This window comes from Pseudopipra pipra, chromosome 24 (genome assembly GCF_036250125.1).
Source record: "Pseudopipra pipra isolate bDixPip1 chromosome 24, bDixPip1.hap1, whole genome shotgun sequence".
NCBI lineage: Eukaryota > Metazoa > Chordata > Aves > Passeriformes > Pipridae > Pseudopipra > Pseudopipra pipra.
Window position 1 is genome coordinate 218709 of NC_087572.1, and position 135383 is coordinate 354091.

Here is a 135383-nt window from a genome sequence, read left to right on the forward strand (position 1 = left end):
CGAGGCTCTCTGGCCATGCCTGGGCCACTCCAGGACACTCAGGATGTGTCTGCACATCCCCCCCCATCCCTGGCACTCCAGCTGGCACAAAGAAAACGCAGGGGGCAAACCCTTGTCCCACACTTGGCTGCTGCACTGTCTCTCCCCACACAGAATTTTGGCATTTTTTTGAACTGAGGCAACTCTGGATGCACAGCACAGGAACTGCCTGACTTCTGCACACAACGGAGTAATGGGAGAACAGGGGGATTGGGGAACATTGGGGGAGTGACTAGAGGGTGATTCACCTTTAACTCGCATGAAAAGACAGCTGAAAAAGCTGATCTGAGCTCTCATGGTTTTGGACAGGTCATGGTCACCCCCAGAGCTGATGCTGACAATCGCAAAGCGCCTTCCCAGTCCCAACCCACCTCCCTGTGCTCCTCTCCAACCTTGACTGGTCACAGATTGTTTATGGCACATCTTGCCAGGACACTCAGACACCTCTCGTGGATCACCACCATAAATACCAAGAGAACTGATTTATTAATCAGTTAGATATAACACATTATGGCTACCACAGGCCCACAGTAATTTGTTTGAACAAACTGCTGGGCTGCAGGGAAAAGCAGGCTGGCACCAGCCCTCCTGCAAGGGAGAAGCCTCCTCCTTTCTGAGCAAAGACTGTAACAATTATTCAATGGAATGGCTAACGCTTCCGCTGAAACTTGAATTTGTAAATAGCTGGACCAGTTGTTGTTTCTTTTTTCACCTTTACTTTATGAGTTTTGTCCTGGAAAAAAGAACAAATATTTGCTGGCATGCAAGAAGAAAAACACCCCACCCAATCTCATATAAATCAGTCCCTGTCTGGGTCTGACCATGAATTATAATTTCATCTGCTCTTTTCCCCTTTAGGCTGTCAGGCACAGTCTGGTTTGCTCAAAAGCACCAGTGAAAAGGAGTTTCCGATTGAGACAAGTAATTTTTGTGGTCATTTGGATTTTTAAGAGTTTCTTGTAACCCACAGAAATGGTTCCTTGCCTCTGACTCCTGAAAGTATTCATTTAGTGCTTGAGAAATTACTTGTGAGCACAATTTCACAGTTGAGTCTTTGTCCTTGCTCACAAGGTGAGACTTGGAGTAGCAGATATAATTTACTGGAATGCTTCATCTCCTTGCTTTTTCCATACTAAAAGAGGATTACTTATCTTTAGGAGTTCTCTGGAAGTGTCACTATAAAACCAGAATGAAGAAACATATACAACACACATATATATATACACAACAACATATACAATACCAGCCCTAATGACCTTAACAGAATGGATTTGCAGAATCAGAACCAAATCCCTCACCAGGAGATCTTTCCGTGTCTGGATTTTCTGTGTGATGACAAACATGGCCTTCTCTCTCTCGATGCGCTGCCTCAGGAGGTCATACTGGTTCTTCCTCTGCTGGGCTAATTTCTGCAGGAAAAAAAAAAACAAAACTGTTTTAAGACAGAGATGGTCTAAATCTTCTGAATTTCAATGTTGAGCACATGAGAACATTAAACTTCCTAATTAAAACCACTTTATCCACAGGAGGGGGAAAAAAATAAGGTCAGACCAGAGACCAATTCCTGAAGTGCTTAGAGACTGCTGAGGCCCCTCAAAATGCAACTTGTTGGGTCACGTTTGCCTAACGAGAGTGGATGGCTTTCCCAGCACAGAAATCATATTACTGCAGGTGTGATTTAAGTAATTAAATTCAGGAGAACAGATCCCAACATGCTTAAAATATGACTCAGACATTTAGAAGAGAAAACTTGTCAGTCTATGACTTGTCCAACTGCTTTAGTTACAAGCCAAACTGAAACAGCTGGCAGGAGGAAAGGGACCACAGGGTGTTTGTTATCTGACATCTGAGTCAGAAAAAACAGGTTACAAATTTACCAGTTGGCAATTTTAAGACAACTATTTTTACCTTACACCAACTTAGAGACTGTCCAATAGATCCGAACTAACTGAACAGTATCTACAGCCTTAAAGCTGTGTAGCTACTTCCAGGACAAAACTGCTGTGATACTGTGATACAGTAGCAAAGCTGATTGCATAAGCAATTAATGCTGAAAAAATCATGAAACAATTCAAATTAGGAAAAGGAGGAAGTGAGACTACAGCTTAAATGGCTTTAAGAAGGAAAGGGGGCAGACTAATCTCAAGTCACTTTGGGCTCTGAACCAAACTGAAAAATACTGTAAGATCAGAAACCCAACAATAGAAATATCTGTGTTGGAATAAGCTTCTTCAAATACCTATTCAGGTGTACAAGGGTTTTGTGATGGTATGATGGAAGACTCGACAGTGGATGCTGAAAAAAAAATGACACTTAAAACTGCCTCATCAGACCCACACCACTCTGTTCTGGCCTGTACATCACAACTTGTGATATATAACCCACCATGGACTAGAATGCGCTGAAAGAGTTCTCCTTGTCAGTCCAGATCTGACTGCAGCCTCCAGGCACTTGGTGATTAAGTGACATCCACTACTGCCTTGTATCACCAATAAAAGTTTAAGACAACAGAACAATTTTGTTCTCCTCCACAACAGTGCAATGAATCCTCTGTAGTACTTTTTATATGAGATGTAAAACAAGAAGAGCTCTGTAATACAAACAGTGGCAGCACCTTTAGGTGGGCAGGATCAGTAGCTCCCTTTAGTGTCTCTCTCTGCAGCGTTGCAATGGTCGGTCGGTTGTACACTCTGTCTACGAGTTCGGGAACGGTGTCCAGCTGAGTGGCAATATCAAACTCCTGAACTATAAATAAAAGGAAAAAAAATTAAGAATATACTCCCATGGACTCCTTTGCTCAGCAAAACTTCCATACATATCGCTACAGTCAGCTACAGGAGCCCCAGCAAAATGACTCCTGCAGAACTGACATCTCAGCTAATAACCAAAAGGGATTTCTAGACCACCTGAATTCTTACTCCTGGGGGAAAAGAAAGTCTCTTTTTATGACAGCACACAATAACACGTGACAGAACTAGTTCTCTGTCAGCCCCGTTCAAGCCTCACCTTCGCGCTCAGTGTCCACGAAGAAGAGGTGCCGGGCCGGGGCGCTTCCCGCCGCGTCCAGCAGGTGGAGCTCTGCCTTCAGCCGCTCGATTTTCTGCGGAAAGCCCAAGTTTGGCCGAATTCGGAGCGAGTAAAATCACGTCTCCCCCGAGGACATTTCTGTCTGTTCCTCGAGGCTACACACACCTGAACTTCTCCTTCCTTTTTCATCTTTAAAAACACATCTGATCTATATTTATGACATGTCTTCACGACCTTTGCAGGCAGAGGGTCACAGCGATTCCTGCTGTTACCCAGCCAAAATTCACACATCCAACTGCAAAATGGAGCATTCTGTATGGCAAAAGGGAACGATTGCCATGTAACCACCAGAAAAAGCATGAAGGCAAGTCCACAGCTGGCTTGCTTTGATTTTTTATCTGCAGTGACAAGTTGATTCTGATTTGTACATCAACGTCAGAGTACACAAGGCTTTCAGAAGAGGACCGTATTTCCGTGGATTGCCTGCCTACCATATTCCAGCAACCCACCTGAGATTATTCTCCTCAACTGGGAGACCCTCTCACTCTCTATAATTTCCTGGCAGAAGGGTGGGGCCAGGTGGAGGTTGGTCACTTCTCTCAGGTAACAAGTGACAGGACAAGAGTAAACGGCCTCAAGCTGTGCCAGGGAGGTTCAGGTTGGGTATTTTCAGGGAAAATTTCTACTCAGAAAGGGTGGTCAAGCAGTGTAACAGGCTGTCCAGGAAAATGGTGGAATCACCATCCCTGGAAGGGTTCAAAAATCATGTGGCTGTGGCACCTGGGGACACAGGCTGGTGGTGACCACGGCAGTGCTGGGTGAACAGTTGGACCTGATGATCTGAAAGGGCTTTTTCAACCTCAGCAATTCTATCATTTCCTTACGAACATGTAAAGCAGGGGTACATGTTTAATGTCTGAAATTTACATAAAAATGATCATATTTTATAATAATGCAGGTGTCATTTTTGATATTCATCATACCTTTAGATTCTGTATCTAGCACTTCACTGACATTTCCATTGTCCTTTCCAGTATTGTACAAATCAGATTTCACTAAACAAACGCAATAACCAGCAACAACTACAAGAACAACGCTGTAAAAAACAATTCTGAGGAAACTAGAAAACACCAAAAAGTGAGGTATTACCTTGGCTTCTGCCACTCTTTTCATTTCTACGTATTTAATATCCTGCGTCCTCATCAACTTCACCTGCTCCGGGGTCACTTCATCCTTTGGCTGCTTTATTACATGGACTCCATCCTACAACCGGACACATACAGCACTTACCGACAGCCCATCCACCCGGAGTGCACTGCTGAGGCCTGATAACAACAGCAAAAGAACTTTGTCCTTTGCCCCTCATTTTCTTCAAAGCCTTCCACAGGCACCAAACCAATTTTGCTAATTTACCTCCTAATTCATAAATTAAAATCAAAACAAGATAGGGGGGGAAATGTTACTTAGAGCAACAGAGCATTGAAGGCAGTGGAGCTTCTCACTTTGAGCTCTGCACGTATCATTTTGAAGTAGAACTCATCAGGGTTCTTGTCCAGAGCTTTCTTCTGCAGCGCTCTGAGAGCATTCTGCTTCTTGTGGTAGTCACTGGGGAGAAAAGAAACAGCAATCAGGAGTTGTTCAGCAGTTTCTCGGTGTTCACAGCCCCGGCGAGGGGCTGAGTCCCTCCCAGCGATGGTCCGAGCTCGGAGACAGCGCAGGGAACGGCTCGGGGCCCGGAGCGGCCGCACTCACTGCGCGCGGAGCCGGTAGTCCTTTTTCTTCTCCAGCAAGCCCAGCTTCGTCCGAGCGGCGGGCTACGGAAAGAGGGGAGCGTGAGGGGGGCCGGGGAGCGTGAGGGGGCCGGGGAGCGTGAGGGGGGCCGGGGAGCGTGAGGGGGGCCGGGGAGCGTGAGGGGGCCGGGGAGCGTGAGGGGGCCGGGGAGCGTGAGGGGGGCCGGGGAGCGTGAGGGGGCCGAGAGCGCGGGCGGCGCGCACGGGGCCCGGCCCAGCCCGGCCCGGCGCACTGACCTGGGCCCGCTCGCGGTGCGGGCGCTGCCGCGCCTTGGCGGCTTTCCTGAAGGCGGCCGACATGGCCCCGGCGGCTCCGAGGGCCCGGCCCGGGGGTCGCTCCCGCTCTCAGGGCCGCGCGGGGACACGCGGGCCGCGCGCGCCGGAACGGGCGGGGCCTGGGCTCAGGGGCCGGAGGCGGCGCGCGCAGCCCCGCCAGGCGGCGCTGTCGCCGTGGCGACGGCGGGAGCGCGCGGGCGGGTCCCGCTCCCCAGAGCTCCCCAGAGCTCCCCAGAGCCCCCCAGAGCCCCCCAGAGCTCCCCAGGGCCCGGCCCCTCCCGTCCCGTCCCGTCCCGTCGGCAGCGGCGGGAGCGGGCGCTGCCCTCCCTCGGAGCTCCCGGTCCTGCCCACGGGAGGCGCCTCAGGACGGGGCTCATCCCGCTGCCGGGCGGGCGAGACCGCTCCGCTCGCCCCCGGTCGAAGCGAGGCATCACCTCCCGCCGCCCCAGCGCTGTGCGGGGCGGCACCGGTTGGGCCGCTCCCGGCCCCGCCCCGGGCCAGGCTCCGCCCTCGGGGCTGGGCGGCAGCGCTGAGTCGAGGCCAGCCGAGCCCAGCCGAGCCCAGCTTATCCTGCCCATCGCCGGGGCGCACGGAGCGGGACCGCGGGACAGCCACCAGGTGGGCCGGGGCCGGGGCCAGGGCCGGGGCCGGGGCTGGGGCCGGGGCTAGGGCCGGGAGCGGGAGCCGGAGCCGCCGCCCGCTGTGGCCCCACAGGCCCGGGGGGTCGGGCGGGGCTGCTCCGGGGGGCTGAAGGAAAATCGCCGTGTCCCCCGTGCCGCCCTGGGGTCGCGGCATCCCCCGGGAATGGTGGTGGTACCGGCACGGAGAGCTCCGCTCCGGGCTGCCCCGCTCACACCGACTTCCAAAAGGGAAAAACCGAAGTCTTCGGGCCGTGCCCCTTTCCCAGATTGAAGTTGAGAGCTTGAGGTGTGTTCTGTGAAGAGAGCGCTGAGACTTTACCCAACCAACAGACCCGGGAGTAAATTATAACCAAATGCTCAAACGTAGCACAGGAAAATTTTCAACATATCCCTAGTGGTTGCTGTTTTTCCAGAGAATCCCAGGGTAGCTATGGGAAAAGACTGCTTTGTGTGTGTGTGTGTGTCTGTGTGTGTGTGTGTTAGACAAAGACTCGGAAGTCACAGTTTGGGTCTCACATTAAAAAGTAGCTCAGGATCTTTGGAAATTTTTTTTTTTTTTTGCTCGACACAGTTGTGTTTCAGATTGTGTTTTCTTACAGGTAACGTTTTTAACGTTCTCTTTATCCATTTCCAGTTCTAAACCTGTAGTTACATTAATCACTTTGACTCCTTCATGAGAACTCTTGGAGATGTTGGATACATGTTCCAGTTAGCCTGGGTGAAGCGTGGTGGTAGGAATTTCTCTCCACAGACTCACAAATGGATGGCACATGCCGGGTTGGATGGCACATACTTATCTTCACAGGGCAGGATTTGATACTGAGGTCTCTGTACTTAAATCTGAATTTGCTACGTTCACTGTTTCTCAGTTTTGAAAACCATAAAGAAATCTTTCCAAAGTGGAAAACCTATTCTAGGAGCAGAGGGAAGGGCAAAGCTCTGGTGGATGCAGCATCCTGCTGGCAGCACAGGCCTCTAGGGAAGAGTGCAGGGAAAATCCTTTTGCTTTTCTGACTCCTCTACCAAGCATTAGAAATCTGTGGCTCTCCTAGCTGCCCAGGTGTTGAAGCTGCCACATTTCCCTAATGTCTTTTGCCAATTTGTGGTTTAACTTCTTGATAGGCAGGAAAGCAGGAAAGGGGAAGTCCAATACGTCTGTCTTATTTTTGTGCCATCCTTTTTCCTTTTCCTAGTATGCAGACCATATGGTTCTCTTGCTTTTCTTGCTGTCCACTTCTTTAGAGGCACAGAGTTGTCAGCTGTAGTTTCATTTTTACCCAGGTGGGTCTGTAATTTTGTACACTTTTAAGAATGGTGGTATAGCACAGGAGACAAAAATATAGGCAATATGGTTAGTTGTGGTCACTAATTATAGCGGATGCTGTATAGCAAAAGGTATATTTTGGAATAAGGACTCCTTAAACCTGTTCGTAGGGAGTGGTGGGACCCAGCGGAGGCAGGGCGGAGTTCGGAAATAGCCAGAATTCCCTAGCAGGAAGCCCTGTGAACTGTGCCACGGTGCAGCCTTTGCTGGTCAATCATTTTCCCAGTGTTATGAGCTCAGTGGTCTTCTTTTCTGGTTTTGGACCTAGCAGCTTTAAGACCGAGGTGAACCCTTCACTGATGGAGCCAGAAAAAGCTTCTCTGCAGGCAGGTGACCAAAATTCCCAGTGCACTGACTTTGGAAGCACTGGATTCCGCTCACAGCCAGGACTTGCTCTGTTGCTTGCCGGGTGAGGTCGGATGCTTTCTCCTGTGTTACTAATTGTGGCTGAGCTGGTGCTGTTACGTGGCCGGCTGGTGTTTGAAATGCCAGCAGGAAGATGGAACAAATTGATTACTCTCAGTGCTCAAAGTGATTCCCCCCCACCTTCCCTGAGAAAGGACTTCTATGATACGTGCTGCACTGATGCACAAGACTTTGTTAGTGGCTCACCGGGATCCTGGTTGATATCTGTGGGATTTTTGCTGCCCGCAGGTTGCATGAGGCCGTGTTTGAAGAGCCCCAGTTGCAGTAGTAGCCTCAGGACAGAGACAGGAGTTAAACCTTGTTGCTCTGCTTCACCTTTTGTGTGATAAAGAAGGGTTTACAGAAAACTGTGGGCTGGCTGGTCTCAATAAAAACCAAACCTCTTAACTGGACAAACAGCTTCATCATTCCTTGTAATTGCTCAAGTAAGAAACTGTTTCTCCTCCAGTGTTCAGTATTCAGTAGCCCTGGTTGGCATGGGCTGTTCTCAGAGTGCCCGGGTGCTCTGGCAGGAAGGTGCTTGTTTGCAGTTTTGCTCGGAGTGCAAGCGGCTACACCTCATTCCTTAGGGGACTTGGGCAACTTCTGCTGAAATAGGTGTCATTTCTGTGGCCAAACTAGAAAAATTCAGAACTCAACAGTGTTTTGCTTCTGTGATGTCATCAAAATCAATTTAAATGTTTTACTCCATAAAAACAAAAAACAAACAAGGGGTGGACAGCTCTAACCCCAGATATCAGCTGTTTATAGGAAAGGGAGACTAGTTGTTAGGGGGCAGAGAAGCTTTACCAGTAGTATTTAATCTTCAGATTACTACCAAGAGTTTAGGGTCACTTTTGAAGTGAGTGTGCAGGCTGGGCAGTTGCAGGCAGAGGGGCCCAGCTGCACAGGCCGTGCTGGTTTTGTGGGTCCCTTGGCTCTGGCTGCTCTCTGGAAGCTGCTGCCACAGGCACTGTCCTGCAGTCACTTGCCAGCGAGGAGGGGGCACTTCCCACGAAGGCTGGGCTGTGGTTACTGAACTCTGTCCACTCAGAAGTGGTGGTAAGGAAAATGCTCCATTCTGTGGAGATGTAGTTGCTGAGAAAAGTCCTTGGTCTTTGTTTCATCTCTTCCTTCCATTTTGTTCTGGTTTTGGCCAGGTGTAAAATACAATTGTCAGCAATTTACAGGGAGGGGGGAGTGTCAGTTTTCCTGTTGAAGAAAATATCAAGGGTCTGATTGTGAAAGGAAAGGGGAAATTGAAGAATGCCATATGGCTTTACCTTCCTGTATTTCACCCCAGAACTGCCTCTGCTGAGTGACCACGTTGTGTCTGTTGGTAGTTGCTAAATGGAGAACAGTTACAAAAAATGATTCTGCCCTTATTCCCAGGGGCCCATGAAGAGGATAATATTACTCTGGGAGGAATCAGAAAGACATATCGTATCGGGGCTAAATTAATAGTTAATCAGGAGTTATTTAGAAATGTCTTGACACAGAATCGAAATAGCAATGGAATAGAAATGCTGAAATTTATGTTCTTCTAAGTGCAGTCTGGCTTGATTTGGCCTGTGGTCATCTGACTGTTAACATTAACTCATTTCATTTTTTACTTGCCTCTGAATATATTACTGTAGATTGTCCCGGGCTTGCAAGCTGCAGAGTTCTTTAATGTGAAGTATTTTGAACTTCTCAAATACAAAAAAATTATTATTAAATCAGCAGCATGGATAACTGTTAACTCTGGACCCCTCTGATTGGTGTCATTGCCCGAACAAGGGTTTGTTGATGTTTGTGCCCAACCTGCCCAGTGCCAGTTCTGTTCAGGAATATAAATTATCTTCCAGCACCAACCTGGTGCTGATGCCAAGGACATGATCTTGACTGCTTCCTAACTTAGCTTTGAATGTCTGAGCTGTGAGGAATGTGCTGTATCTAACCTGGAGCTCTTGGCAGCCACCAATGTCATTAATCCAGTGAGTGGAGAAGCCAGCGCAGGTGACTGGACAGCTGGAGCTGTTTTTTCTATACAAAAGGGGAAAAGGAACCTCTGAATAGCTCAAGGAAATGCTCAGTGTTGTTGGAACAGTCACAGATCTACTTCCCTAGTGCTTCCTTCAGCACATGTTACACTTGACCCTGCCAGCGCTACACGCCAATAGGAGTCAAGTCATTGTCCCCAGTGGCAGATTAAACTGCTTGGCCATTGTTGAGAGTCCAAGATTTTTCTCTCTCACCCTGCTTGGATGTGCAGCCAAAGTAAACATGAGCTAATAAAAACTGTAGAGATAACAGATGCAGACTAGTTATGGACTAACTGTAGCACAAAGATGTGCAAGTTTTGCTGGCAGCTTTTCTGCTTCAGTTTTGAAGCTCAATTACCTGAAAAAGAGGTGGTATGGATCAGGTATCACTTCCTTTCTATTGCAGTAGGGGAACTGTATTTATGTGTATCCTTGGAATAAGAAAGGCATCTGTTAGGCTGCTGAAGATCTAGTGCCTGCCTTGCAAGGTACTTCCTCACCCGAAAGCTGAAAGTGCTGTGGCAGTCCATGCAGCTTCAGAATACTCTCCTGTGTTTCCCTACAGTCCATTTCCTTGTTGGCAATAAATGTGTTTTCAATTGATTTTTTCACTTATTCAGCACATCACCTGTGAGGGCTATTGCTGTAAGGTAACACTGAGATCAACAGTCTGCTGGGGGGGTGGAAGGAGCTGAGATATCTGCATGGCTTTTGGGAGTGCCTCAGTTTATGGTAAAGGGATTGGGAGAGGATCAAAAATCTTTCTGTGTGTGCAGCCACTGTGGAGTGACAGGGGTTGGATTGCTGTATTCCTGTGATGCAGTGCTGTTGGACACTTGTGTTACAAAAGGTGCTGCAGTGAATAGCTGGAGAAGTCTCTTAATTATTTAGGAATAAAACTGCTTTAAGTGCCTGTATGTTGCCAGCACACATAATTACTGTGTGTCTGGAGAGGGCTGACCCACTGAAGTCCTTCTGCAGTGGCTTTCTTTGCTTTCCCTTTCCTGGGGCCTTTGGCTCTGGAGGGACAGTGCAGTCCTGCACCCTGTCCTTCAGCCCCTTCTGCAGTGGAATGGCCAGTGGTGACCAAAAGGTTAGAGAGGAACTGAGGGCTGAGAGTGTGACATGGCACTAAAGGATTAATGGCTGCTGGGCAATAAACAATGCAGACAAGTCCAGATCTAGGAACAGCTTTTCCTCTTTCATCCCAAGCCAGTCATGGCTCATGCTGACAGCACACCTGGAAATGAGGTAACCGCATACTCTGCCCACATTGTTCAGATCTGCTGGGACTTGGGCACAGACACAGCACGTGTTTTCCCTGCTCCTGGGCAACCTTTGTTCTCCTGCAGCCAGGAAGTCTCACTGATGAGATGAGACAAGACAGGGTGCTTCTGTTCCTTTCTCAAGAAGAACACTGCTAATCCACCTGTGGTGTGACTTCCCTGAGAAATCCCTTTCCAGATGCAGAGATCTTGCTGCTATTGAAGTATGAGACAGAAACACTTCCAGTGCTGCCCGAACATGTTATTTAGGTCAGTTGCAAAGAAGATGGCAATGTGAATCAGAGAAGGAGCTGGAAGAGAAGGAAAGTCATTAGACAGCACCTTGACATCCCCTGCCAATGCAGGGGTTTTCTTTGCCAAGTTAGAGCACATAATCACTGTCTTGTGCTCTCAGGACACTCCTGGGACTGAGGAGCTGGACTGAGAATGAACGCAGAGGAAGCAGCCTGAATTTACCCGTTGCTCTGTAGAGACCTGTAGGCTAAAACAAATTATTTTTACACAGTAGAAAACATTGGGAACAACCTTAACTGATGAAGCAATTTGCCAGCTTTTAGCCTCAAGGTCCCTAGTCCCTCAGGGCTTTCCAGCGTGATGGCTTGGGTCCATTTCCCAGAAAGATTCCCTTGGATATATGCTGTTGGCAATACTCTAGCTCATTACTAGCCATTTTATTTTTCCAAGCGCCAGCTCTCGTTAGCTTCGTTCTCACAGTATTGTTTTCTTTCTAGAAGAAGCTTTTGCTGGCTCTTCTAAACTATCGCATGGGAATTGCTTACTAGTTTAGATTTTTTTTTGGTTTGTTTTGACCCAAAGCTGTGCTTTGCTCCCCTCTGTAACACTGCCAACATAATTTCCAGTCTCTTTTAAGCATATGTTTTGCAATAATATCTAAACTCTTGGCTCCAAGTAACTGCCTTACAAAGAGATTAGTATCTTCTAACGAAGGAATTGAGAAGCAAGTAGTGAGAACAAAAGCAATATCTTCAGAGCCTGTAAGACTATCCTGACCTTTCCCAAAGGCCTCAGCCTGGTCCTCAGTGTTTAGCAGATGGCAGAAATCAGCGTGGACTTTGATTTGCAGAGGCCTTTGCCTCGCCACCATGTTTGCAGGAAATGTGCTTGGCACATTGTGGCCATCTGGGCTTGACTGTACTATTCTGATAATCCCCAGGGAGCCTTCTCCAGCAAAGCTCATCCCTGATGGAAGTCCTCTTTGGCTGACCTTGCAGGAGGCTAGTATTAGCAGCGTGGATTTTTGAGATTTGACAGCAGTATTCCTCATAGGAAGAAAATGGGCTTGGGAAGTGCTTTGTCTTGGGTGGGAAGGAAGGTGCCACTCACCAGGTGTCCAGCTGGGCACTCAGGTGGTACTACCCAAGGAGGTCAGTATTAGTGTTTTCTGAACTTCATGAGGAAGTGCTACAGGAATGCAAAGGCCATCAGAAAAACAACTGGAAAATTGCCTTTGCTTTAGATGGAAGAACCAGATGTAGGGGGGGTTGAACCTGGAGCCGAGTGACAAGCAGCTGCTTGTAGAGGAAGGCGAGAGTCGGGTGAGGGGGTCCTGACAGGAGCTGGAATCTTCATCTGGATCTAAATGAAGGTCTGCTTTCGGAGGAATTGAGCTGGCTTTGCCAGAAATCAAAAGAATGGCTTGGTGCTCAGCATCCCTGGAACTGAGAGGCCAAGATACAGGCTGCCAAATTCAGAAACAAGGCAAGAACGAAACCAAACCCCCTCCCAGGCTCTGTTCTGGGGCTGTAACTGCTCTGCCTCAGATGCTGAGCATTTCAGGTGTGGAAGGGTGTATCCCAGCTTGAGTGGCCAGTCCCATGGGCTGTGCTGTCCTTGAGGAGCAGGACATCTGCATGCCCCTTTGTACTGTGCATCTTGCAGCGTGTGCTTACAGACCTGTTTTCGCTTCTCAATCACACGCTCTGTGCTCTTGACGCACTCACATGAGCTGCTGAGCCTGTGACACCCATTTGTCTTCTGCTCCCTTCTGCCTGTCCCTGGCCAGCCCTAATGAAAAGTCTCAGCTCTTTTCTTGGCCTTTTGCACTCTACAGCTGTGCACTGGCTGGAGCTCACTGAAGGCTACTTGTAAACTCCCAGGAGAGTTTGTGCACTGGTGCCACAGAGGCTCCTCTCCACATCTGTCCTGTTGCAGTTTGTCCCTGTGTTGCCCAGGCAGAAGGGACTCTCCTGCCTCTCGTGCCGTCCCGTCTCTGCTGGCCAGCGCTTGTCAGCCATGCTCTTGAGAAATCTTAGTGGAGACTTAGACCTGGCAGATGGAGGCTGTTACCTCATTCCACAAAAATGCTTTGTTATTGAGAAAATGGAAACTGTCTGAGGTTTGGGAGCCGAATAGTCATTGGTGTCTGTTTTAACCGCAGTTTGGTGGTGACTGCTCAGAGTTCCTCTCTCTGAGCATTCCCTTTTCCTACACCCATAATCTTCAAGCCATCGGAGAGCTGCAATGACTTAACTCATTAGCTGAGCAAATGCTGAATGCTGTTGCATACTCTGCAGAAACTGCTAAAACCTCAGCATCTTCCAGCAAAGAAAAATGATGAGCCAAGAAATAACCCTTTGCAAACTGTTGGCCAGAGAAGTGATTCCTGTGGATACTAAGCCAAATTCAACCCTTTTTACAGTCTCATCTCTGCCTCTTGTTTACTTGGCTTTAAAAAGCTGTATGAAGATTATGCAGGAACTTCTTGGAGAGAAAAGGCATGCTTGGAGACTTATGCCTTGTAATTCTTAAACACAGGTACCTGAACCCCAGTTCTGAACAGAAATTTCTTTTCATCAGTGATTTTTAAAAGCAGTTTGCAGTTTTCAGAGTTGTGGATTTGGGAGTATAGGAGAAAGACTAAAGATAGAGATTGAAGTCTTCATAATGCTGTGAATAATGACCTGGGTTAGTCCAGAAGAGCATTAACCTAAGTACAAGCCTTGTTTTAATTAACAGGTATTTGTGTGCATTTGTGAAACTGGCATCTGATACCTCCTGTTGAGAACATTGCATAAGCATTATTCACCAGCACCCTAACAGACCTGAGAGCAGCAGTGCTAGCTTTTTGGAAATAAAAGGAACACTTTATTGATGTATTTTTAAACTAATTAGTCTTGGTGGGCCAAATAAATGTCTTCCAGCTGCTACAGATGGTTTTCACATGACTAAATATTTTAGTGCATAGAAAAACCTAGAATACTGGAACCACAAGATATTAAGTATTTAATTATTACCCTGGAATGTAAATATGACCTTGATATTTTGAATTTGTTTGCCCAAATTTCAAGTGTTCTCTTAGAAATCCATCAAATAACACAATTCCGATCTTGTTATCTGTAAAGCAGAGTGACTACTCAGCATCTTCTCCAAGTTTATTTAAATATCAGAGTGGGTTTCAGTAACAGGAATTTGCTGAACTAGAGAAATAATCCCAGCTGCTTGAGGCAGAACCCAGAACTGGGGTTTGAGCTGTAATGGACTGGTTGTGTTCTAGGTCCCTGCTTTCAGTGGATTTACAGTGTAACCATAAAAATCCTTTCCAGGCTGAGCTCTGCATCCTGAGGTCTTTGGGAGATTTTTTAATATAAAATGCAAATTGTAAAAACAATTAACATTTGATTTTCAGACTGTATATTACCAGGTTAGAGCCCATTCTGGCCATGTGTTGTTCCTGTAGCTGTAAAGCAACCTTATTTCTTGAATGGTCCAAGCCCACAAGATTTCCCTCACATATGTCAGACGTAATTTCTGTTGTGGTCTGTGCAGCTGTAGGTTGTACACAACCACAGTGTTTATTTGGTGCTGCTTGTGAAGAATATCTTTTTAAGGTTCTTCTAATGAAACAAAAGAAATTGAATCATGTAAGATGTGTATCTGAAAGGCCTAACCTTCAGCATGGTTCAAAACAAAGATATTCCTCTCTGAGATCCACACCTGATGGCACCATTCCTGGATATTGCTCAAGATGAGAAGATGACAAAAAAAGAACAGCAGCAAAAAATGTGGGTCCTGAACTGTCCCTGAGTGCAAGAACTGCTTTTGTCAGCATTGTGAGCTCAGGTGCCAGCCTAAACTGCTGACCTCTGCCAGGCTTTTGACATCACCTCACTACCCTCATTTAAGGAAAACGTGGCTTTTTCCTTTCTTAAAAACTAAGCCATTTTGAACTGGTATGTAACTCTGATGCTGCCCTACTCCAATTCCACCTGCCAGCTCAGCCTGCTCACTGCTAAAGCCCCAAGTTTAAATAGCAGGAGCAGCTACCAAAGGCATGGTGTGGGTCAAGAGATCCGGAGTCTGGATTAGCTGTACTTTGTAACAGCACAGCACTGTATCTGTCTGTTAGAGAGTTGGAAGGGACCTTAAAGACCATGTCCCCAGCTTCCTTCTCTTCCTCCCTTCTTCCCTGCTTCTCCCAGAGTTTGGGAGTTATGCAGTCTCCAGACACACATCTGTAACACGCATTAGTTGGGGTCACAGGTTCCACTGACAAGGATATATGCTGCATCTTGGAAGAAGAAAGATGGGACTTGGATCTTGGTTCCATTTTTAGTTCTGCAGGCCTTGCCTTGTGCCAGAACCCTCTGAGGTGCAAATCCCAGGAGAGAGATAACATTACTCCCTGCTCTGCAGGTATTATGAGGGTAAATAATGTTTTTGCTGGTGACAGCTGTTAGGGAACTGAGGAAGCCACAATCTGATGAGAGGGGCAGGATGTCAGCTCTGTGGAAACTAAACACTCTTGCATTGATAAAATAAGCTTTCAGGTCCGTGACAGCTTTGAGTTTTAATTTTAGAAGGCACAGAGCAGAACTTTGAGTAAGAATGGAAGAGGGCAATGCAGAGATCTTGAATAACTGGGCCCCAAGTAGATCACCCTGTTTGAGTCACGCTGACCCTTTCCCCTGGAAATCCAGAGTTCTGCTGCTCACCTCGTTAGCACCTGATTTAGTAAGTTCATAAGCTTTTCACTTTCTGTTAGGAATGTTCTCTTCTTTTGATTTCTGTCATCATGACATTGAGCAATAGAAAGGATTTGGAAGTGAAATATGTCTACACAAAATTGGAATTGGAATTCTTATGTCTCTTGTGAAAATTTAAAGTAATTTGTATTGCAAGTGTCCGATTTCCAGTCACAAGTAATGACATTTAAACCCCTGTAGGAAATGCAATCCCTGTGCTGATGTCACCCGCAGTTTATGACGTGACTGCTTTTGTTCCTGGACAAGCACTTGAGTCTTTTGCTAGTGAAATGTTGATTTACTCGTGAGAGTCTCTGGCTGGTGGCACCTGCTGTATCTGACGGTGGGGTGGAGGACTGGGGAGCCCCCCTGGCAGAAGGCTGCTCCATTGCCTTCAGCAATGCAAGGTAACACAACTGCTCTGATCTTTTGTCTCAGGGGATTTGCCAGTTTGGGACAAAGAGACTGTAAATGGAGAGGGTTTGTTATGATCAGTTAGAGAACAGAGGGAGAGTTTGGGGGGCATTGGTGATGTTTCCTTGCAGTGAAGCCCCTGATCCTCCGGCTGCCTGAGCACACAGCTTTGGGCAGTCTTTCCCTCGAGTCAGAGTGCAGGTTGCTGCTGCTCCTGTCACTGAACTGAGTGGAGCAACTTCCCTGCATTGCTTCATATCTGCTGCTTTAGGGGCTGAGACAGAAGCTCTTCGTGGTCTTTACCTGAAAGTCGCCAAGAAAGGAGCCTCCATTAGTGAAAATTCTGGCCATTCGGTTCCTTTTCAACCTGTGAGAGATGTGTTTCACGTAGGTTTCCTTGGAAATCTCAGATTGGAATGAGAGAATGACGCTCTGTAAAGGAGCCACAGACCTGGATCAGGGCTCTCTGATATTGTTACTTCTGTTCAGGTGGGGCTTTTTTTTCTGTAAAGGAACAGTTTTTCCTCTCTGAGTTTTTAAGCACAGTCAGTCCGTGTGTTTTCCATGTGTGTCAGCAGCAGCTCTAGTTCCAAGACAGACATGTCCAGGGGGCAGGGGCATGAATGTTGGAAACTCCATGTGTAGCTGCGTGATATAAAGGCATTCATACATTTTGTGAGCATTTGTGCCTCTTAAAATAGCTGTTTCCACGTGATCTTTTGGATGTGGCACAGTTTTCCCTTTCATGGGTGCCACCAAAGACTGTCTCTGCACAACACAAACAGCAGCACGTGTTGCGTCTTGCAGATTTCTTTTTAGTACTTGCAAGGAGTTATTTCTTAGAGATTTTATGTGAAATATGTGACAATTGCAGCTGATGGCATCTATTATTTAAATTGTGCAGTACTTAAGAGTAATTTTGAAAGGTGCCAGTGTGACTGGTTTGAAGATAACCAGCCCTGTATTGTGAAAGTAAATGACACCTGCTGACCAGATCACCTGGCAGAGAAGTCTTCAGCCACAGAAGGAAACTTGTTCCCTTCAGTGCTGGCAAGGCAGTGGTTAGAAGAAGAGGTTCCCTTCTCAGCCGTCCCATCTGTCCCCGTTCTGCAATTCCCTGTCCTGGCGAGGGCTCGGCTGTGCTGCCCTTGAGAGAGGGCTGTCTTGTTTCGTGAGGATTGCAGCTGGCACACACAGCATCTCCCGGGCAACAAATGATCCTAGTTTTTGTTTCAGAGCACCTTCAAGCCGTTCCCGGGGTGGTAACATGAGACAGTTTGTCTTTGCCAGGATTCAGCCCTTCCCCAAATTTAGAAGCTGCTCACAGGCTGCGGGCTGTGGGGCTGGCATTGCCTCTGCTTGCAAGGGACACGGGCAGCTGTAAAAAGCACTTTATAGGGAGATTGTCCTTATTCCTTGGGCAAAGAGCCAGCACAGGTGGAGAGGCCCACAGTTAGTGATCGGACTGTGGGAGAGAGTGTGTGCACGAGTGTCACTGCAGAGTCTCCTGTCACCTTCCCGGCTTTCTCTTCCCTCTGCTGATTTCTGAGAGCCTCGAAAGGCACAAAACTGCCAGGGCTTCAATGCACGTTACCTCTCTCCATCAGTAGGTCTGCTTATATGCAGGAAACCCAACTGCAAATGCTCGTGTTTGGGAGAAAAAGAATCAAATCGGAAAAGGGAATATTTTGACCAAATTTGGTGAAAACATCCACTTTGCCCTTTAAGTAATAGGCATGCATTAAATAAAGCATGTCTGGGTTATGTGTCTTTTCCTGCTACTGGAAGTCAAAGTTGCTTTGTTTATTGAAAAAAAAGCTGAAGCTGAGCAGAGCCTTAATAAGCAAAAGAGCTTTCAGGCTTGCTGGGGAGACAGGGAATAAGGGACTGGGCTCAGACCATGCAGGTTGGTTTTCAGCATGTGAGCACAAAACATGCTCACTGGGACTGCATCCACTGCTTGAGGCAGCCCCTTGATTGCTTTTGTGGGCAAAACAGAGGTATAATCTCATAAGTACCTTTTATTCAGAACTACAAAAGCTTTGTAAACGCAAACTTAAATTATGTATCTATCACCTCAGAAATAAGAATGGCTTCATCCTCAGTTTAAAAAGCAGCTGCCTCTAGGGGAAGGAAAAGTGCAAACTGCAGCGTAAGGCTCGAGTTGTGAGAGAAATAGAGTGGAATTACATTATTTTGCAGTGATATCTGCACTGAGATGCACAGGCCCCAAGAACTGGCAACTAGAGCAGTCAGATTATTTTTTCTGCATATAGGCTGTGATGTCTGTTTGAATTGCAAAATTCTTGTGTGCTGAGCAGATCCAAGATGAAGGTACATTGGCCTCAGTGTGCAGTTAGTCATTTCCTGTCACGCTTTCATGTTTGAATTCTGGTGTACTGAGTATGACCTTTATTTCATGGGGCAAAGAGATTTTGAATTACTATTGCCAGAGTACTGGGTTTGTGCAGTTGGATAAGCAGTGAGGCATTATATGGCTGTGGGTTATATGGACATAAACCAATTCAGTCCAAAATTAAACTTTCAGTGCTAGATTATAAATGCTCACAACATGCTTATTGAGCACAGTTGCACACCTGTTCCTTGCTCCTTTTTAAGAACTAACAAGAGCAGCCCTCTCCCTGGACTGCAGCTCTTGCTCCTCTGATCATGCTGAAGCTTGTGTGATCAGTCACACTGGGCTGGGGAGAAGTTTCTGATGTGTTCCTGTCTTGCTCCTCTGCTCTTGGGCTTTCTCCATCAGTTAATGGTGTGTTTGAATGTGATGGGTCCAAACTGCCCAAATGGTTTCAGTTCCTGACTTCCTGTTGAGTGCACAGAATTTGCTTACTTTGTACTCATTTTGAATAAGATTAACAGCTGATTTCTTGAGCAAACATTCCAGTTTAATGTCAGCAGAATGACACAGGCTGCCTGCTCTGAGTGTCCCCAGATAGCTCTGCTGCTGTTAGCTGCACCTCTGAAGGGCCAGGATTTTGTTCAGAACCTGAAATAGTTTATTAACCCTTGCAGATGTTTAGTAATAAATTTTTAACTCTTAAATCATTCCCTCCTTTCTTCCTGGGCAGGGTTTTTAATTTTATGGTTTTGTAGTAGGGACTCTTCAGCTTCTTTTTCTGACCCTGGCAGAATTAACTTTCCCTAAAGAAAGTAAGTCCAGAGCCAGGGCTGAATTGTCTCTTGGGCCTCTGCCTGTGCTGCCAGGACCTCAGGAGTCCAGCCTGGCAGCGGCCAGGCCACCACGGCCGTTTGCCATTGCTCACCTTGGCCCAGGTGTGGTGTCTGTGTCACAGCTGTGCAAACAGGGCAGGGCTTCCTGCAGGCACCTCCAGGCTGGCTGGGGGCTGGCAGCAGGGGAGCCTACCCTTTGAGGGTAAAATCAGACATTTGTGGGACAGGTGTGCTTTTGGCACTTACCCTTTATCTGTATGCAGAGCTGTCAGGAGGAATCTGTGTGATGTGGTTTTGCTCTTTGGATGGGACACCTCAGAGATCTGAACAATGGGAAACTCTTGTTTTGTCATTCTAAGACTATATTAAAATCATGCAACAATTCAGGTCTTGTGGTTTGTCAGCTGCTTTAACAGATTCTGCTACTTCTTCCAAAATTGTGGGCATTTTCAGGAAGCTGCCTACTTAGCTGAGCAAGGGTGCCTCTGACAGCACTTATTTCATTTCAAATGCATGGTGTTTCCTTACAGCAGTGCCAGCTGTTTTGCTCAATCCGTTGCAGAGCCCAGAACAGCCTGTGACTGCCCTGGGCAGGAGGGTGTCCTGCCCGTGCTTGGGGAAGTGCCTGTGGTGCAGCTTGCTCAGCAGAGCTTGGTGTATGCACATCTGTAAACTCAACACCCCAGTGGTGCAGGAGGAGGCTGTGACCATAACTCATCTGGTTCATTTATCTCCTGCCTTCGAGGCTGACTTTAAGAACCAAATTTTCCCTGTGTGTTTGAGAAATGACCTGCAGCATCCTCTGGTTGTTCTGCTGATGGGGAAGCTGCCATGTGAGGCCTGTGGCTGTGCTTATGGTCCCTGCAAGGACTCTGCTCCTCACCACGCCAGAGCCCCCCTTCATACTTGAGATTTCAGAGCTGTCCCGGGGGAGGCTGAGGCTGGAAGGCAGCTCGGAGGCGAGAGCTGAGGGCAGGAAGTGACTCAGTGGTGCTTGGAGCAGGCGGGTGAAGACTTGATGCAACGCAGCTCCCGAGGGTGCCCTGTGCAGGCTGGGTCACCCTGAAGGAACACTGGGCAGCTCTGCCCAGCTGCCTCCAGCTCTCCTCTAACAGCACCCACCTGCACCAGGTATGGAGCAGTGCTGGTGGGTTTGGGAGCAGAGCAACAGGGTACAGACAGGCAGCAGCATGAGGAGGTACAGCGAAACACCCACAGCACCCCAGAGAGCTGGCCCCCCAGCCCCCAGGAGTGCCAGAACATGCAGTGACCCTGCGCAGAAGAGGTGTCAGGAAACACAGAATGAAAACGCTCCCAGTGTAATGGAGGGGCTGGAGCTGTTCCTCAGAACAAGCAGCTGGTTTCCCTTTTAGGGTCGGCAGCAGGCAGAAACAATTTCATGCAGATTCCAGGACCCATAAAGGTTCTGGAAAGGCAACAGGAATAAAAAGTGTTCTTCTCCTCTGCTGACCTTGGAGCACTTTGAGGACTGTCTTCCAAAGCCGTGTCCCTGAACGGTTTCATCCTTACATGGGGAATACTCGCCTGCCCCAGCAAGGCTGTGCTTTTTCCTCAGCTTGTCTGTTTAGGTGTGAACTGCAACTGCTTGTAGCTGCGCTCAGGCAGCCCCAGGGAGGTGAGAATAGGCAGGGACTTGACAGACCGTCAAAAGCAGGTTTATTCCTGTGTCTTGGAAAGATTAAGTGTTTCCCTAGGAATAGCCTAATGGGTTGCTCTAGGATGACTCCGTGGAGCAGCTGGTTGCGACCTGACAACAAACAACAAACTGGTGTGGAGTTACACGAGGGTAGAGATTCACCACACACTCATGACTCTGCACTGAAGGAGTTGGTTGTATCAGGAACCATCTGAAAAGGCCAGGTAAACTCTTCAGTGATTGCGTGGAGCAGAAGGCTGGGCCCTGGACTGTCTGTACTGCCTCCTTTGCAAAACAAATCCCCGGTTTACCAGCACTAAAATTAATGTAATGATCTCCCGGGGCTCTTGCTAAGCCTCAGCCATCGGCTATGGACTGGGGTGTCATTTGGGTGCATGTCACTCTCTAATTAGAAAGTGGGCTTTGATGTGCGTCCTTGACAAATCGCTGACCTTTCCCATACATGAGGCTATTCTGAGCTCTGCTTCAGACTGATCAGATTTGCATCCTGGAGCACTTTGAATGTTGTTTGTGAGTGGAGCTCTTGTTCCCAAAGCTGTTTGTTCATGGGCACAGGAGAGGAACTGAACTTTCTTTGCTCCATGAGCACAACTATATCTGTCAGAGTAAGAGTAGGCAGCTGGCAGGCATATATCTGTGTTTATTTTTGCCCTCCAACAGCCAGCAAGACAGCTGAGGAATACCCCACATGCAGTTCCACCATCCCTGTGTACAAGGGACCTGCTTCAGCAGACCTCATCCCCCAGGACCACAGCCATCTGGCAATGGCCAAACACTATTTGCAACTGCAAGCTCATCATTTTAGGGCAGCACCTTGGTTAGCATTTGAAGGCGTTCCTGACATCAGCCCAGTACAGCTGATGTTTACAGGGTGGTGCAGGATGAGCACATGTTCATTAGCACTACAGCAACGAGCTGTATTGTACCTTCCACATCTGAGCCTCTGTTAAAGGGGTTTTTAATGCATTTTAAAACTCCACGTCTTTCCTTCACGAATGGAAGCAACTTCCAGGTTCCTTGTTACAATCACAGTAAGAATTGCGGGCTTTTGTACTATTTCTTTTCCTTCATTTCTTTTGTGCCCTCTTCCTCTTCCCGGTGCGCTGAGTCTCGCAGTGCCGCATCCACAGGGGCAAAGATGTTGCATTTGCTTTGGCGCTGCCCAGGGCTTTGACACCCCTGCCCAGCACCGCATGTGAGGCTAGAACAAAGGGAGCAAACAGCTTATCTAATACAAATAACCCTGAGCAAACTTCCTGGGCCTGTTCTTGTTCTGTGGAAAAGGCAGCGCAAAGTCTGCTCCCATATGTGCTCACCGCAGCCTTGGCCACATGAGGCTGCTGGGCCTGGCTTTGCTGCAGCCTGGGCATCTGCCAGCCCAGCCCTCTCCTGGGGCAGCCTGGGGAGCAGCACTCAGTTCCTAGCATGCAGCAGGCATACGGAGACTTTGTGGAGAAACTACTCAGAGTGGAGGCAAGCCCAATCTACTGCTTTAGGGTCCTCTTCGTTCTCAGAGGGTTTATGTTTTCTTCCTCTTCTGACAGTGTCAGGGTCAGGGCAGCAATGCTCAGAAAGCTGAGTCCCTGTCACTGGGAAAACCCCAGCCTTCTCCATTCAGGTTGCTTTTCCTTCCATTGTGTTTTCTGATGTCCTCTGAGCCCGTATGACAGGACCACAGAGCTAAAGCACAGCCCATTGAGCAAACATGGAAGCCGCCTGCACTGGCGGTGCCACAGCTCCTAGGGCAGGAGTGGCCCTTTTATTAAAGACACACCTTGGAAAGTTTCCTTCACCAGGACTGGGAGGAGGAGGAGGGTTGGGAATTTCATTTCGTTCTTTGCCAGAGAGAAAGGTCCCAGGTGGCTTCAGGGAGCGAAGGCAAGTGGAATGGGAGAGGAGGCAGCAGTGGGTGAGAAGCGGCCAGGAGCTGCGGGGGGGGGCACGGGAGCTGCTGCCTGGTTAGGGGAGCACCTCCTGGGGTGCCCCAGAGGGAAGGGACAGTAGGGGAGCCAGCCCAGGCTGGGAGCAGAGCTGGGGCAGCAGGTCCAGTTCAGCACCCTAGCACCCGTCTGGCTTTGCTGTGCAAACCACCGTGTGCCTGCCTCGCCTCCAGTAATAGACTGGACATTGCCTTGTTCTGCAGGCAGCACGTGGGGCTGCCAGTCGGGGCTCTGGGGAGGCTTGGTGGCCTCAGCCCATGCTGCTCACAGGGACCCTCTGCAGAGCTGGTCCCACAGCCACGTGTGCCGGCCACGCTGGAGGGCACTGAGTGGGCAGTGTCCGGGCGGCAGCTGGGAACCAGTGTCTGAAAAGGGACTTTGTTCCCCCTCAGTTGGTCACGTAGCCATGTGGGAACACTGGATTTATTCTCCGGCAATCCTATCGGCACATACCAGGATTGACAACAGCTGGGAGCTGTGTGACTTGACCAAGAATAGCCCTAGGGAGCTCAGGGCTGTGAGTCAGAGTTGTCTGGATCAGCTCCTGCCCTGGAGGCTGCCTCCCAGCCTATGGCCAGGGAGCCTGTGGGGAGGGGGAACGGGGGCTGACAGGGAGCTCCTTGCCCCTTAAATGCTGATCTGCAGATGGAGCCATAATTGCTCTTTCTGAAGTGGGTGGGTTCATGAAGAACACTGCAGTGTGGGGTGCTCTGCAGCTGATGGCTCAGATGTAATTCCATAGGCTTGTCTACACTTGACAGCAACCTGGGTTAAAGAAGGCTGTGATTTTGCAAGTGGAAAACTCCATATTTAGGAATAACCAGGTTAAACAGGAGGAAGGTACTGTTGTTCTGGAGTTAGTGCTCCAAAGAAAGCAAAACAGTTCCACAAACCTGTTGTCTGTGAGGGAGACAAGGGGCAGGGAGAGATGTCTGGTCTCTTGCATGCAAAGCCCCAACAGCTCTATTGCTTGTGGAACATGCACCTGCCCTGACAGCTTCTCCCTGGGGAGTGTTTGTAGCTGGAGCTGGTTTGCTGGGATGAGGCTCTATAGCCAGGCACAGTGTGGGGTGCCTGATTCCTGCTTCCCTGCGGAGCAGCTGCTTTAAAGCTCTGGAGAAGTTCCAGGGTTTGAGCTGCTGGCAGCTCCTCAGGGAGAGTTTGCAGCCACTGGGAGGAATCCTGGCATGAGCCATTGCTGGGGACTGAGCGTGGCTTTCTGAAGGGCAGCTGGGCAGACAGATCTCCCTCAGAGTGCCTGGCTCTCTGACGTGGCAGTGGACATGCACCCACATGGCATGTGCATGATCTTGGTTTTGATGCCTTTCAAAACTTTTAATGCAAAAAATTTCTCCCTTTTGGTCCTTATTTACACTTTGCTTCCCAGGATAACAGTGAGGAGCTCAGCTGTGTGCTGACATGTCCAGGTTTTCTGAGCGGTGCTGAAGTGCTTCAGCTGTGAAGTATAAACCTGAGACAAGGCTCATTGCAGGCCCTGATGTCTGCAGCTCTTTGGGAAGTTTATGCAGCCCCAGAGCAGGAGCACAGTGCAAGTCTGTGCCCTTTCCTGACGGTGGTTGTTGGCTCAGTGCAGGGACTCGTGGTCCTTGCCCTCTGGAGGTGGCAGGGTGGCACAGGGACATCTCAGGCAGTGTAAGCTGATACTGACCCACACCTGCCCTGATCTCAGCAGGTGAAGGAGGCCCTCAGACTGGCACCATGACAGAGTGCTTTGATTGTGACAACTGCAAGGAGTCCTTGTATGGACGCAAGTACATCCAGATGGACAATGGCCCGTACTGCATCCCATGCTATGACGCCCACTTTGCCAACACCTGCGATGAGTGCAAAGAGCTGATTGGCCACGACTGCAGGGTGAGTACAGGGCCCCCAGCCAAGCAGATCGGTTCCCAGGGCTATTGGTCCCCTCCTGACCCCGCTGTGCTCCCAGGAGCTGTACTACGAGGATCGCCATTACCACGAGCACTGCTTCCGCTGCTTCCGCTGCGACCGCTCCCTGGCTGACGAGCCCTTCACCTGCCAGGGCGAGGAGCTGCTGTGCAACGACTGCTACTGCAGCGAGTTCTCCTCCAAATGCATTGCCTGCGAGAAGACTGTCATGCCAGGTAGGAGTGGGCAAACTCGAGCGCTGCAGTCCCTTCCTGGTCCCTCGGTGTCGGCTGGGGCTGCAGGTCCAGCACAAGAGCAGCGAGGAAGAGAGCTAAATCTCTGCTCTCCTGCCTTCCTGTTACTGCACACAGAGGGCTGGGCCCTTTGATTGTCCAGCAAGACAGCAGGGTTCAAAGCTGCAATCGCCACAGCAGTCCCATCTCTCTGCTACCCTTTTTCATGGGAAAGTGAATGGGGGAGGAGATAACTAAGGGTTTCCTGGGCATTTTCTGCTGTGTGCTGACAAGAAGGAATGACTGAAAGTGCATGAGCATCTCTGGAGATGGCCTGAAGCAAAGGCACGTGTCTTTGCTTGGCCATTCTGGCACCATCTTCAAATGTGGGTTACATCAGGCATTTCTGCCATGGCCTGTGTGCAGGTGCGGGTGTTCCCACAGCCCTCCCTTGTGGCTGGGGTGTGGGCCCAGGGCCCCCCTCTCCAGCTGCCCGTGGTTCTGAACTGCCATGGTGAGGGCAGGCACAGAGCCAGGTGTCCTGGACCACCTTTCATCCTGCCCAGCCCTCCGTGTCCCCCGCGTGTGTGCGTGCTGTTCCTTTTTCACTGCAGGGCTCTCTCTGCAGGGTCGCGTAAGCTGGAGTACAACGGACAGACCTGGCACGAGCATTGCTTCATATGCAGCAGCTGCCAGCAGCCCATTGGGTCACGGTCCTTCATCCCAGACAAGAAGGATTATTACTGTGTGCCCTGTTACGAGAGCAAGTTCGCTCCTCGTTGCACTCGTTGCAAAAAGGTACGTATAGCCTGACAGCCCGGAGCCCCAGTTCTGATCCAGGGACAGGGAACTCCCCACTCCTGCCTGAGCCCCACCAGAGGAGGGTTCAGGTGCCAGCACCCTAGTTGGGCTGTTTCTCTGTGCCTGTGTGTCACCAGCATGCACTCTTTCCTGCAGACCCTGACCAAGGGAGGAGTGACCTACCGGGACGAGCCCTGGCACAAGGAGTGCTTTGTCTGCACAGGCTGCAAGACCCCCTTGGCTGGGCAGCAATTCACCTCCCAGGACGACAACCCATACTGCATCAAGTGCTTTGGGAACCTCTATGCCAAGAAGTGCAGTGCCTGCACAAAGCCCATCACAGGTGAGCAGAGCAGCTCTCTGAGGAACCCCATGAGGGGGGAGCTCTTTGTTGCAGTGCTCCTGGGGCCACTTGTTTCCCTTCATCTGCATCTTTCAGAGTGGTGAGCTGTGTCCCATTGGAGCAATTCCCTCTGCCCACAGGTAAAGGCTCCCAAAGTGACCCCTCGAAGCACTGTCTCATGTCTCTAGCTTGCCTTGTTTGATATGGGTTGCCATGTCCTGTGGAAAGATTGCTCACAGATCAGGAAAGCCAGGGACTTCCAGCCATAGCTGGAGCAGCACCTGGTGCAGGGGAGTCTAGACCTGCTATACCTGCCTAAGGCAGGGGAAGTAGAGGATCCTCTCCTGCAGAACCCCTTAAGAGAGTCTGGCCTCATTCCTGCCCTTCCCCATTTGACCTTCCCCCTTGTAACTCCCAGTCTGTTGCTGCTGGGAAGGCAGGAGAAGCCATGAATCAGCTGGTGACTCAGAGGATGATTCTGGCTGCAGGCAGGTCCCAAGCATCCACTTCCCCTCTGGTCCTTATCAGTTTGTTGCAGTCCTGGGCAGAAGAGGGTCACAGCCCACCAGCCCAGCCTCTGCCAGCAGAGGAGGGAAGCTCCTGCGGAGCCTCGGCAGGAGCCTGGGCCTGGGCTGGTGGCAGGAGGACTCTTCCCAGCTTTCCAATAGCATTGTCCTGTGTCCACTGTGGATCTGCACTCCCTGCTCCTCCCAGGTGATTCTGGTCCAAATGTCTCAACCCTGTAAAGTCTGCTATGAAATGATTTTGGTGTTCTTCCCCACACCAAGAGTGGAGATTTGCATTTCAAATGTATTTGGTCCTGGGGGTTGTTTGGGTGCCATCACCAGCACTGTGTGTGAAGACCTGACCCAGAGATGAACAGGCCAGGGCTCGGTCTGTGGGAAAAGCTCGGCCCAGTTTCCCCAGGGGCTCTGACACTGCTCTCTTTGTCCCTCCTGCAGGCTTTGGTGGCGGCAAATATGTCTCCTTTGAGGACCGTCACTGGCACCACAACTGCTTCAACTGTGCCCGCTGCAGCACCTCGCTGGTGGGGAAGGGCTTCATCCCTGACAAAGATGAGATCCTGTGCCGCGACTGCAGCAGTGACCTATGAGTCTCCAAGCACACCGCGGGGCAGGGCTTCCTCTGTTCTTCAGGGCTTCTGTGCCAGATCCCCCAGCAGCATTTCAGGGGCCAGGCACAAGGCACAGGAGATTGGGGCTTGGCCCCGAACCGCGGTGTGTTCAGGGGGCTCCTGTGCCCCCTCCCTGAAGGCTAGAGTACGCTATGCTATGGCTCTGTGCAGAGTCAAAGCTAAATAAAATTGAAAAAGGAGCTTCAAGACCCCCCATTATTTACTCTTTCTTTTTGCTTCCAGTCTGACCAGGCACGAGCTGAGCCCAGGGCCCCAGCTGAGTAGAGGGCAGCTTCCGCACTGGGCTGCTGGATCTGCATGCTGGCAGCATGTCTTTGCCCCCCAGCACGGTGCTGACTTCCCTCTTTTCCCCACGTGGTTCTCTCACTCTGTGTGACATGAGGCAGTGGCTGCAGGGCCGTGCAGCTCAGCTGTGCTGGGTTAGGGCTGTAACCACCACCACCATATGCATGGCTGACCTGGGCATGAAGGGTCCTCTGCTCCGTTTGGGAGGACTGGGCCTGCCAGGCTGGAATGTTGCCAGGAGAAAAGCATGTTTGTCCTGCCAGATGGGATCCACCTGTGGAATTCTATAGCACCTCACCGTTTGCAGGCAAGACCCTTTGCTCAGTGTCTCTGTAGAGATGCTCTCTCAGCTGTGAATGAGGAGCTCGAGTTGCTCATAGGTACAGGGTGTTCGGCCCACCCTCACCTCCCTGCCCCTTTCCCATCCACCTGTGCCATGACCTCCCATGGCTGCAGTGGCTGAGCTGGAGCTGGGGCTGTTGGCCTGCTGCTGCTCCCCTGAGACACGCTTGACTGAGCCCCTGAGAAGGGTGTGCTGAAGGCTGAGAGCACTGAGGGCTTTATTCCTATTCTGTCCTTCTCATGGGGATTCATGGCATGGGCACTGGTGTACAGAGCCCAGCTGCCTGTGGCACTGGGAACACCAGAGACCTTTGTTAATTCAGGGAGGGGGGCGTTGCCCACAGGCTGTGGCCGTTCTTGGGAGCTGCTGGGAGTGCTAGGAGGGAGGGTCTGTGGGAGCACAGGGCTGCAGCATGGAGGGCAGCCGAGGGGGCAGTGGAGTGCCCACAACCTGCTCCTGCCAGGGCTGCCTGTGGACGTCCCCCTGCAGTGGGCAGGGAGTGGAGGCTCCCCTTGGCCACACTCACTGTGTCCCAAATGAGAAGCAAAGCAAAGGTGGCACCTGAGGGGGGGCTTTGCATAGCCCAGGTCCCTGTGCTGGCCCTAACTGTGCAAAATAGGATGTCTTGAGCCATCCTTGCCCAATGACTGAGCTGGCCCTGGGCCCCACTCAGGCCCTTCTGCAGTAGGATGCCCATGCCTGCCTTGTCTCTACATCCTTCTGCTTCTGTCTTGCTGGGGCACTTACACTGACCCTGCTTTCCTGCTTATCAGCCATGTGCTTTTCTGAAAGCCTGTTCTTGTGGGGTTTTTCCCTTTTGTACTCATTTGTCATGAATATCTGTCATTTTGTACCCAACTACAGGATGAAGGGGCTAGCCCCCCACCCAGGCTTCACTTAGCAACAGAAAATGTTATGCATGTTGAAGTGTTATTAACTTTGTATTCAGATCCTTGTTGAACCCTTGGAAGCTTTAATGCCAGTAAATTGGAGTTTGTGTGTTTGCTATTCTGAGGAGCTTGGAGCTGTCTCCAGAAGGAATTGCCTTAAATCTCAACCTCCTTTGTATTTCCTACAGCTTTATACAATAAACTGTTTTAGTGACACTTGCTCTCCTGTGTCTCTCAAACAGCAGGCACAGGGCAGAGCACTGTCTGAGTTGGTGCTGGGCTCTGCTCAGCCTTGTCTTGCCCCAAGTCCCATCCTGGGGACAGCCAACCTCTGCAGTGCTCGTGCCTCTGTTCCCAAACCTCAGCCCAGCATCAGCTGCACGAGTCCTGTGGTTATGGCAGAGAACAGTAGCTCCCTCCTCCCGCCGTGGGGCTGCAGTGGGTTCCTGGGGCTGGGGCTGCCTGTCTGTCTGTGCCTGCTGTCTGTTCAGGCAGGCAGTTCTGCAGGACAGGCCCTAGCAGGACTTGGGCACTGCTTGATGCCTCAGTGCCCCCGGGCTGGATCCCTTCAATAGCGCCCGTGTCACGTCGTGCAGAGGAGCCTCCCTGCCCCGTGGTGGGCACAGCCCGGGAACGTCGCTGGAGCCTTCAGCAGGGTGTCCGTGGTCCCCCCTGGCAGCCCTCCCTGAAACTGTGTGCTTGTTACTTGCATTTATCAGCCCAGGAGCCATTTATTCCCTAACATATGAAACTATTTTCCACAGATTCCTGTACATTTACTAACAGCTGCCACGGCTTCCCCTGAGCTCGCCTGCCCTGTCCCCCAGCGCCCTGCTCGGGTCCCCTGCGCTGGACAGGACGGGCACGGCCCGGGCTCCGCGTGGGCCTGTGGCACTGGCACATTCCTGGCTGCCTTAGAGGCTCCCGCTCTGGCAGCTGATGGAGTTTTTCAAGCAGGGTTTTTGTTGCTGTTCCTGCCCTGTGACCCACGCTGGGCTCTGGTGCTGCTGCGGGGCCTCGGAGGGTGACTGAGCAGCCCCAGCCCGAGGTTCCCGGCTGAGCCCTCCAGCGGCAGCAGCACAGCCCGGGGTTCCTGCAGCACCCTTTCCAGGGATTAACCACAAAAGGTTTCTGTACAAAGGGCCCCCGGGCTCCTCTTTCAGTCAGCCTCCAGAGCCTCACGTTTTTAGCCAAAAAAGGAAATGACCCAGCTGCACACAGCGCTGGAACATCTGGATTTTATCCCTGTCATGAATGGGTCATGGCTGTGCACAGCCCAGTGCCTGATTTACAGGAGGGGGAGGGTGATGTCATGCACAAACATCCCCTGAGACTCCCGAGTGCAGGTCTGAAACAGTCGTGGAAATTTTATGAAACTCAAGGAGCAGTGCGAGGGGGGTTGGGCTGGGGCTGCTGTGCTGGGGAGGGAGGAGCTGCTGGGGGTGCAGGGGCAGCACTTGGGGCACAGGGCAGTACTGAGGGTGCAGGGCGGCACTGGGGGTGCAGAAAGAGGCCCCGGCATTCACCAAATGTGCCCGAGTTGTGCTCTCCTGCACCACCATTGCAGGTCAGCCCCTGTGGGCAGAACCAGGTCCAAGCCACCACCTGGGGGTCCTGTGCAGGGCCAAGAGTTGGACTTTGATGATCCTTGTGGGTCCCTTCCAGCTTGGGATATTCTGTGATTCCATGTATTGCAGCTCCCAGCCCCTGCGGTTGTCCCAGGATGGAATGGCACCTCCTGGACCAACCCTCTCCCGCTTCCTCCCAGGTGTGCTGGCATTAGTAGGGGAGGAGGAGGAGGAAGGCCACACAGGGTTGTCCCACCTTGACCCTCCCGATGCCAGCAGCCCAAAATAAGGAGGTCATGTGGCTGGATGGGACATTACTGGAGTTCAACTCCTTCCCTTTCCAGGGATGAAGTTTCATGCAAAGGGAAATGGAAGAACACTACGTTCAGAATCTTATCTCTGTTTTTTATTTTTAGACAGGCATTCATGAGGAAGCAGTGATCTACTTTGGGGCAGCTTGTAGTGAAAGGGGGTAATTAAAGACGGTATTCTTACTGCAACATCATCTTCTCAGTGAAGGATCATCTTTGTCTGCCATTAATTAAGACAAATTTTGTTGTTGTTATTTTGGCTTAAAGTAATTTATCGCCCATGGCAGAAAAATATTAATAATTTATTGGCGAGTTAGAATTTAATTACAGCTTTGCATTTGGCACAGTGTGGGCAAAGCGTGCGGTCCCGCGGCGAGCCTGCGGCCTGAGGGGGCACCGGGGGCGCCCGGCCGGAACCTTCGCGCGGGGCGCCGCGGCCGGAACCTTCGCGCGGGGCGCCGCGGCCAGAACGGGCGCGCGCGGGGCCGGAGCCTTCCGGCGGGCACACACGGGCCGCGCGAGGGCCTTCCGGCGGCGGCGGCGCGGGGCGGCGGCGCGATGGAGACGATCCTGGAGCAGCAGCGGCGCTACCACGAGGAGCGGGAGCGGCTCATGGACGTCATGGTGAAGGAGATGCTCACTAAGAAGTCCACGGTGCGCCCGGGGGAGGCCCCGCGGGGAGGGGGGCGGTGGCCGCCCGGGGCCGCGCTCACCGCCCGCTTCTCCCCCGCTCACCGCCCCTCTCTGCCCGCAGCTCCGCGACCAGATCAACTCGGACCACCGGACCCGGGCCATGCAGGACGTGAGTGCAACGGGAGCGGGGGCGGGCCGGGCCCCCGGCGCCTTGCGGAGTCCGCCCAGGTAACGGGCCTTGCGGCGCTCGGGGCTTTCCCTTTGTCCCGCAGAGGTACATGGAGGTGAGCGGCAACCTGCGGGACCTGTACGACGACAAGGACGGGTGAGTGTGCCCGGGGGCCCTCGTGTGCCTGAGCGTGTCCTGCCGGTGAGGAAATTGGGCGTCCTTTAAGTCCGTGTAAACACCTGAGGAGTAACGCAGGAATCGGGATCCGGGGACTCAGCGCAGGGCAGACTCCGAGTGCCCACGGGACGGTTTGTTACTCCCGCGTTTTGTGTCGTGGGGAGGCTGTGGCTGCCCCGGGGGTCTGTCAGGGGCTGCAACAGGGCAGGGGAACATGGCCCTAAGCCTCTGAGCTGGGTGGGCTGGGGAGTCCCATGGGAGTCGAAGGTTTGCAGTCAGACACTGCAGCACAGCCCTGGACCAAGGCTGTGTCAGTGTCACCTCGTTTTCCCTGCCCCTGTCTCTGAACTCGTAGCCTCCGGAAGGAAGAGCTCAGTGCCATTTCTGGGCCAAATGAATTTGCGGAGTTTTACAACAGACTGAAGCAAATTAAGGAATTTCACCGGAAGCACCCAAATGAGGTGAGTAATTACCTTCTCCATAGCAACAGGTGAACTGGGGTCTGTTGGGCCTCATCCCTGCAGGAAACAGACCTTTCGTTTTCTCCAGTTTAATCGCCTTAACACACAGGTCCTGGGAACACCCAGCTGTCACCTGAGCAAAGCTGCTCAGGACCAGGTAGCGTGTGAGGGGGAGCAGTGCTGGTCACTCACAGTGTTCCCTGCTTGGGAGCATCCTGCAGCTGACCTGGGGTTGGGGCTCACTTTTCTCATGCTAGATAAAGACACACCTTTGTGCAGCACAGCTGAAGAAGTGCTTTGGGTTCCCTTTGTGTTCGCAGTTTCATTGTTTGCCACCTCCTGTGGTTTTATACTAGTTGTCCTGGGACAGGAGCTGAAGTAAATCACTGTGTGACTTGTGTCTGCCCCTGCAGATCTGTGTTCCCATGTCAGTGGAATTTGAGGAGCTGCTGAAGGCCAGAGACAACCCGAGTGAAGAAGCTCAGAGTAAGTGTGTAGTTTGCTCGAGCTCTGGCATTATCTAATGGGTTGTTTGATCTGTTTTGCACATTTCAGGGCCCCACCTCCCTTTTATGAAACGACTTCTGAAAATTGTTCTTCTCTCATTGCAGTTCTTCTGAACTGCAGTCCCTGGAGTGTTCCCCAGTGGTGCTGTTGCTCCTGAGGAACATTCTGGTGCTTGCACAGAGCAGCAATTGGGGCTGATCAGTGAATGTCCAGGGCATTGTAATGCCTTCCTTAAGCATAAACGAGTTCACAGCTAATCCTTTTCCAGTTCTAAAGCAGTTGCATAATAAGTAGGAAATATTAAGCTCATAATAAAGTTCTTAATGATCTTTCCTACAGATCTGGTGGAGTTCACGGATGAGGAAGGGTACGGACGATACTTGGATCTGCATGATTGTTATCTCAAGTACATTAACCTGAAATCGTCAGAGGTGAGTGCCTGCTGTGTCTGGGCACCTCCAGTGCTTGGTGTGGCAGGGTCTAGGGATCCCCAGGCCCTGCACAGGCTGGGGATGCTCTGTTCTGGGACCTGGATGTTAATTTGGGTGTGTATGAACTCTGACTCGGGTTTTTTTTTCTTAGAAATTGGATTATATCACTTACTTATCCACATTCGACCAACTCTTTGATATTCCTAAGGAGAGAAAAAATGCTGAATATAAAAGGTGAGCCTGTTTGCCTGCTTCCTTTATGGCAGTTGGTGAGAAGGAATTTGCTTCTGAAGTGTTCAGCTGCTGAGATTATGATTAATTCCCATAAATCGGGTCCCTGAGCTCAACTGTGTGTCTGAGCCCCAGGCAAAGACACAGTGCAGCAGAGATGTGGAGAGCCTCATTCTGCTCTGAGGAAGGGCCTGCCTGTACCCTCCTAACTGCTGTGCCCAGAAATCCTGTGTGGAAAACTGTCCTGACCTCGGTCACCTCCCTCTGCAGCGCTAGAGGGTAGTGACTAGTCCAAAGATGTGGGTGGAGGGTGACAGTGAATTACCTGTGCTTGTGCTTCCCCTGCCAGGTACCTTGAAATGCTCCTGGAGTACCTGCAGGATTACACAGATCGAGTGAAACCGTTACTGGACCAGAATGAACTTTTTGGGAAAATTCAGACGGAGTTTGAGAAAAAGTGGGAGAATGGCACGTTCCCGGGCTGGCCGGTGAGCAGCCTGAGCCTGGGAGATGTTCTGTGGTTTTGAGGGGTTCCTGTGAGTCATTTGTGTAAAGTCATTGGTGGGGTGACCCTGACCCAGTTGCAGCTCTGTGTCACCAGGCTGCAGGGTGGTACTGACCTGAATTTGAAACCCAGCACAACTGGTTTGAAATGAACCTTTCGGGTTGGCGTATGTTGCATCTTTACTACTGTTCCATTTTCAGTTTAGTGAGGGGATTTTTCTCTGTGAAATGAACTGTTTTTCTTGAGGTTAAAATGTTCTGTGGCCTGAAGCCTTGTGGGATGTCATGCAGCTCTTGCATGTGGTTTTCTTGGTAGAAAGAGACCAGCAGTGCCCTCACCCACGCCGGCGCCCACCTGGACCTCTCAGCCTTCTCCTCCTGGGAGGTGCGTTTCCAGTGTTCTGCACTTACTACCACATTTGGAGCAGGTGGAAGCTCAGTCATTTGGTTTCTTTGCATAATTGTAGTGCTTTCCTCCCTGGCTCTGTGCTTTCTGGGTAAAACTTTGATGATACTGATGATTTAACTTCTCCAGTTGAGGGATGTAGCTTGAAAGACCTGGTTAGATTTGTCACATTCCTCATTTTCCAGTGAGGAGGGGTGCACCCTTGACAGTCCTTTTCATCAGGCTTTTTTCTTCTTTAATGAGCTAAAATGGGCTATATCCATATTTTATGTGTTGAACAGATCATCTCTTACAGTCATTTATTTAATTGAACAGGAATTGGCCTCCTTGGGACTGGACAGGTTAAAATCAGCTTTGCTGGCCCTGGGGCTGAAGTGTGGCGGGTAAGGTGCAGTCTTTGTAGAGTTCCTTTAAGTTTTTGAGGTCTTCCTGTCTCACATTCCTTTCTGGGATACTTGTTTGGTCATCTCTGGTGTACTAGAATTACCTTAGTGATGTTTGAAAGGTAAAACATTAAGAACCAAGCAGCAGGTTCTGGGATCTGCTGCTCTGACCAGGTCCTATACTGGAGTCTCTGATACAGAAGACTTTGGCTTGAGGAAGGAAGGCAAAGATAATAGGAATCTTGTGATTTCATAAAAGCTACGTTTAGAATTTTGTTGCATGAATTCAAATAGTTCTTGGGAAATGTAAAATTGTTGTCTGGACTGATTCCCTCCCTGCTTCTCTCTAGGACTCTGGAGGAGCGTGCTCAGAGGCTTTTTAGCACTAAAGGCAAATCCTTGGAAGCACTTGATCCTTCCTTGTTTGCTAAGAATCCAAAGACAAAAGGAAGCAAAAGGTGAGTTCTTAGAGATCATTCTGAGGCTGGTGGTGTCCTCTCCTCTTGGATGAGGGGTGTTCTATAGTGGCCACTCTTGTGTAGTTGTTACAGAGAGATTAGAAGCTTTTCATGTTGAACCAAATAGTGCTGAACCAAATGGAAGATATCAGAGCTGAACTTGTGAATTGCATAAAGTTACTCTATTTATTTCTAGAGACACTGAAAGAAATAAAGATCTGGCGTTCCTGGAAGCTCAGATTTATGAGTATGTAGAAGTTCTTGGGGTAAGGATTTTATTTTTTCTTTGAGGTTTTTATTTCAGAGCTGTCAAATAGTGACTGGAAGGTCATCCACATCTTTACCCAATGCTTTCAAAGACAGCACCACATCAGTGTGGTGCATCACATCTATTTTGTGCCTAAGTCACACGGTATTGCAAACCTTTACTTGTTTGCCTTGCTACCTGCCTTTGGTGTGAGGGGATTGTTTTCAGCAGAGTGGCTGCTGCTGCTACCTGTCACCTCAGAAGTGCTAACAGTGGTACAAGGTTTTTGTTTTTGGCAAGTAGGAAATGTCAGGGTACTAAAAACAGAAGTTGTTTGGCTGAGTAAGGTGGGAGTTCTGTGCTTCATACTGGTCTTCCATTCCCTCCCTCTGTACCTTGAGAAAGTTTCTCACTGCAGGAGTTTGCCCCGACTTTGTTGCTGTCACAGTGTGTGGACAATGCCTTCTCTTCTCCAGGAGCAGAGACACCTCACCCATGAGAACGTGCAGCGTAAGCAGGCGCGGACTGGGGAGGAGAGGGAGGAGGAGGAGGAAGAGCAGATCAGTGAGAGTGAGAGTGAAGATGAAGAAAATGAAATCATTTATAACCCTAAAAATCTGCCTCTTGGTTGGGATGGCAAGGTAACCGAGACCATCAGGCCTGGAGAAGTGGGAGGGGTCACTGACTCCACGCTGCTCCCCTGTTTGAGCTGCTTTGCCACGTGTCCTAATCCTTGTGTATCCTCATCCTCTTGTCTCCTCGCTTGCAGCCCATCCCGTACTGGTTGTATAAACTCCATGGTTTAAACATCAACTACAACTGTGAGATCTGTGGTAACTACACCTACCGAGGGCCCAAGGCGTTCCAGCGGCACTTTGCAGTAAGTGAACAGCCCTGCTGGGTTCATACAGTCCTTGTAATGAGTCACTTGGGAGTCCCTGGGGTCCCCAGCTAGCAATTCTGCCCCTTCTGACGGGGTCAGGGCCGTGCAGTGGGATCCATAGGTTGTGTAGGGCACACTGAGATCTCTTGTGCTGATGCTGAACAGTCCCTGCTCGTTTGAACACCGTTTCGAGTGCCCAGGTCTGATGGGTGCAGGGAGCCTGTTGATGGCTGCTGTCGTGTCACTGTCTACAGTACAGGAAAAAAATACTTCTGTAGAAGCTTTTAGGACTGGTAGATTTGTACTTTGGTGGTATTTGTTACACCCTGTTCAGATGTTAATGTCTTTGTGGTCTTTGGTGTTGTGAAGGACGTGTCATTCCCTCTCATGCTGACCTCTCATCTCTTCCCCCCACCAGGAGTGGCGACATGCCCATGGGATGCGGTGCCTGGGCATTCCCAACACGGCACACTTTGCCAACGTCACACAGATTGAGGATGCAGTCTCATGTAAGTAGTGATGGCAGAACAGGGAACATGTGAGAGAACACCACCTTTTCTGAAGGGGTGGGTTTGGACATTGGTCTCGTGTCCTATCCTGAACTATCACTTTAAAGCCTTGTTTGCTGCAGTTCTGTGCCTTTCTGTAACCACACGGGAGTTATAACTTTGTAATGGATGTTAGGTACATTCCTGGACTGCTGAAGTGTTTTAGAAGAAGGGGGGAAAAAAAGCTCATGTGTGTATTTTACTGGATTAAAAACAAGTACCTCGAGGGAAATGGCATCAGATCCTGTTTGACTTTGCGTTTGCAGTGTGGGCAAAGCTGAAACAGCAGAAGGCTTCAGAGAGGTGGCAGCCTGATACAGAGGTGAGCAGTGAGAGCTGTTCAGTGCCTCCAGTCCCATGGGGGAGCACTGTCCTTGCTTACACTGGTGCCTTTTCCTAAGCTTCTGTCCCAAGCCATTTTTCAACAGTGTGCAGGGCAACAGTGGGAAATACAGCCTGTAATGACTCCAGCTCTGGATGAGCTCTTTCTGCCAGGACCTGCTGGCAGATCTGTTGCCTGTCCTTCTGCACGGAGGTTCTGGCAGGGTGCTCATGTGTAGTGGCTTCTGCTGGAGCTACAATTCAAAGGCTGTACCCAGTGTCTCTAAACTGTTGGTTCCGTTCCAGGAGGAATATGAAGATTCCAGCGGGAACGTCGTGAATAAAAAGACCTATGAAGACCTGAAGCGGCAGGGGCTGCTGTAGCTGTGCCCAGGTGAAGGATCCCACACCTGTGCAGTGAGTGGATGTGGCAGCAGCTCTGACTTCCTGTTTCTGCATTTTGTATGTGCATGAATATAGATTAAAATGATACTTTATAGAATCACTTTCTAGTAAGCCCCTTGTGAAAAGCAGACTTGTGAGATTGTTTTATATTCAAAAATACCTTGAAAAATAAACTCATTTTAATTTAGGAAGTGCCGAGAGACTTGTCTCCTTTCGTATGGTGGAAGGAAGAGGTTTTATTACGTGTTTAAAATGCTTTTTACACAGTTAGAGCTGTCAGAAACAATTCTTTCTTTCACTCCCACTCTGATGGAAATGTTTATGGTGAGGGTTGACTCTGTGAAGCACGTGGACTTGGACAATGTGTGCCGACAGGTGTTCTAGATCTGGCTGTGAGCGTGTGGTTTTCTTTGGGCTCCTTTGCAAAACAAACTCACCTGGCTTAAGGGCTGCTTTTACCTTGGGTCTGTCTCCCTGGGGAGCTTTAGCCACTGTGTTTTTTCAGGGAATCACCAAGTGAGCTGGGTCAGCTTGGGGTGTGGGGACAGTGCATGGTGGTTTCTCTGACGCTGCTGCTGGCTTGAAGGGCCAGGTAGGTTCTTGTGCAGATCCTTCTGTGGTGCAGGAGGATGGAGATGGGAACAGATGATGCATTTAGAGGTGACTGCTGTGACTTCAGCACCCTTGGCCCCCAGTGCCATGCTTGGAGATGCCTGTACATACCCCACAGATTCGTGCTGCCTCAGGAATTGCAGGTCCATCGTGCAGAGGCCACACATGTCACATGTGACAGTGGCAGTCCTTGTGCTGCCCAGCCCCTCTGGTGCAGTGGTGGCTCATGTGACATCTCCAGCCTCATAAGCCCTTTCTCTGTTGCTGTGCAGGGCCATTTGTGTCTCTGCTGCTGTGGAGCCACAGGGGACACTTCCCCGGGTGGTGGCTGGCAGGGGTGGGGCTGGGCTGCGGGGCCAGTGCCACAGCACCTGCTCAGAGGTTCTCCAGTGCTGGCAGCAGCTGCAGGAACAGGCAGACAGGTGAGTCAGTGCCGTGGGCTCTTCTCCTTCCCCGGGGGAAGGTTGTTCTGGGATGAGGCCGTGTCAGGTGGGTTCCTTGTTGGTTCCTTGCCTGCCCTGGTGCTAGGCTGGAGTGGCGCTGGGCTCAGTAGGGGTGTCCACAGCTGGTCTGAGTGGTGGCTGCCCTCGTTTGGAAGGTGAGAGGCACCAGCTGGCATTGTCTTCCTCATCACTTTGAGGGAATGGCCTCGGAGGTCTCTGCACAAGCTTTGGCCACTCCAGGTCCTGGGGGAATGGTGACTCAGCCTAGATCATAAAACAGGAGGGGAATGTTACAGTTCTTGGAGAACTTGGCTTTGGAGCCTGTTTGGATTCAAATCTGCTGTTTCCTTAGAGAAACAGGTAAAGATTTGGAATGAAAGTAGAGAAAGTAGAAGGGAGAGCCAGGCCACATCTTCACTTGAAGCAGCATCAGCAAACTTGTGTGGTAGCAGGTGTCACTGTGTCAGCCTGCACCCTGCTCCCGCAGCTGCCTGCAGGTCTGTGCTGCCTGCGAGGCCCAGGGAGGGTTGTTGCCACACCAACAGCACACGCAGCTCCCCGGGGCTCCCGTTCCCCGGCAGCGGCCTCAGTGAGTTTGGGGAGTCTCTCAGGAGGGAGCGACTGGGGCTGAGCCCTGGAGGTGGAGCCCAGGGCTGTGCTGGGGTGTCTGCCCCGCACCTCGGGGGGCAGCTCTGACCGTGTCCTCCTGCCAGGTCTGGGTGCAGCCGCGGTGGATGACGATGGCCGGTCGCCGATGGCTCGTCCCGCCCGTTCAAGGTAACAGGGGCTCTGGTGCAGCACCGAGAGTGTGTCCATCCCCCAGCCTGGGTCTGTCCCTGCCCCAGCTGTTGGGGCTGTGCCAGAGGCCTCCCTGGGATAAGGGGTGGCCACTGGCCCCCTGGGGCTCTGGGAGAGTGGGGAGTATCCCTGCTCACCTGTTTCAAGGCTGCCTTGCTGCTGGGGAGGCTCTTTGGGCTGTAGAGCGGGCAGCAGATGTGGTGGTCTCAGCCATCCCCACTCCATTCCAGGCCTGCTGCTCTGCATCTTGGCTCTGCACATCCGTCTCCAGGACTCTCTTGCCCCAGCAGGTGAGCTCTGTACTCAAGGGAAATCTGTGGGCCTGTGGGAAGTGGGGCAAAGGCAGTGTGGTGCAATGGGGACTTTGTGCCTCTCACCTCCAAGCTGTGTTCTGTAGGACAGAGCTGCACTGAGGAACCTTTCCTTGAGGTTTTGCCCCTGGAAAAGCCTGTTCTTCCCAGGCAGCATGGCTGGAAGGGGGAGAGAGGCTATTGTAACATCTGTCCATAGTGCTGTTGCAGGGGGCTGCTGGCTCTGACCTGGTTCTTGAGCTGCCCGGTCGGTAGCTGCAAACAGCCTCTGTTTGGGACATCCTGTCACTGACTGCCATCCACCTCCCAACCACAGCTGGACAGATGCTTCCCACAGCTCCATGCTGTGGCTCAGGACAGGACACTGGGCTTGCTGAGGGTGTTTTTCCTTGTTTCCTTCACCAAAGGGGAACTTTGTGTCTTTCAGAGCACGACACAGTTGCCAACAGCACCGTGGTGGCTGCCAAGAATGCCTTGTGGGTTGCTGCAGCCACCAAGAATGCCTCAGTGGTGACTACAGCTGTAAAGAACACCACCAAGGATGCCGTACTGGTGGCCACCAAAAATGCCAGAGCAATGGTCACCAAGAATGCTGTAGTGGTGGCTACCACCAAGAATGCCTCAGAGGTGGCCACCAAGAACGCCTCAGTGGTGACCACAGCTGTCAAGAACACCACCAAGGGTGCCGCAGTGGTGGCCACCACCAAGAATGCCAGAGCAGTGGCCACCAAGAATGCTGCAGTGGTGGCTGCCACCAAGAATGCTGCAGTGGTGGCTGCCACCAAGAATGCCTCAGAGGTGACCACAGCTGTCAAGAACACCACTAAGGGTGCCGCAGTGGTGGCCACCACCAAGGGTGCCGCAGTGGTGGCCACCACCAAGAATGCCAGAGCAGTGGTGGCTGCCACCAAGAATGCCAGAGCAGTGGTGGCTGCCACCAAGAATGCCTCAGAGGTGGCCACCAAGAATGCCTTGGTGGTGGCCACTGCCAGCAACACCTCGGTGGCTTCCACTGGCAATGCCTCAGTGGCCACCAACACCTCTGTGAATGGTGCACAAGAGACAATGGTAAGGAAAGTACTGGAAAGAGGGGCATTTCTGGGCCATTGCAGCCTTACAGTGTCTCTTGCCCAGCTGGTCTATCGTGACAGCCAGAGTGCCACGGGAGCATCCCCTGGGGAGGAAGGGGAGCACTATGGGCAGATGGGGGTGGCCCCTCCAGACAGTGAGGCTGTGGCTGGGGACAGCCCCATGGTGCTGTGCAAGGAGGCTTTGCTACATGGTGACACCCTGGCACGTTCTCCCTCCAGCTCACCTGCCAGAGCTTTCAGTGCTCCGGGGAGAGGTGTTACCAGGATGAAGCCCACTCCAACAGAACAGTCACCTGCCATAATGAGACTTACTGTGAGGTATGGCGATGCAGGGGGGCTGCAACAGGGAAACCTCTCCCTTTCTTTATCTCAGCAACCTACAGTGCTCTTTTAAGTCTGTGTCCATCTCCTGTTTCCCTTCTTTCTCTGGCAATCTGCCAGTTATTTCTGCTCCTTTGTAATGGCACCTCTTCACATTTCATCCTTTGACTCTGCTGTTGCAGCTTTATCGTTTCTCCAGCACAAACTACACAGCCGGGTGCAGCAGCAGGTGTGGTGTGGGGCTGTGCAGGACCAACGGCAGCGAGAGCAGGCAGCAATGTGCCCTGGAGTGCTGTGCCACCCCACTGTGCCTGCAGCTCAACGCCAGCACCTACGGTAACAGCTGAGCTTTGCTCTGCGGCACAGGAGGGGCACGGGTGGGCAGAGCCCATGGCAGAGGGGCTGTGGCTACATCGCTGTGTCTCTTCTGCCCTGGGGCTTCCTCTGTCCTTGGAGCTGGGGGAGGGACAGGGTGGTCCTACCAGCTCTGGCCGCAGCATGAGCTGCACTGGGGAATCTGTCCCTGTGTTGCTGTGGAGGGCCCTGTGTGGGCTGTGTGCTGGGTGCAGCCTCACAGGGCTCTCTGTGTGTCTGCAGGTGACCTGCCACCCACCACTGCTCCACCCAGGACCACCAACACCACCCACCGACCTCCCCCCCAAAACGTAGGTACTACCTGGGCAGAGGCTGCTGCAGCTCCTGGGGCTCTCTGGGGGCTGTGGCTGCTGGGACAGCTGAGCTCCCACCTGAGCAGGAAACAGGGAAAGGTCCCTCCTACATCTGCTTTATGAGGTCAAAATCTGCCTCTGGAAGGGGAACAAATCGTAAATGGGCATTGGAAGTAAAGAGTCGTTAAGGAGCCCTGTCCATCGGGCCTTATCCCCAGCCCAGCACTTGCATCAGCTCAGGCAGTTTGACTTGATTGCATGGCTGAGCCTTCCTGCAGCTGCAGGGAGAGCACAGGACCCACTGAACTCTGCAGCCCTTTCCTGAGTCTAGTGGAGAGGAAAGTGCTTATCTTTGCAGAGCCCTGTTAAGAGGAAGGAAAAGGAGGCTTGAAACATGTTTGCTCTGCTAGTGTTTCAGTAGTTTCCTTCGGTTTCAGATGGGCCACTGATAGTCTTTTTTCTCTGGATCTAAAATGCCTGATACAGCACAAATAATGAAGAACAGAGGGGGGTGGGAGAGGAGCCCTCAGGAGCAAAGGGCTGACTGAAATGCAGTGAGAGTCTGATGGATATATGGTGTCTCCCCTGGTCCTTTGTTGTAGGGGAAAGTGTGCACAGCATTCTCCTGTCACGGGGATGGGTGTTTCAAAGGCAGGAAGACCGTTGCTAGATGCACGTTGGGGCAGGACTTCTGTGAGGTAAGGCCTGGGGCTGCAGAGCAGGACAGCCCCAGATCTGCCATTGTGTTCCTGTAATGCGAGTACCAAAGGCTTGACATGACCCCTAGGCTAATGTGTCTCTCTTCCTTCCAGATGAAGAGGACGGGCTTGAATTACATGGCAGGATGTAGCAAAGCCTGCAAGGCTGCCAAACCAGTCTGTGCCAGTGGGATGAAGGCTGCCTGTTACCAGGAATGCTGCCCAGCCACCCCGAAAGCCAGCTGTCTGAAACTGGATGGCAAAATTCATGTCAATAGCGCTGGGCAGGTGACACTGGCCCCACTCTTGAAGGTCATGGCATGTGGTGTGGTCCTTCTTCTGAATTACAGGGCTTTCACTTCCCTCCAGGGGTAGGCAGCCGTCGGGATGCTCCACAGCCTGCCCTCCTGCAGCAGAGCTCCACAGCGCTCGGTAGGATCCTGTTGCTCCCTGACTTCAGCCAAGGCCACTATCAAACACTCTCTGTCACATCCCTCAGAAAGCTACAGGAGGGATTCTGCCCTGCCCCACCCAAATCCTGTAGGCCTGAGAGACCCACAAACTAATTGTGGGTCTTGAGAGCTGTGCAGTGTGTGCCTCTGTGCTCCTGCAATGAGGGACCAGGAACGAGGTGTTAGGCCTCCTTAAAAATCAGAAAATTCTGCCTTGACTGAAGGCACAGGGGCTCCTCTAGTCATTGACCTGCTTGTGGTGCAGCCTCCCTGGACCCCCTGTGACCTGTTTAGTTCTGAGCAGTTTAGTTCTGAACTGCTCTGGCAATGAAATGCCTCTTGCCTGGGTGGGTAAAATGGTAACTCCATGTTTTGTCTCCAAGTCCTAGGCAGGAAAATGGGATTACTCTAAAAGTGTCTCATGTTTTAGATGATCCTGTTTCACATCTGTGGTTCTCTGTTGCTAAAGGCAGAGCCCAGATGTGAGCCTGTGACATGAACACCCCCAGTGCTTCCCCAGCCTGTTCTTCCAGCACACAGAGCTGGTGCAGAGCTGGTTGGGCAGAATTCCCTGGAGTCAAGGTGCTGCCAGTTGTGCACACGTGCATGGCACTGTCCCCTGCAACCGCTCTCCTCTGCTGCCGCTGGCTCCTTAGAGAAAAGACTGCAAATTATTAAAGTCTGTGTATCAGCCCTCTGGTCTGTGCTGGTGTTTTGAGTGTGGCTGAGCATGGTGTGACCTGTGGGAGGGCAAGAGGGCTGGGCTGGGCAGTTTGGGCCCTCGGGAGCCTTGTGTGCTCTCCCAGCAGGAAGGCTCTGCACTGCCAGCCCTGACGTGGTGCTGCCAGCCCCGATGGTCACTGCCAGCCCTGATGCGGTGCTGCCGCCTGAGCAGCGGCTGAAGCAGATGTGGGGCTGGATGGAAACGCCTCACGGTACCACAGCTGGCCCTTCCTACGTTACAGCTCCTCTTCTGGTGTGGCAAAACCACAGGGCGTGGTTTTAGTTTGCTTCAGGCCACAATGTCAGTGTACCCATGGCAAGTGAAAACAGTCTGAAAACTAGGGCTCTTCTATCTCAAAAACATCCCCCAGCACCCTGTTTCTTGGAAGGTTTGGTGTTTACAGCAGCTATGTCAGACTGTTCTCTTGTCCATTATGGACAGCTGCAGAGCTGTCACTGATAAAGACCACTCGGATTTTCTGTCTCTGGACCTACATCCCCTATATCTGTGCAAGGGCTGATTTCGGCCAGGCTCTGTCTTTACAGTACAAAAGACTGGTGGCATTTTACAGCATCTGCTCCCACACTCTGTACTAATTTATTTGCATAATAACCCGGCAGCTTAGAAGTTGGCTCCTGTGCTGGGTTGTCTTGAAATTCAACAAAAAATAATTCAAGCTGCTACTTAAAAAAGGGCATCTCTGGATTTTCCTTGGAAATTAACTTTTTCCACGTCTGCCAATCCCAGAGCTTCCTCCTCTCCCTCTCCCCGTCCTGCCGGGAGGGGCAGCCGCAGGCCGTGCCTCTCCGGCCGTTCGCATCCCCGGTGCCTGTCTGTCCGCTCGGCCGCCGTCCGGCCCGGCCGGACCCTCCCGCCCCGTTATTTCCGGCGGCTCCGAGCCCCGCCCGCGGCCGGTCCCGGCGCGGAGCGATAACGGAGCGGCCCCGGCTCGGCTGGGGGGAGTCCGGGGGCGCTGTGTCGCACCGTGTCGTGTCGCACCGTGTCGCGTCGTGTCGTGTCGCGACAGCCGCACTGAGCGCGCAGCCGCCGCCGCGGGAGCCGCCGAGTCCCGGCCCCGGGGAGCGCCGTCCGCTGCCGGGACGGAGATGGACCAGTCGGTCGCCATCCAGGAGAGCCTGGCGGGGGGCGAGACCTGCCGGATCGTATCCTTTGGCGGGCCCCGGTGGCGCGGAGCCGTGCGGGGCGGGGGGGCCCCTCTCCCTGCTCCCTCCGGTTTGTCGCCGCCGCCCTCTGGCGCTGTCCCCGCTCCCTGCCGCTGTCCCCGCTCCCTGCCGCTGTCCTGCCGTTCCTTGACCCGCGGCCGCAGGCGGTGCAGGGCCTCCTGTCTGCGGGGGAGAGCGCGGAGAGCCGGCTGCTGGGCCTGGTGGAGCACCGCGGGCAGCACGCGTGGGTACCGGGGCGGGGCGGGCGGGGAGAACATCCCAGAGACGCGGGAGCTCTGCGGGTCCCTCACGAGCCTCGGGAGCCGCCCGAGAACCCCCTCCCATCCCGAGGGCTTTCCACCCGGGGCGGTCCCGTAGGGCAGCGGTTTGAAGGCATGATGCCTTGATGTTACGGGTGGTCAGTAAGAAACCCCAGGCCGAGGAGCTGCTCTGCTCTGCTCTGCCAGTGATGTGAACACGTCATTTAAGTGATGGGGTGAGCAGGCGGGTGGTACGTGGTTGAGAAGTTACTTTGGGGTTTGCATGAGGCTACGCTAGCAGGTGCTGCTGGTGGGATGGGGTCTGTGAGTGGCTGCAGACACGCCAGAACTGAGGAGTCTTTGCCTCCATGTCGGCTCCGTGCTTGCAGGATCTACGTGTACACTCACCGTCGGATGGCCATCACAGCTGAGGATGTCTGGCTGGAGAGAGTAATCCCCATCACAGATGGGTTTGCAGTGGAAGAAGGTACTGACACACTGTGGTGGCTCAGTGGCCACCTCCAAAGAAGAGGATGGAGGGGTTTGGAGTCCATACTTTGTTGTTCTACTTCCTTAAGTTTGGAATCTATTCTGCCTTCACATTTCTTCTTTAGTTTGTAATCCCTGGTGACACTTGCCCTGTGTCACGTGGCATTGCTGGCAGGGCTGTTCAAGGTTCAGAGCACCCGTGTCCCACCGGGCCCCAGCCACGGCCCCTGCCTGGCAGGTTTGCTCTGCTGGCTCTGTTCCTGCCAGGAGTGTTTGGGGCTGGAGGAACTTGCTGAGCTCCCTGACCTCAAAGTATCAGCACAATCTGCAAATCTATTGCTTAGCTTTCAACTGAACTTTGTTTTACTTTTGCAGTTGTACTTGACAGTGACCGTCACATCATTGGTGAGTTCTGTGCTTGTTTTTAGTGCCTGTGTTACAGGCACTCTGGGCCCTGTGCCAGCTGCAAACAGTGAGCAGGACTGGGGGCTCTTGTCCTGGGGGGGCTTGCCAGGGCGGGGATTCATGTCCTGCTCCTCTTGGGGCACTTGCTGTGCTGTTGGCCACGGTTACTTAGTGCTAACAAGCATTGTCAGCCCCATTCAACCAAGGGAATGATTTTTCCAAACGCTTTTAAACTGCTGCTGGAAGATTAATTATTGTCAGAATAAAAATTATTATAAATGGTCATCTTTATATTTTTAAATGGCACTCTCATGTAAAATGTTGGAAAGGAACATGTTAAGGCATCATGGGGAGATGTTGCCGAAGGCTGCATGCACGTGTGCATCCACCAGTGTAGAGTGGAGAAACGCTCGGTTTCTGAAGGCTTGGCAGCACGACCCACAGGAGCTCTTTCTCCTGATGTCCTCAGGCTCTGACGTGACTGTCCAGATGAGCTCAGCAGAGGGCCGGCTGACCGTGCGGCTGCCCTTCGGCTCCCACACGCGCACGTTCCTGCAGGAGCTCAGCAGGTGCAGCCCAGGTACGAGCTCTGCGGGTGCGGCTGGGACGGGGGAGGGTCCGGCGGGGCAGGAATGTTGCGTTTGCTCGTCTCTTCTGGGTGTGCGAGAGCAGCGTTGGCCTCTCTGTGCTGAACCTCGCTCAGCGCTCACCCCTTCCCCGTGACGATTCCCCGCCGTCGGACGGCTCGGCAGCGACGGTCGGTGTTTTTTGCGGGCAGAGGCGGGTGCTCCGTGCCGAGCCGAACGGGCTCCCGGGGGCGGGCCGGGGCGGGCCGGGGCGGGCGCTGGGGCCGGGCCGGGGCCGAGCTAAGGGCCGGCGGCGCCGAGCTGCGGCGATGTCCGCGGGCGGGCGGCCCCGCCGAGGTGAGCGGGGACCCGCCGGGGCGGGCGGGGGGGCCGCGCTGCCCCGCCGGCGTCTGTCCGGGGCGGCGGGCCGGGGCCGGGGGCGGGAGGCGGAGGGGCAGCGCCAGGCTCGGCTCCCGCTGCCCCCGGGGCAGGTCGGTTCCGCCGCGGGCGCGGAGCCGCCGCCGAGGCTCCGGCGATTCGCGCCCCGGTCCCTGTGCCCGGCTCGGCTCCGCCGGTGGGGACGGGCCGCGCCCGGGGCCCTTTCCCGCTTTGCAGAGTGCACGTGTGAGAAGATTCCGAGCTAAAGCAATTCCTGGAAGTCAGTGTGGGATTCAAAACCTGAGTGTTGCCGTGTCTGCTGCATGCTGCTTCGTTTAGGCTGGGCACCTCTCGCTGCATGAAGACTAATTTAATTCTCCCCTTTGGACACTAAGCATGGATCCTGCCTTATCCAGGAGATATGATACATTTTCTTGCTGTAAAGCAGTATACTGTAATGTCACTGCACATTCTTAACAGGAACGCCTTTATTACTGCTTAAATCTCATTTAACTGCAAATCCTGTCCGAGACCTGCACCTATGTAACCTCTGCACATAGCTCTGCATTTCTGTGCTCAGTTCAGTTATTGAACAAGGTCATTATTCCACTTCAGAGTGCTACCCTCTGAAGATACCTCTGGCTACAGCAATCTGTGGCTAGATACACATTTATTTAAAGGAAATAGCCCTTTTCCAAGGCTAATCTCTTTCTTAGGAGAATCCTACCTAAAGCTGATTTCCACCCATGAGGTTACAATGGAAGGTGTCATATGTGACTGTGATCTTTGGATCACGTAGCATCTGTGTCAGCAGCGGGCTCACACGTCTTTCCATTCTGCACTAATGCCTTCTGCATGCTGCTGGGTGGCATCATCCCATGTGGGTAATAAGGCCTGGGATTCTGCTCTGTTCCTGGCACAAAAGTAACCATTGTCCACTGAGTTGAAAGTTCAGGTTGGTTCCTGTCACTCTCAAGGGATGTTGCATGGTCGTTATGGGGAGAGCTTGCAGAGGTTCAAGGAGCACTGACTGAGAGCTCAAGGCCCATGGAGAAAACGCTGTGTCCCAGGTCCCCAGGCCCACACTCCCCAGGGCATCTCCGTGTGCTCCTGGTCAATGCTGCGTGACTTGGGCTGTGTGATCTGCAGCGAGGCTTGAGTCATGTGCTCTTCTGCATCAAGCTCTGATAAATCCTCTTACACAGTCTATTCTCAGAGGGTTCTTGGGCAGGAGAGGTTTTTCAGGCTGAGAACTTGGCCACCTCTTGCTAGCTGGTTTATGTCCTGAGAGCCTGGGTGAAGTACTGCAAGTTCTATTTCTGGTTTGTGCTTTTGTCCTGCAGAATGTTCTATGACAGCAATAACATCTTAAATTTTTCTGGGTTGTGCTTTGAAGGAGAAGCTCAGCTGAATGCCTAGAATCTGACAATCTTAATGATTTCTACATCACCATTAGATTTGTGTGCTAAGGAGCATGATCTTAAGATTGCTGTTTGTGCATCTTAAACGCAGAGACTCACCCCTAGAATCCTCTTTGTTATTTTGTCACTTGTAGGAGCAGAATGTTGTAACTGAAACAAAAAGCTGAAAGACTGGTCAGATTTTGCTAAGGTAGTGTGATGTGGTTCGTGTCACACCTGTGGTGAGTTAGATTTGTGTGGTAGCAGCCCTGTTACTGTTTTAGGAGTGTGCAGTTTGCATTAAGGCAGATGTTTCTGCTGAGGTTCAGTGGGTCCGTGGGGTGACTGTACTGCCCAGCCTCAAGGGGGGAGACGCCTGTGCCTTGCTGGGTATTTGCAGACAGGTAGAAACCTTTTAAAGGGTACTGTGATGTTTGTTTGTTTGTTTGTTTCCCCTTTTTATTCCTTGCTTTGTACTTTCTGTCTTGCTTCAGAAAGGAAAAATCTGTTATTAACATACATTTTTCAGATTCCCAGGGTAAAGCCCTGGATTTTGTGCTGCTAAGTTCTGCTTTGGCTTAGCTGTGTAAGGGAGAGCCAGCAGCAAACACTCCCATAGCAGGCAGCAGTTCTGCTGCTCTCTGTGGCTTCTGTCAGTTCTTCCTCTGCAAGGGAAGCTGCATCATCACAGAACAGTTGGGTCAAAGTAAGCTAAAACTCTCAGATAACTGAAGGAGAAACTGCAGGGCTCTTTGTTTTTCCACACAAATCTAAATTATGTTCTGCCCACAGATTTTTGCCAGTGTTTGTATAATCGTGTTGATAAACTGAAGAACACTTTGTGTTTAAAGTGAAACTTTGTGGTTTTTTTTTTTCCAGAAGTGGTTGGCTCTGAAGGTATCAAACAGAATGGAAAAAAGGCTGCATTCAGTGAGAGCTGCAGCCACACCACCACCGACAGAAGCTCTCCCAGGTAGGAGGTCTTGTGTGGTGTGCAGCTGAAGGGAGCTGTGCACATCAGCTCTTTGTGCAAGGTCGAGTGAGGAGTGATGGTGGAGGCCACATTTCTGTGCCAGTTTAGCTGTGCCTCCCTCCTCAGAGGGTCTCTGTGTAGGGCCAGGGGTGAGCTCTGCACCCCCACATTGCAATTGTGTAGCTGCATTACCAGTTCCATCAGCTGTGGTGGGTCAGTGCACAGAGGAGGGGGGGTCTGGAGCGGAAGTTGGCAACTTTTTGAGATGAGAATCTGCAGATTTAAGAGAGAAAAAAGTTCAGCATAAGCATGCTGTCAAAACGTTAGTGGAAATTTCATCCCAGTCCCTCAGAGACAGCCCTGCCAGTCCCCTACTTGGGCATACTTTGGCTGTTGAGTGGGACAGGACCTGCTAGCATTGCTTGTTTTGAATTCAGACAACTTTGGCTTAGGGCCACTGTGTCTCATAGATACACTCTTAGTTACAGTTTCATTTTCCAGTTCCCAGGACTTTGTGGACCCTGCTGCATATCCTTCAGAGTCTGTCTGTGTGCTGTCCTTGGCACTGGTGTGCAGGTTCTGACCTTAAATTTATGCTGTCCACTTGCTGGTGGGAACTCCCAAGCTGTGGCATTATTGTTGTTGCAAAAGGAGTTTCAGAGCCAGGAGACACAAAGTCAAACCACCTCTACCCCCACCCACTCTGGGCAGAGCTGGAAGTTTTCCACAGAAGGCTTTTTAAACAAACACAGTTCTTCATTCTCCAGCTGAGGTCAGAAGGGCTGAGCAGAGGCACCAGGAAATGAGATTTCCATCTCCTTGCTACAATAAGCAGGGAAAGTGTACAGTTTTTGTATCAATATCCAAGTGTGAGTAAGGCCTGCTCTGCACTGACAGGCTGAACCAGAATAGTGAAAACCATTTGTTATTTCAGTTAGTTAAACTGGTTTCCTCTCGAGATCTGAACCTTGCTAAGAAATGCTCATTTCAGTCTTCTCGGCTTATCTCAAATATTATCTGTCTTTAGTGAACAGACAGAAAAATGTGAATCAAGGTCTCGGTGGCAGAAATAAGTTAGTTAAGGTGTGTGGATAGCATGGGCTTCATCTGCAGTTTTGCTTTCATTTACAGGCAAAATAAACTCAAGCCTGAAGTGAGAACTGAACAAGTCCAGCCTTCCCACCTCATGGCTTCGAACAAGGCCTCGATCATATCAGAACCAAAGTTTGGACTAAGAGATACTATTGTTAAATCTCAGCTTGCACAAATGGAGGATTCCTACACGCACATCCAGAACTACAGGTGATGATCATTCCTGAGAAGAATTTATTTTTGTGGGTTGTAAGTTAGCACAGTCTGTCAGAATAACTCATGTCCGTTATTTCATCCTGTGTCCCCGCAAACAGGAAACTCTGTACAAAAGTATGATCCATACCTTCCAGAATTGTTTTCTTTCCTCATTTATGCATTAGCAGAGCAGAATTTCATTCATGTCTTTGTCAAGGCTTGCCTCATGGTTCTTGTGGAGAAAATGGCCTTCTTGAAATCACTTTTTTCTGTGCTTATTTCAGACAGTGTCTGGAAAGGCATCTGCTCTGTGCACTTCAGCCTTCTCCCTCTCCACTTCTGTCCACTACTTATCCATGTAATTCTTCCAATAAGCTCATAAGAAAGATCTTGGATAAAATATATAAATAGGACCAAAACATTACTGTGTTTGAAATTGTTTTATGCATCTCATTCTGTGAATTCATCATTTCAAACTGCTACTGCACAGCTCCAGTCTTATTTTTATTTTTTTCTTTAATACTGTGTATCTGTGTATACAATGTGTGTCCTTCTGTAAAACGTGTCTGTAAAGATGCTGCTGTTGTTAAATCATTTTAGGGATTTAAACTTTGTCACAGTTTCTTAATTTCCCCTGGAAATGTGTCAGTTCTAGGTACCCATAAGTACTTGGCTGATGGCAGTGGTATTTCCTGTGCTCTGCAGTTTGTGGCTCTGGGATTCAGTCCCTGTCTTTGCAGGGTTTTTGTCGGGACATACAACGTGAATGGGCAGTCGCCCACGGAGAGCCTCCAGCCCTGGCTGAGCTGTGATGCTGAGCCTCCAGACATTTACTGCGTGGGGTGAGTGTCTCTCCCTGGCCCATTGTCCCAAACCTGGGCTGTGCTGGTGGATCTGTCACAGAGAGGAGTTCTGCCAGGACACCACAGGGATGTTGGCACTGCTGTGGTGCATTGCACAGCTCCAGGGTGGGTGTGTGCACAGCCAGAAAGGGCTGTTGGTCTGGTAGGGCTTGGCCTCTCAGTGTTACAAAGTCCTTAGTGCTATTTGATGTAATATGACAGTAATTAAGCTTTACATTTAACATACCTCTACAATCAGCATAACTGAATTGGAGTTTTCAGTTATAAATTGAGTGTAAATTGATTTAGTTCTTTCCCAGAGGAAAGAGCTGGAGAGTTATAAACAAGTGCATGCATCCATGAGTTCCTTCCTCTAACACAGTTTCCAGGAGCTTGATCTGACTAAAGAAGCCTTCTTTTTCAATGACACACCGAAGGAAGAAGAATGGTTTAAAGCTGTAACTGATAGTCTTCACCCAGATGCCAAATATGCAAAGGTAAACGTGGCTTTTGGGGAGGTTTGAGTGTGGACTCATTTTCCACTTAGGCCTCTTTTCCCTTTGCTTTCTCTCATTCTCAATGGCTGTGTCTTCCAGGGGCTCATGGTCTGCAGGCTCTGCAGGTGCCATAGGTAGTGTTGCTGTGCAGGTGCTGAGGCAGGGGCAGGACACAGACCAGAGCCAGGCTTCCCCACATAAAGGGAGCTCCTGCTGTCTTGGGGGAGGAGAACAGGGAATTCCGTAGTTTCTTCCATGTCTGTCTCCACAATGCATGGTGGAATGAGTTGTGAAGGTATTTTGGGAGGAATACTGCTTGTTTTGGCTCCTGCTTCCTCTCTTATCTCTGTTGTTGAAGGGAAGCTCCTTTCATGTGCTTATCCTTGTGCTGAGACTCCTGCTTTGGGCTTTAACTTCCTGTACTGGGATATTGCTCCCTGACCCCTTCCTGGGCTGTGCTGCTGGGGGGCTGTGTCCTGTGAGCCCAGCTGGTGCATCGAATGGACCTGGAACTCTCTTCTTGGTGACCCATGTTACGGATGGGGAGCAATGTGCCTTCTCTCAGCAAACCTCTTCCATTCCAGCATTTAATGGACTAGGATCTGTTTTTCAGGTGAAGCTTGTGCGGCTGGTGGGAATTATGCTCCTCTTGTACGTGAAGGCAGATCTTGCTTTGAACATCTCTGAGGTGGAAATTGAGACTGTGGGAACTGGAATCATGGGGAGGATGGTAAGAATGGCAACTGTGCACAAGAGGGGGTGAGATTTGGAAGAGCCCCTCTCCTTGGATGCCATGGTTGTACCTCCAGCTAAAGGCTGTGGCTGCCTTTAGAAGCAGATAACCCTATCCCTGTGCCAGCTCAGGGCACTGTGAGAGGGAATTGCCATGTGCTTGCCAGTGCTCAAAGCAGTAATCACTGATTGGCATTTTCAGCCTTTTCCTTCCTCTGGAATTAAACAGCCTGTCTCAAAGTCTTCTGGCTTGTGCACTGCCAGTAACTCATTTGTGGATTCATCTGTGGTGTAGAAGCTTCTGACCAGTGTCTTTGTCTTTCAGGGTAACAAAGGTGGTGTTGCCATCAGGTTTAAGTTCCATAACACCAGCGTGTGCATTGTGAATTCTCACCTCGCAGCTCACACGGAGGAATATGAGCGGAGGAACCAGGACTTCAAAGACATCTGCTCTCGAATGCAGTTTTGCCAGTCAGACCCAAATCTGCCCCCTCTCACTATTGGCAAACACGAGTATGCTTCCCATCTGGCTTTGGGAATCATGGCACATGGCAAGGGAGCACGTTAACGTGCTGGGGTTGAGGAGGGGTCCCCAGTGACCTGAATGTCAGCTGGAAGGGCCAGAAATGCTTTACCTGGTTTGGAGAGTGCTCACCCTCGTGGTTCTGACAGGCTGCTTGTTGCCTTATGCTCTCCCAGGCCTTGTTTTATTCTCAAGCATGGAGTGGGAATGGGGCAGTAATCAGCATTGATTTGCCCAACTGTGGAATGGTAACAGCACCAGTTATTAAGGGGTAGTGACAAACATGCAGAACAGTAATTAAAAATGGCAAAGGTAGAAAATGTAGTTTCTCTTTGAAGCGCTCACTCTTGTTGTCTCTGGTGAGAGCAGCTGCAGCACCCAGGGGGTTGTGGTGGGGAGAGCCCATGGAGCTGCCACCCATGGCCAGGCTCCAGGGGAGCCTCAAGTCTATCTGCACATTCTGGGATATGTTCTCTCTTAGTGTGATCCTGTGGCTGGGGGACCTCAACTATCGGCTGGAGGAACTGGATGTGGCACAAGTGAAGCAGCTCATAGAGGAGAAAGCATTTCCAGAGCTTTGCCAGTATGACCAGGTACTGATGTCTCACCTGCCTGCACACAGTGCTGAGGGTGCTCAGTACAAACTGTTGGCCTCCCTTTTAGCACATGTGGGAACTGTGCTTGAGCTTACCTAAAATGAAACTTTTTGTTTTTTCTTCTTTCATAGCTGAAGAGGCAAATGAAGGCAAATGCAGCCTTTGAAGGCTTCACAGAGGGAGAGATCTCTTTCCAGCCAACATACAAGTATGATGCTGGCTGTGATGACTGGGACACAAGGTACAGAGATCGCCTCAGATGTGATGCCACCAATGGCTGGTGTTACCTCTGAAGGAATTAAAAACAAGGCTAAAAAAAATTGCAGGATCTCTTATTTGCTTATCTCTGCTGTACCTGCTCAGGTGAGACCAGCCAGGGTTGACTTGGAGTGTTTGTGCTGTTCTCTAAACGCATGTGAGAACCACAGTTCCCATAATGTGAACCACAGTTCACAGAGCAGCTCACCTGCTGCTACCAAACCAGGAACTTCAGCTGCAAGTGCAGAAATGAAATCTGTGCAGCAGTCAGTGAAAAAAATAAATGCAAACTTTAAACACAGAGCCTGAATTTATGGCTCTTATGGTCAAAAATATCTGAGTATTGCTTTGTATGTTAATTGTATTTTGCACTTTTGAAGAAGGAGGAAGTAAAGCATGAGCTAGAGATACCTCATAGTAGACAATCAGTTTTTATATCTACTCAAAGAAACTGTTAAAAATACCACTTTGATAGAGAATGAGCTCCAGGCCATGGCAGGAAACCCTGAGTCTCTGGGAGAGCAGTGTTACTGCACCTGAACTGTGCCTGGAAACTGTGATCTTCCCCTCTGTTTCAGTGAGAAGTGTCGTGTTCCAGCGTGGTGTGATCGCATCCTCTGGAAGGGGCAGAACGTTTCCCAGCTGAGCTATCGCAGCCACATGGCCCTGAAGCTCAGTGACCACAAGCCAGTCAGCTCCGTGTTCGATATTGGGGTAAGGAAATAACTCTGCTGACCTTGTCCTCTGGGTGGGGAGGGAGGTTCTCCTGCTGATTTCCCTCTCCTGCTTTTATGGCACCCCCAGAGAACAATGGCTTGAAAGGTGGGCTGGATCAGATACAGAGGTGGGATTGTTGGTCATAGTGAGCAAGGGCTGTGTAACTGATACTCAAGTTAAGCAGGACAATGCCTGAATATCTGTCGGTGTTCTTTGAGAACACAGTAGTGTGTTGTCAAACCTTTTTTTTTTTTTTCTGAGACTTAGAAAAAAGCTGATCTGATACTGAGTGGCTCTTGTTAGTTATGGCAAGGTCCTTTACTGTTGGATCCTGAGAAGATCTTGGGGCATTACTGCTCCAAGTGGCTCTGCCCGTTACGTGGGTTTTATACTCTAGAATCAAACCACTTCCCATGTTTCCAGCTGTGTCCCAGCTGTCCTGCAGAGGCACAGCAGATGCCAGCTGGTTCGGTGTATGTCCTTTTCAGGTGAAGGTTGTGAATGAGGAGCTCTATCGAAAAGCCTTTGAGGAAATAGTCCGCTCCCTGGATAAGCTGGAGAACGCCAACATTCCCTCGGTGACGCTGTCCCGCAGAGAGGTGGGGCATGGCCATGTGCCAGCACTCCCTGCAGGAACTGAGCAACCCCAGACCCCAGCAGCAGAAGATGGATTCTAGAGCCTGGGGTCTGGTTCCAAAACCTAGAATATTTTGACTTCCAGCTTCTCTCTGTTTACAAGCCCTAGGAATCTTTGTTCCTGTTTAGATGCTGGTAAATTCTGATCACAGCCCAAGGCTGAAAGGCAGGGTGTGTTACTCCTGAGGTGGAGAGAGAAAAAGTAAAAGGGTAGTTTGTGACCCTTGCTCTGACTTGTTCTTTGAAACATAAAATGTAGAATCTGAAGGATGTGGAGAAGGTCAAAGACCAGCATTTGCTTTGTGTGTTGGGGACTATAAAGATGAGCCCAGGACACATTTGAGGCTACAGCTATCTCACTTTCGATTTCATATTTGAGGGGAGCATTTGGTGATCCTCTGGAGTCCTGGAAGAGATGGGATGTGGGAGCAAAGGGTTAATCTGGGTGTCTTGCTGCTTAATGATTAAACCATGGGACAAGAATTGCTGCTGGGGCTTGGCAAGGTGAAATGGCTGATGATGTTGACTGACTTTGTTTCTAGATCCATTTTGAGGATGTTAAATACATGCAGCTGCAGGTAGAGAGGTTTACAATCCACAATGGCCAAGTGCCCTGCCAGTTCGAATTCATCAGCAAACCAGACGAGGAAACCTACTGCAAGGAGTGGCTGATTGCTAATCCCAGTAAGGGCTTCCTGCTTTCAGGTGAGCTCCTCTTTGTTCCCTTCATGTTAATGAGTTGATATTGTCCACTTCTGGCTTAGTTCTCTCTGCTCTTCTGAGAGTGCTGTGCCTGTTGACAGGCTGTTGGTTTAATACCGGTTGTAACTGAGTCTGGCTTTTTTATCATCTTCTGGCAGATGCTGAGATCACAGTTGAGCTGGAAGTGTTTGTTAATAAATCAACGGCTACTTGCTTAAACTCTGGAGAGGAAAAACTTGAAGATATCTTGGTCTTACATCTTAACAGGGGGAAGGATTATTTTCTGTCTGTAACAGGCAATTATTTGCCAAGTTGCTTTGGGTCTCCCATCCATACTCTGTGTTACATGAGGGAACCGATCCAGGACATGTCAGCAGAATCCATTCGGAGACTTGTGAGTTAAAGACAAGATTCCTTTCCAAACCCACAAGAGCCATTAAAACTGAGGCCTGTTTGTTGTTATTAACACGTTTCAATTCTCAGGTATAAGCTTTGTGAAGTCTTTTTACTGAGCTGAATAAGAACTTGCCTAGCTGTGTGTTTGTCTCCCCTCCCCACAATGCCTTCCCTCAGACCCTGATGCCACTAGAGAAGAGTGATGATCCTGATCCTGCTCAAGCTGAAAAGCCTATGGACATCCCAAAAGAGCTGTGGATGATGGTGGATCATTTGTATCGCAATGCTTCCCAACAGGTTGGCAGTGTTTGTACTGGAAACACAAAATGAGCTGCTTGGGTTTTTTGAGTTTTGAAGAAGATATTGATAATAGCAATCACTGTGAGTTGGGGGTGTTTGGCCAAAGGCCTTCGGAGATAAGTGATCCTGGTGCCCTGGGTTGCACTGTTTGGTGCTGGTGCCTGTGCTCTGTGTGTGCAGGCATCAGCAGAGTCCTCCTGCACTGCCCTCACTGCAGTGCCACAGCCTTACTAGAGCTGCTCTTGGTGAGACTTGTGTGGTAACCTCCAGTTTGGAGAGGTTTTTCAGGCAGATTATAAGGATGCTCTATTTACCCCAAACCCTTCTATTTTCCTTGGACTGACCAAGGGTTGTCTTTGCAGGAGGACCTGTTTCAGCAGCCAGGCCTCAGGTCCGAGTTTGAGCAGATCCGAGACTGTTTGGACAAGGGAATGCACGATACCTTCCGTATCCTTTTGGGTGATGCCCAGGCAGGCTCACTGTGCTGCAGTGGTCAAAGCTGAGAGAGGTTTTTAAATTGCTGCCTCTCCCCTGGGGTAGCTGAGCTCTGCAGTTCCTGTGGCTCCAAAAGCCTCCTCTGGGTCCTTGTGATGCTGATGAATTTCACAAGGGTCCAACAGCAGCAGCTCCCCATGTGGAGTCCAGGGCATTAACCCAAAGCTGGGAGCAGTAGGAGGAGTCTGGGGAGACCTAGGCAAAGGTTCATGTTTCAGCAGAAATAGGACCAGCCTAGATCCTGCCGTGCTTGCCTCTTCCTTAACCATGTTTGGATCAGTGGGCAGCAACCACTCAGTGGCAGAAGCCCTGCTGCTGTTCCTGGAGAGCCTGCCTGAGCCAGTCATCTGCTCCAGGTTCTACAGCACCTGCCTGGAGAGTGCCAGCAGCTACTGGCTGAGCAGCCAGGTATGGCCAGCTTCCCTGTGGGACTGGCTCAGATTCCGGAAGGAGGGGAGGCAAACTGGCCTCTGTCACACCACTCACAGGGTTTTGCTCTCAGTAACTCAGGCATCTGGTCATAGAAAGGATCTGGAACTGGTGCTTCTGGGTTATGAAGAGCTGTTGGCACTTGCAGAGGGAGGTGTTTGGAGTAGGTAAAGCTGGAAGCCATTGCTGTGTCTGCAATATAAATGTTGGGTTTTTCCCTCCTCAGATTATCTCTAGCCTGCCAGTGTGCCATAAAAATGTATTTGAATATCTGATGGCATTTCTACGAGAACTACTGAAAAATTCGGGGAAAAACCACCTGGATGTGAATATTCTTGGTAAGGCAATCACAATAATCTCTCTGTTCAGAAGGGTGATAGAACATTTCCCACCTGAGTGCAGTTGTGGTCTACACTGCTTTGAAGCTTCGAATAGTCCATAGAAAAAACCAGGAACCTAGAAAAGTGGGGAAGTGACCCAGAGGTGTGGGGGGCCGTGAGCTTTGTCCCAGCCCAGGCGCTGTACCCTGAGGTTGGTGGGATGGCCACTGGTGTCCTGCTGCTCTCACTGTGCCTCTGTGTGGCTTTGCCCTGCAGCCAGTGTGTTTGGGGGCCTGTTGCTGCGCCCTCCCCCCGGACATCCCACCCCTGACATAGCCGAGAAGAGGAAAGCCCAGCAGTTCATCCGCCAGTTCCTCGAGAGAGAAGACAATTCACCGTGAATTCCAGATGCAGCCAATCTGCATTTTTAGATATCGAATTACTGTAAAAATATTTTTTGTACATTATACCGGCTTTTTTTGGTTTTTTGGATATCACAGTATTTTATACAATCTGTTGCTTTTGAAGGCACAGGTCAGGCTGTTTGACACCTGATTATGCTGTAAAGTATATAAAATTTTTAAATAAGCTGTATGTAGACAAGCAAAAAATATAAAAGCTGATATTCACACTGTATTTTATTTAACTTGTTTGAAACCTTGGGATTTTTGAGCCCTCGCTATTTAAATAAAACGCTCTGGAGCCGTTTCGCGTTGTGGGCCGTGACTCGCGTCCCGCTCCCAGGTGGCGCCGCGCCGAGCCCGCCACCTTCCCATGAGCCCCTGCGGCGGGCGCGGCGCTCCCGGTGGGCGGCGCGCGGCCGGAAGCGGAAGTGAGCGGCGCGATCATGGTGCCGCTGGGGCGGGGAGGGAGCGGCCGCCGGCGCCCGGTGAGCGGGGGGGAACCGAGGGGAACCGAATCGACCGGGGCGCAGGGGCCCGGGCGGGGCACGGGAGCGGCTCTGCGCGCGGCCGGGCCTGGCGGGGGCAGCGCCGCGCTTGGGGCGGGCCCGCGGCGCTCAGGCCGACCCGGCCCCGCCGCCACTGCCCGCCCCGGGGCTGCGCCCGCGAGCGGAGCCGGGCCCTCGCTGGCGGAGCCGCCTGACCCCCCGCCCGTCCTTGCGTTGCAGATGAGCCGTTGTGGCCGGAGCTCCCGGTAGCGCGGAGAGAGGCGCGGAGCCATGGGCGAGAACAGCCCCGAGGGCAACGTCATCTACTATGAGGTGGAGGAGGACGACCTGGCCCAGGATGACAATATGATGAGGTTTGCTGACAAAAACGGGCTGGTGTCCTCCTCCTCCGGGACGGTCTATGACAGGACAACTGTGCTCATCGAGCAGGACCACAGCGTGCTGGAGGAGGAGGAGGATGAAGGACAGTGTGGTGATCACTTGCCTTTTTTACCAGAGGGTCACGAAGAAGGATTTCACTTAATAGCAGATCATGAAGGAATGTCCCAGGGTTATGTGCAACACATTATTTCTCCAGATCAGATTCATCTAACAATAAATCCTGGGTCAACTCCCATGCCCAGGAACATCGAAGGAGCAACCCTCACTCTGCAATCTGAATGCCCAGAAACCAAGCTCAAGGAAGTGAGTAGCGAAGTGTGGTCTGGGATTTGTGCTTCTTGTCAGTGGTTTTCACCTGGTGACCTAAAGGGTTTGAAAAGGTGTTTTTCCAGAGCTGTTTGCCTGGGGACAGGCAGAGTTCTGCTTGTTCTCCAAGGTTTTTGTGTAGTGGAGTGAATTGCCCTCCACTGAATCTGCTCTATGTGCTGGGCAGAACCGTGTCCCAGCAGAGCTGCCAAGACTGTCCGTTTTCCCTCTGACTCCACCTGGGAACCTGCCAGGAGGCACCACCGTGTGACACTGGATGGCAGGAGGGTGTGGCACTGACACAAGTCAGTGGTGTGATTTTAGTGATCTTCTGGTTGGGTCATTGTTTTGTGGGTTCAGAGGTAACTGAAATACTCTGAGCTCTGTTACTCTGGGGTTGGCCACGTTCTCCAGAGAAGCACATCCAGGTCACAGTTAAGGACCAGGCCATTGGTGGGAGCTGGAGTACCAAACTTGATATGCCAAACTTTAAATTGCTTGTAGTTTTGTCACTCACTGGGAAACAGAGAGAAGAATAAGGGAAGCTTTAAGCTGCCATCTGTTGTATTTTGAAAGTTCGGGTCAGCTTACACAGTTAAAATGGAGTTTACTCTTAATTCTGTTTTTCTGATGAATTTTCCCTGCACACACAGTGGTGAGGGCTTCTCCTGGGGTTCTTGCATAGCAAAGTTGACTGTGACACCAGCATAGGGACAGCTTTGTGCTCCTTTTTTGGCCCTTCTGAGTTAGGCAAGGGCCGATGTGTCCAAATATTTGTGCCACTGTCAGTGATAGCAGCATTGTGTAACCAACACTGAGAGTGAGAGAGCTGCAGCACCGAGCCCTGGCTGTGCCCACTGAGCCCTGGCTGTGCCCACTGAGCCCTGGCTGTGCCCACTGAGCCCTGGCTGTGCCCACTGAGCCCTGGCTGTGCCCACTGAGTGATTCCCATCAGCCTGGAGCCACCATTACTGTGGTGAGGAAATGGGGCTGGCCAGGGTCAGCTCTGCAGCTGGGGAACTTGTGGACTGAGGCATGTTCAGCAAGCCCATTTGAGTCTCCTTTTGTCAGTTATCCATGTCAGCAGCTGCTGCAGCTGCTCAAGTGTTTCACTTTCTCTGTCTGTCATGTCGGTACTTTCTCTCCTCTCTGTGGAACCCAGAGCAGGGGGGGTGGCAGCTAAACAGGGTCAATGGCTGCATGTGCAATTAAATTGACTTCTTTTTGTTTTATTGTACATCTCTCACTGTAATTCTGTTGCTAAGAACAGATGTGATTACAGTTTTGTATGTCAAATTCATTAACTCTTTTTCAATGACGACACAGAAAAATCAGCCATTTAGGGGGAATGTTGTAAGCTCGGGAGGAGTTAAAGGCAAACTAAGCAGTTAATGTAGACTTTGGTCAAGGGTGTCAGGTTCCCCTAGTACTTTTGGGTATTGCACAAGTTCCTGTTTCTGAGGTAAATGCTGGATTATGGCTCTTCAGCGTCCCCTGTGCCCCTGGCAGAGGCAGCAGCTCACTGTCCCTGGCCAAAAGCTGCAGCCTTTGGCCTTGAAGCACCTGGTCCCTGTCTTGCTGTCCGGGGCTTGGCCTGTGCTGCCTTGTTTGTTTGCTGTTGTGCCTGGGTGCTGAGACAGCCTGGAGCTCTTGCTGCTGCACCTGCAAGGCTTTCAAACCAGTCTCTGATGATTTTGGATGTATAATAAGTGCTTATTTGATGTGCTACTGTGAGAAGAGAATTAAATGCTTCACGTGCTTCACAGAAAGGTTTGTTTTGCTCAGAATGTGGTGGTGCTGTTGCTGCTGCCTGTGGTGTGCTCGGGGGGGGGGGTTGTGAAATGAAGGTTTGGCCCTTGAGGAGGTGGAGCACTGCAAGGCCTTTGTCAGAGTTCAGGCCATGAAACTGTCTTCCTGTACATATGGGCATTGACAGCTGGGAACCAAACCCTTAATCTGTAACTAATATTCCTCATTTCCTTCTAGACCTAACTGTAAACACCTAGGAAGCTTAACAGACCTCTCTCTTGATTTTCAGTTCCTGCCTTTGTCAGATCCCTTTTGTACCATGGCAAGTACTGTGGACGATGTCCTGTAAAGTGTTAATTTCCAGCTGCCTTAAAGTTTTAACAGGGAACATTTCCATCAGTACTGATACAGAAATTGTACTGGATCTGGTGATCCCTGGGGAGGATAATGTACCCCTCCTCATCCAGTACCACGTGCTTTCTGACCTTGTCGTGTTACTGGTCTGGGCTCCTGTGTTGTGGCTGACTCAGCAAAGCCAAACTTCCTAATTGTCTTGTAACTGTGCTGTAGTGCTTGGGCATTTATGGGTAACTTCTTTCTGATTTAAACTATAAATTAAGGGCCAGTTGCTTTACAATGAAATTGTTGTTTCCTTCTCTGGTGCATCTAAAGGTGCTGAGTGACCAGATAAAAACGCAAAGGGATAAATTCCCCACTTCCCCTGGCAGGCAGGAGCTCAGCCATGCCCAGGACAGCAGGCTCTGGCATGCCTAACGGAGACTCAGGAGCACAAAATGTCCCTCCTTCCCTCTCCTTCCCCAGCTCCATGTACTGAGCATGACATCACGTGGTCTGGGATATTCCTGGAACAGTTGGGGTCAGCTGTCCCGGCTGTGTCCCCTCCTCACTCCCTGTGCACCCCTAGCCCCTTGCTGGCAGGGCAGAATGAGAAGCACTAAAAAAAAAAATCCATCTCTGTGTTATCAGCCCTGTGTTCAGCACAAATCCAGAACATGCCCCATACTATGAAGAAAATTAACTCCACCCCAGCCAAACACAGCACATTACAGTATTTCTGTGCCTTGTGTAATGGTCCTTTGTATGTCCCACCTGCTTTAACATTCTCCAAATATGAAGGTTTTATTGAGGGAAGGTTAAGGTGGATACCAGCCTGTTGTAGGAGCAACAAGAGACCACAGATTGAGGTACATGAAAGATTGCTCAGCTTTTATAGAGTTTTCTTAAAGGGGTCCTGCTAGCAGTTTTGTCCCCTACAAAACCACTCGGAAATAACTGGGAAACTATTCCTCTTTATCTTTGGAGAGTTGTCTAGAACCCAAATTATGCCTAGTGCGACTTGCTAAGTCCTTTCTTGGGCTCCTCAATCACTTTTAGATGTTGAGGTTTCTGAATTGCAACAGTCAAATTGGTCTGATAGTCAATGGTGAGGATAAATTTATTCAGGCAGATCAGGTGACATATTCCTTCTGCTTCACAAGAGAGGATGAACTTTCATTAGGTGTTACCACTTGCACGCTGGAAGCTTCTACATGGTCCCTTGTGCCTGTTGCAGAAGGGGGAGAGGTACCAAATCTGTCCTGGGAATCTCGATGGCTGGCTGGGAAATCTATGACACCAGTCTTTGGGTGAAAAGCACCTGGTTTGATCTGGTACACTTCAGGCACTCACTCTTTCAGTGACCACAGAAAGGAAGAGCATAACTCAATGAGGTCTGGTTTTGGAATAAATTGAAGTAATAAATGGACTGGTGGTTAGACCATGAGAGATGGTGAAAACTGTGTTTCTCATTCAAGGTGCTGATGGGAATCCAGCACACAAGGCAGTGGTTTTGAGGGTTGTGACAGTGCATTTTCCCTTGTCTCCATTCTCCACAAATAAGTAGCTCTGCTAAGAACACCTGAGTGAAATTGCAGGGGCTACAGGGGGTAGTGGGCAGGTTTGATAGCCCCTGAATGTCCTTTCCAACTATTTTATCAGATTTTGAGCTAGAAACCTTTTGAATTCTGTTTTTCCTTTTTCCCCTTCTGTTAGATTCCTGTTCTGCAGGGCCAGCTGCTTTCCTGTGTGCCACTCCTTCCTCACAGAGTGCAGCAGAAACGTTGTTATCTGGGAATTAAACAGCAATAAATTTTTTTCCTGGGCTTTGGGGTCAAAATCTGGTGCGTTGTCTTTGATGTCTGACTGCAGTTCTACCCTGTCTGGGTTCGAGAAATGATTAAAAATTATTAAGCAATGCAGCGTTTTGTCCTCAGGTGAAGCGCTACCAGTGCACCTTCGAGGGCTGTCCCCGCACCTACAGCACCGCCGGCAACCTGCGCACGCACCAGAAAACCCACCGCGGGGAGTACACCTTCGTGTGCAACCAGGAGGGCTGTGGCAAGGCCTTCCTCACCTCCTACAGCCTCAAGATCCACGTTCGAGTGCACACCAAGGAGAAGCCATTCGAGTGTGACGTGCAGGGCTGTGAGAAGGCGTTCAACACACTGTACAGGTGAGAGGGGGTTCAACACTGTACAGAGGAGAGGGTGTTCAACGTGGCACAGGTGAGAGGGTGTTCAACACTGTACAGAGGAGGGGGTGTTCAACATGGTGCAGGTGAGAGGGTGTTCAACACTGTACAGAGGAGGGGTGTTCAACATGGTGCAGGTGAGAGGGTGTTCAACACTGTACAGAGGAGGGGTGTTCAACATGGTGCAGGTGAGAGGGTGTTCAACACTGTACAGAGGAGGGGTGTTCAACATGGTGCAGGTGAGAGGGTGTTCAACACTGTACAGAGGAGGGGTGTTCAACATGGTGCAGGTGAGAGGGTGTTCAACACACGGTATGGTGGGAAGGCTCTGGTGAGTTCTCTCGTAGGTGTGACTGTTGCTGTTCCGCAAGTTGCATCTACTTTGTGTTTGTGTCTAAATACAATTGTTTTGCTTCTTCCAGGTACAGGTATGAATATAAACGCTTCAAATATGGCAATGTTGTCCCAAGAGTAGGATGGCAGAACTGTGGTGGCATGCTTAGCTTCTTTATATTCCAATAGCACTGAGGATGGTGCATGAACACAAGGGATTCTCAGACTTGCTGGAGGACTTTGGAACTGATAGCAGTCACTTTCATGAGCTTGTTACCTTCTGCTCAGGATATGTTAAGCCTTTGATCCTGTCCTGTACATTTGAAGGAATGGCTTGCTTGCCTCAGGCCAGGGCTGTCTCATCCTAGCAGTCCTAAGAGGGATTTTTTTGGTATGTTTTTTAGGTTGAAAGCACATCAAAGGCTTCACACAGGGAAAACATTTAACTGTGAATCAGAAGGCTGCAGCAAATACTTCACAACGCACAGTGACCTGAGGAAGCACATTCGAACACACACAGGAGAAAAGCCATTTCGGTGAGTTGCTGGGTAGCAATTCTGGCTTCTTTGGGCCAAAAGGCAGCTGTTACTGCTCTGAATGGAAAGGGGTTCTCATGAGACATGAGTGAGGGTGGCTGGCTGGCACTGGAGCATGTTTGTTCTTGAGCTCCCACAACTGCCTGTGGATGCAGAGACTGTCCTAAAAGATGAGAATAGTCAAGGTATTTTTTTAAATGTAAAATATTGTGTGCCACAATGAGCATCTTTTGCAACACATTGCTGCTCTCTGCTGTGATGCAATGTGTGTGTATACCGTGAGGAGGCCTCCTAAATGCTGACTTCATACTTGGATTTTAAAGTCCTGCTCAGAACCCTGCTCCGGTCTGTGTGGCATGCACAGCAGCTGCTGGGAGGTACTTGGTTGCTAACACAACTTAGCTTTGGGCCTGCTTTTCAGAGTCCTGGGACTATGCAAAACATGATCTAAGGTTGTAGCTAATGCATCAAAGCAGGCTGATGCTGACTCTCCTGTGATGCCTCATTCAGGTGTGAGCATGATGGCTGTGGGAAGGCTTTTGCTGCAAGCCACCACCTCAAAACACATGTTAGGACACATACTGGTAAGTCCTAAGGGTTTTATTTATTTTCTTTAATTGAGCTCATTCAGTTTATACTAACACTAATATGAATTTGTAGTTACATATAATATGGGGATGACACCAAGTGAGTGACTCGGGTGACATGGATAGGGGAGGGGATGGCATCCAGGGGGACCTTTGCAGGCTGGAGGAGTGTGCCCACGTGAACCTCACGAGTTTAAGAAGGCCAAGTGCAAACTCCTGCACCTGCGTCAGGCCAATCCAAATATTCAGTTTATGCAGTTATATTTATGCTTGGCAGGTCTTGTGTTTAATGAAGGTGTGTCAGTAATGATGCATAACAAACGTTGTGTTGTGTGTCAGTTCTCATGGTGAAATGGAAGCCTTCACCTCCAGAAATGCTGAATGCGTGAAGGTGCATTAAACATCATGTTTGTGTGAAATATGATTGCTCTCCTGGGTGCTATAAAAATGTGTGTCTGATAGGATGTCTGTAAGTCTGTTACATGTTTTTTGTGCTGCCTGTAGGGGAGAAACCCTTCTTCTGTCCCAGCAATGGTTGTGAGAAGACTTTCAGTACCCAGTACAGTCTCAAGAGTCACATGAAAGGTCATGAGAAGGGACATACCTATAATGCACTTCCCAATAACAACGTGTCTGAGGTCAGTAGCACTTCTGCCTAGTGCTTTTCAAAAGTTAGGTAGATATAAACCGTATCTTGGGGAAGACATCATTTGATCTGCAGCTTGTTCCAAAGTTATAACATTTAAGACTGGGGTTTTCAAAGGGAATTGTAAGTACTCACTTTGCCATGTGTGCCCGTGGGCAGCTGTATCCATCAGCCTGCTCTCCTTGTGCTTTGGTTGGAATCAGTACTGTGGGATAAGCGTGTGAAGCAGAACAGATACTAACTGTGAAGGTTAATTTTTTTATTTTCTATAGGCTGATTAGTTCCTGTGTTAATTTAAAATTCTAGGTTATATGACTTTTTTGAAGTAATGTGACAGAGATTTTAAGAATTCTTGAGAGCTACTAAATATCCTTTGTTTGGAAATCTTGCTCCTTTGGTTTTAGAACTGAGTCCTGGTTTCCCATATAGGTAAAAAAATTCTATGTAGGCAGAGTTGTATAGACTCTAAGAAGTAATTTAAAATGTTTCTGACATTATTCTTTTAATATGTAATTCAAATTGTTTTTTTTCTCTTTCACAGGATACAAGCCACTCACTTTGTCTGAGTGATTTAAGCCTCATATCAACAGATTCAGAATTGCGGGAGAACTCTAATCCAGTGAGTTACTGTCCTGGAGTTGCCTCATCCTCATTTGAGTTTTGCTTTTTTCCTCCAGAATGTGCAGTGCTTAGTTCAACCTGTTGTTGAAGGCTCTGCATCTGACTTTACCATAATAATGCTCTTGCTTCTTGATAACTGTTCACTGGGCTTAAGTTTTACATAGGGGAAAATTAAATGCCCGTCATTTTGTGGGAGCGGGGTGCAGCTCTTGTATATGTACTGTTCCTTGAGCAGTGTGGGTGACTAGAACTGCATAGTCCAGGATGCAATCTAAGTTGAGCTACTCTTTTCCTGCTCCAGAAAAGGTTCTGCAAGCAGCCAAGAACAAATTAATGTCTGTTTTTGACCGAGTACTACAAGAAATAAGGGTTAAACTAAGTGTGGATGCAGAGGAATATATTTTACTTTTGAAGGGGTTAATTTATTTTTGTAAAGATTTATTCATTAGGTTGGTAAATTTGATTATGGGTAATAAAAACTAGATGTCGTTTTACAGCAGGTAAGTAAAATATGTTGCCTTACCTGAAGGTGGCTGGTTCATTGGAGAAGTGTTTCTGACATGTACACACTGCTTGACTGGAGTTTTTGCAGAGTTTATGGGAGGCCTGAGATATAACATGGTCTGATGTCTTCCTCTTTTGTGTTCTATTTGGCAGACACATGGACAGGACCTCAGCACAATCTCACCAGCAAGCATCTTTGAGTCTATGTTTCAGAGCCCAGACCACACTGCAAATCAGGATGACTCTCAGCAGACAGGTACCAGTTGTATCTGTACTGCTGTAAGAGAAAAATTTTTGACAGCTCTGCGTGCATGTACTGAATTCAGCATTTCAGACTGAAGCTTAGTGTAACTCTAAGAAGCAAAAAGAACTTTAACTTCAGTATTGAAATTTGTTAGTGTTGGGTGCACAGTGTGCACAGACTACGTGGCACTCAGTGACAGGGGAGGTGACCACCATGTCCTGCAGTGCTGGCATTGGAGCTCTCAAACTGCCACACCAGCCTGTTTTCAAGGTTCTCTCTTGACGTGGCTTCACAACCAGGCTGATACAAAGCTTCTCAGAGAGAGCTGATGAGGCTGTCAGGCCGTGTGTAGGGCTCACTGGTACCACTTGAACTGACACATACTGACAACTTTCACTGTCTAGGGTTGCTTTTGAGCAGTAGTCTGAAGATGGGAACATGGTAATGCATTATTTGGCAAAAATCCATCAATTAGCTGATAAGTTCATTGAAAAAGCTGTTTATTCAGACCTTATGAGAACTGATGTATTTGTATTTTTCCTCTTTCTTTCCTGGCAGCTGCCTTGATTGAAGGGTTTAACGGCGACACGGACTCGGTTGCTGCGGTCCCGCCCCCGGCAGGAGACGCGGCGTCGTTGTCCCTCCCCCTGGTCCTGCAGCTCGGCCTCTCCGAGCCCGCGCACTCAGCACTGCAAGCCTCAGCAGCGCCTGCTGCTCCCTCCTCCATAGCACCCAGCTCACAGCCTGCATTTGGGAATCCTGCAACTGTTTTACAGTCCCCAGAAGTGCCTGTTCCTCACAGCACACAGTTTGCAGCCAGTCACCAAGACTTCCTGCAGCACACCCAGCCGCCGCAGCCCATCGTACAGGGACTGTCAGTGGTTGCTGGGGCTCCTGCCCCGACAGCCCCGAGTGCTGAGCCCCTGCCAGCTGTGGTTCAGACTGTGCCTGTGGGTGCCAACCCCGTTCTGACCAGTAACCCCACTATCACCATTACTCCTTCTCCGAGCACCGCCATTCTGCAGTCTAGCATTGTCATGGGAGAGCAGAACTTACAATGGATCCTGAACGGTGCCACTGGTTCCCCACAAAGCCAAGAACAAATGGTCAGTACATCCAGCACAGCTTTGGAACAGCTGGAACCATCCCTCCTAGAGCCCTTGCTTTTGAAAAGGGAGGAGGTCAAACCTGTAACTCTAAGATAAACCCCAGGATGCAGTGTTGTATAATGCTTGTCATGTTAACGTGTAGAAACATGTCACCAGTGCAGCCCCTGGAACAGACAGAGAAACAAATAGAGCACAGAGAAACCCAGGGTGCAGAAAAATCTTTCTTGTTTCTTTCCCCCAGTATTGGGCTTCTGCTTGCAGGTATCAGCTTGGTTTATCCAGGACAGGGCAACACCCAACCTGAGGATGTATGGGAGACTTAATCAGTTACTTTTGACACATAAAAACGCAAAAGACTGTAAAGGTTGTCTTTAGGCATTTTGTAATCTCTGTCTTTGCCTAATTTACCCTGATAAAGATAATGAAATATTTTTTTTGAAAAGAGAATGTTTCTGGTTCTCCAGTCACTCTGGATAGCTGAGACTTCAAGGGTTTTGTCTTTGACAATACTGGTGTCACTTCAGGCTCTCAGGTGCAGGTGGACTCAAGTGGCTGCAAGTACAGCAGCGTTTAAGAATTCAGTCAGTCAGTTGTCAAAACTCACAAGCTGCGTTAGCAAGCACATAGCACAGGGGATGTTACTCCCCAGCTTTAGGATCACTGAAACAGTACTTTGGGATAGCCAGAACCTAGTCCAGTTCTCCTGTGTGTTCTCTTTGGAATATGTGTATAGCTGTTTAGAATTTGATCAATAGAAATTTGATTGGAGTCGATTCACAGATTTTTCTTGTTTTTCTTTTTTTTCCCTTAAAGCCACAAGTTCCAAAAGTAGTAGAAAAGGTGTTTTTTACCACTGCATTACCAGTAGCTGGCAACACAGGTAAGCATGACACTGAGGTAATTTAACAAAGCTGCTTTGTCTCCCTGCTGTGAAAGTCTGTAGTTCCATTGTGTTTTGTCTTTGTTTCACGTTCAGGAAACCCTGTTCAGCAGATTGGTCTCAGCGTTCCTGTCATTATTATAAAGCAGGAGGAGGCCTGCCAGTGCCAGTGTGCCTGCCGAGACTCTGCCAAGGACAAAGCCACTGCCACTGTTAAGAAGGAATGTTCCTCACCTGATTCAAAAGCTTTGGAGCAGCCAGCACCCCAGCTGCAGCCTCAGACCTTTCCTTCCTCCTCCGCTCCTCCTTCCTGTGGGCAGAGCAGTCAGATAGTTAACCCTTCAGACTCCCAGACTGAAACATTAAGTGCCATGGATGTATCGGACTTCCTGTCCCTCCAAAGCCCTGAAACCCCATCTAATATAATTCCAATTGAAGCACTACTACAGGGTGAGGAAGAAATTGGTTTGAATAGCAGCTTCTCTAAGTGAAGATGTTCCAGATTTTCCTTTGCACCTGGAGGATAAAACCCTTCTCCTTAGAAGCAGAAACTGAAGGATTGATTCTTATTCCTTCCTCGCTGGAAGTTTTGTGGCTTATTTCTGCTTCACAGGTGGCATCTTAGTCACATCCCAGGTACATCCACCTTCGAGATTCTATCTAAGAAAAAAAAGGTAAAAAAAAAGAAAAAGAAAGAAAAATCTAAGTTATATATGAACTATTTTGGCTGCACTGTCTGTCACTTTTGCTTGTCATATGTGAACACAGAAGATTACTCGTGTGCAAAAACATTTTAAAAAGGAAAAGGGGGGTTAGTTTGTCTCCAATTGCACATCACTTATGTTTGGGATTAAGGTACTGGCAGCAAGTGGGTCTTTGTTACAACCTCTTGGGTCTATAATTTTCTCCTGTCTCTGATGTCTATACTAACCATGCACTAAAGGGGAGCCCAGGAAAGGAGACTGCTGGGGGAGGAAATGGCATTGCTGTGGGAGAGGATTTATCTGCAATGTGATTGGAATGCAATTGTCACATCCCTGATGGGGAGCTGGTGCCTGGGTTTGCTGTACTAATGCTGTTACTAAAGCCTGCAGGAACTTCAGGGGAGTTTATTTTGGCAGGGCACAAGTACCTTGTTCCCCTGTTAGATCTGTTCATTTAATCCATTAGGACTCCAGTGTGTTCAGACACCGTGTCACACACGGCAGTGCAGTCAGAGCTGCTGCTGCCTCAGCTCCAGAGTCTGTTTCCTGTGCCTGTCTTCGAAGGGTGCAGTGAGTCCCAGGTGTGGTCAGGTTGGTGCCTGCTGCTCTTTTGATTTCTTTGGCTCTGTTCAGCAACAAGTCATCATCCCAACCCCAGGACTGTTGAATCAGAAGCACGGTGCCTTTGCTGGTTACTCTCATATTTTGTGAAGAACAACTCTAGGAAAATTTTCAGAAAGATTCAACATAAATTAGTTTTTAATTCAGTGAGTCTGTCCTCCAGCTGTCCATAAATGCTTCCTTTTTTTCTGGTGAGCTATATAATTTCTGCCTGACTCTGTCTCCAGCCTACTGCAATGCCAGCTTTTTCTGCAACGGGGCTATTTCTTGACTAAAAGATGTTACACAACAGAGTAGTTTTTCATATCAAACTGAGAGTCTATATTCTAACCTACTCAGGGTAAATCAAATCCAAACCCCCCCTTCCACCAAAAAGCCTGTAATGTTGCAATAAATGCAGTCTCATTCTAAATGGTTTATTTATGCTGCATTATTTTAAAAGATGTAATTTTATAGTGTTTCATCCATCTTTCTGGCTTTGGCTGTCAGTCTTCTTGTGTTAAAGGAAAGAATATTAAATAGGTTTTATTCAGTTTACAGTGTTGTTGTTAGTGAGATACAAAGATAATGACTGTAAGCCAATTAGTGGGGAGTGTCCCTGCACTCAACTTAGGAATGCAAACTGTAGTGGATAGAGATGTTTCACTCTTTGTGTTTGATCAGAGCTGCTCTCTGTGCCTGTGTGGGAGAACCCTGTGAGTGCTGCTGGGTGATCAGCAGGTGTTTAACTCCTCTGTGTAGCCTGAGGACAGCACTGTCACCGCTGAGGTGGGACAGTGGCTTCAGCACATCCCTTGGGAATGTGCTGCCCCAGCATGGGTGGAAAGGGGCTGAAGGGAACTTTCCCCTCTTGGACAACTTGCTTCCAGTCCAGTGCAGAGGGGTAAAGCCACGTCCTGTGAGGGTGAGCAGCTGTGCCAGGAGTGCTTCGTGTGGCTGTGCTAGGGCAGAGCTCGGTGCTGGCAATCGCAGGGACAAACTCGGGGGCACCAGATGCACTGGTGGTGTTTCCTCTGGAGGTGTGGCAGTGCTCTGCAGGGCTCTCACTCTGGGTCCTGCAGCAACAAGGGTTTTATCCATGAAACACAGGTTAACAAAGCATTTTGTGTTTTGTTCCTGTAATGGCAATCTCTGGAGGGCAGCAAGGCATAGGCCCCTTTGCTTTTCTCCTTCGTTTTGTGCTGCAGTTGGGTTGCAGGTACCAAGAACTGCTTTGAACACAAAAAAAAAACAGTCCCAAGCCTGCATGGCTGGGACTTTCCTCGCAGGGATGAGTCTCCTGCCAGCTCTCGTGCACAGAGCTCCACTTGGAAGGGGGGTGAGGAGCGCCTGAAGCTGTGTAGGGGTCCTGGTGCCCCTCACTGTGGCCTCATGCCTCTCCTTTGGCATAGTGCAGCAGTGGTGTTCGAAGATGAGTGGGTATGGGATGAGTGTGCCTGTGGGAGACTGCTGATGCGGGAGTGTGGAGATTCCCCTGGAGTTGTGGGGTTTTCTCTGATGGGGACAAGTGTCCCAGATGTGGCCTGCACTGTGACAGCTGGCGGATTTAGCAACCTCTTCTGAGCCTTTGCAGCCTTCAGGGTGGCGTTTTTACTTTTGCTACTTGTGACTTAGTCCACTAAAACACTCTTGGTTGGACCAGAGAGCATCTTCAGGAACTCTTTTGTGACAGAAATGAGTAGAAGAAACTACCAAAGTCTCTGAACTGGGAAACTCCATGTGGAGCTGCAGAGATGGGCAGCAGTTTCTGGGGTCAGTGTCTGCTGTTTGTCTTCACAGCTACTGTTTTCTTTTGGTATGTTCCAGGAAAAGCACTGTGTCCTGCTGACTCTTTGGTGCATTGGGTTTGCCACTGCCCTCTTTTAGGTGCACCAGGCAGGCTGTAATTCAGGTGGAACTGGTTAGAGATTGTACTGAGGCAGGAGCGTGCGATTCTGTGAGTGCACGGGTTGTGCACCCACCCAGCTGTGTTGTACAGGTGTGTGCTTTTGTTGTTTCTCATTGGTCTGCTTTCCAGAGTGTTGGTGTGGTGTGTGTCTGAGATGTTTTCACATTTGCATTATCCCCAGTGCTGTGTGATCAGACGTTATGCTCCGGGGCGTTGGTGTTGTGCTGGGATGGGAGGAGATCCAAGGGCAGCTGCAGCAAAGCCCTGAGATTCCACAAGGCCAGAAAATTTCATGTCTTCCCCTTTCTGCCCCAGCATGTAGCATATTCACAATAACATGGTTAATAAAGGGGAAAGTTTCTGCCCTTGCAGATTTGGTGAGATGTTGGATTCCAAGAAAGGGGCATGTCTCATTAATAAGCCAGAGCCTCCCGGAACAGCGTGCCCTCTGCAAAATCTGCATGAACCCCTTCAACTGTCAGTCAGAGAGCAAAACTGCACTGCTCTGGGTCACCTGTGTTAAAGGTTTTTGCTGGTTTGTGCTAGTGGGGATTTACTTGGTCACACACAATTTCTAGGTGGGTGCAGAAGCTTAAACATGTAGAGGGGGTCAAGTTACCAGCGTTGGTAGCTCTGATAGCCAAGCAGGAACTTGGGTGAGCAGACTTGGTGTGCATCTGAAAGCTGGAGAAGCTGCTTTTCATGCTTGTAGGTGGTGGAGAGATGGAAAATCAGCACTGATTGAATGCTGGTACTGAATTACATTGAACAAAGTACGAGTTGGGCACTTGTGTAAGGCTGAGTGTGCCCAGGAAGACTAGTTCGCAGAACCTCATACTGGTATCTAAAATGCACTTTAGGTTATTTTATCTTTAACCCAATTGCTGCAATTTCTTTTGTATATACTTTCACAAAGTTTATTTTTTGCTCTGAGTAAAAGTTAACAGGGGTGTGCAAAGATGAGCACTTAACTTGGTGCAATACCTGTAGCTAAAGATTCTTGTCCCATGTGGTCCGTGTGTGTCTGTCTGACAGAACAGGTGTGGTTGGTGCCGTGCTGCCCTTCCCCCATGCTCCAGACAAATTATGCATCGTTAGTAAACGTCCAATCTATGCAAATACCCCACTGAGAGCACTGTGCTTCATCAGCCTTTTCTCTCACGCTTTCTGGGGGCTGCTTGTCACTCCTGTTGGACACACTGTGTCCCTCACTGTGTGTCCTTCCTCCCCTGTCCTCGGTTTGCCACCCACGTGGGAACACAAGTGACAAGCTGCTCTCAAACAGGCATGTTGCACCTTTGAAATTTGTCTTCAAGATGGTTTCTGATGTCCTGTTACTGCCTTATTGCTGGGGGTGGCATGGCCACAGCCATCCACAACATTGTCCTTGACCTGCAGCAGTGCTGTGAGCTGTTCACAGCACTCCTGCTCCAGGATAGCCCGGGCTGGGAGCCAGAGCCAGCGACCAGCCCGTCCGTGTGGAGCGTGGGGGAGGCTGAGCTGAGGGTGGTTGTCCTCAGGTGATTGGGGATGAGCAGCTGTCCCTGGCTTGGTTCCTGAGTTGAGGCAGCCAGGGCAGTGGGGCAGAGCAGACGGGACCTGGTGTCGCATTCTCGCCTCTGCTTCTGGCCGGGAGACACCGGGCAAGGCACGGAACCTGCCTGTGAAATGAGGACAGGGGAGTTGTCTCTGTGAAATGATTTGAGATCTGTGGGTGAAAACTTCTTGGCATGAGTGATCTGAGCTAGCTGGGCAGAACTGCTGGAGTCAGTTTGGACTGTAAGACAAAGAAGAAGAGCATGTCTTTAATAAACCCTATAAATTTCTGACTGCAGAGTTTTTAATTGTACACTACTTTTTCCGTAACATATTTTGGAAGCAATGTCAAGTTTTTATAAATGTTATCTGTAGTCGATACTCATGGACAGGGCTGAACTTTTAACTTTTTTGTGTCTTGTCTTGGGTTCTATCACATGTTCTAGAAGTTGGATTCTGTGTCTGCACTGAGAAATGCAAATTAAACTGGATATTTATGTAGTAGTGTACATAGTCTGAGTGTGTGTGTTCTTGGAACTAGTTGAAAACCCCACCCTGTGCTGTGGTGGTGTGCAAGCTGGCCAAAATTTGGTTCATTATGCAGTGTACACTTTCTCAAATAAATGCAGTTTCTACTTTTTCTGAAAATTTTGAGATTTTTTTTTTCACATAACTTTTTTCAGCAGACTTGAGGGTGTGTTTGCAGTGCTGTAGTTGCAGTTGCTGGTGTTCCTGGTTTGTGACTCTTGTCCTCCCACTGCTCAGGCTGACCCTGCTTTGTTCTGCCTCCCCTGACCCAGTGCTGGCAAAACCCAGCCTGGTTCCACCCCGGGGCCTTGGAGGTGGCTGAACTAAACCCCAGTTTCTCAAGAATGTGTGTAATGTAATAAAGGAATTTATTTAACTCTGAAACATGGGAACAAACGTGCTTACATTGAGCAATGTGAAGATGTTAGTTACAGGTACAGTACTTCCAAAGGAAGAGCATCTCCAAAACCCAAAAAAGAGTAAATATGAATTTGTATTTTTTGAAGAATGTGAAATAATGGTGTTTGCTTAATTGCTCATTTTGTATGAAGTTAATATTGTACTTTGAAATATCTGCAAAGAAGTGGAAATTAACCTTTTTGGAATTGAAAGCAATATTAATACTAATGGAATCCTAATTAAATGCTTATTTAAATACTGTGTTATAATAGTTTTTCCTGAGAGTATTCTGTGGGAGATGAGTGTGAGCATCCTGCCCTGCCCCCTTTGGAAGACATGGGGGATGTGGAATTCCAACCCTAAAAGGCAGCATTTGCCTTTACAGCCTCCTCCCTCTCCCAGCACTGGCCTTCACCAGCCTCCCCCTCTCCGGTGCCCCGGGGTGCGGGTGGCAGTTGGGTCCCACCCCACCCTTCAGCCTGGTCCCCGGAGCTGGTTCCTCCTCAGGTCCTGCTTCTCTGGCTCCAGGACGTCGCTGTCGGCAGGGACCGAACAGCTGCCACCGACCAGCACAGGGTTTGTGCCTCTGCAGCCCCTCGAGCTGGGCTCCGGCCGGTCCCGAGCGCGGGCACACACATACAGACCAGGCCCGTCCCGCCTTATTTCAGAGCGTACATTTAATGAGGCACCAGCAAAGCGACACCGACCGAGCTCCAAGGCTGCGGCGGTGCCGCCGTTACCAGTCCCTGGGCTCCCCCGGCACCGCCCGGGCACTCCCGGAGCCCCAGGCCGAGCAGAGCCCTCGGTCCCTCGGCGAGGCCTCGATCTCCCGGGGCTCTTCAGGGCCCTGCGGCCCCCGGGCCCGGGCCCAGCGCCGCCCGCAGCGCGGTCATCGCCGCCGTCAGCTCCTCGCAGGCGGCGATGCGGGACCGCAGCTGCCGCTGCCGCAGCTCCAGCAGCTCCCGCAGCCTCCGCGGCTCCTCCGGAACCTGCGGGGGAACACGGCGGGGGACGGCGGTCACGGCACCCCGGCCCCCGCTCTGCCCCGGTCCCCCCGGCGCTCCCCCGTCACCCCGGTCCCCTCCGCACCCGCCGCTCTCCCGCCGCCTCCGCCCCGCCCGCGCGCGGCTCCCGCTGCCCGCCGGTGGCCATGGGAGCGCCGGGCCCGCCCCGCCCCGGCTCTTGCGTTGTCTCCCGGCGCCGCGCTCGGAAGTGCCCGCATGGCGCGGGCGGCGCGGGCTCTGGCGCGGGCGGCGGAGGGAGCGGCGGGGCCGGGGCTGGGCCGGGCTCGCCTGGTGCCGCTGCCGCCCGGCGGCGCGGCCGGGCCCGACCCGCACGGTGCGCGCGGGGAATCGGCCGAGGGAGGCGGCGGGGAGCGGGGGGAGCGGGGGAGGCCGGGCCGAGCTGGGCCGGGCCGGGCCGGGGGAGCGGAGGCCCCGCGCGGTGGCGGAGGGTGCCGGGTCGCTCCGCTGACCCCCCGGTGTCGCGCAGGCTGGAGGGAGGCGGTGGCGGCCGCGGCCGGCGCGCTGCAGGCGGGCGGGCTGGTGGCGGTGCCCACGGACACGGTGTACGGCGTGGCCTGCCTGGCCCAGGACTCGGCCGCCGTGCGCAGCATCTACAGCCTGAAGGGGCGGAACGGCGCGAAGCCGCTCGCCATCTGCCTCGGGGACGTGGAGCGGCTCTACAGGTGCGCGGGGCCCGCGGGGTCCGCAGCCCCCGGTCGGTGCCGAGCCCCGTCCGCAGGGTAGCGCTGCCCCGAGAGCCCGGCGGGGAGCGGCCGCCTCTGCCCGCGGAGCGCCGTGGAAGGGAGGGAAGGGCCGTGCCGGAGCTGCCCCTGACCCCGCTGCCTCTGGCCCTGCAGGTACTGCCACGTGAACGTGCCCGACGAGCTGCTGCGGGACCTGCTCCCAGGGCCGGTGACGCTGGTCCTGCAGCGTTCAGAAGAACTGAATAAAGACTTGAATCCTTTCACATCAGTAGGTCTTGGCTACAGGATGGATCTCAAGGCTTGGGGGGCAGTGGGCTGGTTTTGTTCTACCTGCTTGTACTGCTGTTCTGTTTGTCCTTACCCATCCCCAAAGCTGGCCCCTGTGCTGGTCCCACTTCCCAGGACTGATGTAGACACGGCATAACTCAGCGTTAGGGCCTGACTTAGGTCTTGTGCTATTGCTGGTTCAGCAGGTGTAAAAGTATCAATTCTCTAGAGCATCAGCTTTAAGCCAAGAGGGCTTTAGGCAGTGTGAAATTAAAACCAGTTTCTGTGTGTAAAACCCTTGTCTCCTTCCCTGCAGCTGGTTGGTGTTCGTATTCCAGACCACTCCTTCATGAGGGACCTGGCACGTGCCTGCTCGGGACCACTGGCTTTGACAAGCGCCAACATCAGCTCCCAGGGCAGCACCCTGACCGTGTCGGTGAGGCTCCTCTGCCCCTCAGGGGCGTCACTGGGGCACTTTGGCAGAGCCCCAGGCTCTCTCACAGTTGAACTCAGCTTTAGCAATAAACCAAGGGATGATCTGTTGCTATTTTTTTTTTTTTAAATGATACTCACAAAGCACTGTCAGGACTGTTACCCACAGCTCTCTTGCAGGAATTCCAGGACCTGTGGCCTCAGTTGTCCTTGATCATCGATGGAGGCCCCATAGGAGACATCTGGAGCTCAGAGTGTCGCTTGGGGTCGACTGTGGTTGACTTATCTGTGTCAGGGAAGTTCTCCATCATCCGTCCTGGCTGGTGAGCACTGCTGGGCCTTTGTCTGTGCTTCAAATGAAATGAAGCTTTTGAGTGAGGGTGGGTCATGCTTTACTTTGTTTCCCACAGCAGAAACTCTAGTAGTTTCTGCAGTTCATGTTCTGTTTGATTCTAAGTGCAGTCCCGTGTCTCACTGATCTTCCCCAGAAATGCAGTTTCATCCTCCAGACCTTTTGTTTTGACAGTTCTGGTTCTCCCCACAGTGCACTGACACCCACAGTTGAAATCCTGAGGCAGAAGTATGGCTTGGTACCGGAATCTTCCTAACCCTTGGGACTGGGAGCTGATGGAGCTGGGCACCATGTGCCTGTGCACTCAGAAGTGGGTGTTTGTGGCCTTGTTTAATAAGGTCGATGGGTTATGTCAAGGTAAATAAACAAAAGATTTAAAAAAAAAAATTAAAAAGTCCTTTTGAGCTCTTTGTGCTGCTGTACCATTCCCAAATGTCTGTTCTGTTATCCCGATTAGGCCTTGTGAATACAATGATTGGAATGTTGGACTGATGGGGTGGGGAAGGCCCTGTCTGCCCCCCCTCCCATTGCCATTCCATGTTTGTAGTTGTTGCATCTGCACTGTAAGGAAAGCAAATGTGGAATGGAGGGGTTTGGAGCTTTCAGGGTGTTACAGCTGTGATGTTCTCTGGTTGCTTTTCTCTGTTCTAAATGTGATCAAAAGCTACAACTGAGATGATACTTCCAGTGCTTCTGAAAATTCACAATATTCAGGTAACCTGGAGCTGCTCAGAACAACCTGTTCTTCCTAATGCAGAGAATGAAATGAACTCTTGGCATGATGATCTTCCTTTGTTTAAATGTGGAATTCCCTCTCTTGAGTTTGCCCTGAAACAGTGCTAAGCTGAAGTAAACAGGGAATGGATGAAAGTGCGTGCTGGTATTTATTAGTCATTGAAAAGTCATTGGGAAGCAAGGAGCAGGCAGTGTGGGGTGTGGAGCTGGGATCCTGTACTGGGATGGGACGGCTCCACCTGGGTCCCCAGTGCTGCCCATCTGGGATGGTTTTTCCCAGTGTCTGAGGCCCATGGAGGGGTTTTGTGTCATTGTTGTTCATGAGTGGCTGTCTCGGGTGCTGCTGATGGACATGTACTGCGCACAGAGCTGACCCCAAAGTCATCTTTCACACTAATTCCCTGTCTGGAGCTTCTGCTGTAAAATCCCTGAAGCACCAGGCTGGGTGAGGTGCTGTTGTCTGCAGAACATGTGCTTGAGGGGTCTCTGGGTGCTTCCACTTCTCTGCATCTCTGCTCTTACCTTTCCCAATCAGGTATTCCGTGGGCTGTAGGGTCTGAGGGGAATAAGAGGGGTCACTTCCTTTTGCCTGCAGAGGATCCTCTGCCCTGCCTGCCTGTCCCTGCAGCGTTGACAGCACGATGGGGGTGATGGTCCCCCAGATGAGGCACAGCCCTGAGGCAGAGCAGCCTTGCCTGAACGGGGCTGGCTCTGGGGTCTGCTCCAGGGTGCCTGAAGCAGCATCTCTCTGCCACAACTTGGTGTGACCTTTGTGAGCAGCCTTGGTGGGCAGAAAACTGGCCAAACATGTCAGCATCTCAGCTGGTGCTCACGGCTCATTCCCTGCTGCTCATGTTCAGTGTCCCTGCAAGTGACAGCTTTATTTGTGCCACCAGCATCGAGGATGAGCTACACATCAGGCATGGGTGAATGGGCTGGTGCCCCCATTCCCTTGCAGGAACTGCAGGCACTATAAATTTCCTCTTTCCTCTGGCTTCTGGCTGTCTGCAGGATGCTGTGCTGTCAGCGTGACGTGCTTGGCACCAGCTGAAGTGACCAGCTTGTGTGTCAGTGTCAGGGTATGTCAGCACCTCTGGAATGTGCCAGCATGGAGAAAACCTGGGCTTTGTTGCGTATTCGGGTGTTCTTGGTACTTCCCAGCCTGGGACCCTGCTGCTACACCCAGTGACTGTGAGGATGTGGTGCCAGGAGCCACAGGGCACATGGTGGTGCTGAGTCACTAGGACACAGCGAGCTGTCTGCAGGGACACAGGTGAAAATACAGCCCTGCTGGGACATGGGGATCCAGCACAGCTTCTGCTGGAGTGGGGAGGTGGCTTTGGAGATCTGGAAGGTGGAACTATAAACACCTTCATAAACAAGTTCACAGACCAGGGTGACCCTTGTGTATGCTACCCTTGTGGAAATCACATTGGCATGAGCACTCAGAGCAGGAGATACATGGCTTGCATTTTAATTAGCACTTGCTGTCCAGATAAAAATGCATCTCTAGAACCTGATTAGCAGAGCCCGTTCAAATTCTTGGAGTGATGGTTCAAACAACACCAGGCCAGTGCCTGGGCCAGGGTTGGTACCAGAGGTGAAGCTGCTCAGTGTCTGACCCTTTCCAACCCCGTTGAAGCCTTGGGGATTCTGCTGTCTGAGGAGTCCAAGAGCCCCAGCCAGGGACAGGTTTTCCTCCATCACCACAAACAGAGATCTGTGATGCCACTGCTACTGCCCTCGTCCTGCTTCCTAATACAGCAAAAACCAGACTTGGGCTAATTAGGCTGGAAACACAACATTGCAATTTGCAGCTGATTAAATCTTTCAAACAATGTTTATGTTAATCTCCTCCTGAATTATTTTCTTGTAGTGCCTTGACTAGGAGATTGTCCACTGCATGGGGAGATGCTTCCAGATGGAGCCCAGCCTGCCCTGCCAGATGCTGGGAGCTCAGAGTGAGGGTTTTCACTCGCTGTGGTTACAGCAGGAGAGATGATCTTGTCTGTCTGGGCCAGGTCTGTACCCAGAGTGGGATGCTGAGCTGCAGTTCTTGGTTTTGCTGCAGGAGTGAATCTGTGGCAGGAGAGGGCTGTGAAACACCACGTAGGAAGGCACATCCTCGGACAGCTCTTGGCTGGGGTGGTTCTGTCTCTGCTGTACCTCCCCACCAGGGCTTTGCTGTCACACAAGGAGGCTGTTGGGAAATGCTCCTTTGTGTTTATCCCTGGAAATTATAGGAACCTATTGCAAAAACCCAGTTTCCTTCTGCATGCTGCGCATGCATACCCACTTACACTGTCCTCCAGCCCTTCTTCCAGCTCCAGAGTTGGCAGAATGCCTGGCAAATTTCCACAGGATGCTGATTTAAGGAATTAGTCTGTAGAAGTGTAGATGATAGAGACAGAAGGGACCTTGAGGCCATCTGGAGAGTCTGCTTCCCCAGACAGCATCCCCTCTCCCATGTCACCCCAGGCACATTTGTCAGATTTGCTTACAGCTCCCTTTTCTGGAGGAAATTCTGCCTGGCTGCTCTTTATCTTTTTCCCATTTTCCAGTTCCTTAAAAAAATATTTATTTGGACCGGGAAATTTCAGGGATTTAAAGGCAATGTGGTCTGTGTACACCCACGTCTTCTCTGTTTATTCCCTTTTTCAGAAAGGCTGAGGTTTACCCTCCCTGGTCTTGGCACCTTGGGGGTGGCATCAGGGAGTCCCTGGGGAGGGGACTCTGGGCAGTGGGACAGGGGTGTGAGGGGTGTCACCACTGCTGGAGCTGGGAACAGCCCCTGCATGCAGGGAGGAGAGCTCCGGAGGTCGAGGGATTTTCACGGTGGAATTGTTAAATTAACTATAATTTTAATCAAATTAGATGCTCTTTTCTTGTTTTGTTTTGTTTTTAATTTCACCAGCAAATGATTCTCCATAATTATTTCTGGCTGAGCCTGCTGATTCCCTTGCTGCTGCTGCAGGACAGAGCATTTGGTTGCAGTCTGAGCTACATGCTGGGTTCCAGGAGCTGCCCTGCAGGAAAGGCACTCCTGGCCCTGGGACAGGGAAAGCACTGGATCAGTGCTTGCAATAAAACTATTAATTTTTATTGATAAGCCTGCTCTCCCTGGGGTCTGGGTTGATGCTCCCCATTAACTCTGCCCACAGCAGCTGGGAGTGTCCTGGCTGCAGCTCTGTCAGGTGTAAGTTCTTCATTATTCCATGATGCAAATTGTCATCAGCCACAGCTTGTTTGGATGAGATTTCTGGGGAACCAGAAGCTCCTAAGCCTGTGGGAGCTGCCTGCCTGACGTGAGCAGAGGAGAATTTTCAGGCTTTTCTCCTTGATGTATAGTCATATACACCAAGCTGACAGGCTTCCTGAAGTTTGGAGAGAGCACTTTTGTGCCTCCAGGTGTCTGAAGGCAAAAGAAATGGTAAGTCCACAGGGATTTGGGGTTTTAATCATGAAACATTACCTTTTAAAACCTACAGTGTGAGCAGGACAGTTGGCTTCATTATTCTGAGCATGTTTGGCCAAAATCCTGTGCCTGTTCCCAGCTGAGCATTCCCCTCTGCTGTGTGGCTGCAGTTATGGGGAGACAGGTGGTGGAGCAGTGACAGAGGTGGGACAGGGATCACTGCCAGGGCAGGACCCACCATACCTGGCTGACCTGGGAGCCCAGGGCTGGAGGAGGAGCAGCTGGTGGAGCTCTGCAGTGCCTGCCCATGGATAGCTGGGTCTGCAGTAAAACTGAGCTCAGCACCAAGCATGTTCCTGAGGGGCACTGTCAAGGTGCTGCTGGTGTTGGGACAGGCTGGTCCTGCAGCCAGCTGGGAATGCTGGCAGTGCTGGGCAGCTCAGCTGAGGTGAGGGTTTGGTGCAGAGACTGTTTGCTCTACTTGTGCTCTCCGTGGTTAACACTCTGCAAGTAACTTCTTGGCAATGACTCCAATTAGGCCAGCACATCTCCCTGTAATCTTGATCCCTGTTGTGCTGTCAGACTCAATTCAAATTTAATTTGTTGAAAGTGTATCTCGGGCAGCTTTTTTCCTTAGCACAAAACTGAGGGGAAGGTATCGTTGATGGAAAAAATAATACAAGTTTATATTCTTCTTACCTTAAGGAAGGAAAAGAGGTGCCAGAAAACTTGGCCAAATTTACATTTTAATGGGAAATGTTCTGACTGCCTGCTCTGGGAGACATAAATTGCTTTCCAGATGGGACCCTGACTTTATACCAAAGTGCAGGGAATTAAACCCAGCAGCCTCTGCTGAGATGAAAGGGATATCTGTGGATCTGCAGCCTCTTGCTGCCAGCCAGTGGTGAGGACTGGCCAGGTGCAGGTGGCAGGGCCAGGCCAATGTCCCCATCCTGCTGGGGACACAGGCTGAGTGGCTGCTGGGGCTGATGGCCCCTGGCTCCAGGGGCTGGAGGTGTCATGCTGGGGGCTGGAGGGCTGTTTGCAGAGAAAACCCATGTGTTTCAAACCCTGAAGAAACCCTGCCCCTGCCAACGTACCCCAGCCCATTTTGGGGGTGCTGATAAAGGGAGGACTGGCTCAGAGGGGTCTGTCCTCACTCCTGTGTTGTGAGGTGGCATCTCAGCAGCAGTGACTACACTGGCACAAGCATCACCTGCTGGCAGCTGCCACTCAGGCAGGAGCCCCTTGAGAGCCCGTGTTGGGGGCAGCTGTCTGGGGTGTCTCTGCCCTCTTGTCTGATTGTTCCTTGTCAGAGCAGCTCTTGCTCACAGACAGGCTCCAGCAGTGTCTCTGTGGTGCCAGCCTCGTGTCTCAGACCTCCACGCAGCCAAAAGCTGTGCCCAGGAGAAGCTGCTGTTAATTTCTTTACATCTTAAACCTCTTTGAAGATGAAAACACGGTGCAGTGCTGCATAGTCTTATCTCTGGTAGAGCCTGTCACCTGCAGCTGTTTCTGGCGTATTCACAAGCACAGCAAAGACTTGTCCCTGCTGGGACTGAGTTCCTGGACTGTGTCCTCTCCCCAGACGGTGCTTTTCCAGTTGTCAGAGCAGTTGTGTGCAGTGGATGGGATGTAAATTCAGTGTCGTATGGCAAAGGCATCACTCAGACAAGGAGACAACATGCTTATTGGGGATGCTTCCAATCCAATAAAATAAGCAAAATCATCCCTGTTAGAGGCCCAATCAGAGCAGATGTGCTGGCACTCATGAGGCTGCTTCCCTGGGGGAAACAGTGTCACTGTCTGGAAAGCAAAGCAGTGATAAATCGTAGGTGACCTTCAGTAATTTGTTGCTGTCTTGTGCACAACACTGCTGCTCCTCCGGGCCAGTCCTGGGTGTCTGCCTGGGATCACAGGAATTCCGATCTTTACCATCTTAATGGGTTTGTTGTGGGTTCGATAATGACAAAAGGCTGGGGATGCAGGGGAACACGGACGTGGAGCTGCTGGAAGCAGAGCAGAGCCAGCACCAGCAGGAGGTCCCACCAGCGCTGTGGGAAGAGCTGTTCTGGCTGCTGAGTGTGCAGGGTCCCTCGGAGGCCCCGGTGGCTCTTGTGTGCTGGGACATAGAGGTGGTTTCTTACGTTTGCAGATTGCCAGGTGTCAGCAGGGTCAGTCCTGCTTCGTGGTCTGTTGGAAGCAGCGGGACAAATGCTTCAATTGTGAATAAAGACTTATGTTTTGATTTTGGAAATCAGTGGCAATTCACAAATAATTCTGTGCTGCTACAGGTCATCCATCAGCATTGGTCTCTGCTCGTTAGGAGCCATTACAGGTTTTGTTTGGTTGTTTGTTTAATATTTGTGGTTTGTTCAGCTGTTCTCCAGGCTGGTACGGTAATGACAAATTACAGACTTGTCCATCTTTTTTCCAGACAATCTTAGAAAATGCAGATAGATGACATCATCACAGTGCCATTGAGCCAGGGTGCACCAGCAGCAGCTGAGCACACCTGGGATGAAGCAGCTCTGGGGAGCAGAGCAATTCAGGATCACTGTTGCTTCCCTGCTCTGCCCCGTCCCTTGCCCTCATTCACATCCTGGCTGTGCTGGAGTCACCTTTGCTGGGGATTCTTTCAGTGACTCATTTGTGACACTCCTGCCATGCTGTGCTGGAGAAGCATGTGCTGGGTGGTGATGGGCTGCACTGAGTGCCCTTCTGTGGCAGTTTTGGGCAGTGGAGCAGCCACAGGGGGACACAGGTGGGTCCCAAGCTGGGATGGGGTCCCTCAGGAAGTGTCTGTGAGCCTGGCACTGGAGCCATCCCAGACCCACAGATGCAGGGCTCTTTGCCAGCACCAGGCCTGTGCTCTGATGGGCAAATTACCTGTGGAATGTCTTTTTAATCCCAAGAGAAATAACTTGATTAGTAATTATTGGTGCAGAACACTTGGGGAGTCTCTGCAGAGGGTGAGGACTGCTGGTTTCACTGGAGCTGCCTGTCAGTTTTGTCATCTAATTATAGGACTGTTCCATGCCAAGATTCTGGACAGACAGAGGAAAAAACCCTCAGTGTAATTGCATTGGTCATATTTTGTAGCCACTAATGACTTGCTTTGCAATTAACATTTTCTCTGGCTGGTTGGGGAGCTGTCACAGCCTTGGCTCGTGACACAGAGCTTGATGCTTCCTGTGGCACAGCTTCCAGGGGCTGGCAGGGAAGGGGATCAGCCCCTGCCTTGCCAGCCTGCAAGCCCCACAGCACAGGAGGGAGAGCAGGGCTGGCAGTCACTGAAGTCCAGGCGAGGGAAGTGATGGTGTCCAAATCTGTGACAAGGTGCTGGGCCTGGGGCTGATGGCTCCACCTGAGCTCAGTGTGCTCATAAATCAAAATCCTGACATGAACTTTAGCAGCATCCATAAATTCTTCATTTATCATTATTAAAGATACATTGACGTTCAAAACCTGATTTATAGCTGGTAATTTAGATTGTGGATTGCCTCTGATACAGTAAATATTCCTGTCCAAAGCCCATCAGGCAGTTTTCTACTTATTAGGAATTAATGACTCATAAAACAGAGCCAGAACAGGCTGTTGGTGTGAGTGAAGGGAAGGCTGTATTTGTTGGGGTTTCCCTCCTGAGGAAGCATGAAGGGACCCCAACAAATAACTAATTGGGTCCATCCACCCATCCATCCATCCATCCACTCATCCATCCATCCAGCAGGCCCTGGGCTGGGCTGTGTGTCACGGTGGGTCCTGGCCCTGGGTGGGACGTGGGGGCTCAGCTGTGCCAGCCCAGTCAGGCTGCACCACCAGGTACTCTCCTCTTAAATCTTACAATACACATGTTAAACCTCCATTCAGTTCCCTCTGCACTGGCAAAGCTTCGAAATCCTTTATCTCCAGGAAAGACCATCTGCTGCCTCAGCACCATGGATACAGCTTTTGGCAGATGAAAACTTTGGTTTATTATTTTAATTCAGCCCCAATGCCACAAAGTCAGTAATTTATCATGCCATTTGTAAGGTGTTTCTCTAAGCCTCTGTGTGGCTGGTGTTTGTTTGGGATGTTGTAGGGATTTTGCAGTTGTGCAAGTGCTGTGCAGTAGTCATGATATGGTGAGAGAGCTCATCCCACCTGAAATTGCCCTGAGCTGATGTGCTGTGCTGACACTCCTCCATAAAAAACACGTCAAGCACTAAACTAAAACTCTTCTAACAACTAAATTAATTGGAATCAAAGCTTAGATCAGCCGTTAAATGCAGCTGCAGGCGTGGTGCTGCCGTGGGCAACGGGGCTGATGCAGCAGCAGGAGCTGCAGCTCAGAAGGCTCAGAGGGGGCACAGCTCTGGGAGGGGTTGTACTGAATCATTTGCCCATTTGTTGGTTCCCTTTGGCTTTGCAGAGGAAGTTTTGCATCCCAGTGCCTGATTTGTAGGGCTTCTGCTTACCCACTTGTATTTTGGTTAAAACATTACAGAGTGATGCCGGTGTGATAGATCATGCAATGTTATCTCTAATAAGCAATTATACTTCATAATATGAATTAATTAAAACTTTACACTTAAAGCAAGTAGCTAATTACAGACCTTTCAGCTTAATAAAGATAGAGTGTGGGAAGGGATAATATAAATGGTAATTATTGAGTTAAGCAGAACGTAATGTTTGTCTGGGGCTCGCCTGGGACATCTCAGTCAATACTCAATTACTTCACTGTTCTCTGAAGTCTGCACGGGATCTGAATGCTCAGCTCATGCTCGTCTCCTGTGGCATCATCAACACTGTGATTTTCCCATGGCTGTGGCCAGTGGGTGAGCAGGTTCCAGGGCTGGAGGACACGTTTTGTGGGGCCAATGTGCTGTGGCAGGTGGCAGCCAGCTCTTGTCTGTGCCTGTGCTGCGCTGACCTGCCCACCTTGGCCCAGCCACCCGTCCTGTAGCACGAGCTGCTGGCCTGGCTCTGCCTGGCTCCTTTACTGAGGCCTCTGCACAGCTCTGGGCTCCAGCCATGGACATCCCTGTGTGCTGCTTCCCGAACCTGCAGAACTTCTTGAGGTTTCTGCCATCGTTCTGTTCTGCAAGGAGGCAGAAGTGTTTGAGCTGTGGGTCTGTGCCGCTGGCAGAGCCTCCAGCCCCATGCAGCCTGGCAGCTGGCCATGCCCTGTGAGCCCCTGTGCTTCCCTGGAGTGCCGTGATCGAGCGTCGTTCCCGGCATCGCACAGCCCTGACGGTAACACGGAGGAGAAATTCATTTAGCAAGGCTTGAGGTCAGGTTCTGAGAGTGAACAGTTACAGGGTCGGGAACAGAGAGTTACAGGAGAAAACAAACCACAAACCGCAGCCCTGTGTGGAGTGCAGGGGCCAGGCTTCCCCTGGGCTCTGCTCTCGGTGCTGCAGGGCTCTGGCTGCTCTGGGCCCTGTTAGTTATGCTTGTGGCCAGTGAGGACAGAGGCAATGCTCCTCCTGGGATGGATGGGAAGCCGTCACAGACCCAACTGCCACATTTGCTTCTAAGGATGTCTGATGAGACTGAGCCTTTCTGCAGGCATGGGACAACCCTGCAGAGGTGACACTGCTGACCACAGCCATCCTGGCGCTGCCACAACGGGCTGACAGCTGATGTGAGCTTAATGACTGGATGTGAACGTACTGACTGGCAGGCACTGGGACTTGCTGGCTGGGGAACTGGAACTTGACACAAAGCCAGAGGTTTCCAGCTGGAAAATTCTGGCTTGTTTGGGAAAGGCCACTGTGATGCTGCAACACTTCAGCTAGTTGGATTATGAACAGCTCCAAAAAACCATCAGTAAATGGAAAGTGGAATAAGATGTCCCGCAGGTTCCTCAGCAGGTGACCTGGACAGGCTGGAGGAGAGCACTGTGACTGCCCTGAGAGTGGGAGGGCAGGATCCAAACCCACGGCAGTCAGATGTGAGACAAGCTGTTGGCCAAAACAGCGAGCTGAGAGCAGGGACACAGGGCAAGGAAGGGCTGGGTAAGGACAGCAGCTGTGGGCAGCTTGAAGGCCTTTGGGCTTTCCGTGTTGAGCGCTCTGTCCTGTCCCTGGAGATGGCCGTGGCAGGGAGAAGTGGAGGGAGAGACCTGCCAGCTCCTGACACAGTGGGGATGGGTTCTGCTGGCCCCAAGCCCTGCAGCAGGAGATGGCACTGCCTCTGTCCCTTCAAAGGCAAAATGCTAATTTCTGTCTGAGCAAGAAGAGTCACAAACTGTATGTCAGTCTCTTCATGTGTGTCCTCCATGCAGTACCCCTGTGAAGGCTTTGAACAGGGAGGAAAACTCCCTGTTAAGAAGACAGGCTGGTTAAATACCTGAGTATGGCATTGGCTGGCAGCTGCTCCGGGCCTGTGGTGGGTATGTCAAAGCCTGGGGTGCCATCAAGGGACGCCAACCATCTGGAAGGGAAGAGCTTTTTTAGAATTACTAGCACTGGCATTCTGTGTCCTCTTTGGTCCAAGCTGATGCTTGCTGAAGGATATTGGAAGAATTAGTAGATCTATTTCTCTCTAATCCTGTCCCAAGCAACAGCAAAATCAAACTAAAAGGCAGGAGAGCATGTGCTGTTGTCTTAGGCAAGAGCACAGTGGTGTTAATGAAGGGTTTTATCATTCTGGGGGCTGTTTGATTTAGAGAACGAAATATCCAAGGTAACAAAGCTGGATGAATTAAAAGCTTAATAGCATGAAAAGGTGCTAGAGCCCCACAGGTTCTTCAGGGAATTTGTCTGGGCTATCCCACTCCTTCCTGAGACCAGTGACCCTGCCAGCCAGCGCTGTCCTTCCCTCGGGGGCTGTTCAGTGCTTGGTTGCTGGATTTGCTCTTTCTAGGAAGGGGGTTTTAGGGGCAGGCAGACACTGGCTTTTGGCAGGGATGCAGTGTTGTGGGGCTGTTGGGGGGGTTCAAATAGCCAGAAGACCATTTCTCACTGTTTGAGTTTTGGCTTATACTTGATGAGCCAAGGGATATAAATAATTGCACTGTGTTTGCAAGGGTGATGCTTCTGCACCTCTGGCAAAAAAAGGGCTGTGAGGGAGAATAGCAGGGGGGGATATTTCTGAGAATCTTCTTCAGTCTTTGCTTTCCCTTCCTGGCAATATCAGCAAGCTCTCCAGCACCTCTGCTCTCTAATCTAATCAGTCCTGGGGAAACAGGATTTGCCGCAGTGTCTGACCACTTAAATACCCACCACAGAGTAAATACCAGACATGTTTGTGAGAACAGTCAAAAGCTATTTCAGCCCCTTTTTGCAGAGACACGATCTCTAGAACCTGGACCTCTCCTTCTTTGAGCTGCTGCTCCAAATTCCACCACTGCTGGCTTTGAACAACACTCTGCAGGTGGGTTCATCGACGCAGAGGAGGATCTGTACATGGGGGATTCAGAGCAGGGGGTGTGCAGCCCCTCCCTCCTCATGAGCATATATGGGTGCCTTCCAAGTTTTTTCCTTTATGACTCTTGATTAGTAGATAAAAGGCCCATTTCTTCTTTTAATGGAGTCTCTGATGTTAATGGCCACCCTCTAGTAAGATTAAGGTGCTTTGATGCATTTTACTCTAATGGAGGATGGTTGAGAAACGTCTGGTTCACAGCTGGCTCCTCACGTTCTCACTGTGCTGCTGCTTCTACTGCTTGGAAATCAAAAGAAAAAAGCTGGAGAAGCTCACCCCCTCCCTTCACAGGGGCTTCAGCAATCCCTCCTCCCAGCCTCTTCTGTGCCGAGGGCACATCCTGGGATCATCCCAAGGAGCACACGGAGGGTGGGGGAAAGGCTGTTTGGGGCTGTGCCCATCCCCCTGAGCTCCAGGGCAGCTGGTGCTGCAGAGACTGCCCTTCCCTCATGTGGTGGGAGCTGTGCTACCTAGTCCCGCCCTGCCTGCCCCTGCCCTCCCTGCCTGTCCTGCCTGCCTGCCCTCCCTGCCTGTCCTGCCTGCCAGCCTCTGCCACGTGCCACCCTCCAAGGGCAAAGTAAAGCACTGGAGTCTGCTGGATAATCAGAGCTATTAGAGGCACTCCTGTGTGCAAGAGGGTGTGAAATGCAGATGGATGGAGGGCCCTGGGGAGCAGGAGAGAACAAGTGGGGACGTGCCCATGTTCCCACTGAGGCTGGAGTGGATGGAGCACAGGCTGTGGGTGCTGGCCTGGGGGTCCTGGTGTTCCTGTGCCCTGCTCAGCCACGGGCATCTCTGACTTGCACAGAGCAACTCCCCGGGCTGTAGTTGGTCCCATTGTATTAACAAGGCACCATTGCTGCATTTTAAGTGTGTGCTCCTTGATGTTCTCCTGCCTCTAAATGATCCTGGAAATGTATTGTCTACTTAACTACTTTTTAATTAAAAGTCAGGGATATTAGAAGAGGGAAATCAATTCCTGTCACAATTAAGACTTGGTTTGAACAATTGCAGTGTGTTTCAGTGAAGGATCCTCTCTGGGCTTATTGATCTGTATTGTCATAATGTCTGCATTATTGCCATGGCTCAGATGGTCTTAAATGAATATTTCACCTGAATTATGTATGTTATCTGGCAGGCAGAGGAGGCTGCCTCCTGTCACTCAGAGCCTGAAATGCTCCCTGGGGCCCTGTGCCTGCTGACCAGGGCTGGGATGAGCACCTACCCCCCCAAGGCTCCTCTGTGAGGGTGATGCTTATGCCAAGGGCCTGGTGGCTGCTGGGGCAAGTCGGGCAGTGTCAGGGTTTGCAAGCCCAGGAACCATCTCACAGCTCAGGGGCAGCTGTGGGGCAGCCAAAGGCATCAGTTGAGCAGGAACTGGTAACTGGCAGCACCCACAGAGCCTCCTGCACCCAGCATGGTGCTGCATTTCCCTAACAGGAGCAGGAGAAGGACCAGGAGTGCAGGCTGGCACAGGGGCTAGAGCCTCCCCCAGCCAAGGAAGCCTCCCTCTCCTTCTCCTTTTCCCTCTGCCCCTCCTTCTCCTTGTTCCTCTTCCTCTCTCTCCCTCTGCAGAGAGGGGTTGCCAGGAGGTCCCCAGCACTCTCCACTGTGGAACTGATGGGAGAATAGGAGGCTGATTAATCAAAATCTAACATGATGAAGGACCTTTTTAAAGGCAGATGTCCCAGTTATGGTTTCTCTGTCCTTTAAAAGGTCTTGAAAACTAGGGGGTCTTGGAGGAAGAAAAATTGATTTCTCGTGGTTTCTCTTGTACCTCGGGGCAGAAAGTAAATTCAAAGGGGCCCTGCCATGAAAGGTCAGAGTCTGCTGCTGCGGCTGATAATGAGATCTCTCACAGATAAATCAAAACACCTGGATTTCACCACAGAGGATCTACTGGTTTAAGCCAAGATTTGGGATTAGGAAGAAGAGAGGGCATGTGCTAACCCTTGCTTGCTGTGGCAGCACTAATGCTGCAGTCCCTGTTACCTTGGGGCCAGGGCTCTTCCCTGCTGCCTGGTGGTGCCTTGCACACCCAGCACCTCCCTGCAGTTTGTGCAGAGCCTCCAGCCCCCACCAAAGGGCTTCTCACACCATCATTGCTCCCTCTCAGCTGTGGCCCATCGGCAGCAGCTCCTGCAGCTGTGCTCCCTTCTCTCCTGTGCTCTCCTCAGTCCTGAAAGCTGCATCCCCCAGAATGGGGGCTGGGGAGGAGAACCCCCACGGCCTTGACAGCATTCCTTGTAAACCAATGGCCATGGCTCCCGAGGCTGCAGCCCACTGGATCCCATTTGCTTTGTGATAAATAGGATTCACGTAATAATTTCTGACTCTTATTAATGCTTTTAATCTGCAGACCTTAGGAAGAGGTGAGCCAGAGAAAACAGGGAGAGATGCTCAGAATAAAAAGGAAAGAAGCAGAGAAAAGTGACTAGGATGAACTCCTTACCTCTCTATCCCATTAGCACATTCACCACGGATTGCAAAATCCTGTTAGGCACAGGCAGCCTGCAGAGCTGGAGGCAGTGCAGGACCTGGGGTACCAGAGGTGGCTTTGGCTCTGCAGCGGTGCCCGGGCTCTCCCTGCCTGCCAGCTGCCCTCAGGATGTCAGGGAGGGCTCCAGCTCAGCCTGCCCCCAGCTCCAAGTGCCTCCCCCTCACTGACAGCCTCTGGCCCCAATCTTTGCTGCTCTTGTGTTTGGGCTCAGTGACCCTCAGGCTCCATGTTCGTGCCTTTGCTGTGTGACTAATTGGAGAACTGTCTAATCCTGTCCTCCACCGATGTCACCTTTATGCAGTCTGTGATTAAACATGCTGTCAGCTGCTGCTGTTTACAGATAATAATGCTGCTTTCTCTCATTCCTACACTATCAGACTCATTAGGAAGGCTTATGGATAAATTAGTCAGTCTGGGATTGAATAATGTCTGAAATGCATGCACTGAGAACTGCACCCTCCTGCTCTGGGCGGTCAGATGTGACAGTGACCTGAACCACTGCAAGGGGCAGAGACCCAGCCCCACACCAGGGTGACCCCCAGGTCCCGAGCCTAACTGCTGTCCCCGTGTGGGCTCTCCTCATGGAGACCTTTTCAGGGGTGAGCACTCCACTTCTGGCACCAGGCTGGAGACAGCAGTAAGTGTCTGATTGATAAAATCCTCTCTGATGCTTCATTACAGCAGAATCTGCAATACACACAGAAGGAGGCTCTTTTCCCACTCTTATTGCATGAAACAATTTCCAGACAAGGCTCCTGGTAGGCTTGGTGCACGGCTGTTTGGATACAGCAGGAACAAACAGCAGCTGCAGATGGGAACAGGTTGTTTCTGCCATTTGTTATTCTTTTCCCTAATTATGATGCAGATTTGATGCTCTCTCCAGGATTTCTTCCTTTTCTGTTTATTTAAGCAGGATTTTTGTGAACCTAAACCGCAGTCTTGCCCTGGGCTTCGAGCGCACCTTGGAGTGGAGCAGAATTTATTGCTCCCTGAGCTGCAGCCCTTTCCCCAACCCCCTTCCACCTCTGGTCAGTGCTGAGCCGGGATGGGAGCAGGGTTGAGAGGTGCCACTGAGAAGGGTCCCTCTCTCCATCATCAGGACAGAGCTGGTGGGACCCCCATGAGAGGTGTCCCGGGGGCTGCTGTGGCCAGAGGCAGGTGGTCCCTCTCCAGGGCCTGCATCCCACCCTGGCAGGGTGGTGGGGTAGCAGAGGCACCGCAGGCATGGAAAGCTATCCAACTCTCTGCTGTGCACCGAGCACTCTGTAATTACTGGAGAGCTCTAATGGAGCTGGACACACCGTGCTGGTGCCTTATTTAGAGTCTGCCCGAGTGCCAAGTCCTGGAGCGCAAAATGCATCTAGGAATTAGCCCCAGCTGGAGCAAATTGCTAATTATCATTTGCAAAGTGTATTCCCCTCTTCTATCATGGACAAATGGAAAAGACTCACTCTGTGTGACCTCCCTGTCACCCTCACCCCATGACTGGGGGATAATTGGCAAATGTCTTGAGGTGATTGAGTTACAGAGCATGTCCTGAAGTGTCTTTCCTCATCAGTGTGCCATGCAAGTTGCATCTCTGATTGCCTAATGAGTAGGAGCCAGAACAGCATCACTCCATGGAAATCCACGGCAGCTCAGTGCTGCAACTTCAGTGCCTTCATTGCTAAAGGGCATTTACTGTTACGTTATCGAGGGGACAAGAAAGATAGAAACCTTGGTAATTTTAAAGGATGATCAGCACAAAGACTTATACATAAAAAAAGCTCTTAATAAATAGGGAAACACCATGAAACTGGGAAGTCCAGGCCCAAGGTGCACTGGCACTTTGGGGTTCCCCTTTGGCATGTTCCCCTCAGGAGCAGCATGAACCAGTCTTGCACTTACTTAGCCTTCAAATTAACCAAGGTTTGGGTTGCAGATGTGCAGCACTGCTTGAAGCCACCAAAGGAGGCCTGGGAAGAGCTCAGGATCTGGTGGGAGCCTGGCACCAGGGCAGCCACTGGCCTCTGCTGTGGCCACTCTGGAACTTCTTCCCTGGTGCTCAAGGCCAGATGGTACCTCAGCAGCCACACAACCAGCAGATCTGGCCTGTCTGAAATGCCTCCAACCATGAGTGATGGCCACACGCTGCAGATCCCTTCATGAAAGGTAACCAGCCTGCTGTAAGATCATTTCCAATGCCACTGAAAATGAAAATCCTGATGACAGCACTTCAAACAGAACTGCTGCAAATCTCTGTAAGTGGTTTTAATGAAACCAGACAGGAAAAAAAGGAGAGCAAATCAAAGGTAAGACAACTCCTTTGTTCAAATTGGTGTCAAAATTACTTTAGTGGTTGTTTGAACCATTATACTTGAGGTACATCCTCATTCCTCCCTCGGCTCTCAGAGGCTCACACACCTGAGCTCTCACTCTGCACCTCTGCCTTTCAAGCAGCGTAAGTGGAGCCACAGCAGAGGGGCAGGCTAAGGGGGAAGAAGCCTGTCTGTGCAAAGATCAGGGTGCTGCCATCCTGCCACCAGCAAAGCATCTCTGCAGGGCAGGACCTGTCTCCCCAGGGATCTGGGGCTCCCTCTGCTCAGGCCCCCCAGCACAGTGATTCTGCTGTGCAAGTCTCCATCATGAAGGTCTGTGCTGGCTGCCAGCAGTGAAGGGGCAGAGCAGCTCCAGAGCCTCTGGGTCCTGCTGGGGATGGGGTGGAATTTGCCCAGGTGCTTGTGCTCACTGGCCATGGGAGCATAGGAGGTCAGTGTTTCTGGCCATGCTATTCAGAAGTGACTGAATGGGGGAAGTAGGACACAGTCCCAAATTCAATATGTTTACTTAAAGTAATTAGACATTAATTAGCACTGAATTATGGTTGGATTCCTCTGGAGCTCTAAATTACTTTTCTATTGGCACCAAAGGGTTTCCTCTCACTCAGTGCCACCCACGTGAACATCAGCACCAGGTCATGGGCCCGTCAGCAATGACCAGGCCAGGGCACTCGGGGAGACCCACTCCTGCAGAGGGGTCCCACTTCTCTCTCTCTCCCCTTGGGCAACCTTTGGCTCAGTGTAGTGGGAGGCACAGCATGGCATCATCCCCCGGGCCCTCCCGCTGCTCCCAGGGCGTGATCCAAAGGGGGAGATCCCACACATGCTTTTCCACACACGACTCCCCAGATCAGTGCATGCCTCAATGTGCCCTTCAGGCTCTGTCACCAGATTGCAGTGCCTGGATCCCTCCTGTCTGGTTCTAATTAGCAATGTGTGGTAATTTGTCTCTGGTCGAGTTGGAACTCAATGTCGAGTGGATCCGTGCCCCAGCCAAAGGCTGGATTCATACTGATGATGACAGAATGGGTATGACTTATGTAAGTGTAATGATTTTATGCTGCCTGGAGCTCTGAATTTTCTCAGTATATGATGAATGTGAGGCATTTAAAAAAATTAGACAGTTACTCTCTTTTACATTATTTTCTAGAAGGTGGATCTCTGTGGGCTGCCTGGAAATCCGTTAGCAAGAAACGTAAAGATGCTTAAAGGCATTTACCCAGATTAGCTGCCTTTATGCAGTCAAGGGTCTTTTATGTGATTACCTTAAAAGCTAAAGAGCTGCTGCAAAACATTTATAGTGCAGAGATCCTGAAGCAAAGAGTACACATCTGACAAAAAGACTGAGCTATTAAAAACAACTGCACAGCTCTGGTTGCTTTGTATTTGCAGATGAACAGCCTAGAAGGTAGAGGGGTTTTTCCTTTGCAGCCATCAGGCTGAGCTGTGCAGCTTTGGACATGAGATTTATAGGGAAGCTTTACATTAGCTTTCATTTTCACTGTGATTTCTGCCAGGTAGTAGGAGGGCAAGAGAGGGATGGGCCGGCACTGGCTTTGATGGAGTGTTGTGCCCCTGGGAAGTGGAGTTTGATCCTTGGGATCAGATGGGAGTGGGGGCTAGGGAGGTGCCAATGGGACCAGATTACCTGAGCCACTTTCCTCAGTGGGATATTCCCTAATGCCATACCCACTTGTGCTGTACTGCTGTTGCCTCCTCTGCTCTGGCTCTGCCTTTGTCACAGCAGAAGCAACAAAAGTCCTGGAGCATGTTTGTGTGACAAGCCCAAAACAGTATGAAATTGCACAAATCCCTTGTTTTCCATTGTAGGAAAATCCTTTCAAGTGTGGAAGAGAAAGGAGAAGTGCAAAAGCTTCCATGAGGTTTCTGCCTGCTCTGTCTTTTGTCAAGGATTGCTCTTCCAGCCACACATTAAGGGCTGCATCCTCCCGGCTCCTTTGTCCTTTCGCATAAAAAGTAATTTGTCAGCAAAAGAAGCAAAGTTTTGTTTTTCAGTCCAGATCTGGCTGTCCTCCCACTGAGACTTTCAACTCTTTATCTCAGGAATTGATGGTCTTGGATTCTGATTCTCTTTCCTTGGTGTTTGTATTGATTTTTTTTCCCCAGGAGGGTTATTTTCACTGTGGTGACAAAACTACTTTTCTGTCTCCACTTACAGCAGGTAATATCTCAGCTCGGCCAATTACACGTTTTCTGGGCTGGCCCTGCTCGTTGCACAAGTTCCCCTGGCAGTCTGGAGCCTGGATGACCCGGTGTCTTTGCTTTCCTGCTTGTCTCCACAGGCTCAACCTGTAGCTCTGGCAGCACCTTGGAGCAGGTCAGAGCAGCAGCCCCAGAGCTGGATGTGAGCAGCAGAGGTGAGAAGCAATCTGGGTATTCCTCTTCCTTTACCTGCAGAAACTGGCCCCTTGTTGTGCTGCTGGTGCTCGAGGAGCTGTCTGCTGTGCCATCCCAGGACAGCACCCCTGTGCTGTGGTCCCTGACCCCTCTGTCCTGCTCCCTGGCTCATCTTTGGGCTCAGAGGCCTGGCCCTGCTCATACACTGTGCCTGACAGTGAAGAAATCCAATAGTCTCCATTAAAGGCTCCTCTGCTTCCTTCACCCCAGCAATGGCTTTTAGTCATCTAGTGTTGCCAAAGAAAAATTCATGAGATCATTTCCCCAAAACAATATGATACTTCAAAATCTTGATTAAAATATCTCTGGCTGTTCTAACATAAAGATTTTATAAGCGCTTGGAATAATATTTCAGATAAGTGGAAAAGCCATGTACTATATTTGCATGACAGACCCTTCTTCTAGTGAAACATATCTAACATCAAATCGTCCATACACATCCAAAATCCTCTTCCCTGCTTGCCTCCTCACTGACAGGAAAGTGTTCATGCCCGTGGGGCTCAGCAGTGAATGGAGCTGTCCCAGGGGCTTGGACTGATTTGCTTCATGACATTGATACCTTCCACTGTCCCAGCAGCAAGACCCAGCGTGTGAATACTAAACAGGAGCTCCTGTGCCTGCAGGCGGGCAAGCCAGATCCTTTGTATTACACTGTGAGAGCTGTGTGTCATATTAGAGCAATCTGGCTTTAAAGGGCATCTTTCAAGCACAAACTAGCTTTTTCCCACACTTGACTGATCACACAAATAACTGTGATTAAAGGTCAAGTGCTTCGGTTTTTCTATTTTACTCCTTAAAAATTTATATGCGAAAGAAAACCTAGAAGTTAACATAGCATGAAATTGTTATGCAGTTCTGAGCCTTTAACGACAACTAAATATCACTTTTCTTCCTGGGTGGCTTGAGAAATCTCCAGTAATAACGGGTCACTTCTTCTGGTTTCCACTTGAGGAAGATTATAAATAAACCCTGTCTTTTGCTTCCCTGCCCTGTAACGTGATGGAGAGAGAGTTTTGATCATATGAGCCTGTGCCCCCAGTCATCAGGGCTGTTCCAGGAGCTGCTGGGCTGCAGTTGCACAGCGGGAGCGGATCTGGCTCCAAGGGCTGGTGCAGCAGCACCCAAAGCACCAGCCCGTGTTGAGGTCTCAAGGATGGGAAAAGCATTGACAAATGAATGGAGACTTTGTCACCAGGTTAACACAGAAAGAAAAGGTAGTGACTGTCTGCAGAGGTGCTGAGAGATGAGGGGAAAGCTGGAAACACACTCTGGCTCCAGGTGTCCAGCTGGGCTTGGCCTGTGGTCTGAGCACCCACCCCTGTGAGCAGGGGCCATGCACGGGGTGCCATAGCCCGGCTGGGCTGAGTCAGATGGAGATTCAGTATTTTTATTCTAGACTTGCAATGTTTTACATTTGACAGCACATAATCACAGCAAAGGAACATCCCACAGGAACAAATGTTGCTACATAAGCAAGCCTTGGTGTCACGGTATCCACCATCAGGTGGGAAGCTGGCAGGTGTTCAGCCTGACTAAACTTTGCAGGGACCTGCAACACCTACAATTAGTGGTAATCAAACCTTGTCAAGTTCCTCCTCCAGAGCAGGAGGCCGTGGGCCTGGTGGCATGTACCTAGGCTGCAGTGAGCCAGGAATCACCACCCCAGCTCAGGCAGCTCTCCCACAGCTTCCCGGTGCCGCGCCTGCTGCCACAGCGCTGTCCTTGGCACGGGTCCGGCAGGACCCACTCTGCCTGGGCCTGCCTTTTCCCAGGGTTTCTGGCCACTTTTGCTTTTACAGCAGCTGCTGAGCTTGAAGGACCTCGGGATGAAACTGTGAACCAAATTTCAACCCAGAAAGGCAGGATAGAGGGCGCGACGTAAAACTGACATTCTCAGGCATCTTTTGCAGGCCAGGGCAGGAATGAGATTTACTCCGCTGCTCTCCTGGGCCCTGTGCTGCAGAAAAGAGCTACCACCAGCAGGGAGCAAACATCATCTGGGCGATGGGGGCGGCACAGCACTGCTAATTGTGGCCGCAGCGTCTCAGCATCAGCAAGGGCTGCCCTTGCCTCAGTAGTCCTTTGGCTTCCACGGGGCGGGCAGCCCCTGCCCCGGGCAGCAGCTGCAGGCAGCCCAAAGCTCAGGCCCGTGGCGTGCCGCCTGTCCCGGCAGGAGCGAGCCCGGAGCCGGTGCCGGGGGCTCCTCCGGCGGGACCCGGACCCGGACCCGGACCCGGTCCCCCGTCAGTCGGTCCGGAGTGACCGGCCACGCCCCCGCCACGCCCCTTCCCGCCGATTGGCCGGGGGGGCGAGGCCCCGCCCCCGGGGCGGGCTCAGCGGTCGGGGGCGGGGCGGGGAGCGCGCGCGGCGGCGGCGCGGGGGGCGCGGGGCTGGGGCGCCATGGAGACGGGGCTGGGGCTGCCGCTGCTCCCGCTGCTCCCGCTGCTGCTCCCGCCGCTCCTGCTCCCGCCGCTGCTGCTCCCGCCGCTCCTGCTCCCGCCGCTCCTGCCGCTGCCCCGCGCCGCCGCCGAGCAGGGTGAGCCGGCCGGGCCGAGGGCGGCTCCCGTGTCCCCGCTGCTCCGGCACCGCCGTGTCCCCCGTGCGCGGCGGGCTCGGCGCGCCCGGTGCCGCCGCCTCGGACCCGACGTTGTTCGCCCGCGGCGGGTCGGGCTGCGCGTTGCGGTGCCGGGAGAGGCTGGCTCGGCTCGGTGGCGGGGACGCTCCGGGTCGTGGGGCGGATGTGCCGCCGCTGTCCGGGGCGCGGGGACCTGCGGGAGGAGCGGGAGAGGGCGGCCGGGTCCCCGCGGAGTGGCTGGGTCAGCCCGGGGCGTCCCGGTTCCCGCGATCACCGAGCTCGTCGGGCGGAATGGTCTCGTGCGGCGCCGCTGCCCGCGCCGCGCTGCCGGTGCCGTGACAGGCTCACGGTCCGAGCCCCGCTGTCCGTCTGCGCGGAGGTGCCCCGCCACGGACGGACCCGCCCGGCCCCGGCGCCGGGAACAGCATCCCGGAGCATCCCGGAGCGCTCCGAGTGAAACGGCCGCCGGGGATGCGCTGCCGCGCCCCGCGTTACCGGTGTGTGAGCCCGAGACGAGGGGGTCCGGGGCTGTGGCTGTTTGCCGGCTGGCAACGTGGAAGCACCGTGAAGCTGTGAATTGAGGAACATAGCTCTTCCTGTCAAAGAAAGAATTGGCTGTTTTGTGGAAAAAGGGTGTCGTCTGCCAGGGAAATCCCTGTTTCAAAGCAGCCGCCGGTACCTTTCAGTGCCAGTATCCGCACGCTACAGGCACGGCACAGTGGCGGGGTTGGCTGCGGTGTCAGAGGGATCGTCCCTGGGATGGAACACTCGTTAGGGCACTGGTGAGGTACCTGCGAGGTGGGAGCTCTGCAGCACACGGTCCTCACACGGTGACGACACGGCTGGTGGAGTCGGGGCGGGAGCGGCTCCCGTGCCCTGGGACCCAGCACAGCATGGCACTGAGCTTCCCAGTGGTTGGACTGGGTGGGTTTTACCGGCGTTTCCTGTGTCAGTGGGTTTGCTAACATGTTATCTTCCCTGCAGTTGTCCTGCTGGACTCGAAGGAATCTCAGGCAGAGCTGGGCTGGACCTCGCACCCATCAAACGGGGTAAGCACAATGGTGGGACTGCCCCCCTGCACCACCCGAGAGGGTCTGTTGGCCTCTTGGTGCTCAGCAGCATTTGAAGTCCTGTAGTATGAGCACTTTGCTTACACGGAGCTGGGGTGGGGACTGGCAGCTGCAGGGTCTCCTCGTTCCGGGGGCGATGGGCAAATTGTCACCGGGCACCCCAGGGAACAGAGAGGTGTTGGCTGAGTGCAACTAGTGTGGAGTCCCTCCTCGAAATGGATTTTACACTCCTAAAACAAGCAGATAAACACGGGTCAGTTAAGGCTTTGTGTTGTGGTTTGCACACCAGCATGAGGTCTGGGGATCAGTCCAGCCCTTGGAATCTGAGGGCTGTGGCTGGGGGAGTTGTCAGGAGCTCTGTGTCATGTAGGGTTTGTTTGATCAGGCCCTGGCTTTGCTGCTGGGGTCGGTCTACAGCTGCTTTTCTGGAATGAAAATAAAGCATTCAGAGGGAATAGTGATAGATCCTGGAGTCATCTGTGTGGCCCAGCTGTTTGTCTGCAGAAGAAACTCTGTTTTGGGTACATTTTGGCTATTTTGCATAAATTTACCCCCAGAAAGAATTGCTTTGGGAAATTGCCAGGTCGTCATTCAGGCTGTGAGGGTTGAATCATCATTTCACTGATCAGAATCTCTGCTGGTAGCTTTGGGGAAACACCATTTCACTTGCAGTCAGAGGATTTGTCCTGTTCCAGCTAAAACTTCTCCTGGCAGAGAAGCTGCTGCTGCTGTTTGCAAAGATGTTTGATGTCCTCATATGATGGTGTGACTAGTGTCACATCTTCTTGGACATCTTGGACTTCTCTGGGTGGCCCATGCAGCGTTACATTGTGCAGTAATGCTGTCTGGATGTCCCCTTCCACGGACAGAAAATCTAAGGAGCGTGTGGGAGACGAAGGCCTCTGGCTCCTCAGTGGAGGATCTGTCCAGAATCAGGCTTTGTTTTCCAAGGTCTGCTGGCAGTGCTGCCTTTCTGGTTGTGTCTTTATGTTTGCATCTCTGCAGAAAGCTCAGGTGTTAGGTGGTCCAGCAGCTGGGTTATTGCAGCCAGTGGGTTTGGCAGGCTGAGGACTTCTGGTGTCTGCCTGTGGTGGGGAGGCTTGTGGTGGTGACATTTATACAGGTTGGTGTGTCTCTGCCGGGGCAGCTCCTGAGCTGTTACAGCCCTTTGTATTCTGTCCCCAGTGGGAAGAGATCAGCGGCGTGGATGAGAACTACAAACCGATCCGCACGTACCAGGTGTGCAATGTCATGGAGCCGAACCAGAACAACTGGCTGCAGACGGGCTGGATCGCCAGGCGCGACGGTCAGAGGATCTTCATCGAGCTCAAGTTCACCCTGCGGGACTGCAACAGCATCCCTGGCGTGATGAGCACCTGCAAGGAGACTTTCAACTTGTACTATGTCGAGTCTGACTCCGACCTGGGCCGGAGCGTCCACGAGAGCAAACACACCAAGATCGACACCATCGCTGCTGATGAGAGTTTCACACAGGGGGACCTGGGCGAGCGCAAGATGAAGCTGAACACCGAGCTGAGGGAGATAGGGCACCTGAGCAAGAGAGGCTTCCACCTGGGCTTCCAGGACATGGGCGCCTGTGTGGCGCTGGTCTCTGTGCGAGTCTATTACAAGAAATGCCTCAGCACCGTGCAGAACTTGGCCGTGTTCCCAGACACGGTGGCAGAGACGGCCTTTGCGACGTTGGTGGAAGTTAAGGGCACTTGTGTCGCTCATGCTGAGGTGGACGTGGATAATCCCCCCCGGATGCACTGCAGCACTGAGGGCGAGTGGCTGGTCCCCATAGGGAAATGCACGTGCGGCCCCGGCTTTGAGGAGAAGGACGGGGGATGCAGAGGTAAAGGTGGCCGTTGGTGTCCTCTGGCAGTTTTTTATCTGTGTCAGTCTGTACTGCTGCCAGACCACTCAGGTGCCTGAGCACAACTTGGACAAGTGGAATTGCCTATTGTCAGCAATATGTTTCTTTAGGCAATGGCAGCTCCCCAGCAAACCACCAGACCTTCATTTGGAGGGTGGTGGTTGGGAACGTGGGACAGGCTGCCCGGGGCTGCTCTGCAGCACGGTGCTGGCTGTGCAGATGTGCTAGAGCTCTGGATGCCATCAGGCATTTCCCACAGCTTTATCCGTAATGTTAAAATTAGTCTGGAACATTAAGATTGCTGTTGTCATGCTTTGGACACTGTTTAATAATGTGGTGACTTTGCAGCTCAGAAGGTTACGTTTAATGACAGCTGTAAAGATGGATGTGCCTTAATGGGTGTCCCACTAACCAACCAGGGTCTGTGACTACTTCCATCTCACTTTTGAAGGCAGGTGAGAGCCAGGTGTGCGATCAACCCTGAATGTGGGATACTGGCTGCTGTGCTCCTCCTTGGAGTGTGTGAGTCTCTGAACAAAGAGAGTTCCAGGGCTAATGCTGTCCCTGGGCACCTTACTGCCAGCTGCGACCTGGCAGAGGGGATGAGTTCTTCAGTAAAACACGGCTGAAAAGACCCTTTGCTGCCCATGCCTTGTGTCCAAGCGATACCTTGGACCTCTCCTTTTTCACCTCCAATAAGGATTGAGAGAAAACAGCTGAATAAGTCCCAGACAGGTAGAGGTCTCCTGCATTTGAGGCGGGTGGTGCGATAGGAGAGTGAGCTTTTCCAGCGGAATCGGATCTGTCCCTCAGGAACAACTCGAGGCTTTTCAGTTTCACACTGTGCTGATGGTGCCTCCTCCTTCCAGGCAGTGGGATGCTCTTCCCAGACTCCGGACAGTCTCCTTAAGAAGACCTTATTAAAGCTATCGAATTGGAATCTCGGTGCTGTTGATTGCTTCCGTGGCTGCGTGGCAGCTTGCCATGCTTTCCCCATCTGTTTCAAGTGGGGATTTACATAGCGAGTCCCAGAAGGCTTTTGCTAATGTTTCAGGTTTCTCTGTGTTGAGTTTAAATAATTCATATTCTCAGAGGAAAAATATTTGAAGTAATTTAATGGACATAATTAAGTTTTTCTCCCCTCTCACAGAAAGCAGGTCATTAGTCACTCTCTGTGAAGCAGCGTCTGATGTCTGGTTAAATATCAGAAAATAGTTTTTAAGGGTTGAAAGTTTTGTGTTTGTTTTGCAGCCCTGCATTAGCATAGTGCTAAGTGAATAGCTTTAAAAGTTTTCTGATGAAAGCAGCCAGGGCTGTGGAAATTCTTCAGAGAGGACAAAAGCCCGTGAGCTGGAGGCAGGTGGATACAGTGGGAGTTTGGGGTAAGGTAATGGCACAGCACACCTGGTTGCACCACTGTGGTCCCATACCTGTGGCTTTGGAGAGCTCAACAGGTACGAGTCTGCTGGTGAAACTTCTTGGCCAGAGTCTCTGTCACAGCTCTTATGGGCCTGAGAGGTCTGGGTGGTGGACTGGAGGTGGTGGGGGTTTTGCTGCCGCTGGTGCCTGTGGCGTGGCAGGGCCGTGGCGTGGCAGGGCCGTGGTGGCAGCAGGGCCGTGGTGGCAGCAGGGCTGTGGTGGCAGCAGGGCCGTGGTGGCAGCAGGGCTGTGGTGGCAGCAGGGCTGTGGCACTGAGGGCAGCTGTGGCACAGCTGGGGATGCAGGAGGTGAGCTGGGGAAGGCGTTTGAACTCGGTCAGAGCTGGCATCCCTGTAACCCTGATTTAAATGCCAAAAGGGCTGGGCCAAGATAATGTTTGTGCCCTCACTGTGAAATTAGGAGAGATGAAAAAAAACCAAATAGGCCTTCAGACCCTGCTAATTCGTGCTGCAGGAAGCCAAGCTTTTTCCTGTCCATTCTCCTGTCCTGCACCACTGCTCCAAAGGGGCTCTGACAAATGTACAGCACTTGGGGCTTTTTATTTGTTTCATCTTTTATACATTAGCTTACAAACCTGTATGTGCTCCTGGAGTGTATTTTATCTGCTGACTGATACTGGAGGATTATGCATAATAAGTTTATTTTTCCTCCTGGGGCTCTGTAAGTTGCACAGAGCCCCAGGTTTTACTTTCATCACAGATGCAGCCGTGGGCATCCCACAGCCAGGCCCTCTGCTTGCGGGGTTGGCACGGCTGCACCGAGCTGGTCCTTGGCAGGGCCAGAGCTGGGGACACCACAGGGGCCGTGGGATGGGATCAGGGCAGTGAGCAGGGACTGTGGGAGCCGATCTGTGCCTGTCACTGGAGGAATAATCACCGTGGAAATTTATACTTTGGTTTCCTGCATGAGCTACATTTTGGCTTTCTCCTCTTGGGTGTTGTGCTCTATCAGAACATGGCTGGAGCCCCTCTGTGACCTGGGCAAAGTGACAGTCCAAAGGGGTGGAGAGCTTTCTGCTGAATGAATCTGGAATACCCATCTGCCTTGCCCATCAGTGACACCTCCTGTAATGCTGGATGGTGGGTGCTGCTTCCCATCAGCCATGCACATGGAACACCTGTGGAAAATGGGCTCTCTCTTCAGTCTCTGGGGAGTAATTATCAGGCTTTGGGATTGTATTTTACATCCCTGGTTCACAGTATGTCTGAAATAATTATGGCTGTGGAAATCACAGCAGAGCCAGACACAAATTGCTCCATGACAATTTCAGAGCAAACTACTCCAAAAATTATAAGCATCACAAGTAGTTTGCAGAATTCCTGTCAGGTTAAGGTTATGGATACCTGGCTGCTGGATGGACATGCTGGATGTGCTGTTGAAATCCTGTGGGGAGGTGTCTTGCTGAGGGATTTGTGTGAGCCAAAGTGCTCGGCAGGTACGGGGTGTCCTGGAGAGGCCGGTCAGCCAGTCCTTCCCTGGGAACCGTGTGGTGGATCCATTAGGGAACTGAGAGAGACAACAGTAAATTGCACTTGGCTCAGTGGATGTGCCTGCTTCAGTGTGTCCTTGAGGAACATTCCGGCATAAATAGCAACAAGGTTCTGTCAGTCTTGGCTGCATTCAGCAGATGCACTCTGTTAGATATTTCAAGACTGTCTTACTAAATATTTTTGTGTATTTAATTTTCTTCTTGTCAGGCTGCTGGGGCGCCTCAGCCCCCCAGGTGCTGTTCTAGTTCTCACTGCAACACCCCCCAGTGCTGGCTGCGTGTTCTTCCAGGTGTGGCTTTCCTAAAGATCATTTTTATGAATGTCTACTTCAACAGAGAAAATTAACACACATTAAAGCAGATGAACTTTGTCAGATACAATTCCATGACAAAAACTAGAAAGGAACTGATTTTGGAAGATAACCAAGTTGTGGTGTTAATTATAGATGCCAGTATAGGTGTTTTGAGTGAGGCCACAGTTGTTATTGATCCACGCTGGCACATGCAGCACTTCTGCTGCTGGCAGGACTTTGCTGGGAAGGGAAAATGAAAGCTGTCCTGTGCCACAGGAGTAGGAAATCATGCATTTTCCAGCTCTGCATCCTCAATTGGCCCTGCTGTCCCTATGGCACAGGCTGGGAATCGTTGCTGTTTCTTCACAGAGACATCCACTCCCGTCCGAGGAGCTGTGTCAGATGAGGTGGTCAGAGGAGCCCTTCCCATGGTTGCTTTGTGTTGGGTAATCAGCCAACCTGCAGCACAAATCAGTCTGGCTTGTTCTGCTGCTGGCTTGACTGTGTGTGCAGGCAGTGTTACATGCAAGGGGGAACGTGCTCTCTCTGTCAGTGACGTGGATCAGGCACGCCTTGAGGAGCTTCTGTGGTCAGCAGTGGTGGAGCTGGAGAGAGATGATTGATCTGTCTGACCCATATGGCTGCTTCTCTTTGCCTCTGGGAGAATGAATTATTGAATTTTATTGTTTAACAATTTAGTTGTGGTAGTACCAGAGGACAAGGAACAGGACAGAAAATAGTGTACAGAAAAGAGAATTTCATTCTATAAATTGATGACCTGATCCCTCGAGAGCTGACACGTACCCACTGCAGAAATGAGCACTGCAAAATGACAAGGACACCTAAAACAGAGCAAGAAAAATACTCGTAGGACGAGGTGGAAAAGGGTGGGAGTTTATCTGAAAAAAGAAACAGAGACACACACATGATGCATCACATGTGCTGGGTGCCTTTGTTCTTCTCAAGGGCAAGTTTTGGACAGCCAAGAAACAAAATTAGCAAGTAAAGCCCACGACTCCTTGTGGGATGTGCTCGCACAGGCTTGTGGTGCCTGTTCCTGGGATGTGCAAACTGGGGCATTTTGTGACATTATTAATGACAGATACTTTGGTAAAGTTACATCTGGCTGTTAGAAAGCAGGGAGGAACAGTCTGAAAGATGCTTCTAAATGGAAATGTTCAAATTCCGATGATGAAATGTCAGAATTGTGTGACAGGCACATCCAAGGGATGGGGGCTCTGGGCTTAGTGCTTGGGTCCTGTCATGTTTGTAAACAGGATTGATTTTCCTGTCCTGCCTGATGCAGTAATATTTCTGCCCTGTGTTGTGGTCAGTGCTGCCTAACTAAAGGAAAAAGCAAGCTCTGTCTCCATTCTATGAATGTAATCTTAGTTTTGGTTTGGTTTCTCAAATCTAAAGAGGGAGCTGGAAGTTTTGGGAATAATTTTAATGGTTGATAGTTTTTCCTGGTTTGTCTAGTGCCCTAGGTAGGGAATGACATTTACTATGGAAGTCAGTGCAGAGCTACCCAAATGTCTCTTCTGGGTCAAACCAATGCACACCTTGCTTTGTGCCAGAATCATGTAGATGCTCAAGGAAAGCTTGGAGGGTGGTGTCTGCTGGCCAGCAGCAGCAAAAGATGTCCCAGGAAACAGGGAAATGCAGTCATCAGATGTGTTCCCAGTCAGCTTGTGGTGCTCTTCCCATAACTCCTTCTCTCTCTCTTTTCAGCTTGTCTTCCAGGATTTTACAAGGTCTCCCTCCATCTCCCTCTCTGCTCCCCATGCCCTGAGCACAGCTTCACGCACGAGGAAGCCTCCACGTTCTGTTCGTGCCAGAAGAACTACTCCAGGTCTCCGTCAGACCCACCCTCCGCGTCCTGCACACGTACGTCCCATCTCACCGGGGCAGCCACTCCCTGTGGCGAGGGAACCGGGCTCAGGCACTGTGTCTGTCCTGCAGGACAGGGCCAGGGGGTGCCCAGGGCTGTCCCAGGCTGTCCCCCGCCTGCACTGTGTCCTCACCTGTGGGAGCACATCCCTGGGGATCCCGTCTGCACTGGGGTGCTGCTGCAGTGGGGAGGGGATGGAGGGGCTGTCCCTGTGCCATGGAGCTCGCAGGCTGAGGCTGCAGTCTGATGAGACAGATGCATGGTCAGGTTCTCAGACTCCCCGGTAAAACTGGGGCACAGTCATTTAGTCGCTATAGTTCACAGATTTTAATTAAATGGCCTCTAGTTAATTGGATTGGACTCCAGCTGCTTCAGTGATGGATGCTGTCCAGCTGCTGGCACAGCAATGAGGAGCCCTCCAGCTCTGCTGGGCGTGGCTGGGCAGTGTCCGACCACTGGTGTGCTCCTGGGCCCCTGGGCCGAACCCTGGGGAGGTGCTGGGTCCAGTGGGGTGCTTCTCACACACAGTGTGAACTGTGACTTGTGGTGCACACACGTCACTCCAGCAGGGATCTCTGTCCCACGTCCCACTGTGCCTCCGTGTCCCCTTGTGCCATCCCGTGATGTGGCTGTCCAGGACCACGCTCTCATGGTCTGCCAGCCTGTGCTGCTGCTCCCAGAGGACCCATAGGTTTGTCCTGGCACCTGTGCAAAGACACTCTTCTGTTTCCAGGCCCGCCCTCTGCCCCGAGGAACCTGGTGTACAGCCTGCGGCAGTCGTCCCTGGTGCTGCACTGGAGTGCCCCGGCCGACGCCGGCGGCCGCAGCGACCTGACCTACAGCCTGTGGTGTGGTCGGTGCCCCGCGGCGCTGCGGGGCCGCTGTGAGCAGTGTGGCAGCAGCGTGGGCTTCGTGCCGCAGCAGACGGGGCTGGTGGAGCGCACGGTCACCCTGGTGAACCTGCTGCCTCACGTCAACTACACCATCCGTGTGGCAGCCCTCAACGGCGTCTCCGGGGTCAGCCCGCTGGCGGGGCCGCAGTACGCCGAGGTCAACGTGTCCACCGGCCACGCAGGTACGGCCACGGGCAGGGTGTGGGGTGGCACACACGGACTGGGGTCAGTGCTTTGCCCCTGCTGCACCGAGGGACCGTGGCTGGCACTGTTCTGCTCTGGCACGTCACCTCTGGGACGTGTGGGTCTGCTCCAAAGACCCACATGGTCTTTGGGTCGGTGGCTTTGCTGCTGGGAGCACACGGGGTCTGGAGGGGGTGTGGGGACTGTCCTCGGGCTCCACAGGCCTGTGCTGTGGCAGTGCCCTGATTCCACTCGGTTTTCCCCAGTGGCACAGGCGTGGTGCTCAGTGGTGGCAGAGGGGTGGACAAAGACTGGTGCGTGGCACTCTCAGGGGGTTATGGCGGGTGCTGTGGGGAGGCAAGGAGTGAGTGTGGTGACAGCTGGGCTGCTGAGGGATGAGCCTGCTCCATGATCCAGCTGCAGATGAATTTACAGATCACAGAAAAATATCTTTGATGGAGCAACATTTTCAGCCCATTCACAAAAAATCCTCCTTAATCCAGATAATTCAAATGTTGCCTATCCTTTGGAAACAAAAAAATTTATTTTCTCTCTTTATCCTGCACTGGTCTCTGGACACAATTTCTTGTCATAATTATTCCCTTCATTTCCCATTTGGCATTTCTGTTCCCTCAGGTGAGGGGAAGCAGGATCCTGGCTGCCTGTGGATGGGGCCCTGGCCAGAGGGGTCAGTCCTTCCTTGGCTGTTGGCTGTGCCAAAGGACAGTCAGCTCTGGCTTGTTGTGTCCTTGTCCATTCCCCTGCAGTTACATTATTAATTTGCATGAAAACCCTTTGCCAAACCACAGTTAATGGAGACAGACGATCCTCACATACCTCTTGGCAGGAATTGGCCAACAATTTCATCTGAAGAGATTAAACTTTGATCTTACTATAAATAATTTTCCCACCACTTGATCAAATGTTTTTGTGCACGTTGTTGCTTTCTCTCCCCTCATACCATAACCCCCGTGGATCCGTTGGGGGATGCTGTGCTGCAGACTGCTCCTCGGCAGAAGTGTCATTTCTCATTAGGATCTTGGCTGTTCAAGGATGGATTTTGCTCTGGGAAGATCTTCTGCCTCTCAAGCTCAGGCCAGTGAACAGGCTGGGGAAGGGTGAGCTTGATAGGGGGAGGTCTAATAATGAGCGGTTCCTCCAGTCTGGTGCAGGCAGAGGGACCAGTGCTCCGGAGCTGTCTCCTTGCCTGGGGCTCTGAATTGACACAGGAGGCCAGGTCTGGGCAGCAAATGCCCTGCCCTCTTAGGGAGCAAAGCAGCAAGTGGGTGATGCCAGCCTGTACCTTGGCTGCTCAGAGCAGCTTTTCCCCTTGGGAAGGGGGAATCTCAGCCTCTTACTCAACACTGTGTACTCCTGAGGGAACTGAAATGCACGTAAAGAATGTGGATAATTAATCCTGTAATCTGTTCAAAATCAATGTCTCTCATTGAGCTGTCAAGTCTCCAGATGCAGATGGTGGCTTGGAATTACCTGAGCAGCTGAGGCTTGGGAAGTTTCTTGGAACATGGACAGTTTTTGCTGCTGAAGGTGTCCCCTCCTGGGCAGTGCCAGGCTGGGGCTGCCCTGTCTTGCAGGCACCGGTGCCCTGGCTCCTCTTGCCTTGGCACTCTGGGCAAGGAGTGATGGTGATGGTTAACCTGTGCCCACTGGCAAAGAGGGGGGGAAGGTGGGGAGAAGGTCCTCTGCTGGAGAGGCAGCTGTGCAGCTGAGTTTGCCTGAGTTTGCAGCTGAGTTTGAGACCCCACTATGAGGAGGGGACCCTGTGCAGGCAGGACATGCAGCCATGGCTGGCACGGATGGCTGTGGAGCTGCTCTGCAGAGTGTGCCATCTCCTGGGGTCCCAGCCCTGCAGCCCCTCGTCATTAGAGGCCACCACAGAAATGCCTGATGGGGCCAGAGGTCAAGAGAAAGGAGACTCCAGGGATGCCTGAACAGCAGTGATGTCTGAACAGCCCATGGGGGCTGTCATGCCGTGATCTTGGAAGTCATTTGCAGCAGCAGGGGGGCTCTGGCTGCAGATATGCAGGTTCAGAGGAAAAATGAAACAAGAAACAGGACCCTATCTAGCCCCTCTAATCCAGCTCTGAGTGCAGATCTGCGCTGCCCCTCCCCTCCAGCAGTCACCAGAGGGAACTGGCTGTCGTTCCCCGTATTTGCAGGGAAAAGAAGAGATGCAATTTAGTCTGCAGGAGGCAAAATTAATACTGTGTTTTTTCTAATCTGGCCCCAGCATGGGACTAAATAAAAGTGTTTGAGGAGTGAGCAGAGCTGTTTACCTGCAGGAGTGGAGCTGCATTAGCCATGTAAATGTGCACTCTGGGCCCGTGTCATTTGTATTTCTGGCAGGGATCGGCTTCTGCCTTAAAGGGCTTTTAAATCTGCTGCAGATTAATAATGCAGCCAGTGCTTGAATGCATCCTTCTTCCTGAGAGTGGAGAAGGCATTTTGGCTGGAATTTGATCCTCTGAAGCAGATTTCCCTGCGTGTGCCCAGGGCTGGTGCAGTGCCCAGGGGGCAATGGGATGAGCTGGTTCCGGGGTGAGGGTCTGCACTCCTGGGGTTTTTGCCCTGAAAGAGCTGCCTGCTGACTTGAGAGGCAGCTTCTCTGGTTTGGAATGGAGAACTCTGAGGTGGGAGCTGCCTGGGATGGTGCCCAGGGCGTGTTCTGTGTTGGGATGTCAGTAACTGGTGAGGGAGGGGAGAGGTGGCTCTGTTGGGCACAAGCAGGGCAGGGCACAGAGGTGTTTAGTGCCCTCGCTGAGGGCAGGTTTTGGATACAGGGGATCATTCCAGGGAGGGACACGGTCCCACATCTAGTTTTATGCCTGTTCTGCTGCTGCTCTGCTTAATCAAGAGGAGAAAACCCACGTGCAAGGGATTGGAGTTTATAAAATCAGGCAGAGTGGTGAATAATTTAATGTTTGCTTTTTCAGAATAGAGGCAATGTTAGGGGAGCTTAAAATATTGATGGGAAACACATTTTTTTCACAGTGTGAAATGCTTTATAGCCTGTGTGATTTTCTTTAATGCTTTTTAAACCTGTTTGAGGCTGGTGCCTGCTCTTCTGGCATGTACCATGGGCTCTGCTCTACAGCCTGTTCCTGAGTGAGTGGGATTTTTCCTGATGACTTTGTTAACAGTCAAGACCACACGTTCAGGTCTCTCCAGTCCATTTGCTGGATTCAGAGGTACAGGAGGGCAGTTGTGTGATATTTTATTGATGAGAATCATGTAACACAGCAAGGAGCACTTAGCTTAGTTTATAGGAGCTGGACTCGAGGCAAGAGTTGGGGGAACCTTCACCACAGGTGGGTGTTGCCAGTGCTGGCCCTTTAGCAGCACACAGACAGAGCATCACTGACCTTCCTGCTGTGCTTCGTGCTGGGGGGGAGCTCCCTCCCTGTTCCTGACGCAGGGACAGTTCAATGTCTCCTTCAGGGCCAACTCTGGGGCCAGTGAATTCACTGGGGGATTATGTCTGATGATGTCCCAGGCCACGGGGTGGGTCACAGTGGAGGGAGCCATGTGTGGGCACTGGGAGCTACGTGGGAGCCCCTTTGGCTTCGCTCACACCCTCATTGGAAGCCAAAGGGACTTGGAATCAAGGAGCAAGTCACCATGAATAAAACATAAGGAGGGCTTTTTTCTTCAGTGAAGATTAATGAGCTAAGTAATAAATACAAAATTTCACGGATACTTAAGTTTGCTTTCTAGGGACTTGTTCCTCTCCACAGGCATCTCTGTGGGACAGAGACCAGTCCAGCAAATGTCCTGATTTCATGGGAAGTGGGACAAGCTGGAAACAGTCAACATCCCTCTGCACCTTTTGCTGTGCCTGAGGGTCGTGACCAGGCTGCACAGGCTGGAGACAGTTTTGGAGCCAAACCTGGTTAAAATGGGAGTAGTTGACAAGTGCATTCTGCAGTGGATGAACTAAATGGGTTCACATGTGTCAGGGAGGGAGCTGCAGCATGGAGCACGTGCTGACCAGAAATACACAGCCAGCTCCTGGGACATGGGCTGTGCTCAGAGCAGGGCAGGCGGGTGGTGGCCCTCCCATACTCCCAGCTGTTTGTTGGCATGGGGCAGATCCAGTACCAATTGGCTGAGGAGGCCTTGGTATGTCCCATCAGCCCTCCTGATCAAAGATTGCATTTTGTCTTTCCCAGAAATCCTTAGCAGGGGTTCAGAGCTCAGGATGTGAGCCAGTGCTCAGATGCCTCTGCAGCACTGAGAGCAGAGGGTGCTGTTAGGATTCTTGCCAGTTTTCCATTGGAGTGTTCCTGACTGTTCACAGATTACAAAGCTACTGTGTTTTACCACCATCTTCTCCCATTGGATGGTCACCAACTTGAAGTTATTCCAGTCCTGATTCAAAGAGAAAGAACTGCAGAAGCTGCACACTCTGCAGCTGTTTAAATTGTTGAGGGTTTTACTGAGGCAGCACTGCAGTCACTGCCCCTTTGCTCTGCACTTTTCCAGCACCAAATCCTGTCACCGACATCCGCACGGATAAAGTAGAGCAGAAGAGCGTCTCCTTGTCGTGGCAGGAGCCAGGCTTCCCCAGCACCAACAGCACTGAGTACGAGGTCAAGTACTACGAGAAGGTACGTGCTGGGCACCGGCTCGGGCTCTGCTTGTGCCCCGGTCGACTCTGGGTCCTTCTCTTGCCAGCCAGGTCTGCTCTCAGGAGCACAGTACTGGGTGCTGCGTGTGCCCCCCATCCCGGTCCCAGTCACCCACCCACCGTGTGACACCAGCCAGACAGGACTGTGACACCACAGTGAATTCCTTGAGGAGATGGCCTCTGTGTTCCCAGCCTGCTCTCTGGGACAGTGCTGGATCTTGTGCTCTGCACTGGTTTGGGACCGAGGGCCATGAACCTGCCACTGTAGTGAGCTGTGAGTGGCCCTTCACACAGGAGGAGTGACAGTCTCTTGATTTTAAAAATTGCTGCTTTTTGACAGGTACAGTGGGTTGGGAATTTTAAAAGAAATACCGGTGGGCAGAGCAAGGGCAAGGCTCTAAATCAAAATAAATGCAGTTTATGACACAGTTCTGCTAATTACCTTATCTGCGTGTGCTCAGGCTCGTTGTGGAGCTGACGGCACGTCAGGCACACTGCGCAGGTGACGTGTCAGTGTTCTGTATTTAGAAACCAGCTACCGTGAAGCTGATTCATATTAATGTGATTTTCAGCATCTGATAGATTTGAGAGGAGGGATCTGTGGGGGAGGGCAAATGCTGGAGCCCGAGAAGGTAATTCCTGTGCAAATGGGCTGCAGCTACACAATACTTGGGGTATGAAATGAGGATCCGTCCTGCTTGGGCAGGAAATTTAGCTATAGTTTAGCAATTGTTCACTGAAATGAGGCTCTTGATGCTGACATGAAAATCAACTTAGTTCCTAATCTTTGCTTTTAAAGCTTTTGCTTTAACTGTGGAGATTCTAGAGGAAAAGTATATCAAATGGAAAACACATTTGGTAGCGATGTGAGTGGTGCAGTGAGCGATCACTGCCTGTGCTGGACCTGGGGGTGGGACACTGCCCGTGCTGGATGTGGGGCTGGGACACTGCCCGTGCTGGACCTGGGGCTGGGACACTGCCTATGCTGGACCTGGGGCTACGACACTGCCTATGCTGGATGTGGGGCTGGGACACTGCCCGTGCTGGACCTGGGGCTGGGACACTGCCTGTGCTGGACCTGGGGGTGGGACACTGCCTGTGCTTGTGCCAGACTGGCCTGGGGTGCTCCTCGGGGCTCCACCTTCCCGCTGTGATTCCTCAGTGTTTGCCAGTCTATGTGGATTTACTCCAGGGCTAAATGACTGCAGCAGGGGAGCAGGACGGGGCTGGACAGTGCTGCAGCTGAGCCCTGGTGCAGGGGGAAGGAGTTGTGCAGGATGACACAGCTGCTCTCCACCACCCCATCCTCCCCCGTTCTCATAGCACCTCATCCAGCTCTAGCTGCCATTTCCTATGACCTTCCCATGTAATTTCTATTAATGAGACATCCAGTGAAGGTATTGTTTCTGTTGGAGCTTGGCTGCTTGGACAGGCTTCCTGACAGGGCCCAGAGGCAAGGATGTGGCTGTGCTGTGCTGGCTCCGCAGCACAACTATCAGTCCAGCTCCATCTCAGGTATCTCATTATTTCACAGGATCAGAGAGATCAAAGTTACTCAACTGTGAAAACCACATCAACGGCCGTGACGGTCAATAACCTGAAACCTGGTACCCTCTATATCTTCCAAATCCGAACATCTTCCTCTCCAGACTATGGGAACTACAACCCTGGCATTGAAGTGGAGACGCTGGCAGAGTGTAAGTGCAGCAAGGCTCGTGTCCCTGTCAGGGCTCTGAGCTGGGCCATGGGGATGCTGCGCTCACAGCTCCTGCCCCAGCTGCTCCTGGTGTTATGGAGCAGCACCTGTTCCTCTGGTTCTGCTGCTCCAGGTCTAAGGGCATGTACTGCCCAGGAACCTGCTGTCCTTGCATTTTCCCATTGGATTTTAATGAGTTTGGTCTTGGTGCCCTGCCTGTCCTGGGGGTTCCTGTCCTGGCTCTTCTCAGTGCAGTGTCAGCGAGGGCAGCCGCTCTCTGGTGTGGAGGCTGGGACAGTCTCTGCTCTTTGGCTGGGATTACCCAAAAATGTGCTTAACATGTGACTGCTCCTCCTTCCTTCCACCCTGCTGCTGTCCTGGCTCAGTAGGCAGTTGGCTTGTCCTCTGCTTGGCTGGTTCAGGGCAGTCAGCATCAATGTTGTCTGCTGGGGCTTTTCCTTTTCAGTTCCCATTCATAACTGTGGTTCAGAAGCATCTTATTTCACTAAAAGACGGCTGGAGGAGGAATGTTGGGCTTCAGCACAATCCCCCACCTTGGCTGGAAGTGCAAGCCTGAGCTGGCTGACTCAGTATGACTCCTGCAGATTGTGTTTAACAGGGCTTTAAATTGCCTCCATTTGCCACACAGAAGACGTTTCGGAATGAACTGAAGCCAATAAAAATTTTATAGAGAATGTAGCTTTTTAATACCCCTGTTTGCAAAAGCAGGAAGAGAAGAGCTAGTGTGATGAAGGAAAACTATTTGTAAGCCATAAATTTTGATATGTCTCTCTGATAAACAGGAATCTTCTCAGCTCTGATTAAGAAAACCAGGAACTAGTGCAGCAGCACTGGATTGCTCCATCTGTGCCTGCAGCACTGCCCAGCATGTTGGGCTGATCCCACCAGCTTGAGTTCATAAAGCTGAACCAGAACATGAATCGTGAGGATGGTGAAAAGCAAGCGGGTGGCTGCTCCCACGGCCCTGCTGGCTGGAGGACGTGGGCAGGCCATGGGAGCAGTGACCAGGGTGCTCCCTCTCCTCAGACCTACCCCAGGGCACGTAGCTGACTGGCTCTGCTTCCCTCCCACAGTGACAGTGGCCTCCAGTGAGCAGAACCCCGTCCTCATCATTGTGGTGGTGGCCATTGCAGGGCTGACGGTGCTGGTGTCCACCGTGATCGGCGTGATGGTCTGGAGGAGGTGAGCGGGGCTGGGTACGGACCAGAGGGGTTTGAGCTGGGCCAAGGGGTGCTGCCCAGGTGCTGGAATGCATCTTCATTCTCTTTGCAGGCAGTGTGGGTACAGCAAAGCCAGCCAGGATGGGGACGAGGAGCTGTACTTCCACTGTAAGTGGCTGCTGTGACTGTGGGGATCCCGAATTTATTGCTGTTAATAACCCAGGGATGGGTGGGGGGAAGCTCTGCTGAGCCCTTCTCATCTGCTGTTTCTGCCTTTCCTGCAGTTAAAATACCGACCAGGAGGACGTACATTGACCCCGACACCTGCGAAGACCCCATGCAGGCTGTGCACCTCTTTGCCAAGGAGCTGGATAATGCCAGCATAAAAATTGAGAGAATCATCAGGACAGGCAAGTTCTGCGGGGTGGTGGCCATGCCAGGGGCTGTGCCTGTGCCCTGCCAGAGCACTCCCCTCTCGCCCCTCTGGGCCATGGCAGTGCTGTGACATTGCTCCTGTCTCAGGGGCACCTGCCTGCAGTGGAGGTTACAAGTGGAGGTGGCAAGGATTTTGTCTGGGAGCTTGGTTCCACATTCTTGGTGTTTTCCTGAGACACTGAGCACAGCCAACCGAGTGCCATGTGGACCAGAAAGCATCAGCAATTGCCTGCATCTGGGCAGTTTGACAGCAACATGAAAACTATTTATAAATATGTGAACCTAATGATTTATTGATTTTCATCAACTTCACTGCCTAAAATTTAAAAGCAAATTAAAATCCCCTGGCCAAGTCTTAGAGCCTTAATGGCTACTGTGTGCCAGAATGTGGGAAACATGATCATTCTTTGTCATTTCTTTTCCTAAAGAGAAATTCAGCTGCAGCAGCAGCAGAGGTGGAGAAAGGGAGGAGGGAAGGGCTTTTCCTGCAGCTGAAGGACAGTGTTGAAGGGGAGAGGACACTGAGGAGGGGACAAGGTTGTCTCTGAGCTGTGGCATTGAGCAGCTCAGATGAACCCCTGTACCTTTCAGAATCAAACTGGTGTTTGAAAAATCAGGAAATAAATTAGTCAGGAAGACGTTTAAATCTAAGGAATTTGGAGGTGTGTTTGTCTCACTGCTGATCCAACAAGAACCTGATTTTCAAATCAATAAAGCTATTCATAGCTATGCACTTTTTGCTGTAAAGCCAATATTGGCTTTTTATGTTGGGAATTCCACAGCTCCTGTTGTGCAGCGTGTGGCTCTGCAGTGGGATGTTCCCCCTCCAGCACTGCAGGAGCCCTCTGGCCCTGCCATGCTTGGCTCCTTGGAAAGAAGGCCCTGCACATGTCAAGCTGGGAGGCAGAGCAGCCAGGCTCTGGAGCATGAGCTCAGTGACAAGGGGTTAATCCTCTTCCTGTGGGATAAAACACAATATGCACTGGAGCAGAGTGTGGAGAGAACACCCGAGGGTGATCCAGGGCAGGTCCTCGGGAAGGGCAGGTGCTGAGCAGCCATGGACCTGTTTAACCCATCTCTCTGCTGCACAGGAGAGTTCGGGGAGATGTGCCGGGGGTGCCTGAAGCTGCCCAGCAAGCGGGAGCTGCCCGTGGCCATCCAGACGCTGCGGGCAGGCTGCTCGGAGAAGCAGCAGCACTCCTTCCTGGCTGAGGCCTGCACCATGGGCCAGTTTGACCACTCCAACGTCATCCGCCTGGAGGGGGTCATCACCAGAGGTATGGGGGCCCAGGAGGCTCCTGGGCAGGAAGGAACTCCTGCTGCTGCATTGGAGCGGTGACCTGATGCTGCAGGTCCACTTGGCTCCTGGGAGATCAGATGTTCCCACGTGTATCAGCTGGTTTTGCATTTTGATGATTAATAGAAAGCTTCCAGCTAGATTAATAAATGCAGGTAGTGGGACTGGCTTAGCAACCAAACCCGTGGACTTTTAATAAAAGCAAATTGAAGTGAGATTCTGTCAGTAAAACAGATGAGACTGACTGCTCTGGCTCTCTCCCATGAGTGTGTGTGCTGAACCAGGCTCCAGATGCAGCAGTTAAATGGGTATTCATGTAAATCCAAAGGAACTGGAGCACGTGTGCTAACTAGGCTTTTTATTAGGAAAGGAAGTATTCTGGCTGAGCTGGGTGCTTTTGCTTTCGCTGGGCTGTGCTGTCCTTTGTGATGTGGTTCAGAGTCTTGATGAAAGGAATTTCTGATACTGGAATTCAGTAGGAACCTAGCTGGGAATGACAGGAAAGCCTTGGACCCACTGCTCCTTGCAGCCTGGCCAAGATAAAGTCCTTGTCTTCTCCAAGGCAATGGAGGGATTGGCACCTGGATTTCTAACCCCTGTGGTGTCCAGACTGCCTGAGTGATGGTGGCACTCACGCTGTGCTCCTTGTCTGTCTGTGCAGGGAGCACCATGATGATAGTGATGGAGTACCTGGGGAATGGCCTGCTGGACTCCTTTCTCAGGGTGAGTTCTGGGGGGTCTGCCCAGCTCAGGCTCTGCTGGCTGTGTCCCCATTGCTCACCTTTGGCTTTTCCTCCTCTGCTTTCAAAGAAACACGAGGGGCAGTTCACGGGCTCGCAGCTCGTCTGCATGCTGCAGGGCATTGCCTCTGGCATGGCGTACCTGGCAGAGATGGGCTACGTGCACAAAAGCCTGGCTGCACACAAGGTCCTTGTGAGCAGCAGCCTGGTGTGCAAGATCACTGGGTTCAGACGGCCACAAGAAGATAAGATGGAAACCATCTTCTCCACCATGGTGAGCTGCATTTCCATATTCAGTTGTCAACACTTTTTCTAAGTTCCCATTTCCTTCCTCAGGTATGAACAGGACCTCTGCACCTTCAGTTTCTTTCTCAGAAATCCAATGTGTTTGGGCAGGGAACTGCACAGCAGCAGCCCAGCACCACGCCTGTTCCACTGCACGGCCACACCCTGCTGTGCCGTGGGATGGAGCCTCCTGCAGAGCCACAGGATGGACAGCCCAGCAGGAGCCCTGGCTTTTCCCACTGTGCTGCAGCAGGGCTGTGTGGCTTTGGGGTCAAGGTCTCCCCGCTGTTAATTACAATTAGCAGTGGTCTCTGTCACCTGCTTCCCCAAGTGTGTCTGCAGAGGGCTCTGCAGATGCCAGCATGGGGATGGTTCATTACAGGAGAACAAGTCAGGGCAAAGGGACTTGTGTTTGTGCAGCTCTGAGGTGGTTTTCATTAAATATTAATGTATAAAATGCCATCAGCTCTTCCTGGGGACACTCTCCTCTCCCATTAATATTTCAGGACTTGCACTCCCGTGTAGTGTACAGTTGCACTGTCATTTTAAACAAATTGAGGGAAAAGTTTTCTCTTAGTACTAGACGTGCTCGTGGCCCGTGGGTTTGTGGTGCCAGGCAGGACACGTTGACTGATAAATGGCCACCTGGGAATCGCCAGCACTGGCCACGTCCCGCTGGCCGAGCGCGTCATTCCTGCCCTTCTGCCCGTCCAGCGTGGGAAGAGCCTGGTGCTGTGGTCAGCCCCCGAGGCCATCCAGTATCACCACTTCAGCCCGGCCAGCGACGTGTGGAGCTTCGGCATCGTCATGTGGGAAGTCATGTCCTATGGCGAGAGACCCTACTGGGACATGTCCCACCAGGACGTGAGTCCCCGCGGCCGCGGTAGATGATGGTGTGATTGCTGATGGTGTGTGGGGGCTTTGTGGCACACAGAGGAGCTGCTGCTGCTCCTGGGCGGGGTGTGAGGAGGGAGGTGTGCCCCAGAGTTTGCCTTTGATTTGCATTGCAGCACCTGACCCCAGCCCCTCACGTCCCCCTCACTGCAGGTGATGAAGGCTGTGGAGGACGGGTTCCGCCTGCCCGCCCCAGCGAACTGCCAGCCACCCCTCCACCAGCTGATGCTCCAATGCTGGCAGAAGGACCGCAGCCAGAGGCCCAAGTTCTCCCACATCCACAATGTCCTCAGCAAGTTGGTGCAGAGTCTGGAGCCCCCGAAGTGCCCCAGCTCCACGTGCCCCAGGTGACCACTCTCTTGCCGTGCCTGCCCGTCCCCCCACTGCTGTGCCGTGCCCCACTCCCTCCTCATCACCTGCTCTGTTGGCAGGTCCCATGGCACATCCATCCCCTTCTCTGAGCGAACCTTCTCAGCCTTCCCATCTTTCAGCTCTGTAGGCGAGTGGCTGGAAACCATAGAAATGGGCAGGTACAAAGACAACTTCACTGCTGCGGGCTACTGCTACCTGGAGTCAGTGGCCAGGATGACAGCCCAGTAAGTGACCTGGTTTCCTGGCTGTAACCTCGTGTTGTGGGCACAGCGAGATCAGTGTTTCCTTCCCCCGCCAGAGAGCAGAGCCCAATCCAGTGTGATTTACTGATAAGCTGTTGTGCCACAGCACAGGGTGGCGGGGTGGGAGCTGTCCCACTCCTGGTGTGCTATGGGCTCCTGTGAGCCCGGGATTCCTGCTCAGTGTCAGTATTGCTTCAGCTGGGACGAAAGGTTGGGGATTTCTTACTCCTGCATGTCTGGAATCTGTGCTGCCCTTGCCTGGGAGCAGTCGGTGTCGGGGCACGTGGCAGTCAGGGCTGGTTTGTCCTGGCTGACGTGGGGCTCATTTTGCAGAGACATCCTCAGCCTGGGGATCACGCTGGTGGAGCACCAGAAGACCATCCTGAGTGGGATCCAGACCCTCCGGGCCCAGGTGATCCGGATGCACGGCCGAGGGGTGCAGGTGTGAAGCAGTGCCCTGCAAAGGTGCAGAGCACCAGCCTGGCACTCCTGGGGAGGAGCTGCCCACTGGCCCCAGCCAGCCCTGTCTGTGAAACCTGGTGGTCTCAGGTGGGCTGTGGGAATCTCTGGGTGCTGCCAAATACGTCATTCCATGTAGCAAGAGGGCAGGGCTTCCGTCCCCTGAGCCAGGGCAGCCCAGGATTCCTGGGATAATGTGGTGTGCCTGGGTGGGTGTGGCTCTCCCTGGCACTGTTTTGTAAGATGAGTCAAACTGTAGTGATGCCGTTTTAGGTGGTAATTGAGTTCATAGGGTGGGATGGACTTTTGTGCACTGTCTTAATCCAGAGCTGATGTTTCTGTATCTAGCATTCTGCTGGTGAATCCGTGGATACTTTTATACAACCTGACAGATCCCACCAACCCCACAAGAAGCTTTTACTGCTTTTATTTTTAGAGAGCAGAGCACGGCTCTCACCCAGCTCCTGGGAGGTGACTTTCCCCATCTGTGCTGAAGGAAAGTCTTTTCCAGCCACATCCTTTCTTCTCTGAGAGTTACTTCACTGAGTGTCTGACACCTCAGTTGGTGTCTCTGGTAAAGAGCAGAGCAAATGGTGCTGCATCCAAGCAATCCAGGGCACATCAGGCAGTCCAGGGCACATCCACACTTTGTTTTGTGAGCACAGTGCTGCCTGCCTGGCACGCTGGCAGCTCCCATGGCTGCAGCCCGATCCCTGACGAAGACATAAATAGCATCTCCTTAATAATACAATTTCCTTGAAGTTAGTTCATTAGATGTGTCTTTGCAGCCCTGCACGGAGTTTTGTAGGGCATTTATTATCATCCGTAAGTATTGCAAGTGAATTATTAATGCTGAAAGGCAAAGATTTACAAAGGGGATGAAGGCTGTGGGAGATGCTCACAGTGAGGCTGGAAATCTGCTCCAGTCAGACCTTCCTGTTAGCCTGCTCCCAGAGGATGGGGATCTGAATGAGGATTGAGTGAAGGGCCCTGAGGCAGCCCTTGGGTCCAGCACAGTGATCGCTCTGCCCGCACACACTGTGAGCAAAACAAGCTCTCTCCTTCCCACCCCCTCTGTAGTTCAAACAACACTCCCCAATGTCTCTTGGTTAGAGGTTTTAGCAGAAATAAATTAAGTCTGGCTCATGTCCAGTCAGGTTGGTCACTTGCCATCCCACTGTTTTCCACCCCGAAGAGGAAGAGCAGTGAACTGAGCCCTGCATTTGGTGAAATGCCCAATCCCAAGGATCAAGTGCAATTTATGTGTTCTTCATGTTTACATTTTATCTATAGAGAAAGTATATTACAGGTCTCTAGGCAGGGGGTTGAACCAGTTTGATTCCAGGTCTTCTCCCCCTCTCCCTGCTCATCCTGTCCGTTGGGATGCAGGAGCTACCCTGGGAAGTGGCTGCTGGAGGAGCTGGCTCCAGGCTGGTGCAGCTGCTGTCCAGGAGGCTTGGGGACAGGCAGGACTTGGTGATGAGGTGATAGTGCCTCAGTCTGGGCAACAGATCTGGCCATGAGCAGGCAGTGATGTGTGCCCTCAAACCCCCCAGGACAGACACTGTCTCCAGAGTTAGGGATGCGAGGAGGGGCCAGCTGTGGATGCCACCCGTGGCTGCACTCAGAGCTGCTGGGACCTGCTCCTCTGTCCCTACAGATGCTGCCCAGCTGAAAAGAGATAGACCTCAGCACAGTTATCTATAGTCATGGCCTTTTCCCTGGGCTGCAGTGGCTGGTGGTTGGCTGGGGGCCGTGGGTCCTGTGGGAAACAGCCATGACTGTGTGGGCAGGGGTCCCACAGGAGAGGAGTTCTGGATGGGCTGGAACTCGGCAGGAACATGAGTCGTTGGCTTTCCCAGCCTCTCCTTCAAGAAAGGAAAGGAAAGCCCACAATGGAAACATGCTCCTAGCCCAGTTTCTTGCAACAATAAACACTTTTAATTGAGCTCCTCGCCAACATGGAATAACAAAATGAGTAGATTAGACTATAGATTGTTGTTATGATTTTAAAATTAACTTGCATCCTCTCAGACCCTCTCCTTGGGGAAGTGGTATAATTAAATTAATTAGCAATGCTGTTTTGGAGCTGCTCAACCAAGGGAAATGCCTCAAAATGATTCTGGTCTCTTCCCATCCAGCCTCTAGCACAGTGTGAGGCTCCTGCCTCCTCCCTGGGCTGGGGGAGCCCCAGGACTGTGGGAGCAGCACCTGCAACACCCCCCTCACATGAAACCAAACAGGAATCAAGTTGGTTCATCTCCAGATGCTTTTATATTCATTAGCCACCTGTTAAATACTGTAAATACACACTCAAGAAGTCAATATATATTTTTATAAGCTTGAGATAAATGTAATATAATATCACAAGAGACACTGTGTGCATCTCATGTTTGAACTATAGTCAGACATCTCCAGGAAATCTCAGTTGGTTTGGAATATTTAATAATAATAATAATAACAACAACAATAATAAATGTAATAAAAATCTATTGACATTTTTGTTAATTTTGTATTTATTGAACCATGACTGAAGATGGCAATAAAAAGATATCTAAATACCTGAGTAAAACCAACCACTAATCCTGCCCTGGCTTGTCTGTGTGGGTCATTTCAGTGTTCTGGGGCAAGTGCCACTTTAGCAAGGGTGGCAGGTAAGGGACAGTTTTAATAGCAGCTAGGTGTGATGTTGTTTTGTTAAATAATGTGGATGCCAAGGTGGGAGCCTGTGCTCCAGCTGTAGAGTGGCTAGAGGGGGTGATTTCTTGCTATTGACAGTTCATAGTGGGGACAAAAACATCTACTTTGCTTTGCTGGTGTGTGTTGTGTGGACAGAAAGGTGCATGGCCTGGCCTGTGGGGCCAGATGCTGTTTGGGCAGGTGGGAATCCCTCCCATCATCCCAAGGACCAGATAACCATGGAAGTGCTTGCAGTGTGGAGCTGTCAGTTCAAGTGCAATGGTCAGTCTGATACAGGAGCTGGTGTGTGAGTGTGGGGATGCTGCTGAGCAAGGGGAAAATGCTGCAGAGTTCCCGTGCACAAACCATGTAATTAATTGTTCAATTGAGTAAATGAGAATTGTGTGTGGCCAGCTCCTGAAATGCAAACTCTGCACAATGATATTTAGAAATGATTTGATGCGACTCTCACTCGTTCACATCTCTTTCTTTTTCCCAGGCTGCTCAATGCCAAGGAACAGGCACGGGAGCCCTGGTTGGTGCAGTGACAGCAGTGACAGCTGCTGGGAAAGGACTGAATGGGTGCTTAGAATGGGCAAAGTCTATTTGCCTTCTGTTGGTCAATTAATTCAGGCAGCCTCAGCTCGGAGCCTGGCCAGGGCTGTACTGGCACTATAAAGAAATAATTAGAGCTCTGGAGCAGGGTGACGAACAGCAAATTCTCAGTCACAGCCAAGCAGAGGCAGATTTTACCCAGTTATTGGCAGCTGTGCCTCCTGTGGGCTGTGGCAATGGGTTTGTCTCTCTTCTGTGACCTTCCTGGCACCCCCCTGTGCCAGCCCTGCACCCCGTGCACCCCACTCATCCCCACGCTGTACCAGAGGACGCAGCTCTGGTGACAAGTGGGGATCAATGAACTGTTATGGCTCAGCCAGGGAACCCCAAGGTGCAGCAGTGCTCAGTCAGGGATGGCCTCAGCACTTGGCAGGTGCTGCTCATATGGAGGATTTTTTAAAATAAAACTTTCATTGCATGGTGCTGATGAGAGCATTTGCCACAGTGTTTGGTCAGCCCCACCAGTGGCTCCATGTTTTGGGGAGGGCAAAGGAGGAGCCAGGGCTTCTCCTCTTACCCCTCACTCCCACTCACCAGCCTCAGACACAAAATCCATCATTTTCCCTGCTCCTCTCCTGGACATTCCCAGCAGCGAGGCTGCACAGCTCTGTCCCTGCTGTGATGGCTGGTGAGGCCAGGATGAGCCACTGCAGCCCTGACAGCAGCATGCTGGGGTCAGACAAGCCTGGCCTTCCTGGCATGTGTCCCCCTGCCCAGGGAATGTTAAAAGAGCCTGGCTCTGGAGGAAGAGCAAGGTTTGAATACCAATGACTGCTAATTATCAGGAAAAGCAGGTGCCATCTATCATCGTAATCAGGGATCTCTCAGTTCAAGTGTTGCCAGGACAGATCCTTCTCTCCTCCTCATATTCACCTCCCACGGTCTCGGTGTGCCTGAAGAGCCCTGCACAGGCTGCAACACAGCCAGACCCCTCAGCTCCTCCTGCCTCACAAAGGATGGGCTCCCAGTGCCCCCCAGGCCAGACCCCTCAGCTCCTCCTGCCTCACAAAGGATGGGCTCCCAGTGCCCCCCAGGCCAGACCCCTCAGCTCCTCCTGCCTCACAAAGGATGGGCTCCCAGTGCCCCCCAGGCTGTTCCGGTGCCGTGCCCCCACCTCGACCAGGGACAAGGTGAGTGCACTTGTGCCAGCTGTTGAGGGATGCCAGGGGTGAGACAAGTGCTGGGGTTTGTGGCACATCCCAGTTGAGGCAGCCTTGGTGCAGGGCTGGGTGACCCTGGCACGGTGCTGTGAGACACTGGCACAGGGCTGGGTGCAATCCAGCAGCACCCACCAGCCTTGCCATGGGTGACTGCAGTTGCCTCTCCATTCGTGGCTGCCTGCTGACAGCAGGGACATCTGCACAGCAGCAACAGCCACCTGGAAGGCACAGGAGACATTTAATTGCACAATTATAAATGTCTTTGGCCTTTTTATCTCGCTGAGGCTGACAAGCACCTTCAGCATCAAACAAAGAGCTGCCGTTATCGCTCGGCACAGCGGCCGCTCCTGGGCAGCTGCCACCCCTGAAGGGGCACAGACAAAAGCAGAGGAGCTGTGCTTTGTCAGCAGGTCTGTACTGCTCCCAGAGCCACTGCTGTGGCATGGGCTTGGCCATCACTGGGGAAGCAGGAGCTGCCCTTTTCCTGCCACCTCTGGAGCCCCAACAGCAGAGGCAAAGGGAAAAGAGGAGAGATGGGAAGTTGTTCCGAGGTTTCTGGAGTTTCTATTACAATGAAGAGCACTTACAGGGTGTTCTCCCCAGGCACCTGCCCCCACAACCCTTTTTTTCAGGATGGTGTCTGACTTTGAGGATGTCAGTAATTAAAAGGCCATTTTAATGAGCTGTGATCTGTTGGCAGACCAGGCTGTCAGTCAGTCAGGCCAGGAGGACTGTTGCACAACTGTTTGCAGAGTGCCCTGCAAATGGGCACTTCTGGTAGGACTGGGTAATTCAGGTTTTTCTTGCAAGTCCCTTCTTCACAATGAAGTTTGTTCCCCACTGACAAGTTCCCAGGGGAATGTGGCATCTCTGTTCACCAGGGGCTAAACAGAGTGCTCAGGTGTGATGGGGCAGCAGTGGGGCAGCAGCCAGGAGAGAGGACAGTGGAGCCACACGCTCCCAGTGTCCCAGGCATGGAGGTGGTGGGGCTGTCCCTCCAGGCAGCTGTAGGGATGGCACTCAGCCCTGGGGGTTTATGCTGTGAAATATTTTTAAGTGAATTCTATTAAATGCCAGGAGACAAAGAGATTAACAAGGCAATTAAAAGGCTTTTTGTGAGATTTAGGTGCTCCTGGGTGATGGCAATTGTGTGTTGGATAAATGGTGGTTTGTGACTGTAAATAGAGGTTCTCAGGGTAATGGAATGTACATCAGGAATGCTGTACATCCCCAGGGAAAAACAGGCTCAGGGACCTCCAAAAGGATAAGAGTTGCCCTGAGCCTGTTAAAATCATTGCTAACAGTGTTGTCTCACCTGATGAGAGCCGGGTGGCTCTGTCTCACAGCAATGCATAAATCCCTGCTTTGCCTCGCAGGGAACAGGATGTGTCAGGTATCACATCACACTGCATCAGAACTGCCAAGTGGCACAATGAATCGAGCTCCCCAAAATAGAACCTTCTTCTAGAAATAAGCTTGTCACTGTCAATTTAAACTCTTGCCAAAGAAGCATGATTTGATACAAGTTCCTTTTGCCAGCGATTTGCAGAAGTGTGTGGGTTTAATCACTATTTATAACAGCAGGAGTCTAAAGGGAGAGCGGAAGGTGTCTCTGTCCAAATGTGCAACAGGAAACCCAGATCCTTAATGCAGCTCCTGTACAGCAGATCTGGGAAGAGAGAGCACAAAGCACAATCCACTCTGAGCACTGAAGGAAAAGGAGCATTTCCTCCATTTCCACTTCCCCGACACCACAGTGGTGACACAGGGAGACTGCTGCCCGCCCTGGCCAGAGCACTGGCCCCTGCACCTCACCAGCCTGAAGGGTTCTAAGGGGTTATTTAGAGACAAAAACTTACAAAATTCTGCATGGAGGGAAGGGATGCTGCCTGGTCAACACACTGTGAGAAAGGTGTCAGTCTGGCAGCCTCAGGAAGGGTGTTTATCTGGAAAAGCCCTGATGTGCCATGCACGGGCACTAATCCCAGCAGCTCCCTTATTCCATCACTGGGGAATGAGGCACTGACTTGCTCCTGGGCTGTTTTCCTGCAAAGACAAAACCCTGCCATGCCCCCAGTGCTGCACAGGCAGGTGCCACCAGCCCTGCCTGAGGAACCCCACACAGGCATGGGCCTGCACCAGCTTGTGGCTGGTGGGACCCTCCGAGGCTGAGCCCAGCAGTGGCTGGGGCTCTGTTATTGAGGAGTGTTTCAAACAGATTATTTGTTTTCATCAGACACGTGCCCATGTCTCAGCCCTGCTGTCCCTGATGCAGGTCGACAGCTGTCCTCAGGAATGCTTTAATTGTGTTTTCCTCGCTTTGCACAGCTCTTACCTAATGCACTCTGGCTTCATCAGACTAGACACCTCTCGTCCCGGGGATGTTGTCGTGTTTTCAAATGGCTTCAATCAGCACCTCCCAGGCTCTGGTTATTTCCGGATACAATAAAGCTAAACCTCATCCAGGCTGGTGAGTAATGGAGGTGCATCTCCCACCCCCATCCAGCCTGGCTTTAAATTTGCCTGGTTGACAGCCCCTCGATGCTGGCAGAACACAATTAAGCCTCTTGTCTTGCAGACATCGTCCGTGGTTACACACGGCTCAGGAGGAAGAGCTCAGCAACAGCAACCGGGTTTCTAATGATCTTGTCATCGAGAACAGCACAGAGAGATAAATGAAAGAGTGAGGGAATGTCGCTGAAAGTGTCGGAACGGCCAAAGCGACACGAAAAAAGGTTCCGGCAAAGTTTATTCCAAGAAAAAAGCAGGGACAGCCGGGGCTGCTGCGCAGCCCCTTAAGTACAGTTTTTGAACACACGTAATGCACATGGATAGGACAGTTCAAACTTTTACACCAGAATTCTTACAGCTAATAGGTGCATTTTCTAAACTCTACTTTCTCACGACAACTTTGCTCTTTCTCAAAACAGCCCAGTTCTTTCCCACAACAGTCCCGAGCACCTGCTCTTATTTTTCTCTCATGTTGATGTTCTTCCCAACTACTCTCATTCAGAACAGGTCCTTGTTCTCATGAGACAGTGCTCCTGTTCTCATGAGACAGTATTCTCTGTTCCCACAGGACAGCTTCTTCAGGATGCATCAGCATGTTGTCAGGACCAGGGCCTCCATTTTCAGTCCCCTCTTTCAGTCCATCTCAGGGGTATACTTTGATCTGGTCAACATCTATTGCTTCGTCAGTATGTGCCAAGGTGCTGACAGACCCACTGTCACCCGTGACAAGGGAATAGCCAAGATCAAAACTCAGATTTCCGGATGTCCAGAGCATGGCAGGTTGCAGGCTGGCCATGTTTGTCTCCTTAGTCCCACGCTGGCACAGCACTTGGGGTGCAGGGACATGTGTCCTCTTCGTGACAGAGAATAAGACGCAGAGGAACAGAGCCCGAGCCCACCCAGCACCAGGTGTGGGGGCTTCTCTCCCGAGCATCTCCAGGCAAGGCTGCTCGTAAATGTCATTTTGCAGAAGCTACTTGCCCTGGGAACCTCCAGGATCCTTCACCAGCTCGTGTCTCCACTGCCCAGCTGCAAAGTGGCCACAGCCTCGGGAAGGGAACCGAGGTGGGAAGGGACCAGGTGGACCCCGGGCTCAGGGCAGAGATGTGCTGTGCTCCACTCTCTTGAGGAGGGCTGACAGCTGCAGGATGGTCCCTGTGCTATGGGATCAGCTCAGCCTTCTGGTCCCCAGCACACCAGTTCCAGACAAGGGCTGTCCTTCCCCAGATGCTCTCCCCTGGCAGTGGAATTGCCCTGTCTTCTTATCATGAGCCACCACAACACCTGCATTGATTCCTTTCACCCCACAGGCAGTATTTTGACTTCTGGAATTCATCTTACCTAGCAAGGGACTTAAAATATATCCCAGACAATTTCCTCTCCTCATTTTTAATAATCTCTTTCAGCCTTAAATTAGTTTTTGAAAATATATATTGGGATGATAGGCTTTTTATCACAGCTGATGGACAATATCCATCACACCTGTGTCCTACTCCTCACAACACATGCACATTCCTTACAGCAGTCCTGCAGCAATTTTAGCAGCACTTAATTCATTACAACCCCATCACTGCATGCACGTGCTCCCCTCAACAATGTCACGGTGATTTGTCACCCAGAGCCCTGTGAGCAGCTCTGGTCCCTCCCTGCGGAGCCACAGTCACTCCTCAAGCCGTGGGACGGGACGGAACGGGCCCGTTCAAGCATGGCAGGTGGAAGATGCTGCCCTGTCCCCCACTCTGAAAAGCTCTGGGAGGTGACAGGTGGAAAAGCAGAAGCAAAAAGACCTTTTCTCTCCATGATCCCTTTGTCCGCTCGCCGGGCACAGCAAGGCTGAGCCAAAGTGCTGGGGCTGTGCTGGCACATCTTTGCATCCTGAGCCCTGGTGAAATCAAAGGGGACAGAAAGACAAAGCAGGAGCATCTCAGTGGGCTCGAGCCATGCCCTCAGCACTGTCCTGGCCGAGGCTCCCGCTGGCTGCACGCTCCAGACAGGGGCATTTCCAACTGCACCTCCCACCTGGCATCGATTACTGTCCCATTCCTCGAGCCTTCATTTGCAGTCAGCAGAGGCAGCCGACTGACATTGAGGGAGAGCGACTCCTCAGATCCCATCAATCAAGTGCCATCAGGATCCAGCTTCCCAGGCTCCTGGACCACAAGGTCACCCTCGTGGGAGATAAGCTTTCCAGCTGAAGCAGAGCCCTGCTCCTGCCCCCCTCCCACTGCAGCCCTGACTCTGTCACACGGTGGGAGGGGAGAGACCCTGAACTGCAGGCTGCCATTGCTCACCGACCCCTCCATCCTGCCTCAGGGCTCTCAGACCGTTTCAGGGGTAAGTGGGAAGAAAATTCACAATTTTTTAATTTTTTTTTTTTTATTTCAGGAACGTCCAACAGCACCAGACTCAGAGCTTTCCCCCAGGGCAGTGGTCAGTCTGGGGCTGTAGCCAGACCCCAACCCCACTCAGGGAGGGGGTCACAACAGCACCTGAGACCTTATTGCCATTCCCTGTTACTACCCCCCAGCAAAGGAGTTAAATTCAAACTGTGTATGAAGCTCGTGTGCTGCCCTGCTCAGCGTGGCCCTGAACTGTGCACCATGAGCAGGGCTTGTACTCTATAGGGAAGATTGACCCATAACTATTGAGTTTTCCCTGGAAAGCTGCTCTGGGCTGGTGGCTGCAGGGCTGTGTGACCCTGGCACAGCCGTGGAGTGCAGGAGTGTGGTTTCTGTTACCACAGGAACTGTGGCTGCAGCTCCAGGTGCTCCCTGGGGGAGCCCTTGGGAGGGACAGCCCTGATCCACTGGGAGCAGAGCCCACACACGGTCATGGCCTGAACACCTCCCAGCCCCTGTCCCCTCTGCACCCTCTTCCCCAGACATGTAACTGCGACTCAGTGAGCAAATTCTCTGGGCAGGCTAAGCAATCTAGCTTAATTTTTTTCCCTGGTAAAGACGTGTTTAAAGCAGAATCTTGACTTACACGTCTGTAAATGCGGAAAATTTTTATTTAGAGCTTAATTAATTGGTGTTTTTAATTAGTATGTTCACAGAATTCCATGACAGCAAGGCAGGTGTACATGCAGCTGAGTGGTTTATATTGCCACCTGCAGTTAGGACTTAGAACCTGCCAGACCTTCTTAAATAGATTTCCAAATCCATGGTATATAGCTGAGGTCTGCATTACGGTAACATCTTGGATCTCCAAAGGAAAGCATCTATCAATGCTGTTCTACAAGCTTTCTCCTATACCACACACTGCACCAAAGAGCCACACCAAGGCCTCAGTTAGCTCTGATTGCAGCTTGTCCCCATCTCCCTTCTTAATCATGCCAAAAGCAGAACTTTTCAAACATAGCAAAAGTTCCAAAGTCTCAACATCCTTGTTTATAGCCCTGTAAAGAGACTTAAATCAAGGACAAAGAGGCACCTTTGGAAAGGACAGTACACCAACTAACAAAGAGACAGGCTAATTTTTAGAAAAAAATACTAAACAGAGCTAGAGAAGCCAAGGTCTTTGCTCTGACTGCTCTTAACTTGCCAATCAACAGCCTTTCTGCCCACTTGCTGGTCTGCAAACCCAAGAGAACTGTGTCATGGTCTCAGCCTTAAAGGAAATAAAGACTGATTTTTCTTCAAAAATTAAAAAAAAAATGCAATTTATTTTGATTGCATTACATACAGTACATATTATAGATAGAAAAAACTAGCTCTTAGCTTTCATTCTGTAAATTAATGAAAGGAATACAAATGAGAAGAACTAAATGAAGGTATCAGTCCTAAATGTAACACGTATTTGCAGAGGGATGGCATCACTCAGTGACTTCCATCCACGGGTTTCTTTGCCTCGCTGCAAGCCTTGGTGAGACAAACCTGTAAGGGAAGAGCAATCAGCTCAGACAGGGGTGCAGCCCAAACACCCACAGCTCTGGCCCAACAGACAACACTCTGTTTTCCAGAGCACTGACAACAGTTCTTTTCCCCAATGTGTATTCAGCCAGACATGATGTAAAGCCCCTCCCTCTCCTTCCCTGCTCTGTGCTGCTTCTTCACCTCTGACACGAGCCACAATACAAGACAAGGCCAGGCAGGGAATCAGAGGTTTCTATTGCAGCTCAGCAGTCCCCTGACTGATGACAGAGTGACAGCACTGCCTTACAACTTCAGGTCATGGCTGCCAAAAACACCCAGACTTACTGACAACTTCTTCATGAGCCCCCGGGCCTTGGGGTTCAGCTGAAGAAAATTCTTCTTGGTCAAATCCTTTGCTGTCAAACGTATGCTCTGTGGAAACAAACCCAAATCTTAGGTTTTCTTTTGGTCAGCTGCAGCAGCTTGAGGCAGCAAAAAAATAAAAAATAGAAGTAATTACATCTAAGCATAATAGGAGACCACAGACAGGCAGAGAACTACATTGAGGTTGACCAACAGCTCAACTCACATCCTCCTTGCAGTGCATTAATGCATTACTGCCACTACTGCTACTTTAAGTGTTACTTGAATGCACAGCAAAACATCCTTCTATTCTGTTCTGACCAGTGTAAGCAGCTGCCACTTCTGACTAAGAGTCTCCTAAGGTTCTTTTTAAGCTTGATCAATCCTCTGACAAACTGCAGTGGCACAGCTAGAGACACGAGCGGATGAACTGAAGCTGGTGAGGCACCAAGAGGTTAAGAGCTTCAGCCTCGCCTGTCCACCCCTCCAGCCCCTGCAGGTGAAATGCCAGGAATTACCTCCCCTCCACCCAGGGGCAGGGTCAGGAAGGCGTCCCCGGTGTCGGCGAGGGGGCTGCCGTTGGCAGAGATGGTGTAAACGCGCTCGTTGAGCGCGGGCGTGCGCAAGCCCGGCGTCTTGAACACCCTGAAACAACAAGTTATTAGTGAGCAGTGTTTGCTCAAAGCACTTCTAGTCAAAGTCTTTCATTTCATGTTCAAAGAGCCGCTAAAGATTGTGTGGGGAACAGGTGACATAAAGCAAACAGCTTATAACAGAGATAGAAGGGAAAGAGATTTATTTTCTCTGTTAACAGACCAACAGAGAAACCTGACAGAATACAAACCTAGAATCAAATCTGGGTGTGATCATGGAGGTACCTCCCTGAGCACAGAAATCACCCATTCTCCCAGTAGCTGGAGTGATAAAGCTGTTTTTGCTTGATCTGTTAAATAGAAATAAACATCTGCTCAGAAGATGACCTTTAACAAATTGTAGAAGCACTTATCAAAGGCTTAAACAAGGCAATCACCACAAAACCCAGGGGTTCTCACTCATCAGTGACCTGCAAAGCTGGGGACAGCTGGTCCTCACAGGAGAGGCAGTTGTCCATCTTTCATTCATTGTCAGATTGTCAATTTTTTACTGTAACATGGCACAACTCCCTGACCCCCTGCTGAACCAAACTCCATCCCATGAAAGAGATATATTTACACTCTCAGTTTGTATTTCTGGAGATGAAAGAGAGACATCCCCATTACCTCTTGCTCCTGTGCTTCACTCTCGCTGACCGGGGTCCTCTGGACATGGGCGGCTTTTTGGTGGACGCCTTCACCTGAAGGACACACCACTCACCACATCAGCTACTGCCCTCTCATGGGACAGCTGAGGCCACACAAACACACACTTCCACACAAAATGCTCAGTCTCCTTTTCATGGAACAAGAGCCCAGACCAAACACCATTCAAGCCTTCGTGACCTTCCCCTATCGTTAGAATTCTCAGGGAAGCTGTTTGAAGTCTCCCTCAGAGCATCCTGGACAGCCCTAGTCATCAGCTCAGTCAGGAATTTATATCCTGGGGATAAAGTCATCCCACAGAACAGCTATTTACCTTTGCAGATCTTGGATTCACACTCTCAGCCTCTGTCTCTGAAGGACACTGGCTGTCAACTCTGGATTTCTTTGGCAGAGGAAGTGACGGAGGCTCTGCTTCCTCCTTGATGGCTTCAACACTCCTTTTGGATTTCTCCTCTAGAAAGAGAAAGTGTTATCTAAGTAAATAATAACTTAAATAAAATAATAACTAAATAATAAAATAATAAACAATGTATAATAATAAATAATAAATAATAAAACAATAAACTAAAAAATAAAATAATAACTAAATAAAACAGCAAACAACTACAAGAACTTCTGGCAAAAATTTGCTTCTAAAGTCCAAATTCCAGTGCAATCCCAATGGTTACAGAGCACTACTTTGAATTATATTGAATGTTTTTATAAAATAAATTAGACCTACTGCAGGTACTAGGGATAAAAGCTGGATTATTTTTCTGTTTTAAATATATTGAGGGATGTGAGCAAGAACTGAATTATTATTCACATTAAGGAACCATGACATGCTTCCACCTCCCCAGTCACCTCACAGCGCTCCAACCAACCTTTCTTGACGATTTCAAACTGAGTATTGATAACTTCTGCTGTCCGCTTGTCTATTTCTGCTATTTCCAAGTCTGCCTAAAATTAAAAACAGTTGTGACACTATTAGGATTGTTGGCAACACAGAGTTCTGTAGAGCAAACCTCTAACTCTTTTACAGCCAGAACAGCTCCTTACAGCCCAAGGAGCCCCTGCATTGGTGTGTTTCTGCTGGAAACCTACCATGGCCACCTCCTCCAGTGCCTTTCCACTTCCTTCTTTACCTAGAAAGAAAATATGTCAGACCAGTCAGTTCAAGTTCAGGAGAGTGCAAAAACCAGCTCAAACCAGTTTTCACCCTCAGAGAGCAGGAGCAGCTCCCGGGCGGCCCGCGGGCCGTCCCCCCGGGATTTCCGCGCACAGCAGAGCCCAGCTGGTCCCTTATTCCCGTCGGGGTCTGTCATCCGCGGGAGCGCCAGCCCAGTTACCGAAGAACTCGAGCCAGTTCAGCTGGCGCAGCTCCAGCGGCAGGCGCAGGATCTCCATGTCGTACCGCTTCTCCACCTCCTTCACCAGCCGCTCCTCGTCCGCCCGCAGCCGCTCCAGCCGCTGGTTCACTGCGGGGACACGCGGCGTCAGCCCCGGCGACACCGTTCCCTCCCCCGTTCCCGTTCCCGGCCCCGTTCCCGTTCCCACCCTCGCAGTCGAAATCCTTCAGGATGGCCGCGAGCTTCCTGCTGCGCGTGCTCGAGCCGCCCTTCGTCCTGGCGGGAGCCATGGCGGGCCGGTCGCTCGCTCGGTGTCTCGGTGCCGATCGCTCGCCGGATGGCGGTGCCGCTGTCGGTGTCTCGGTGCGGCCCCGCTCGGTGTTCGGTGTCTCAGAGCCGATCACTCGCTCGGTGTCTCGGTGCCGATCGCTCGCCGGATGGCGGTGCCGCTGTCGGTGTCTCGGTGCGGCCCCGCTCGGTGTTCGGTGTCTCAGAGCCGATCACTCGCTCGGTGTCTCGGTGCCGATCGCTCGCCGGATGGCGGTGCCGCTGTCGGTGTCTCGGTGCGGCCCCGCTCGGTGTTCGGTGTCTCGGGCCGGTCTCTCGCTCGGTGTCGCTCCCTCCGTCACTCGGGCGTGGGCGCGACCGCGCGTTCGAACGAACCGCGGCCACGAGCGGCCAATGGTGTCGCGGCGCGCGGCGATGACGCGGTACCGGGGCCGGGCGGGGTGATGGCGGCGGTGGCCCCGATGGCCCCGATGGCGGCGGTGGCGGCTGCGCTCCGGGGCTGGGCGGCGGCGGCGGCGCGGGCGGACGCGGCGGGACGAGCGGCCCTGTCCGCCTGGGCCCCGCTGCTGGGCGCGCTGGCCGCGCTGGCCGCGCAGATGCGGGCGGCGCGGCGGCTGCCGTGGGACGCGGCGCCGCTCGGCGCCTTCCCGGAGCTGCGGGCGCGGCTGTGGCGGAAG

The 135383-nt window shown here is 51.4% G+C and overlaps 9 protein-coding genes across 18 annotated transcripts; 7 read left to right on the forward strand and 2 right to left on the reverse strand.

Moving 5' to 3' along the window:
- Positions 1-502: 502 nt before the first annotated feature.
- Positions 503-5252, reverse strand: UTP11 (UTP11 small subunit processome component). Its single transcript, XM_064635376.1, has 8 exons — positions 5094-5252; positions 4819-4880; positions 4569-4671; positions 4216-4329; positions 3046-3139; positions 2654-2784; positions 1338-1448; positions 503-772 (listed from the first exon to the last, which is right to left on the reverse strand). Exons 1-8 carry the CDS (start codon positions 5154-5156, stop codon positions 689-691), a joined length of 762 nt encoding a protein of 253 aa, XP_064491446.1. The 5' UTR covers positions 5157-5252; the 3' UTR covers positions 503-688.
- A 151-nt stretch (positions 5253-5403) lies between these two features.
- Positions 5404-29175, forward strand: FHL3 (four and a half LIM domains 3). 4 transcript variants are annotated; one of them, XM_064635374.1, is made up of 6 exons: positions 5404-5750; positions 24709-24893; positions 24970-25144; positions 25770-25939; positions 26099-26285; positions 27248-29175. In XM_064635374.1, exons 2-6 carry the CDS (start codon positions 24738-24740, stop codon positions 27397-27399), a joined length of 840 nt encoding a protein of 279 aa, XP_064491444.1. In that variant the 5' UTR covers positions 5404-5750; positions 24709-24737; the 3' UTR covers positions 27400-29175. The 4 variants fall into 4 exon arrangements, with proteins under 4 accessions (XP_064491444.1, XP_064491445.1, XP_064491442.1 ...); XM_064635375.1 differs by having other exon boundaries at positions 24712-24893; XM_064635372.1 differs by lacking the exon at positions 5404-5750 and adding an exon at positions 16044-16201 and having other exon boundaries at positions 24712-24893.
- Positions 29176-31327: 2152 nt separating this feature from the next.
- Positions 31328-37793, forward strand: SF3A3 (splicing factor 3a subunit 3). The gene is made up of 17 exons (XM_064635049.1): positions 31328-31492; positions 31593-31640; positions 31744-31796; positions 32173-32278; positions 32692-32764; positions 33125-33216; positions 33368-33450; positions 33797-33935; positions 34268-34336; positions 34673-34740; positions 35091-35198; positions 35395-35464; positions 35922-36086; positions 36215-36325; positions 36747-36837; positions 37143-37198; positions 37504-37793. Exons 1-17 carry the CDS (start codon positions 31397-31399, stop codon positions 37579-37581), a joined length of 1506 nt encoding a protein of 501 aa, XP_064491119.1. The 5' UTR covers positions 31328-31396; the 3' UTR covers positions 37582-37793.
- Positions 37794-38231: 438 nt separating this feature from the next.
- LOC135402164 (uncharacterized) lies at positions 38232-43690 on the forward strand. The gene is made up of 10 exons (XM_064635047.1): positions 38232-38636; positions 39371-39434; positions 39686-39745; positions 40194-40834; positions 41077-41175; positions 41361-41514; positions 41776-41843; positions 42449-42544; positions 42659-42832; positions 42914-43690. Exons 1-10 carry the CDS (start codon positions 38232-38234, stop codon positions 42917-42919), a joined length of 1767 nt encoding a protein of 588 aa, XP_064491117.1. The 3' UTR covers positions 42920-43690.
- A 901-nt stretch (positions 43691-44591) lies between these two features.
- On the forward strand, positions 44592-58720 carry INPP5B (inositol polyphosphate-5-phosphatase B). Of its 2 annotated transcripts, XM_064635044.1 has the most exons (22): positions 44592-44883; positions 45048-45127; positions 45533-45630; positions 46008-46037; positions 46507-46617; positions 49261-49354; positions 50486-50656; positions 51382-51483; positions 51866-51980; positions 52594-52710; positions 53038-53225; positions 53717-53828; positions 53963-54072; positions 54668-54803; positions 55295-55405; positions 55985-56147; positions 56303-56538; positions 56718-56837; positions 57203-57287; positions 57616-57743; positions 57991-58102; positions 58361-58720. In XM_064635044.1, the coding sequence occupies exons 1-22, from the start codon at positions 44827-44829 to the stop codon at positions 58483-58485; spliced, it is 2601 nt and encodes an 866-aa protein (XP_064491114.1). In that variant the 5' UTR covers positions 44592-44826; the 3' UTR covers positions 58486-58720. The 2 variants fall into 2 exon arrangements, with proteins under 2 accessions (XP_064491114.1, XP_064491115.1); XM_064635045.1 differs by lacking the exons at positions 44592-44883; positions 45048-45127; positions 45533-45630; positions 46008-46037; positions 46507-46617 and adding an exon at positions 46918-46960.
- A 147-nt stretch (positions 58721-58867) lies between these two features.
- On the forward strand, positions 58868-75365 carry MTF1 (metal regulatory transcription factor 1). Its single transcript, XM_064635046.1, has 11 exons — positions 58868-58973; positions 59214-59678; positions 63704-63942; positions 64698-64829; positions 65340-65413; positions 65921-66054; positions 66604-66681; positions 67341-67443; positions 67990-68537; positions 69354-69420; positions 69517-75365. Exons 2-11 carry the CDS (start codon positions 59265-59267, stop codon positions 69909-69911), a joined length of 2184 nt encoding a protein of 727 aa, XP_064491116.1. The 5' UTR covers positions 58868-58973; positions 59214-59264; the 3' UTR covers positions 69912-75365.
- A 396-nt stretch (positions 75366-75761) lies between these two features.
- YRDC (yrdC N6-threonylcarbamoyltransferase domain containing) lies at positions 75762-78725 on the forward strand. Of its 2 annotated transcripts, XM_064635050.1 has the most exons (6): positions 75762-76434; positions 76588-76783; positions 76958-77072; positions 77388-77507; positions 77684-77826; positions 78048-78725. In XM_064635050.1, exons 1-6 carry the CDS (start codon positions 75777-75779, stop codon positions 78109-78111), a joined length of 1296 nt encoding a protein of 431 aa, XP_064491120.1. In that variant the 5' UTR covers positions 75762-75776; the 3' UTR covers positions 78112-78725. The 2 variants fall into 2 exon arrangements, with proteins under 2 accessions (XP_064491120.1, XP_064491121.1); XM_064635051.1 differs by lacking the exon at positions 78048-78725 and having other exon boundaries at positions 77673-77786.
- Positions 78726-99023: 20298 nt separating this feature from the next.
- EPHA10 (EPH receptor A10) lies at positions 99024-123193 on the forward strand. Of its 5 annotated transcripts, none has more exons than XM_064635469.1 (17): positions 99024-99187; positions 100211-100275; positions 101482-102151; positions 107126-107281; positions 108019-108360; positions 112865-112989; positions 114544-114706; positions 115800-115908; positions 115999-116054; positions 116171-116296; positions 117413-117598; positions 118280-118341; positions 118429-118632; positions 119358-119507; positions 119691-119884; positions 119969-120133; positions 120485-123193. In XM_064635469.1, the coding sequence occupies exons 1-17, from the start codon at positions 99052-99054 to the stop codon at positions 120597-120599; spliced, it is 3024 nt and encodes a 1007-aa protein (XP_064491539.1). In that variant the 5' UTR covers positions 99024-99051; the 3' UTR covers positions 120600-123193. The 5 variants fall into 5 exon arrangements, with proteins under 5 accessions (XP_064491539.1, XP_064491540.1, XP_064491538.1 ...); XM_064635470.1 differs by having other exon boundaries at positions 120029-120133; XM_064635468.1 differs by having other exon boundaries at positions 118280-118632.
- Positions 123194-131219: 8026 nt separating this feature from the next.
- On the reverse strand, positions 131220-134870 carry CDCA8 (cell division cycle associated 8). Its single transcript, XM_064635495.1, has 10 exons — positions 134627-134870; positions 134419-134547; positions 134174-134214; positions 133954-134029; positions 133404-133543; positions 133052-133125; positions 132637-132735; positions 132311-132437; positions 131775-131861; positions 131220-131450 (listed from the first exon to the last, which is right to left on the reverse strand). The coding sequence occupies exons 1-10, from the start codon at positions 134706-134708 to the stop codon at positions 131394-131396; spliced, it is 912 nt and encodes a 303-aa protein (XP_064491565.1). The 5' UTR covers positions 134709-134870; the 3' UTR covers positions 131220-131393.
- Between the last annotated feature and the right edge of the window lie 513 nt (positions 134871-135383).

What these genes read in the sequence shown, in the direction of transcription:
- UTP11 (XM_064635376.1), bottom strand. Translation starts at nt 5,156, where the DNA reads ATGTCGGCCGCCTTCAGGAAAGCCGCCAAGGCGCGGCAGCGCCCGCAC. An exon ending in CGCACCGCGAGCGGGCCCAG is followed by an intron (nt 4,881 to 5,093) that starts GTCAGTGCGCCG and finishes CTCTTTCCGTAG; the next exon opens with CCCGCCGCTCGGACGAAGCT. An exon ending in CTGATCCTGCCCACCTAAAG is followed by an intron (nt 1,449 to 2,653) that starts GTGCTGCCACTG and finishes TTTTTCCTGCAG; the next exon opens with AAATTAGCCCAGCAGAGGAA.
- FHL3 (XM_064635371.1), top strand. An exon ending in TGATTGGCCACGACTGCAGG is followed by an intron (nt 24,894 to 24,969) that starts GTGAGTACAGGG and finishes CTGTGCTCCCAG; the next exon opens with GAGCTGTACTACGAGGATCG. An exon ending in CTGCACAAAGCCCATCACAG is followed by an intron (nt 26,286 to 27,247) that starts GTGAGCAGAGCA and finishes TCCCTCCTGCAG; the next exon opens with GCTTTGGTGGCGGCAAATAT.
- SF3A3 (XM_064635049.1), top strand. Translation starts at nt 31,397, where the DNA reads ATGGAGACGATCCTGGAGCAGCAGCGGCGCTACCACGAGGAGCGGGAG. An exon ending in GGACCCGGGCCATGCAGGAC is followed by an intron (nt 31,641 to 31,743) that starts GTGAGTGCAACG and finishes TTTGTCCCGCAG; the next exon opens with AGGTACATGGAGGTGAGCGG. An exon ending in CAGCCTTCTCCTCCTGGGAG is followed by an intron (nt 34,337 to 34,672) that starts GTGCGTTTCCAG and finishes TTAATTGAACAG; the next exon opens with GAATTGGCCTCCTTGGGACT.
- LOC135402164 (XM_064635047.1), top strand. Translation starts at nt 38,232, where the DNA reads ATGGAGATGGGAACAGATGATGCATTTAGAGGTGACTGCTGTGACTTC. An exon ending in CTGCAGGAACAGGCAGACAG is followed by an intron (nt 38,637 to 39,370) that starts GTGAGTCAGTGC and finishes TCCTCCTGCCAG; the next exon opens with GTCTGGGTGCAGCCGCGGTG. An exon ending in ATGGTGCACAAGAGACAATG is followed by an intron (nt 40,835 to 41,076) that starts GTAAGGAAAGTA and finishes TTCTCCCTCCAG; the next exon opens with CTCACCTGCCAGAGCTTTCA.
- INPP5B (XM_064635044.1), top strand. Translation starts at nt 44,827, where the DNA reads ATGGACCAGTCGGTCGCCATCCAGGAGAGCCTGGCGGGGGGCGAGACC. An exon ending in TGGGTTTGCAGTGGAAGAAG is followed by an intron (nt 45,631 to 46,007) that starts GTACTGACACAC and finishes TTACTTTTGCAG; the next exon opens with TTGTACTTGACAGTGACCGT. An exon ending in TGTGATGACTGGGACACAAG is followed by an intron (nt 54,073 to 54,667) that starts GTACAGAGATCG and finishes CCTCTGTTTCAG; the next exon opens with TGAGAAGTGTCGTGTTCCAG.
- MTF1 (XM_064635046.1), top strand. Translation starts at nt 59,265, where the DNA reads ATGGGCGAGAACAGCCCCGAGGGCAACGTCATCTACTATGAGGTGGAG. An exon ending in ACATGTTAGGACACATACTG is followed by an intron (nt 65,414 to 65,920) that starts GTAAGTCCTAAG and finishes TGCTGCCTGTAG; the next exon opens with GGGAGAAACCCTTCTTCTGT. An exon ending in CCAATAACAACGTGTCTGAG is followed by an intron (nt 66,055 to 66,603) that starts GTCAGTAGCACT and finishes TCTCTTTCACAG; the next exon opens with GATACAAGCCACTCACTTTG.
- YRDC (XM_064635050.1), top strand. Translation starts at nt 75,777, where the DNA reads ATGAGGCACCAGCAAAGCGACACCGACCGAGCTCCAAGGCTGCGGCGG. An exon ending in GACGTGGAGCGGCTCTACAG is followed by an intron (nt 76,784 to 76,957) that starts GTGCGCGGGGCC and finishes CTGGCCCTGCAG; the next exon opens with GTACTGCCACGTGAACGTGC. An exon ending in TCCATCATCCGTCCTGGCTG is followed by an intron (nt 77,827 to 78,047) that starts GTGAGCACTGCT and finishes TTCTCCCCACAG; the next exon opens with TGCACTGACACCCACAGTTG.
- EPHA10 (XM_064635468.1), top strand. Translation starts at nt 99,052, where the DNA reads ATGGAGACGGGGCTGGGGCTGCCGCTGCTCCCGCTGCTCCCGCTGCTG. An exon ending in CGAGGAGCTGTACTTCCACT is followed by an intron (nt 116,055 to 116,170) that starts GTAAGTGGCTGC and finishes CCTTTCCTGCAG; the next exon opens with TTAAAATACCGACCAGGAGG. An exon ending in GTGGCCAGGATGACAGCCCA is followed by an intron (nt 120,134 to 120,484) that starts GTAAGTGACCTG and finishes CTCATTTTGCAG; the next exon opens with AGACATCCTCAGCCTGGGGA.
- CDCA8 (XM_064635495.1), bottom strand. Translation starts at nt 134,708, where the DNA reads ATGGCTCCCGCCAGGACGAAGGGCGGCTCGAGCACGCGCAGCAGGAAG. An exon ending in GAACTGGCTCGAGTTCTTCG is followed by an intron (nt 134,215 to 134,418) that starts GTAACTGGGCTG and finishes TTTTCTTTCTAG; the next exon opens with GTAAAGAAGGAAGTGGAAAG. An exon ending in TGCCCCTGGGTGGAGGGGAG is followed by an intron (nt 131,862 to 132,310) that starts GTAATTCCTGGC and finishes TTGTTTCCACAG; the next exon opens with AGCATACGTTTGACAGCAAA.